Consider the following 121896-nt stretch of genomic DNA (forward strand, 5'->3'; position numbering starts at 1 on the left):
GACGATGGGGTTTTCTAGATATACAGTCATGTCATCTGTAAACAGGGACAATTTGACTTCCTCTTTTCCTAAATGAATACCTTTTATTTCTTTCTCCTGCCTGATCGCCCTGGCCAGAACTTCCAACACTATGTTGAATAGGAGTGGTGAGAGAGGGCATCCCTGTCTTGTGCCTATACCACAGTTTCTTAATGATACTTTTTGTAGTCTCATTGTGGTTGCATATTTTATACGCAAATTTTCAAGTCTTTGCATTTCCCATATGTGGCTCATGCATTTCTTATGATTCTCTCCACAGTTTTCCTGCTTATGAAATGACTATCACCAGTTGTCCTCTTGGCATAACAAAGCCCCCTTCTCACAGTGATAATTTTATCACCCAAACACATCCACTTTTTTCCATGAGATAGTAAACTACATTTTAAAAATGATGATGATATTTGCCAAAATGATTATGACAAAGTAGCTATTATTTTATGATTGACAGGATTCACTTTTAGGTCTTTATATGCCTGACACTGATTTAAGTGCTTTATGCAGTTTTTATGTTTTACACTTTACAAGGTTCCTAGACAGGTGCATTATGTTCTGCTTTAACAACCCAGGATATAGAAGCACACGTCGTCATTTCCTTATGCTGCACCATGTCCCACCACAGTCAACTCTGTCAAGCCTGGTCTGATTCTGCTGAGCAGCTGCCCTTACTTTGTTCTCCTTCCTTTTCTTGTGACCAGGAGCACAGCCCAGGTAGTTGTGATGATGCTATGAATCCCACTATTGAGCATGACTGAGGACCAGGCTTGGTGCCCAGCACCGGCTAAATGGTCTTCCGTGGAAACAAGGGCTGCGTAGTCAGTCAAGGAAGGCCCTTGGTGCACATTGCCACTCTCCCGGCATGCTTCCAGGGTTTTCACCATCATGCATGGGGTCGAAGCTGCATTTACCACAATAAGTGCCCATGTTTGAATGTGAGAGTTTTGACTGTTTATAGACCTTAAGGTTTTGTTATTTTTCCACAGAATCTATGTAAGCTACGTACCAAGATATATGTAAGAAGCTGCTCTGCCACTGTCAATAATAGTTACTGTTCAGTGAAAATCATTGAGTCATTTTACTTCTCTATCCCCAAGTGCACCAGGAAAGGAGCCCCAGAGAAGATGAGATAAAGATCGAAATGGTCCTGTTGAGTTAATTTACTTTTTCCACTTGCCCAACACATACTTTGATTTTGTTTGACAGATATCTATAGGTAGAAGAAGTTTGTGCACAGCAGAAATCCAAGCTCCTTCCTGCCCTTGAGGTACTTGTGGACATGTACAAGAGAAACCATCAGTTTTCCATCAACAGGGCAAATGTTGCTATGGAGGAAAGCATAGATTCTGTGGGAGCCCAGGAAAGGGAACAGAGGGAGAACCACAGGGGTGGGAATGGGAGACAGACAGCAAGTATCTGGAGAATTACATGGTTGCGTTGAATATTTAGCAAAGAGTAATAAACTACTCAGATTTAATCGACTTTTTTTTATTCCAGATCACAGAGATTATTGAACATAATGATACTAATTAACAACATGGCAGAAATGTTCCTAATGCAATTATCATTTGATGTCTTATTTTTCTCTACAGATATCCTTTATTTGTTTTAATTTTCCATGGAAATGACCAAGCTTTTCAGCTATATTGTCATTAAAAATGTTTATTACCCTCAAGTCAGCTTTGGAATCTCAGCAAACACCTTCCTCCTTCTTTTCCACATCTTCACTTTTGCTTATACTCACAGGCTTAAGCCCATTGACATCATCATTACTCACTTGCCCCTAATCCACATACTGCTACTCTTCACTCAGGCGATACTGATGTCCTCCGACTTATTTGAATCGTGGAATATTCAGAACAATGATCTAAAGTGTAAGATCATCATATTTTTAAACAGGGTGATGAGGGGAGTCTCCATCTGCACCGCTTGCCTCCTAAGCATGCTGCAGGCCATCACCATCAGCCCCAGCACCTCCTTCTTGGAAAAGTTTAAACATATTTCTGCAAATCACACCCTAGGCTTCATCCTCTTCTCATGGGTCCTCAACATGGTCATTACTAATAACCTTTTGCTTTTCATTGTGCCTACCCCGAATAGGATTGGGGCCAGTCTTTTGTTTGTCGCTGAGCACTGTTATGTTTTGCCCATGAGCTACACCCACAGGAGCCTGTTTTTCATACTAATGGTTTTGAGGGATGTCATCTTCATAGGACTCATGGTCCTCTCAAGTGGCTATGGGTGATTATTTTGTACAAACAAAAGAGACTGTCCCAGCACCTACATAGCACCAGCGTCTCCCCAAGAGCCTCCCCAGCAAAAAGGGCCTCCCAGACCATCCTATTGTTGGTGAGCTGTTTTGTCTTCATATATTGGATGGACTTCATATTCTCATTTTCAGTGGTTGTGACATGGATAAACGACCCTCTACTGGTATGATTCCATATGCCTGTGGTCAATAACTATGCCATAATTAGTCCTTTAGTCTTAATCTATGCTGATAACAAATATTCAAGATTGTTCAGACTCTTTGGAGGAGAATAATTAAGGTTATTAAAAGTGATGAAAATTTACAACTAGAAATGCATTTGATAGTCCCCCAAATAGTTTTACATGTTGCATAGGGTATTTCTCTGAATACATTCATTCAAGGTTATTACTAACCCTGTGTTATATCAATTATAACGATCTTTGTAATATGATTAATATGATTAGCAAATGCAATTGAGTAAATTGTGCACATCAGTCATATGTCTATAGGATTTTTGTTTCTTTGCTTTCTTTCTTTTTTTTTTTTTGAGACGGAGCCTTGCTCTGTCACCCAGGCTGGAGTGCAGTGGCGCCATCTCGGCTCACTGCAAGCTCCGCCCCCCCCCCCCCCCCCCCCCGGGGTTCCCACCAGATTCCCACCAGGCGCCCGTTCCCACCAGGTGCAGTTCCCACCAGGCGCCATCTCGGCTCACTGCAAGCTCCGCCCCCCCGGGTTCCCACGAGGCGCCCTTCCCACCAGGCGCCCACCACCCTGGTTCCCACAGGCTCCCGCCACCACACTCGGCTAATTTTTTGTATTTTTAGTAGAGACGGGGTTTCACTATGTTAGCCAGGATGGTTTCAATCTCCTGACCTCGTGATCCGCCCACCTCGGCCTCCCAAAGTGCTGGGATTACAGGCGTGAGCCATTGCGCCCGGCCACACTATTCTTGTTTGTATATAAATATCCCGTTTTATTTATCACACTTTTTTGATCTCCCACATGTATCTGCATTTCCCAATTTTGTTATGTTTTTATTTTTACTTATTTCTATATATTTTTTTGAGACAGGGTTTCTCTCTGTCCCTCAGCCTGGGGTGCAATGGCACAATCATGTCTCTGTTCCCTCGACCTCCTGGGCTCAAATGATCCTCCCACCTCAGCCTTTGAATAGCTGGGATTACAGGCACACGCCACCACACCTGGCTAATTTAAAAAATTTTTTTTGTAGAGACAGGGTCTCGCTGTGTTGCCGAGGCTGGTCTCAAACTCCTTGGGCTCAAGGAATCCTCCTGCCTTGGCCTCTCAAAGTGTTGGATTATAGGTATGAGCCATCCCTCCTGATCTGACTTTATCATTTCTATAAAATTCAAAGTCTTTATTTCAAATATTGTATCTTTGTTTTCCCTCTTCTCTACTTCTGAATTTTCAACATGATTTAAATTAGACCTGCTCATTTTATTATTTGTATCTCCTGATCTCTTTCATATATTTTAGATCTCTCTGGTTTCTCAGTTGCATTCTAAACATTTTATTCAGCCAAGTAGCTTAGTTATCATTTTACCTGAAGTCTGTATCAACTGCCATTTAACAATTCAATTTATTTTCATAGCTTTGATGCCAGTTTATTTTTTATATTTTTTATGTTGATACGTAATATGTGTACATATTTATGGCATATGTATAATATTTTGTTATATGCATACAATGTGTCATGATCAAGTTGATGTATAGGGTATTCATCAACTCAAATTTTTATTTGTAATTTTACAAAAAAATTTTTGGAGATAGGGTTTCACTCTGTCACCCAGGCTGGAGTACGGTGGAGTAATCATGGCTCACTGCAGTCTCAACCTCCTGGGCTGAAGAAATTTTCCCACCTCAGCCTCCTAAGTAACTGGGACTGCAGGCACATACCACCACACCTGGCTAATTATTATTATTATTATTGTAGAGATGGGATATCACTCTTGCTCAGGCTAGTCTCAAAATCCTGGCCTCAAATATCCTACTCCCTTGACCTCCCAAAGCGCTGGGATTACAGGAATGAGCTAGAGTGTCCAGCCCGTTTATTATTTGTATGTGTTGGAAACCTTTCAGTTCTCTCTCGAAGTTATTTTGAAATATACAATACATTGTTATATATAGTCAGTTACTCTGCTATCAAATATTAAAACATTTCTTTTATCTAACTGTATGTTTGTACCCATTAACAACCTCTCTTCTTCCATCAACACCCATCTACACACACTTCTCAGTCTCTGGTAGCTATCATTCTTCTCTCTATCTCCGTGAGATCAACTTTTTTTGCTCCCATATGTAAGTGAAACTATTCAACATTTGTCCTTCTGTGCCTGGCATACATCACTTAACATAATGACATCCATTTACATCCGTGTTGCTGCAAATAACAAAATTTCAGTTTTTTTGAAGGCATAATAGTACTTTATTGTGCACATACACTACATTTTCATTCACTGATGGACAATTTGGTTGATCTCATATCTTTGCTATTGTAAATACTGTTGCTATAAACATGCAAATGTAGGCATCCCTTTGATATATGGATTTCCTTTTCTTTTGATAAATACCCAGTAGTGGGATTGCTAGATGGTATGGTAGTCCTATTTTTAGTTAGTTTTTTTTGTTTGTTTGTTTTCGTTTTTTTTGGTGACATCTCCATACTGTTTTCCATAGTGGCTGTACTGACTTACATTGCCACCAACAGTATATAAGTTTTCTTTTCTCCACATTCTTGCCAACATCTCTTGTGTTTTCCTTTTAATAATAGTCATTCTAACTGGGGTAAGATGATATCTCATTCTGGTTTTGATTTATATTTCCCTTGTGACTGGTAATGTTGAGCATTAAAAAAAAAAACCTGTTAGCCATTTGCATTTCTTCTTTTGAGAAATGTCTATGTATGTCCTTTGCACACTTTTTAATGTGATTGCTTTTTACTATTTGAGTATATTTTGGATGTTAGTTCTTTATCAGATGAATAGTTTGCAAATATTTTCTCCCATTCAACAAGTTGTTTCTTTGCTCCATTGATTGTTTCCTTTGCCATGTAGAAGGTTTTTTATTTAATAATATTTTCCCATTTGTCTGCTTTTGTTTTTGTTTTCATTTTCATTGTGTGTGTTTTTGATGTCTTAGCCATAAAATATTTGCCTAATGTTCTGAAGTGTTTTCTGTGTGTTTCTATCTAATAGTTTTATAGTTTCAGGTCTTATGTATAAGTTCATAATTCATCTTCAGTTTATTTTTGTATATGGTGAGAAATAGGGGTCCAGTTTCATACTTTTGCATGTAGATATCCAGTTTTCCCAGCACTATTCATTGAAAATAATGTCCAACACCCAGTGTACGTTCTTGGAGCCTTTGTGGAAAACCAGTTGGCTGGAAATACATGGATTTATTTCTCTGTTCTATACTCTGTTCCACTGGACTGTGTGTCTCTTTTAAAGTCAATACCATGCTATTGTTGTTACTTTTGCCTTGTAATCTATTTCATTTACTTTTCTTTTTCTTTTTCTTTCTTTTTGTTTTAATTTTTGTGGGTACATAGTAGGTATACATATTTATGAGGTACATGAGATGGGGTTTGATACAGGCATGCAATGTGAAATAATCACAGCATAGAGAATGGGGCATCTATCCCCTCAAGCATTTATCCTTTGAATCACAAACAATCCAATTACACCCTTTAAATTATTTTAAAATGTACAATTAAATTGTTATTGACTATAGCCACCCTGTTATGGCATCAAATAGTAGGTCTTATTCATTGCTTCTAATTATTTTTTGTATCCATTAACAATCCTCACCTCCCCTCAACACACATCCCTCAATGACCCTTCCAGTCTCCAGAAACCATCCTTCTGCTCTCTATCTCCATGGATTCAATTGTTTTGATTTTTAGATCTCACAAATAAGTGAGAACATGTGACATTTATCTCTCTGTGCCTGGCTTATTTCATTAAACACAATGATCTCCAGTTCCATTCATGTATTCATGTTGTTGCAAAGGACTAGATCTCATTTTTTTTTTTTTTTTGCTTAATAATACTCCATTGTGTATATGTACCATGTTTTTTAAGATTTATTTTTTATTTAATACATTTTTGGGGAACAGGTGGTGTTTGGTTACATGAATAAATTCTTCAGTGGTGATTTCTGAGATTTTGGTGCACCCATCACACAAGTAGTGTACACTGTACCCAATGTGTAGTCATTTATCCCTCATCCCCCTCCCACCTTTCCCTGAAGTTCTCAAAGTCCATTGTATCATTCTTATTCCTTTGTGTTCTCATAGCTTAGCTCCCACTTATGAGTGAGAACGTACGATGTTTGGTTGTCCATTCTTGAGTTATTTTACTTAGAATAATAGTCTCCAATTCCATTCAGGTTGCTGCAAATGCCATTATTTCATTCCTTGTTATGTCTGAGGTAGTATTCCATGGTATATATGTACCACATTTTCTTTATCCATGCGTTGGTTGATGGGACATTTTTTTCTGCAGTTGCAAATTGTGCTGCTATAAACATGCATGCGCAAGTATCTTTTTCATATAATGACTTCTTTTCCTCTGGCTAGATACCCAGTAGTTGGATTGCTGGATCAAATGATAGATCTACTTTTAGTTTTTTAAGGAATCTCCACGTTGTTTTCCATCCTGGTTGTACTAGTTTACATTCCCACCAGCAGTGTAAAAGTGTTCCCATTTCACCACATCCTTGCCAACATATATTATTTTTTGATTTTTTTATTATGGCCATTCTTGCAGGAGTGGGGTGGTATTGCACTGCGGTTTTGATCTCTATTTCCCTAATAATTAGTGATGTTGAGCATTCTTCCATGTGCTTTTTGGCCATTTGTATATCTTTTTTTGAGAATTCATGTCCTTAGCCCACTTTTTGATGGGATTATTTGTTTTGTTCTTGCTGATTTCTTTGTAGATTCTGGATATTTGTCTTTTGTCACATGTAGAGATTGGGAAAATTTTCTCCCACTCTGTAAGTTGTCTGTTAACTCTGCTGATTCTTTTGCTGTGCTGAAGCTTTTTAGTTTAATTAAGTCCCGCCTCTTTATCTTTGTTTTTGTTGCATTTGCTTTTGGGTTCTTGGTCGTGAAGTCTTTGCCTAAGTCAATGTCTAGAAGGGTTTTACGTTTTTTTATGGTGCCAATTTAAAACAGTTTTTATTTAAGACACTACATTTTCCAGTTAAAATACAGTATTTATAAAGTGCAATGTTATTTCCTTCCCCTGTGCATATGTTCCATATTCAAGTATTGAGACTACCCAGTTACTTACTATATTGGCTGAACTTTTTTAAAGCGCCACAGAATTTGCTACAAATTTAGGTCCTTCAGTGTTTCAAAATGTGTGGAACAATGCTACATCTATAGTTGGGTTGGCTTAATCAACCTCTTCAATGGTGGGCCCTGAGGAAGCACCATCAGAGGGAGGAGCTCCACCATCAGGGAATCCCCCAGGCATTCCTCCTGGCACGCCTCCTGCACTCTGGTACACTTGGTAATGATGGAGTTGCAGACTTTCTCCAGCTCTTCCTGCTGATGTTCAAATTCTTCCTTCTCTACAGTCTGATTTTTATCGAGCCAGTTGATAGTTTTATTACACTTGTCCAGAATCTTCTGTTTGTCTTCATCATTAATCTTGCATTGAAGTTTCTCATCTTAGACAGTTGCTTTCTTGTTGAATGCATATGACTCAAGTGAATTCTTAGATGACACTTCGTCTCTCTGCTTCTCATCTTCAGCTTTGTACTTCTCAGCTTCCTGGACCATACATTCAATGTCTTCCTTGCTCAAATGGCCCTTGTCATTAGTGATATTAATCTTGTTCTCTTTTCCTGTACTCTTGTCCACAGCAGAGACATTGAGGATGCCATTGGCATCAATGTCAAAAGTGACTTCAGTCTGAGGAACACCACGGGGTGCAGGAGGTATGCCTGTGAGTTCACACTTGCCAAGCAGGTTGTTATCCTTGGTCGTGGCACGCTCACCTTCATAAACCTGTGAATAAGCACACCAGGCTGGTTGCCAGAATAGGTAGTGAAGGTCTGTGTCTGTTTGGTAGGAATGATAGTATTACGCTTGATAAAGACAGTGGTGACTCCACCAGCAGTTTCAATACCAAGGGAAAGAGGAGAGACATCTAAGAGCATCAACTCTTGAACATTTTCAGACTTGTCTCCAGATAGGATGGCTGCCTGAACAGCTGCACCATAAGCAAGAGCTTCATCAGGATTGATGCTCTTATTCGGTTCTTTCCCATTGATGAAGTCTTAGAGAAGCTTCTGAATCTTGAGGATATGAGTAGAACCACCAAACAGGACAATATCATGAATCTGTGACTTGTCCAGTTTGGCATCTTGAAGGGCTTTCTCTATGGGGTCTAGGGTGCTATGGAACAGGTCGGCATTCAATTCTTCAAATCGGGCACAGGCACTGGACATATAGAAGTTTATTCCTTCATAGAGAGAATCGATCCCAATACTGGCCTGGATGCTGGAAGAGACAGTACGTTTAGCATGTTCATAAGCAGTATGGAGGCATCTTACAGCTCTCTTGTTCTCACTGATGTCCTTCTTATGCTTGCTCTTGAACTCAGCAATAAAATGGTTGACATTCGGTTGTCAAAGTCTTCTCCACCCAAGTGGGTGTCTCCAGCTGTAGATTTGACCTCAAAGATTCCATCCTCAATAGTGAGGATTGACACATCAAAAGTCCCACCTCTCAGGTCAAAGGTCAGCACATTTCTTTCAGCTCCAACCTTTTTGTCTAAGCTGTAAGCAATAACAGCTGCAGTTGGCTCACTGATAATTCTAAGTACATTGAGACCAGCAATAGTTCTAGCATATTTGGTAGCCTGATGCTGAGGGTCATTAAAGTAAGCTGGCACTGTGACCACAGCATTGGTAGCCGTATTCCCAAGGTATGCTTCTGCAATTTCCTTCATCTTTGTCAGAACCATAGAGGGTACCTCCTCTGGGTAGAAGCTTTTGGTCTCTCCCTTGTATTCCACTTGGACCTTGGGCCTGCCAGCATCATTCACCACCATGAACGGTCAATACTTCATATCAGGCTGGACAACAGCATCATCAAATCTGCATCCAATTAGATGTTTGGCATCAAAAAACCGTGTTGGTGGGGTTCATTGCAACTTGATTCTTTGTGGCATCACCGATCAATCGTTCAGTGTCTGTAAAGGCAACATAGCTTGGAGTGGTTCAGTTTCCCTGATCATTGGCAATTATCTCTACTTTCCCGTGCTGGAAAACACCCACACAAGAGTAGGTGGTGCCAATATCAATATCAACTGCAGTTCCCTTCAACATGGTTGCTGGTATGTAGGCCTGGCTCTGGCTACAAAGAAAGACACAGAAACCCTGAGAGCTGCAGGTGAGTTCAATGACAGAAGGGTTTTTTCTGATGTCATCTTGTAGAAGCTTTATGGTGTCAGGTCTTCGATTTAAGTCTTTGATCCATCGTGGATTGATTTTTGTATAAGGGGAGAGGTGAGGATCCAGTTTCATTCTTCTACATGTGGCTTGCCAGTTATCCCAGCACCATTTGTTGAATAGGGTGTCCTTTCCTGACTTTATGTTTTTGTTCAGTTTTTTGAAGACCAGTTGGCTGTAAGTATTTGGCTTTACTTCTGGGTTCTCTATACTGTTCCATTTGTCTATGTGCCTATTTTTATACCAGTACCATGCTGTTTTGGTGACTATGGCCTTACACTATAGTTTGAAGTTGGGTAATGTGATGCTTCCAGATCTGTTCTTTTTGCTTCTTCTTGCTTTGGCTATGCAGGGTCTTTCTTGGTTTTCAAGTGATCCTCCTGCCTTGGCCTCCCAAAGTTCTGGGATTACAGGCATAAGCCACTATACCCAGGATTTGCCCACTTTTAAATGAGGTTTTTGAGGGGTTTTCTTGTTGTCGTAAATTTGAGTTCCTTATAGATGATGAATATTAGACTTTTGTCAGATGCATAGTTCACAAATATTCCTTCCCATTCTGTAGATTGTCTGTTCACTCTGTTGATAGTTTATTTTGCTAGGCAGAAGCTCATAAGTTTAATTAGATCCCATTTGTCAATTTTTGCTTTCGTTGTGATTGCTTTTGGCATTTTCATCATAAAAATTTTGCTCATTTTTATGTCCAGAATAGTATTGCCTAGGTTGTCTTCCAGGGATTTTATAGTTTTGGGTTTTACATTTAAGTTTTTAATCAATCTTGAGTTAATTTTTGTATATCTTGTAAAAAAAGAGGTCCAGTTTCAGTCTTCTGCATGTGGCTATCAGTTATTCAAGCACAGTTTATTCAATAGGGAATTCTTTCCCTACTGTTTGTTTTTGTCAGCTTTGTTGAAGATCAGATGGTTGTAGGTGTGTGGCCTTATTTCTGGGCGTCTATTCAGTTCCACTGGTATGTGTGTCTGTTTCTGTACCAGTACCGTGCTGTTTTGATTAATGCAGCCCTCCTCTATAGTTTAAAGTTGAGTGGTTTGATAACTATAGCTTTGTTCTTTTTGCTTAAGATTGCCTTAGCTATTCCAGTTCATTTCTGGTTCTGTATGAATTTTAAAATAGCTTTTTTTCTAGTTCTGTGGGGAATGTCATTGTTAATTTAATAAGAATAGCATTGAACCTGTAAATTGCTTTTGACAATATGGCCTTTTTAGTGATACTGATTCTTCCTATCCATGAGCAGGGAATTGTTACTGTTGAGGGTAGTTGTCCAGATTCTTGGCATTTGGAACAAAGAATTGGACAAAACATGCAAACAAAACAAGGCAGCAAAAGCAGAGATTTATTTTAAATGAAAGTACACTCCACAGAGTCAGGGGAGGCTCAAGCAAGCAGCTCAAGAGCGTTAGTTACAGAATATTTTGGGGTTTAAACGCCCTCTAGAGGTTTCCCATTGGTTCACTCTATGCAAATAAAGTAGTGGGCCATGACCAGTCTGATTGGTTGTGGAAAGGGACCAATCAGAGGTACTTTCATTTTCCAACTGCCACGCAGCAACTGCCACAAAGAGAAAGGAGGAATTGAAAGGGGAATAGCCTGTGATATTCAGTCAGCATGAATCAGCCTTAGGTTCCCTGCCTCCAGACCCTAGTCTCCTGCCTCAGAATGTTTTTCCATTTGTTTGTGTCATCTCTGATTTCTTTGAACAGAGCCAAACCGTATCACATGGGGTGCATGATTGTTCTTGGTGTCCACTGATTTTTTTTTTCCAATGCTGCTGCTGGTGCAATTTTCACATTACCCTGTGAGAAATACTTGGATCTTGTAAGCTAACACCAAGAACAATCATGCACCGCATGTGATATGGTTGGGCTCTGTGTCCCCACCCAAATCTCATCTCAAATTGTAATCCCCACATGTCAAGGGAGGGATTACAATTGGGCAAAGGGATTATTGAATCATGGGGGGTGGTTTCCCCCAGCTGCTCCTGTGATGGTGAGTGAGTTCTCACAAGATCTAATGGTTTTATAAGTGTTGGAAGTCCCTCCTTCACTCCTTTCTCTCTCCTGCTGCCATGTAAGACATGCCTGCTTCCCCTTCCACCATGACAGTAAGTTTTCTGAGGCCTCCCCAGCCATGCATAACTGTGAGTCAATTAAACCTTTTTATTTTATAAATTACCCAGTCTTGGGTAATTCTTTATAGCAGTGTGAAAATGGACTAATACCCCATGTGAGTATTTGGAACCTTACAAGTACACCTGGTAAGGGCTCAGAGCCAGATGGTTTCATTTCCTCTCTCGTGCTGCTCTCTGACTGGTAGAAAAATTGGTGAATCACAAAAACATATTTAAAATGGCAACTATGTGAGGCTTGCAAATGTGGGAAAGTGAACAAAAAAAGTAATATTTAAAAAGTAGAATACAAAAGAGTTTGCACAGTCTTATTTAGGCTATGCCATACATGTTCATAAACAAGTTTGAAAGAGAATTTGAAAATTATTACAATTTTCAGATAAAATCTATTCTTTCAGTTTAAGTTTAAAAGCATGCATTTAGAAATAAATTGATATGTAAAAAATAAATCTTAGCCATCCAAAAACTTCAAATATCCCAAACAAGTCTTTTTTTTAAAGGTGCATGTAAGTCAGATTTTACTATACTTTGAAAAATTGTAATAAATAATGCAGTTGACAAAATAATCTACACTGACATAGAAATAAGCAATTTTTTTATTATTATACTTTAAGTTCTAGGGTACATGGGCACAACATGCAGGCTTGTCACATAGGTATACATGTGCCATGTTGGCTTGCTGTACCCATCAACTTGTCATTTACATTAGGTAATTGTTATAATACTACAATCACTCATAATTATATAATATTGTACATATTATTACATATGTATGCAGGTCCTCCACTAGTGTTATCAATTCCTGGCCAAGGCCACTGTCTGTATAGAGTTAACAGTTTCTCTCTTTGTCTCTGTGTGTGTTTTCTCCAGGTATTCCAGTTTTCCCCCACAACCCAAAGATGTGCACATTAGGTTAATTGGCATGTCTACATTGTCCCAGTAAGAGTGAGTGTGGGCCAGGCATGGTGGCTCATGCCTGTAATCCCAGCACTTTGGGAGGCCGAGGTGGGCGGATCACCTGAGGTCAGAAGTTTGAGACCAGCCTGGCCAACATGGTGAAACCCCGTCTCTACTAAAAATATAAAAATTAGCTGGGCCTGGTGATGTGTTCCTGTAGTCTCAGCTACTGGGGAGGCAAAGGCAGGAGAATTGCTTGAACCCGGGAGGTGGAGGTTGCAGTGAGCCAAGATCATGCCATTGCACTCCAGGTTGGGTGACAGATCGAGACTCCGTCTCAAGAAGAAAAAGAATGAGTGTGGGTGAGGGTGTGAATGTGCCTTACAATGAAATGGAGTCTTGTCCAGGATTAGTTCCTACCTTGCACCCTGAGCTGCTGGGATGGCCTCTGGCTACTTGTGACCCTGAACTAGAATTAGTAAGGTGGGAAATGAATGAATGAATTTATAAAACATATTATAAAATCAATATCTGGCCAGGCGCGGTTGCTCACACCTGTAATCCCAGCACTTTGGGAGGCCGAGGCAGGTGGATCACAAGGTCAGGAGATCAAGACCATCCTGGCTAACACGGTGAAACCCCGTCTCTACTAAAAAATACAAAAAATTAGCCAGGCATGGTGGCAGGCGCCTGTAGTCCCAGCTACTAAGGAGGCTGAGGCAGGAGAATGGCGTGAACCCGGGAGGCGGAGGTGGCAGTGAGCCGAGATTGCACCACTGCACTCCAGTCTGGACGACAGAGCGAGGTAAGGGCTCAGAGCCCCCAAAAAACAAACAAAAAACAAAAAACAAAAATCAGTATTTGTAAAGTACGTAATAACCATGCAAATGCGCAACAATGCACAATGCAGTAATGGAGTACAGAAGCACTCTGCTGACATATTTTCTATTTTGAACCCTGAGGTGGTAGGAGGTGCTCTTTGCAATATTTGATTTGCTAACATTTATTCATTCATTTAACCCATCACCACTATGACCACCATCACTTACTGACTCACTAAGAATTGGGTAAGTAATTATCTTACATGTTCATAGTGGTGTGTTCATAGCTCAACTCAAACGCCTGGGCTCAAGAGATCTTCCTGCCTCAGCCTTACAAGTAGCTCTATTAACCTTTCTTAAATGTATCTATAGCTCTCATTTATTTCAATGTTTAATATGATAAGTGTTTTGGATCTTTATTTAGAAACTTGGTGATGTTTTTGTTACCAGAAATATGCTATAGGAACTTAACTCCTTTCAATATCAATTACCTTTCAGTAAAATTGGTTTAATGATACACATTTTTGCTTAAAGTCCCAGTTTCTGAGAACGTACTGATGATTTAAGTAAGAACTTACTGTACTACTGAACATCTACAATAAGGCATTGCTATAAGCACTTTTTATCCATTACCTTTCAAGAATTCTCTCTGAGGTAGGTTTTAGTGTCTTCGATTTAGAGGGCTAATTCATAAACAATATATAGAATTAAATAAGAAACTAAAACATGAAAGACATCCAAAAATACAATGTTGAATTAAAAATGAAGTTACAGTAGCATAGATAATGGACACCTTTATATAAAGTTGGGTATATACCCAGTAATGGGATTGCTGGGTCAAATGGTCAAATTGCATTTCTCTAATGATCAAAGATGTTGAGCTTTTTTTCATATGTTTGTTGGGTACATAAATGTCTTGTTTTGAGAAGTGTCTGTTCATGTCCTTTGCCCACTTTTTGATAGAATTGTTTCTTTTTTTCTTGTAAATTTAAGTTCCTTGTAGATTCTGGATATTAGAGCTTTGTCCGATGGATTGATTGCAAAATTTTTCTCCCATTCTGTAGGTTTTCTGTTCACTTTGAAGATAGTTTCTTTTTTTGCTGTGCAGAAGCTCTTTAGTTTAATGAGATCTAGTTCTTTTAGTTTTGATGTTAGGTTGTTGATTTGAGATCTTTCTAGCTTTTTGATATGGGCATTTAGTGCTATAAATTTCCCTCTTAACACTGCTTTAGTTGCATCCCAGAGATTCTGGTACATTGTCTCTTTGTTCTTATTAGTTTCAAAGAACTTCTTAATTTCTGCCTTAATTTCATTATTTACCCCAGAGTCGTTCAGGAGTAGGTTGTTCAATTTCTATGTAGTTGTGTGGTTTTGAGTGAGTTTCTTAACCTTGAGTTCTAATTTGATTGTGCTGTGGTCTGAGAGGCTGCTTGTTCTGATTTCAGTTCTTTTGCATTTGCCAAGGAGTGTTTTACTTATGATTATGTGATCAATTTTAGAGTCAGTGTCATGCCTGGTGATGAGAAGAATGTATATTCTGTTGTTTTTGAGTGAAGACTTCTGTAGATATTAATCAGGGCCACTTGATTCAGAGCTGAGTTCAAGTCCTGAATATCTTTGTTAATTTTCTGTCTCAATAATCTGTCTAATATTATCAGTGGGGTGTTAAAGTCTCCCACTGTTATTATGTGGGAGTCTAAGTCTCTTTGAAGGTCTCTAAGAACTTGTTTTATGAATCTGGGTGCTCCTGTATTGGGTGCATATATATTTAGGATAGTTGGTTCTTGTTGAACTTTACCATTATGTAATGCCCTTCTTTTTCGATGTTTGTTGGTTTGAAGCCTGTTTTGTCAGAAACTAAGATTGTGAGCCCTGCTTTTTTCTGTTTTCAATTTGCTTCATAAATTTTCCTCCATCCCTTTATTTTGAGTCTATGTTTGTCTTTGCATGTGAGATTGACTCTTGAAGACAGTATACCAATGTGGCTTGATTCTTTATCCAGCTTGCCATTCTGTGTCTTTTAACTGGGGCACTTAGCCCATTTACATTTAAGGTTAATATTGTTATTTGTGAAATTGATCCTGTCATCATGATGCTAACTGGTTATTTTGCAGACTTTTTTGTGTGGTTGTGTCATAGTTTCACTGGTCTGTGTACTTCAGTGTGCTTTTGTGGTGGCTGGTACTGGTTTTTCCTTTCCACGTTTAATGCTTCTTTCAGGAGCTCTTGCAAGGGAGGCCTGGTGGTGTATTCCCTCACCATTAGCTTACCTGAAAAGGATCTTATTTCTCCTTCATTTATGAAGCATGGTTTGGCTGGATATGAAATTCTGGGTTGGAAACTCTTTTCTTTACAAATATTTAATATTGGCCCCCAGTCTCTTCTGACTTCTGCTGAGAGCTCTGTTGTTAGTCTGATGGGCTTTGCTTTGTACATGACCTGGCCTTTCTCTCTGGCTGCCCTTAACATTTTTTCTTTCATTTCAACTTTGAATAATCTGATAATTATGTGTCTTGGGGTTGATCTCCGAATGGAGTATCTTACTGGGGTCCTCTGGATTTCCTGAATTTGAATGGTGGCCAGTCCTGCTAGGTCGGGAAAGTTCTCCTGGATGATATCCTGAAGTATGTTTCCCAACTTGGTTTTGTTCTCCCCATCTCTTTCGGGTACCCCATTCAGTCATAGATTTGGTCTTTTACATAATCCCATCTTTCTTGGAGGTTTTGTTTGTCCCTTTACATTTTTTTCTCTATTCTTGTCTGCCTGTCTTATTTCAGAAAGATAGTCAAGTTCCGAGATTCTTTCCTCCACTTGCTCTATTCTGTTATTGATACTTGTGATTGCATTGTGAAGTTCTTGTGTTGTTTTTCAGCTCTATCAGTTTGGTTGTGTTCCTCTCTAAACTGGCTATTCTGGTTATCAGCTCCTGTAATGTTTTATCATGATTCTTAGCTTTTTTGTACTGGGTAAGAATACGTTCCTTTAGCTTAGCAAAATTTGTTATTAACCTCCTTCTGAAGCCTACTTCTGTTAATTCAGCCATCTCAGCCTTAGCCCAATTCTGTGCCCTTGCTGGAGAGGTGTTGTGGTCATTTGGAGAAGAGGCACTCTGGCTTTTTGAGTTTTCAGCATTTTTATGTTGGTTCTTTCTCATCTTTGTGGACTAATCCACCTTTGATCTTTGAGGTTGCTGACCTTTGAATGGGGTTTTGCGGGGTCTTTTTCGTTGATGTTATTGTTGTTATTGCTTTCTGTTTGTTTGTTTGTTTGTTTATAACAAGTGAAGACACTCAGGGCTGCTGAGGTTTGCAGGGGGTCCACTCCAGACCCTAGTTGCCTCGGTCCCTCCTGAACCTGGAGGTATCACCAGTGAAGGTGTCTCCCTTGGCTGGGGTTGGGGTCTCCCCGGCTCTGTACTGCTCCTGGGTAGGCTGTTGCCCCACCCTGCTTTTCCTTACTCTCTGTGGGTTGAGCCAACTGCCTAGACGTCCCACTGTGAGAACCTGGATACCTCAGTTGAAGGTGGAGAATTCACTCGCTGTTTCACAAGATCCATGGACCACAGCTGCTTCTAATGAGCCATCTTGACCATTTCCCAGCCAACAAATTAAATTTAATAGAGTTTATTTGAGCAAAACGTGATTCAGGAATTAGTGAACACTCAGAACCAACAGTTCAGAGAGCTCAGAAGTAAAGTATGAAAATGACTGGATTGATTACAATAAGGTGTGTGCCTCATTTCGACATGCTGTGATCTGCTGGCTGCCTGGAATTGGCTGAAGCTCAGTGCTTGTGACTGGCTGAGACCCAGCTATCTATATCAAAAAATACACTCCTAAATTGGGTTTTCGTTTATTTTCATACTAAGTTAGGTTGTAGTTTATTACACAGGAACTGAAAGTAGAAAGACAGCATTGGGACAATGGTCTTCCACTTATTTCATTTAACAATTTCTCCCTTGTGGTCAGTCTCTCAATTTTGAGAGATTGACAAAAACTTTGCTATTGCAACCACTCTGTGACCATCATAACAGGCTTGTTTAGTCCCAGTATGGGATTCACAAGTCACAATGATAGATTGGTCATATGATCCCTGACATTCTTGCTGTTTTAATCACAGTGACACCATTTAACAAACAATGGATGGCTGCAAAACAACATTTAAGACACTTGAGAGGATACAGTACACAAGAAAGACTATTATGATGACTGTCAGGATGATAATACCAATAGACTGAAGTGTACTCCTTAATAGAAGCCCCACAAATGAAACTGATTAAAATTTACAAAAGAATCAAGTTCATGCAATTCAGGCAATTCATCAGTATTTGAGTTCAATTGGTCATAATTTTTGTTCAAGGTGTAATGGTGATTAAGGACCATAGTTCACTGTAGCATGGTCTGATTTAACGAGTATTCCATCTTTATCTTTAGCCTGGTAACACAAGTCATAGAAGCCTGGAGACCCACTCACTAGAAAAAAACATAAATATTAAAAAAAAAGTTTAAAGTTAAGCTTGTCATCCACCATTTAGAATGCCCACAAGCAAACTATTAGCTTTTCCTATAAACACATTCCGTATTCCCTTTTTAGTGTATTTATTATCAGTGTCTTAAGAAACAGGGATATCAGCCACCTTTTAAATTAAGCTTCCTGTAGTAGCAAAATCAGGGGAAGAAAAATACAACATTCAGTTTTGTTTAGCACCATGCACAAGTGTCCAACAGAGTCAAAGAGGAGACGTACAATTGTGCCATGTCGCATTAAGTGCTTCTGGTGAACACATGCTATCATTCACCTTTTGGAGGGTGGCTTCAACCTGTCTGAAGCCCTGGGATGTCTGGTTGACCACACAATTTAAGAATTTCACGAACGTATAAATTAGTTTCAAATTCCACACAACTGGTAACCCACTGCCAACAGGAGTGAGCCGCAAGGTTCACCTCCACTGAAGAATCTTTCTTCAGTAAAAAGTAGCTCATCTTCATCTATTTAAAGGTATCTAGGAGGTGGCTCACACCTGTAATCCCAGCACTTGGGGAGGCTGAGGTGGACGGATTCCTTGAGGTCAAGAGTTCAAGACCAGCCTGGCCAACATGGTGAAACCCCGTCTCTGCAAATAAAAACAAACAAACAAACAAACAATACATATATATATATATATATATATATATATATATATATATATATATATATATATATGTATTAGCTGGGCATGGTGTCACACACTGGCAATCCCAGCTACTCAGGAGGCTTAGGCAGAAGAATCACTTGAACTTGGGAGACGAAGGTTGCAGTGAGCCGAAATCATGCCACTGCACTCCAGCCTGGGTAACAGAGTGAGACTCTGTCTCAAAAAACAAACGAACAAACAAAAACAAAAACACAACAAAAATTAAGATAGCTTGTCTTTATCCATTTCAGTTGTTGACCAGTTTAACCTCAGGATCAACTGTCCAGCAATGGACGTTCTCTCTTAAAATGCTCTGGCTTTCCACACTCGCAACATCCACTCATAGTCTTAGGAGGTTTTCTCTGCATTTCCCTTCTTTCTTGGTGTTGAAGTCTATTATTGCTTTGTCTCCTCTGAGGGGGATCTTGATCTAATCGTTTTCTGACTACCTCTTCCACAGTGGAAACCATGCTTTTCGCTTTCTGTTTCTGCTTCTCTTCCTCTCTCCTTACAAAAACCCTCTGAGCTTCCCTCAGCAATTCCTCAATCGGTTTCTCATTCCATCCATCAATCTTTTGTAATTTTTTTGTAATGTCAGGCCAGCTCTTAGTTACAAAGTTAATCTTCAAAAGGCCTTGCCCTGTTGGATAATCTGGATCTAGCCCGGAGTATTTTCTCATCTCTGAGCCGCTGCGGGAGTGCAGAGGGAGTTTTCTCTTTTTCTTGTTGAATCTCAAATGCCTTTGAGACATTTTATGTCCTAGGAGTGGATTCTTTGATCCCTCAAATTATTATTTCCCTGAGGTGCTGCATTTGGGCCCAGTCCCTGGGATCATTATTATCCCATTGGGATTGAAATTTGGAAATTTTTGTTCAGCTGGCAGCACTCCCTGCCCAGGAGGGTGTTGCTTCTCCCTGATGGTCATGGCCGCTCTCCTAATCATTCCCCTTTCTTCTCCTGTGAACAGGATATTCATGATAGACATCATTTCAGCCCAAGTGTAAAAGCTGGTCCTAGGAATTGGTCCAGCTGGTCTGCTAAACTGAGGGGAACTTCTAGGAGTGGTTTCATTTCCTTCTTGAAATTCCTAACTTCAGTACTTGTAAAAGGAGCATTTACAAAGCCAATCTCTCCCTGTCTCATGGGAACTTCCCTAAGAGGGAACATGCTAGATGCCTGCTGTGTGGAAGGGATAGGGAAGTTCTCAATATCCCTCTTACACTCTTGTAATTATTTTCTTAAATTTGGATAAGGATTTAAAGGAGCAGTTGGCTTGGCTCCCCTGTGGTCTCTGGGTCTTTCTTCCTCTAACCCTCCTGCTGCCCCTTGATCTTCCTGTCCCCTTTTTTGAGATGTATGAAGGGGCAAGCACGATAGGGGGTCCCAGGGCTTTTCACTGGGTGAGGGCTGTTCACCAGGCTCTTTTTCTTCTTTTTTGAGGGGGATCATGGGGGCTAATTCCTTGATTCAGCAGAGAGTAACCTATCTCTTCTTGTGAGGATGAAGTTTTATTATTCACAGAGAATTAAAGCTTAGAACACCGAATCCTCATCTGAGCCAAACTTAGGCCAAAAGACAGAAGGCTTACAAATGGGGTCTTTGGGCCAGAAAAAACAGAATACTTTATCATCTTTTTCTTTTCTTGTCCCTGGTTCGAGGGTTGTTCCACCAAACCTGCAACAATCTCCCCAAAGGACTATCCAGGGGAATGTCAGAGGGAGTCTCTTTGGCTCCCTCTTTCTTTTGGCTCCCAGGCCTAGAATTCCTGTCTCCCATTTTCTGCCAGTCTGTGCGTCTGAGTTTTTCCGTGTGTACTCAACCCCCCTTACTGGAGGTTTCTTGCACACCCCGAGACCTCCAAAAATGCCCCACGACCAAGGCAGTACTTACAGTCCAGTTTTCCTTCCTTGGCTGGTGCATGAGTTTGCCTGGTTCCCGCAGTGCCTGCTTTTCTCCCTGTGTTGCTTCTGCTGCCTCCTGAATAATAGTCTTGGGTTTGTTTATGCCTTCTATGGGAAGCTGGGATGCCCAGATAGAGTGGGCCACCTAAATCAGGTGGGACACATCTCCCGTCTCGGCCAAAGTCCCACTTCACACAGGCACATGGATCCCAGATGGGCCCCCACGCTTGTGAGAAACACACTCACCTGTCCAAATCCAGAGAATGGACTTAGAGGCCTGAAGAACAGTGAAAAGGAGACACTTAGTAACGGTCTTGCAAGATCAGGTGTCTGGTGGGCAGGCACAACCAGGGCGGTCACAACAGGTAATTTATCTTCTAGCACACAAGTCCCTCCCCCAGTTCCTCACTGGTTGAGTACTGTGGGGTTACAATCTTCCCAGACATTGCCTAAGTTTCATCATCCCCCTTATAAGATTATACCCCTGTCCTCTTCCCTGCTTGAGTTTCGATTTCCCAATAATGAAACTTTCTTCCCTTTTATGGGCTGGCCCCTCCTCTACATTCTGTCCACTTCTCGTGACCTTCTAGGTGCATAAGCCATGTGGTCTGTTACATTTGCAGGCTGGCTGCCAGTGCTTAGATTTATCATGCTGAAAATGGACCATTTAAAATGTTTTCTCACAAGTCTTGCCTGTAGAAACATGGAAGGCAACATTCACATTCAGAAGCACAAAAAGCAAACAAACTGAAATCAACAATGCTTCATAGATTCAGTAGAGAATTGAATTTACAGGGCAAATCGCTGCCCGAAATTGGAAAGATAGAGAGGCACTTTCAGAGAATCATAACTTACTTGATCAGAAAACTATAATAAACCTCTGTGGGAAACAATACAGGTGAAAGAAAATCTAAACTCTAATTGGTGAGTTGCTTAAGTTTGACAGTTAAAATCTCCAGAGTACCCATTCTCAGGGGTCCTCACAAATGGATAAGTTCTTCTCCAGAAACACTCTCAACCCTGTCCTCATGAAGAACACAGCATTGTCTCCTGCTTCTAGCAGGAGAAGAAAAGTAACAATTTTCAAGTATGTCCAGATAATTCTGTTCTTAAAGGTCCAGCCTTCAAAAAAACAAACAAACAAAAACAAACAAAAAAAAACCAACCACCTATTTCTCAAAAGCCAAACTAACCGAGATTTTACCAGAGCCAAACCTCTTGAGGCCAGGCGCAGTGGCTCATGCCTGTAATCCCAACACTTTGGGAAGCTGAGGCGGGTGGGTCACCTGAGGTGAGGAGTTCAAGACCAGCCTGGCCAACATGGTGAAACCCCATCTCTACTAAAAATACAAAATTAGCCAGGCGTGGTGGCTCATGCCTGTACTCTCAGCTACTTGGGAGGCTGAGACAGGAGAATTGCCTGAACCCGGGAGGTGGAGGTTGCAGTGAGCCAAGATCACACCATTGCACTCCAGCCTTAGCAACAAGAGCGAAACTCCGTCTCAAAAAAAAAAATCACAGGGGTATTCTTAGAAACACTCATAATTTAAAACCTGACAGCAACTAAGATGAAAATGTGTTTACCAACATTGGAGTTACAAAATTAAGATACAAAAATCAATTCCACTTTTATACACTTGAAAAGAAATATCTAAAAATGAAATTAATAAAAAAAGTCATTTATAACAGCATCCAAAGAATAAATACATAGGAATACATTTAACAGAAGAAGTACAAAACATAGACTCGGAAAACTACATACCTTGTTGAAAGAAGCTAAAGCTGTAAATTAATGGAAAACAATCCCATATTTATAGATCAGTAGGCTTAATATTATTAAGATAGCAATAACTCTTCAAAATAGCTACAGATTCAGTACAATCCCTATCAGAATTCCAGGTGGCTACCTTGTGAATTTTTAAAGTTGATGCTGAAATTTACATATGAAATTACAAAAAACTCAGAATATCCCAACAATCTTGAAAAAGAGCAAAGCAGAGGGACTCAAACTTCACAATTTCAAAATGTGCATCAAATCAACAAAAAACAAGATAATGTAGTTAGTAAAGGCACAAGGAAAGTCATTTAGATAAATGATATACAATAGAAAGTCCGGAGAGAGTAACATCAGCAAAATGGCAGAGTGAGCTACTCCAAACACCTGTCACTGCACAGAAACATAAAAAAACAAGCACAACTATCAGCAACAACTTTGTCAATATCTTGAAAACCATCAAAGGTTTACAGTGATCATGTGAATGCAGAATCAGGGAAAACAAAGAAAAATAGGAGAAAAGTCTTGTAGCGTTTTTACTTGTCTTTGCCCAAACCCCTCCCTTTCTCAGGGCCAGTCTGAGGCAGCAGCTTGGGTTCCCTGTGAAAGAGTCTGGTTTCAGAGGGAGCAAAACAGATGTTATCTGCAAATTATTGCATTTGTATGTTACAATTTCTCTGTGTGCTGAAGAATTGAGAAAGCCCCTTGCCTGCCCAAGAAAAAACACATGTTCAGAAAAGACTAGAGAAGACTCTCATTTTCAGCACTGGCTGATCTCTAGGCTTAGTTCAGTGGGAAGGGAAGGCTGAAGCAGAGTTTTAAACAGCTGAAGTGTTAAAGAAATACCCATCACAGAACCATTTACACAAACCAGAAGAGGTAAGGCTTTTATTTCTTCTTTTTTCTCATTCAAGGAGATATGTGTCAAAACACTACTGAACACAAGCAAAAAAAAGATCAGACTTTAGTGACTATATACAAGTAATGCAGTCCCTGCAAAAATATTTTGGAAAAGTCACTTTAAAAAGTAGACAACTACATTCTTCAGCAAACAAGAAGAGCAAATACTAGAGCAGAGGGAATAATTTCCTGAGTTATCCCATTAAAATGTTTAAATGTTCACTCTTCAACTACTAAAATTACAAAGCATATGAAGAAACAAGAAAATATGGCTGAGGAATGAAAAAAATTATTTGAGCTAAACCATCTCTGAAAAACCCCAGGCAGAGTTACTAGACAAACACTTTAAGTCAATGTATTAAATCTTTAATATGTATATGCCTAAAACAGAAGATCAAAATATATGAGGCAAAAACTTTTAAAACTTTTAAAAAATTAAATATTTACAATGATAGTGGCAGACACCAATACACCTCTATCAGTAATTGACAGATCAAGAAGGCAGAAAATTAGTAATAATATAGTTTAACTCCACAGCATCCATCAACTGGATTTAATTAGTGTTTACAGAATATTTTAACCAACAGCAGCCAAGTACATATTCTCATAGAAAATCAAAGAATATTCACCAAAATAGACCACACTCTGAGCCATAAAACGTATCTTAACAAATGTAAAAGACTAGTTAACATATAAAGTATGCCCAGAAAACATATTAAAATTAAACTAGAAAGCAATAACAGAAACAGTTGTAAAGCCTTCAAATAATTGTAAACAAAACAACAAAGTTCTAAATAACATAAGAGTCAAAGAAAAGTCTCTAGAGAAATTTAAATATTTTGAAGGAAATAAAAGTATATCATATGAAAATTTGTGGAATGCAGCACAAGCAGTGCATAGGGGGAAATTTAGTGCACTGAATGCATGTGCTTGAAAGGACGAAAGATCTAAAATCTATAATGTAACCTCCTGCATTAGGAAACTAGAGAAAGAAAGTAAATCTAAATCAAGCACAGAAAATAACAATGGGAGAAGACATCAATGAAAATGCAAACAGGAAATCAATGGAGAAAATCAACATACAAAATGCTGGTTTTTCATAAACACTGATAAAATTAATAAGCCTATAGTGAGGCTAGAAAAATAGAAAAAGCATAGAAATGACTAATTAGAAGTAAAAGAGGGGCCATCACTACTAATCTCATGGACATCAAAAGGCCAGTTTCATAACCAGAAAGTTGATAACTTAGTTGAAAAAAACCAGTTCTTTGAAAGATGCAATCTCCCAAAAGTCACACATGGAGAGATAAACAATATGACTAGGTCTATATGTATTAAAGAAATTGAATCAATAACTAATAATTACTTACATAAGAAAAAAAGGTCTAGATGGTCTCACTTGGTGAATTGTGCCAAACAGTAAAAAAAAGAAAACAGAAAAACTGACACCAATAAGCCACAATCTCTTGCAAAAAATGAGAGTAGGGTAAATACTTTCTAAATCCACTCTATAAGGTCAACATTACCCTACTACCAAACTACATGGGTACATTACAAAAAAAGACAACTATAGACAAAGAAGTCTCATGATCATAGATGCAAAAATTCTCAACAAATACAAGCAAAGTGAATCTAAAGATGTATTAAAAAATTATACACCACAACCCACATGGGAATTATCACAGGTGGAAAAGGCTGATTCAAAATTCAAAAGTTAAGTAATGTAAACCATCACATCAGAAAACTAAACAACAAAAATTATTATATTAATAGTTGTAGAAAAACCATAAGGCAAAAAAGGGGAAATATATTGAAATTAAGGAGAAAGAAATTAAACTGTCCTTGCTTTCAGATGATATGATTGTCTATGTAGACGATTCCAAATAATGAAGAAAGAGCTGCTGGAATTAGTAAAAGATGATACAAAGGTTGTAGAATAAGAGGTTAATATACAAAAGTCAACCATTTTCTGTATATTAATAAAGAACAATTGGATTTGAAATTACAAACACAACACCATTTTTATAGCACCAAGAAAAACAGAGAGAGAGACAAATATATATTATATATATATGACAAAGATCTTCATGACAAAAACTACAAGTTTCTAATGAAAAAAATCAAAGAAGATTTAAATAAATGGAGAGATGTTCTATGTCATGGAAAAGAAGCCTTAATATTGTTAAGATGTCGGTTTGCCCCAATTTGAATTATAGATTCAAACGATCCCAATAAAACTCTTTAAAAGTTATGTAGTCAATAATGATAAATTGACCCTAAACATTATATGGAAAGACAAATGACCCAGAATGGTTGACAGAACAATGAAGAGTAAATTTCCAGTACTCACACTACATGATTTTAAGATTCATTATAAAGTTATAGTAATTAAGACAGTGTGGTATTTGGAAAAGAATAGACAAAGGTCAATAGAACAGAATAGAAAATTCAGAAAGAAACCCACAAAATACAGTCAACTATTCTTTGACAAAGGAGTAAAGGAAATTTAATGAAAATGGTTTTTTTCAAGAAATATTGCTTGACACCTACACATCTATATGCAAAGAAATAAATGAGACAAAGACCTTGCAATTTTCACAAAGTTAGTTCAAAATGAATCAAAAACTTAAATGTGAAATGTAAAATCTGAAACTTCTAGGAGATAAGACAACAGAAAGTAGGACACCTTGGGTTTGACAATAAGGTTTCAGATGCAACACCAAAAGCATGAGTCATGAATGACAAAATTGATGAATTGGACTTTAATCTTGTTTTGCAAAAGATACTGTTAAGACAATGAAAAGACAAGCTGCTGAATGAAACGAAATAATTGCAAAAGACATAGCTGATAAAGAACTGTTAGTGAAAATATATAAAGAAGTCTGAACAACCCAGATGCCAGTCACAAGCCCTGTGGGACCATCTACACTTCTGAGCTACTGCCTATAAATTGGCCCTGTTAAAAATCTAAGGAAAACTTTAAGACATACTCAGATATTTTGCTAAATTGCAGCAGGAGAAAATGTCTTATCAGCAGACCTATCTTTATGTCACTTGCTTTCAGAATAAGAGGCTATTTCAGGCACAGAAGTTTTAGTCTGTGTTAAAATCATAAGCAGCCTAAAAATACCCCAAAATGATGAAAAGAATTTGCAGATATATGGAATACATTATATGTTTTCAAAGTCTCCTATGATGAAAAATAAATAATGTGTTGTTTGGCTTTGATTTCCTAAACTCATTCCTCAGCTATTTTCCTAAATATTCCATATCCTTCCAACATGCTTCTGCAGTTTCTTGAGGGATGTTATGCCAATGATAAACAGTACCATATGGGCACAAATATCAAAAGAATTCTGCTTCTACAGCAGAAGTATAACTCTCCAGAACCTTGAAGACCCAGGGCAGTTGCATGAGTAGTATGGTCTATGGAGGTACACAGGCTTTGGAGTTACAGTTGATTCTGTATCCCAATCCAGCTGCTTAGTAGCTGTGGGGTTTTGGAAGTTTCTTGACTAGGAACACTTATATAAACCTCATCTGCAAGAAAAGGCATAATGATACTGATTGCAAATATTCTTCATTCCTCCCTGTATACATGTCCTTTGCAAAGTGCTTTTATAGCTGCTCCCTTCAAGAGGCAAAATCTGTATTTCAAAATGTTTAGAGTCTTATTTGCTCTGGTCAACAGAAAACTGAACATATAACAGTGTGCTAGTCTGGGACCTAGGTTCAAAACTTGAGTGCTTTTGTTTTTCTTTCAGAATCCTGTATCTCTATGATAATAAGCACACATTAACTTGCTGGGGGACGAGATACCACACGGAGAAGAACGAAGGTGCCCCAGTTGACAGGCAACTCACCCCTAGAAACAGCTGCAATCAGCATCTGCCCACACATGTCTGAAGAATCCCAGCTGAGACCAAAAGAATTGCCCAGCTGAGTTTAGCTTAAATTGCTGACCAGCCGAATCATGAGCTAGTAAGTTTCAGTGGTTTGTTATGCATCACTAACTAACTAACACACACACCCATTACAGACAGGATGTCAGAATTCAATGAGAGACTGATTACTAGTTACCTGCAAACAGTAGGCACCCTATAGGTATTGATTTTCTTTTCCCTTTATTTAAATCTGGATCTCTTGTTAGACGGTGGTGAGTTATGTAGGGATACATGTAGATGTGTACACGTGATTGGTCCATAAACTCACCCAGTCTCCCACACCATAGGAGGAAAAAGACAACCAATAGCCTGTTTATTAGCGCCAAGGCCAAATACCAATATCAGAAGTTTGTTTAATCTATTTTCTGTATAACTAAACTTTGGAAGTCAAAGCTGTGGAAGACCTGAAGACTGGGGATTAGGTCCTCCTGGGGGCTCCATTGTTCTTTTTTTGACTGTCTGATTTTTGGAAGGAAGATGGACAGCAGGCGGGGCAGCAATGGTCTACCTGTGGACACTCTCTTTTTGCAGCCCTTGCTCTCTCTAGGGCCCTGTCCCTTCAGCCTTTGGCCTGGGGAGAGATGTTGATAAGGAGGCACCGATCTTTCACTGCTGGAAGGAAATGAGGGTTCAGACCCTTCACCTCCCTCAGAGCTGCACGTCAGTGTGACAGCCACTGGCCATGTGTGCGTACTGAGGGCCTGGAATGTGGCTGAACCGAGATGTGCTGGGAAGGTGAAATACAGAGTGAGTTTCACAGATTGACTACCGAAAATTATACAGTTCATTAATATATTGATGAATATTGAGATGTTGATCATACATTGAAATGATAATATTTTGAATATATTGGGTTAAATAAATTATTACAATCAGTTTCACCTGTTACTTTTAATGTTTAAAAGGTGGCTACTAGGAAATTTAAAATTCACACGTGGCTTACATTTTATTTCTTAAAGGATTGCCTCCTTTTTGAAATTTCAGGCTGCCTGATCAAACTACCAGAGGCCAGAAAGGTCATAAAATCTGAAATGTTAAAATCATTGCCATTATATTGTTTTCATTTGTGAATAACATATATATATTATTTATAAATGGATATAACCTTATACAAAAGGTTAAATGAAAATGCCCCCTGGGCTGGGCCAGGCCCAGCGCAAGCAGGAAGCCCTGCATGAAAAGGCTGCAGCCAAGAACCTGTCACTTTGTCGCCCTCAGCCCAGCGTCCGATCACATCCTCCGTCACTCAGGGACTGTGGAGGCGGGGCCTGGAGCCCTATCCAATCAGGGGCGCTGACGTAGGAACCGTCCAATCAGGCGCGCAGCCGGACAGAAGGGCGCGGCTTCCGGGATCTGGCGGGGCCTTCGTCTCTCCTGCCAGCCTCAGCTGGGTCGTCTTCTGTGCGGGGCGTGCTTTGCTCGGGGAAGCTCAGGTGGCCGCCACAGCCTCTTGCCCTCTGACCTGCAGGTATCAGGAGATCCATAGCTAAGAAGCCTGGACACCCGGGAAGCTGGGAAATGGTGAGTATGTGGGCAGGGTCCCGAGGTGGGCAGGGGGCTGATGGAAACGGGCTGGAACTGGCTGTGGCGGCCCCAGGCCTCCCCACAGCTCCCTCCGGAGTCTGCAGACCCGAGACCCCGCTGGACCCGCCCGGCCCTCAGCTTCCCCTGGCCTCAGGATGTGGGCTGGGCCGCCAGCCTCACCCGGCGTCCGGTCTGCTTCTGTGCTCGACTTCCGCCCGGCCCGTCCCCTCGCTGGCAGCTGTGCGGTGGCGACGGCAGGGGCCTGGGGGAGAGCCCCGACCCAGGAGGAGCCACTGCGTGGGAGGAGCTGTGGGCTGTGGGGTCCCAGGCCCTCCTTTCTCCTGGTAAAAATGAAAAGGGAGTCAAGGTTTAAACGTTAAAGAGATTATTTGAGCAAAGAGCTGTTCATCAATGCAGAGCGCCCAGTCATGGTTTGTGGATGCTTGGAGCAAAGGCTTTTGTAAGGGGCATAAGGAAGCGAACCAAATTCAGAACTTGGTTACAGTTAGAGTTGTGGAGTCGCCCGATGTGGACGGTCCAGGTGGAAATTTCCTGGTTATTTAATGAGAGGTTAATTGGAGGTTTGTGGTTGGTTCAGGCTGAATATCGTTTCTTCCTAAGGTAGTAATTTACAAGACATGTATTTCAGTTAGATTTTTTTCCTTAGGAACCGATGGTCCTAGTGCTACTTCAGTCTGATTGATTGCTAGTTAATTATTTTAAACACTCCAGAGGGGGACTGCTTTTCCACTGCGTTTCCAAATGTGTAGCAAGCACGGTCTCACATCCACCATCCTGTCCCCCCAGCCTATGTGTCCTTTATTGTACATTTCACACACAGTATTTTCATCATTTTTTCACAGAGCATTGGATGGCACTTTTTTTAGACATCTGTTTTCTGTTTGTAAACATTTTATGTGAGCAGAGAAGAATCACCTGACACACTGCTTTAAAAAAAATCTTTGTGTCTCTTCTTTTATCTTCCCCAGGCACAGACACCTTATCGGAATGTCTTTGGTTTGAGGTTCTGCTTTGGAAATTTTACAAGGTCATGTGTCCTCAGCCACCGTCCAGTCTTTTTCTGTGCCTGGGTTTCATAATTGTCTGGGGGTGACCCATCTCAAAGCATGTTTAGTGAACATTAGCACGTTGTTCGTTTCCTCCCAGAGGACAGCCTCAGTGATGGAGGTGGAGCCTCTTAAGGGAGCAGATGGATGCCCTGGGGCTGAGAGGAAGCTGGTCCTACCCTTCATTTACAAAGCTAACCCCTTAGGATAAGAAGATTGTCTTCACCCAACTCCAGCGTCTGTTCCTTGGAGACACATTGCTGGTCAGCCAGTTGGATGCTGATATTGAGAAGAAAAAACAGAAATGATTTCTGACATCTGGATTCTCTCAGACTTGTGAAGAGGGAAAAACTGTTTCAAAGGACAAGGAAAACCCACTGCAGTGAGGGGGAGCAAGAATCTGCGAAGTCAAGCCACTTGGGGCACCCAGTGGGGCACAGTGTGGTGGCTCCTGGGCAAGGCGGGAAGGTGGTCAGTGAGCAGTATGGAAACAGAGGAATGTCCCAAGTGATAGGACGGCCTGACTTGGCACTTGAGTCAGATTTGTCTGTGTTCCAATCAGCATTGCCGCTTCCTCGGTTTTACACCTTGAAAAATTTTTTTCACTTAATTCAACCTTAGTTTTTTATTAACTGTCAATTGCATTTTAACAGTAGAGTTTCAAAGGTAAGAAAATGTTTAAGAGGTGGATTTCAGAAAAGACATTACATATATAGTCAAATATTCACTTGTTAAAAATTCTGATTTACCTTTTTCTTCACTAGAGTATAGTAAGTTTGTCAGGCCTGTTCTTTTTTAGGGGGTGATTTTAAACAGAATCCCAGGGCTTAGCTGTGGGACTGCTGCCAGGGAAAGTAATAGGGAAAATCCTCTTCCAGTATGGCTATAGGAAATGAATACATTTCCACAAAAAAATGTAGTAGATTAATTGGTGAATTACATTGATTCATCAAAATATTAGTTCCTCTTTTTTGCAGGGTGGAGGACTTGTGGAGTTGATATCTCTGTTATCTAGATGTCTGAGTTTAATACTGAATTTTACAAGATGGGACTTGGCATCTCCTAGATATGTTCATATGTGATTGTTTACTGAATGATTTGAATTACGGAAATAATGTGACGTGTTTATTGTCTGAAACTGATAGAGAGTTTTGCTTTTTCTATTGAGGTATACAATGTAAGTGCCTTATAATTTTATTCTCTTAAATAAACACTGTGTTTGAGTGATTTTGCTGGATTCTTCAAACACTGAGCATTTTCTCATTTACAACTAAGTGAATAACCCTGACTGGGAAATAGAAGTCGGAGCCCAGTGACTCTAAGCTAAGGCCAATCTTGAGCCTGCAAAACAAGGTCATTGAAGACCCGGTTAGTTCTTACTGGGGAGCCTCCCCTGCAGGTGTCCCAGCCTGCACACCCCAACATGAAAGGAGCACTTTATACTGAGAGGAGCTATAGAGCCCTAGAGAGCTGGGATCCACAGGCAGATGCTGTTGGGGTTGGAATGGAAGGAGTCTGGAGGCTCTTTCTGAGGATGGAATTGTTATTGTTCTGGGGCTGTTTCTAGACTTTGTCAAATAAAACAAATTCACATTTAGGTAAGAAGTTACTTACTTCAAAGGAGTATTACAACAGAGGGAAAGCACCAACTATATCTTCCAGGATCTCAAAGTTTAGGCAGACAAGGGCTTTCTTTCGTTTGGAGGAACAAACCAGAGTAGAAAGGTGAGAGTGAGAGGACAAGATGTGGGGTGGCAAATCAGATCCTAGATTAGAGGAAGTTTGACTCCCAAATCAGCCTGTTCCTAGGAGGGGCATAAATAGGAGTTGTATGTTAGCTCAAGCAGAGGGTGGGACAAATTCATGGGCCTAGGAGAAGGAGAGAATCTTAAACAGTTTGGTTAATAAGTATTTTGTTCTAACAACTGAAGACAAAATTATTCAGCTGACTGTTTATAGGGGGAAAATGGGAATTTGAGAGTCTGTGCCTGGCTTTGTGATAGGTATAAGAAGGAGCTTCATCTAAGTTAGAGGGGTGTTGCTTTTTATTAAGCTGTTCTTGGAGAACACAGAGCTGAAGGATTTCATTAATCACAGCTATTTACCTGCTCCATCTTCCCCCACCACTTTCCATTGCCCTATTCAGCTCTTCCATTTGACTGTTCCTGAGTTGTATCTTTTACAATAAACTGGTAAACATAAGTACAGTGCTTTGCTGAGTTCTGCGAATAGCTCTATCAAATTATTGAACTTGAGGAGTGGGTGATGGGAGTTTCTGATCTATAGGCAGTAGCCCAGAAGTATTGCTGGGCCCCCGGGGACGTGTGACTGGCCCCTGCCTTGGGGGCAGTGTTGTGGGACTGAGTCCTGAACCTGTATGTAGGTCCTGTGCCAACTTTTTTTTTGGGTGGTGTCAGAACTGAGTTGCTCCAGCACCCTGTTGGTGTTGGAGAATTGGTTGGTGTTCAGCAAACTCCACACATTTGGTGTCAGAAAAAAAAGACATCACAGCCTGTAATCCCAGCACTGTGGGAGGCCAAGGCGGGTGGATCACGAGGTCAGGAGATTGAGACCATCCTGGCTATCACAGTGAAACCCGGTCTCTACTAAAAATACAAAAAACTAGCCAGGAGTGGTGGCAGGCGCCTGTAGTCCCAGTTACTTGGGAGGCTGAGGCAGGAGAATGGCGTGAACCTGGGAGGCAGAGCTTGCAGTGAGCCCAGATCACGCCACTGCACTCCAGCATGGGCGACAGAGCAACACTCCATCTCGAAAAAAAAAAAAAAAAAAAGACAAGACATCACAGTGGCCTGGGCTGGAGGCACCTCAGGGTGTCGCAGGATTAGGAGGCTCTGTTCTCCTGCACACACACTGCACATTCTCCTGGGATTCCAGCTCTGTTCTCAGGATCAGACAGGACTGAGGACTTAGAAGCAAAGAGTTCTGAGGACAGACCCCGTCTTTAGTCTGCTGTCACTACATGATTTTCACCCACTTGTAAACATACCCACTAGGCACTGACGTGGCCATGTCCCTCCCAGAACAAGGCTTCACCCTCAGGAATCCCATCACAGCACCTTTGCTTCTAGAGTTTCCCATAGAAAACCCACACAGGTGCCTGGAAGACTCCTGGCCTATCCGCACCCCCAGCAACCTGGCCCCTCCACGATATGACCGTCATCTCATCTGCCTGCATGGACACAGGAATGAGCCGGAGCATAGCCCCACTTGAGCCAGTATCTGTAGGCACAGACCACTTCTTCACTAACCCTGCACTGAGTACTTAACATGGGTACTTGACAGCACTTTTCTGTTTTTTCTTTCCCACAAACCCTCTTTGATACGCAGTTTGTCCCAGGCTACCCCTCAAGTGCCTGAATCCAGACCTACTGGAATTCAGATATCCATGAGTCCAAGACGATGGCCCTTGACTTGGCTGTGGCAGGTCATTGAAGGCCCGGTTAGTTCTTCCTGGGGAGCCTGGGCTGTGGCAGGTCATTGAAAGCCCGGTTAGTTCTTCCTGGGGAGCACCCCCCTGCAGGTGTCCGTATACCCCAAGCATGAAAGAAGCTCTTTATACTGACAGCAGCTAGAAATAAGAGGCTTAATTCCCCCACCAGAAAATAGGAGAATAAATTTTGCTCTTCTCCCCTTTTTTAAAGCTTTTAATTACTTTATTTTATTTTTTGAGACACGGTTTCATTCTTTTCACTCAGGCTGGAGTGCAGTGGCACATTCATAGCTTACTGCAGCCTCAAACTCCTGGGCTCAAGTGATCCTCCTTCCTCAACAGCGAGAACTAAAGGGACACACCACACCACATTGCAAATTTTATTTTTTATTTTGTGTAGGGGTGAGATCTCACTTATGTTGCCCTGGATGGTCTCGAACTCCTGGCTTCATGCTGTCCTCTTGCCTTGGCCTCCCAAGTGCTGGGATTACAGGCATGAGCTGCTGTGCCTGGCCGACATAGACATCTTAAAGCCCCAGTTTCAGAGTGGCACCCTTTGAGTTTTCCAAGTCCAGTGACCTGTTACAGTTGTGTGAGAAGCTCCTGGTATAAAAAGACCCTGGTGGCCAAGGCGGGCGGATCACCTGAGATCAGGAGTTCAAGACCAGCCTGACCAACATGGAGAAACCCTGTCTCTACTAAAAATACAAAATTAGCCGGGGTGGTAGCGCACGCCTGTAATCCCAGCTACTCGGGAGGCTGAGGCAGGAGAATCGCTTGAACCTGAGAGGCAGAGGTTGTGGTGAGCCGAGATCACACCATTTCACTCCAGCCTGGGCAACAAGAGTGAAACTGTCTCAAAAAAAAAAAAAAAAAAAGAGCCTGGTGACACCGTCTGTAAATGTAAACGAGAACCTCAGCAGGGTGAGGTTAGGGCCACAAAATAGGCAGAGCTGTGGTCACAGTCACACCCACCTGTAAAGTGTGATATGGAAGCACTGTTGTCCTTTCTCTTACTCAAGATTTAGCTAATTAGGGACAGGTGATATCTCCTCTGGATTAAGAATCTGCCACTCCACCGTGGCAGTTTTGTTTTTTTGGGTTTTTTTGTTTTTTTTTTTTTTTTTTTTTGAGACGGAGTCTCACTCTGTCACCCAGCCTGGAGTGCAGTGGGGTGATCTCAGCTCACTGCAACCTCTGCCTCCTGAGTTAAAGCAATTCTCCTGCCTCAGCCTCCTGAGTAACTGGGATTACAGGTGCCTGCCAACAGGCCCAGCTAATTTTTTTGTATTTTAGTAGAGACAGGTTCACCATGTTGGCCAGGCTGGTCTGGAACCCCTGACCTCAGGTGATCCGCCCGCCTCAGCCTCCTAAAGTGCTGGGATTACAGGTGTGAGCCACCGTGCCGGCCTGTTTTCTATTTTTGTCCCGCAGAATCAGCCGGAATCTCTCTTGCCTAGATCACCATGGGGACATAAGCCCAGGGTCACTGAGGACCCTGTCGCAGGTACCTGGGAGTCTTTAAACATTAGTGCAGACTCAGGTCAGGCTGACAAGAAGGTCTAAATCTGCTTCCAGTCTATGGCCATACCGCTCCGAACATGCCCTATCTCATCTCATCTTGGAAGCTAAGCAGGGTCAGTCCTGGGAATACTGGATGCTGTAAGCTTTTTTCCTTTAAAAATAAACAAACAAACAAAGCTGCTTCCATCTCAGAGGAAGAGAAATGAGTCATGCATGTTTCTTCTTTCCCCCTCACAAAAGGAATCTCTTTGATTGATATCCAGATGGGACTGGCTCCCGTTTCCTGGTATTGGGTAAAAAACAAGGAGGAGATCTCGAGACTCAAACTGATAAACCAGTTGCTTCCATTTCATATGGCCGTTACAAAAACAGATGACACAGTCTTGGGTCCTTACCAACCAGGAACTTTCAGTCTAGAGCCAGTGGATAAACGGTTGAATTCGGCATCCTGTGGTCAGCACAAAGAAGGGAGGTATACAGAGGATTGTGGCTTCATTGGGGCCACTTCTCTTTTCTTGTTCTTTTGTGAGTTCTGGTGTTGCCACCTGAAGGGCTATTTATGGACAAAAGAGTTGTTAATATCTTTATTTCTAGTGCGTTTTCCTTGCCAAGAATAAATATTTAGTTTCTAATATATTTGTCCTAGAAAGCTCTAAGGGTGTTGGTTAAATTGCTCGTTACTGGATCTTATAAAATAGACGAGGAAGTAGCTAAAATTGGTTAAAATTACACAAACTCTGGGAGTCAAGTTGTCTGTTGGGCAGGCCTAGGAAAAACAGAACTGGTAGTACCCAGAGGCGTAAAGATGGAAGCTGAGGGTCTGCTTCTTGGCCCAGCTCTGCCAGATCAACCTGCTTCCCAGGCCGTATCCCACCCTGAAATCTCGTCACAGAATTCATTAGAGGACATCAGAGTTGTTGCGTGGTGGTTCCTGTGATCTCTCCAGAGCAGGTGCTGACAATTTTCCCAAACCCAAAAGCAGGTAAATGAGAACAAAGAACTGTGTAATTGTGGCCCTTTGTTTTTCATTGAAACCAGTGCTGCTAGAGACATCCCACCCAGCAGCCTGTTGTTCATCCTGCAGACCCAGTTCTTCATTCCTGCAGATCCAGTAGTTCCTCCATGAGTTACCAGAAAGTAAATACAAACACGACAGCAACGAAAAATCCCTCAACTACATTTAACCCCTTCTTTCTGTATCTCTCCCATCTGTCTGTATTTAGCTTTTATTCTATATATTTTCTTTCTAAAACTCAGTGATGGAGAAACAGAAAAAGAAAAGCTGGGCCCTTCATGTAAACCCTGGGGATTATGGAACACTTAGTACCCACCTCCCGGAGTGTTAGAATTACCTCACCTATTACTAGGTTTTCAGCGCTGTCCTCTGTAACACACTTCTGAGCACGTAGTATGTGTTCCGTAAACATTCATTAATGCCCGTGTCCATGTTCTCCCAGTGCAGACTTACTCAGACATTGCTGCCTTCTCTAGACTTTAGTAAACTTTAAACGCTCAGCAGAGAATGCCATTTTTCAGGATGGCAATTGGTTGTCTTCACTTGCAATCAGAAGGATTTCTGGGTTTTGTTTGTTGTTTGTTTGTTTTTTGAGACCAAGTTCCCTCTTGCTGCCCCAGCTAGAGTGCAATGGTGCGATCTCAGCTCACTGCAACCTCTGCCTCCCAGGTTTAAGCGATTCTCCTGCCTCTGCCTTCCCCAGTAGTTAGAATTACAGGCATGCGCCACCACACCTGGCTAATTTTGTATTTTTAGTAGAGACACGGTTTCTCCATGTTGGTCAGGCTGGTCTTGAACTCCCGACCTCAGGTGATCCGCCCGCCTCGGCCTCCCAAAGTGCTGGGATTACAGGTGTAAGCCACTGCGCCCGGCCAAATCATTTCTGTTGTGATACCGGTGTTGAGTACAAGGGACTCTGTGCTGTATTTGCCTTCTCTAGCTGAGTGCTGCTGATAAGGAGTCCGGGGGAACAGTATCAGAAGACTTGTTATAGAAGCCAATTTGCAGACCCCTTTCACACCTGCGGAAACACATTACTTAGAATGGGGCCTGGAATACCAAATTAGAATACCAAATTATTTATATGTGCATTGAAGCCAGAGAGACAGTACTCAGGTATGTGGTTCTCAGCCCAGGCTTTCAATTAGAATCAAATAGCCAGTTTGGAGAACTACCATCACACATGCCCTCTCCAAAGATCCTGTCTGTGGTCTGGATGGAAGCATAATTGTTGTTTTAAGTAAGTGCCCCCCAGCGATTCTAAGGTGAGATCAGAGTCAACCTTGAGGGCTCCCAGATACAGTCACGAGACTTGGGTTCCAAAAGGAGGTCAGACGGCCTGCTCTTGGGTTTGATAGGGGTAAGTCACCAAGATCCATATTTCCTTTGCTGTACCAGAAATTGCTGGAGTTCATGGCAGGGGAGATCACCTGAAGGCAGGAAATTTTTGGTCTTTATGTGGTAGCTCATTTTTCCTCTCCTGTGATAAAGAATAGGGGAGTATTCCCTTTTCTGCACTGCAGGGCCTTCTGCCTCTAGGTGTGCTGGTTGCAGGTGAAAGGGTTGTGCTGACACCTTTAAAGACATATTCTCAAATGCAGGTGTGATTTGTCCAGATAATCTCACCTAAGAAGGAATCCCAGAGAAGAAGGAAGAAGAGGAAGAAATGGCTGGTTCTCAGGTGAATGTGTCTGGGTTCAGGGGATGTGTCCTCTTTTCTTCTGGGATGTTATGTGTTTAGAACTTGCAAACCTTTATTTCTGTACTTCTGATGTACCTGCCTAATGTGTTTCTTCCCAACTACCTTCCCCCCTTCCCCCCTCCTTTCTTATGATTGATAAGGAGCTCTGTAAAATCCTTCCTCCTGTGTACCAGAACCTTCTCTCCTTCCTCTCCTTCCAGGCTTCTTATATGTCATGACCAAATCTTACCATTAATGTATGATGGGCAGTATTGAGATGTTCTGTGACATATCAACATGGGAAAGTGTGGATCCCCAGGATTATCCCTGGGGATGGGGCTGGGTCTTGGGGTGTCAGTGAAGAAGGGGATCATGTACCGTTTAGATTTCATCCACATGCTCCATCATCTCTATGCAGAACAGAATTAAGAAAAGAGACATTTAAAGAGGATGGCATTCATTGCCTGGAATAACTTAAAGTTCTGAAAAGAGAATAATTAGAAGACATTTGCTGTCTAGGATGCTAAAGAAACACTATTGAAATACCCTATTGCAGATTAAAGAACCAGGGAAACAGCTATAGCTTGAACTTTGCATAAAACTGATGTTTCTGGCCAGGCACTGTGGCTCACACCTATAATCCCAGCACTTCGGGAGGCCGAGGTGGGCGGATCACTTGAGGTCAGGAGTTCAAGACCAGCCTGGCTAACATGATGAAACCCCATCTCTACTAAAAATACAAAAATTAACTGGGCGTGGTGGTGCACGCCTGTAATCCCAGCTATTTGGGAGGCTGAGGTGGGAGAATCACTGGAACCTGGGAAGCAGAGGCTACAGTGAGCCGAGATTGCGCCATTGCACTCCAGCCTGAGCGACAGAGCAAGACTGTCTCCAAAAAACAAAACAAAAAAAGGATGTTTCTACATGATTAGGTTCAGATTGTAATTTACTATTTTTGTGGTCAATAATATCAGAGCAGTGATACTGTGTCCTTGATGTCATGTGATCCTTGATGTCATTTTATCCTTGACATCTTTGATGTTGATTTATCCTATTATAGTTGATCTTAATTTTATTTACTTGGTTAAGGTGCTCTCTGCCAGATTTTTGCACTATAGAGGTATTTTTTTCATTATTGTTTAGTACCTTGGGGAGATTTACTGACTGATACATATAAGCCATCACATTTAATTAGGAAGCTCTTCTTTCTTTTTAGATTCTCCTCGCTTATAGCTTGCTTTGGAAAATGAAGGCTCTCGTGTTTGTTTATTGGTTAGATAAACTGAAATAAACACAGGCTCTGCCACTTCCTGCATGTTTGAAAAAATATTTTCCTTGGCCCAGACACAGTGGCATCACCGTATGGCTCACTTAGAAATTCAGAGACTCAGGCTTCACCCTAGGTCCTCTGAATCACAACCTGCATTTTAAGAGGATCTCTAGTTTATTGTGTATGCATTAAAATTTGAGGGGTACCTTCTGATGAATCATGACCTCTATATATGAGAAATATTTACAACTTATCCTGTGTGATGTAAATAGAGCAGGAAAAAATGTATATGCCTGCGTTGATGCCCTTAATTTTATACTGTATTATTCACAAGAGTAGAATATCTACACTGGTTATGTGGAGCTTATGCCATCCTCTTTCTTCAGAATTAAAGAATACATTAGAGAATATTTCTGTGTTTACAATTATTTGATCATTTCAGTCTCTTCTATAAGTAAGAACCAGTTCTCTCTGTCTCTCTTTGTGCCTGGAATCAAATTAAGAACTGTGCCCATAGCCACTTGATAAGTTTGTGTTTTTTCTTTGCCAGGGACTGTTGATATTCAGGGATGTGGCCATAGAATTCTCTCGGGAAGAGTGGAGCTATCTGGACCCTGCTCAGCAGAATCTGTATAGGGACGTGATGTTAGAAAACTACAGAAACCTGGTCTCCCTGGGTGAGGATCGCTTCAACGCATAATTTCTATTTTACACTAAGGATTTTATTTCCTTCATTGTAGAATATTTTTGGGAATTCTGCTTTGCACGAATGAATTTCAGATTTCTGCTTTCAAGGAAAACTTGGGGATTTGTTGGTGTAGAACAAAATAATCTTGAAGGTATTTTATCTTGACATTAACCTTCCTTTCTTGAGGTGATGTGCGTATTCAGATTAGTGGTGGCAATTCCAGAAATTTAGTAGCATAAAATAGTGTTGCCCACACCCTGAAAAATCCAGTTACCACCACCGATTCTTGATTCAGTAGTATTAGGTAGTGAAGCTAGGGACTCACAAATTTAAAATACTTTCCAAATATTCTAAAGGTTCTGTCATTTTTGATTCAGTAATATTAGGTAGTGAAGCTAGGGCCTCACAAATTTAAAATACTTTCCAAATATTCTAAAGGTTCTGTCAGGAAACAGTATTTTGGGATTAATTTTTAGAATCTTCTATTTCCTTATTTCTCTACTGAGCACAGTACTAGGTTGGTAATTAGAGAATCCAAGCAAGAGTCATGCTACTTCTTAAAAAATAAAACAGGTTCTTTTAATTTTTTTTTTAAAATAGGTATTGCTGTCTCTAAGCCAGACCTGATCACCTGTCTAGAGCAAAGGAATGAGCCCTGGAATGTGAAGAAACATGAGACAGTAGCCAGACACCCAGGTAGGTGGGAGTAAATGAAGTGGATGATACAGATGAGAGGTTCAAAGATCAAGGCGGAAGCCAGACCTTAAAATGTAGTTTGAGAAGCTCTGATTCAATGGAAACGGTTTCTGAGAAGCCTGAGTTTCTTTCCCTTGCTGTCACATAGGGACACCTTCTGTCCCATGCTCTGAAATTCTTTTAGGGCTCTACTTTCCCTTCAGTGATCTTTCTTCAAGATGACAGTGACAGCCAAAGGCTTTTTCATAGCTTGGAACAGACCGTATGATCTGATTGTTCTTCCATTGCTTTGGGGACACAGGAATATCTGTGTATTTTTGAGAAACTGTTTGTTAAGCTATTTTTTAAGTTCCCTTTTTGCATTATGTCTAAGGTGTGTGAGAGCAGTGGGATTTGGCTCAGAATCCCAGGAACACCAGAACAGATGTTACATGTTTTCTGCTTTGTGATTTCCCATTCTATAGAGGTTTTAAATGTCATTCTATAGAAATTTATACTCAGTAATTTTATAAGAACACTAGACATCTCCCTAAATGTAAGAAATTGTTATTTTTTATTAAACATTTATTGTTTTAGTATAAACTGAGACTGGTAATTTAAACTCTGCCCCAAATTCTCGACTGTAGTGTGGTTTAGTGTATCAATTCACTTCTGTATTAGTCGGTTTTCACACTGCTAACAAAGACGTACCTGAGACTGGAAAGAAAAAGAGGTTTAACTGGACTTAACTATTTCCACATGGCTGGGGAGGCCTCAGAATCATGGCGGGAGGCTAAATACATGGCAGCAGCAAGAGAAAATGAGGAAGAAGCAAAAGCAGAAACCCTTGAGAAAGCCATCAGATCCCATGAGACTTATTTACTATCATGAGAATAGCACGGGAAAGACTGGCCCCCATGATTCAATTACCTCCCTCTGGGTCCCTCCCACAGCACGTGGGAATTCTGGGAGATGCAATTTAAGTTGAGATTTGGGTGGGGGCACAGCCAAACCATATCAGCTTCCTAGATTTCTTAAATATGCTGTGTATTTGGGTAGCTTAGAGCAGTGCTCAGCATATGTTTAACTTCCACTTGCTACCTTAGTTTATAATAACTGTAATTTTATAATTTTGTTTGGAATGACCGGAACTGTTATTCATATATATGTTGGTGTGTATACATTTGTGTATATATGTACATGTGTGTAACGTGGATTTTTTCACAAATAAAAGTTGTATAAGTATTGTGTACAATGTGATGATTTGATACAACTATCTTAGCAAATTTTAAGCATACAGAATGCTATTATGAACTACAGTCATAATGCTATACACAAGATCCCCAAAATGTATTTATCTTATAATGGAAAGTTGTACTCTTTGAACAACAGCTCCCAATTTTCCCTAACTCCAGCCTCTGGCAATCATCTTTGTACTCTCTGCTTCTTTTAGTTCAACCCTTTTTGATTCCCCTTATAAGAGAGATTATGCAGTATTTTTCTTTCTGTGCCTGGCTTATTTCACTTGGCGTAATTTCCTTCATGTTTATCCATGTTGAAATGGCAAGATTTTATTATTTTTAATGGCTGAATAACATTCTAGAGTGTGTGTGTGTACTTTTATTTTTAGTGTCTGCAAACATTTAGGTTGTTTTCATATCTTGGCAATTGTGAAAAAATGCTGCAATGAACATGAGTGTACAGTTTTTTTTCTTTTGAGATAATTATTTTATTTCCTTTGGTTATTTACACAGAAGTGGGATTGATGAATTATATGGTAGTTTTACTTTTTCATTTTTTAATTAAGAACCTCCATACTGGTTTTGCTAATGGCTCTATCAATTTACAACACAGCAACAATATATGGAATTTATTTTTCTTCACACCTTTGTCAATACTTGTACTGGCTTATTTCAGTTAACATAATATTCTCAAGCTTTATCCTTATCATACAATGTGACAATATCTCCTTTAAGGCTGATAATATCAATCTTATGTATATGCCACATTATCTCTTTTGTAGATTTTTTTATTTGTATGAATTTAGGGTATAAATTAATTTTCTTAAGTGGAGAGATTATGCAGTAGTGAAATCAGGGCTTTTGTCCATCCCTTGAATAATACACATCTCTCTTCTTTTTGATATTTGCCATCCAAACAGGTGTGAGGTGATGTCTCATCGTGGTTTCGAGTTGCAGTTGTTTGATGACCAGTGATGTTGAGCACCTTTAAGGATACGTTTTTAGTAACGTTACACGTATTCACATTGTTACGCAAAAGACCGCTAGAAATTTTACATCTTGCAAAATCAAAACTCAGTACTCCTTAAGTAAGAACTGCCCATTTTATTCTCTCTCCGGCCCTTGGCAAACACCCTTCAACTTTCTATATGATGTTGGCTACTTAAGATATTATATAGAAGTAGAATCATACACTGTCACTGGTACTGGCTTATTTCGGTTAACATAATATTCTCAAGCTTTATCCTTATCATACAATGTAACAATATTTTCTTCTTTAAGGCTAAATAATATCAATTTTATGCATATGCCACATTTTTATCTATTGATCAGTTGGGACATCAGGGTTGATTCTGCATTTTGGCTTTTGTGAATAATGCTGCAATATATCTTCTAGATTCTGAGTTTGAATATATACTCAGAAATGGGATTGCTGGATTATATGATAATTCCATTTTTAGTTTTTTGAGGAATCTCTATACTGTTTTTTAATAGTGGCTGTGTCATATTTTTTCATCAATAGCGCACACAGGTTTCCATTTCGCCACATCCTTGACAGATTAGTTTCTGTTGGTCTTTTTTTTCAGACAGGTTCTTGCTCTGTCACCCATGTAGGAATGCAGTGGTGCAATCTTGTCTCACTGCAACCTCCGCTTCCTGGGTTCAAGTGATTCTTGTGCCTCAGCCTCCCGAGTAGCTGGGATTGCAGGCATGCACCACCATGCCTGGTTAATTTTTGTATTTTTTGGCAGAGATGGGGTTTCACCATGTTGGCCAGACTAGTCTCGAACTCCTGGCCTCATGTGATTCACCCGCCTCAGCCTCCCAAAGTGCTGGGATTACAGGCATGAGCCACTGTGCCCAGCCTCTGTTCATTTTTAATAGTGGCCATTTTGATGGATGTGAGGTGATAGCTCATTGTGATTTTACTTTGCAGTTCTCTACAAATTAGTAATTTTCAGCTTTCTTTCAAGTGCTTGTTGGCCGTTTGAGTATTATCTTTTAAAGAAAAGTCAGTTCAATCCTTTGTCTGTTTTTAAATCAAATTATTATTTTTGGGGGGCTGAGTTTTAGGAGAGATACATTCTGTACATTAACTCCTATCAAATATCTAATAGGTCAGTATTTTCACCCATTTCTAAGGTGACATTTTCATTCCACTAATTGGCTCCTTTAATGTTCAGAAATTCTGAAGTTTGATGTAGTTCAGTTTTTTTGTTCTTTGTTGCTTATGCATTTGACATCATATCCAAGAAAACAGTGCAAAGACCAATGTCATGATCTTCTCTATATTTTCTCCTGAGAGTTTTGTTATATTTTTATGTTTAAGCATTGAATCCTTTTAAAATATTGTTTGCATATAATGCAAAGGAAGGGTCCAACTTAATTTTTTTCATGTAGATACTCCGTTTTCAACATGGTTTGTTGAAGAGTCTCTCCCTATTGTGTGGCCATGGCAACCTTGTGGAAGATCATTTGATTGTATCCAAAAGGGTTTATATCTAGGTTCTGTCTTCTGTTTCATTATCTATTTATTAATATTTGTCTTTTTATAGCTTTGTGTAATATGTTTGAAACCAGGAAGTGTAAAGCCTCTTCTTATTCTTTTTATTTTATAGTTTTTGTTGTTGTTGTTGTTTTGTTTGTTTGTTTGTTTGTTTTAATAATAGAGGCAGGGTCCAATCTGGCTTCAAACTCCTGGCCTCAATGATCCTGTCATGTTTACCTCCCAAAGTGCTAGAATTACAAGCATAAGCCACCAAACCCATCCTTTTCTTCTTTTGAAATGGTGTTTGGCTAGTCATACTTTCTAAACAAATTTTAGGATTTGGAAAATATTTCTGCAAAAAAAGTACCATTGGGATTTAGATAGAGATTACGTTGAATTTGTACATCACTGTTGGTACTGATATCTTTTTTTTTTTTTTTTTTTTGAGACAGAGTCTTGCTCTGTCACCCAGGCTGGAGTGCAGTGGTGCGATCTTGGCTCACTGCGAGCTCTGCCTCCTGGGTTCATGCCATTCTCCTGCCTCAGTCTCCCGAGTAGCTGGGACTACAGGCGCCTGCCACCACGCCTGGCTAATTTTTTGGTATTTTTAGTAGAGACGGGGATTTCACCGTGTTAGCCAGGATGATCTCAATCTCCTGACCTCGTGATCCACCCGCCTCAGCCTCCCAAAGTGCTGGGATTACAGGCATGAGCCATCGCACCCGGCCGGTACTGCTATCTTAACAAAAAAATCATCTGACCCTTGAGCAAGAATGTGTTCAACAGTGTGTTTAATTTCTGCATATTTTGGATTTGGTTAGAAAAAAATACATTGTTTGATTTCAGTCTTCTTAAATTTGGTCAGTTGTTAAGTGTCCTAACAGAATGAATATGCAATTGAGAATATTGTGTATTCTGCTGTTTTTCCTGGAGAATTCTGTACATGTCTGTTAGGTCTAATTAGTCTATAATCCTTAAATTTTCTGTTTTCTTACTGATCTTCTATGTGATTTTTCTATTCATTATTGAAAGTGGAATCTTGAAGTTTACAATTGTGTTGCTGTGTATATCTCAGCTCATTTCTGTCCATATTCGCTTCATATATGTGGCAGCAAATATTGCTTCATATATATATATATATATACACACACACACTCACACACACATATACACATATACTATATATACATATATATGTATGCTTGTGTGTGGAGTGTGTGTATATAAAACTGTTAAAGATTTTTGGTAAATAGGCCTATTTTACCATTATGTCAATCTTTGTCTTGTGTGACAGTTTTTAATTTAAAATGTATCTTGTGTAATATAATTGTGGCCACACCACCCAATTGTGGTTACTATTTTCATGGAACATATTTTTTTCATTCTTTACTTTCAGCCTATTTGACTCCTTTAGAGCTACAGTTGAGTCTGTTGTATACAGCATATTTTAGAATCTTGTTTGTTCTTAATCTATTCAGCCATTTTCTTTTCATTAAGGAATTTAATCCATTTATATTTAAAATAATTCCTAAAGGAAATGGCAGTACTATTACCATCTTGTTTGTAATTGTTTTCTGTTCCTTGTAGATATGTTGTCCCTCATTTCCTTTCTCACCTCTCTCACTGCCTGTCTTTTTGTTTTGTTGACTGTGCAGTGACATGCTCTGATTCTTTTCTCATTTTCTTTTGCATTACTTCTATAAGTACTTTCTTTGTGATCACCTTGAGAAATGGACAGTTCATAAAACTTCTTAAAGTTCTAATAATCTATCTCATAACTTCCCTACAATTGAGTATAAGAACTATTTATCTTTATATCCCCCCATTTGATATTAATGTCAAAAATTATATCATTTTATATTGTGCATTTATTAATAGATTTACAGAGATTTATGTTGTTTTTCACATTCTGCAGAGTTTTTGGTTTTATGTAACATTGGAGAAGTCTATATCTGTGTATATATTTACCTTTAACAGCTTTATATTTTCATATGAATTTATGATGTTCTCCAGCATCATTTTATTGTTCAACATAATGGACTGCTTTTATCATTTCTTGTAGGACCGTACTAGTAGCAGCAAACATTCTCAGCTTTTGTTTATCTTGGAAGTCTATTTTTCACTTATTTTTGAAAGTAAATTTTTTTTACATCAAGTATCCTTAGTAATATTTTGGTTTTATCTCATTGAAAGTTTAGAAGTTCTCAGCCCCCCTCCCCCCCTTTTTTTTTTTTAAATAACTTACCGCTTTTCACCTATATCTTCTAAGTCTCTTTTTATGGATATATTGGTCTACTGAATGGTTTCCATTAAGTCCAATATTCCATCTTCATTTTTTTCCATTTTTAAAATTTTGCTTCCACAACTCAATATTTATAAATGATATGTCTTCAATTTGCTGATGTTTTTTCTGCCTCATTAAGTCTGCTGTTTTGGCTCTTCAGTTAATTTTTCAACACAGTGTATTTTCCAGCTCAACAATTTTAGTTGGGGTTTTTTTTTTTTTTGGTGGGGGGCAGAGTCTTGCTCTGTTGCCCAGGCTGGAGTGCAGTGGAATGATCTTGGCTCACTGCAACCTCTGCATCCCAGGTTCAAGCAATTCTCCTGCCTCATCCTCCCAAGTAGCTGAGATTACAGGCACCTGCCATTACGCCCGGCTAATTTTTTGTATTTTTAATAGAGACGGGGTTTCACCATGTTGGCCAGGCTGGTTTCGACCTCCTGACCTCGTGATTCACCTGCCTCAGCCTCCCAAAGTGCTGGGATTACAGGCGTGAGCCACCACACCAAGCTTAGTTGGGTTCTTTTTTATAGGTTTTTTTTTTTTTTTTAAATCTCTTTGTTGATGTATTATTTTCCTCATGCATGGTTTTCTGTTTTGTTTTTTTTTTTATAAACAGGGTTTCACTCTGTCATCCAGGCTGGTGGTGTGTAGCAGTATGATCATAGCTCACTGTAGCTTCAAACTCCTGAGCTCAAGTGATCCTTCCACCTCAGCCTTCTAAGTAGCTGGGACTATAGGCATATACCACCATGCCTGGCTAATTTAAAAAAAAAAAAGTGTAGAGACAGTCTCACCGTGTTACTCAAGCTGGTCTTGAACTCGGTCTCAAGCGGTTCTCCCACCTCAGCCTTCCAAAATGCTGGAATTCCAGGTGTGAGCTTCTGTACATAGCCAGGATTTATTTTTAAATGAACAATAAGGAGAGTATTTTACTTTATGTAAACCATAATGCTCTTGTCACCATGCCCAACCTGATTTTGTAGAGTTATCTATGTGTGTTCTACTTTTGGTCATTGAACATGTTTAAGATGATTACTTTAAATTATTTGTCAAAAAAATGCAAAAATCTCCCTTTTTTAAGGGTCAGTTTCTAGAGATTTGTTTCTTCAAGTAGGGCAGGTTTCCTATTTTCTCTGTGTGCCCTGTGATCACATACACAAAAATAAAATTCTATAGTACTAGAATGATGGTATATGAAACAACTATACTCTGGTAATCTCATAGAAGCATGCTTATAGATGACACATTTCTTTTCCCTTTCTGTTTTTGAGATTCTTTTCTCATCTGTAATTTTTTGAAACTGCTTATAATGTATCTTGTTATGTGTCTGTTTGTGTTTATCCTATTTGAAATGTGTTGAGCTTCTTAATTTTTTTTTTTACATTTGAGAATTTGTCAGGGTTTTCTTTTTATTCTTCAGCCCAACAATTTCTTTTTCTTTTTTCTTAATTTCTCATTTTCTTAATTTCATGTCTGTTTTCATGTTTTACTCATTGGGCATTATTCAAATGGTTATCTCAGATTTTTCAGGTAACTTATACATCTCCATTTCTTTAGGGTTGATTTCTGGATATTTATTTATTTATTTATTTATTTATTTATTTATTTATTTGATTGAGCCATGTTACCCTAATGTATATGTTGCAATCTTTGGTTGAGATTTGGGCACTAAAAGCCACCTGTCAAAATCTTTATAAAATGGCCTTGTCCTGGATAGTCTGACACCAAGTGACTTGGGCTAGGGTTTCCATGAGCCTCTCAAACCTATTCTCAGGATGTATGTTCTCTGGAATTTTGTGTTTAATTTCCAGTTAAAGAGGTTTACCCTTGTTTCTTCTTTCTTTCTTCTTTAATCAATTATTTGCTAAATCTGTTGTCTGTCTGTAGTACTGCAGCCTCTCTGCTGCTATAACAATTATTTACATTTGGTCTCAGCAGAACCAACCTTTAATTCAAAGGTTGGTTCTATTCTACCACTATTCCTTTCAGCACTTTGTGTCATGGGAGACAGAAACTAGTCTTTGGAAATTCCATCAAAAGTATGGGCATATGTGCCACTACTGTCTCTACTGAAGGAGAAGCTAGGAGTTGGGAATTTATTCCTGAAGTCATTATGCTGTATTGAGGAGAAGAAAGAGTTGTGGTGGGTGAATGTAACAAGCTTTCCTTCCCCTTGTCTATGGCTTTTAATATGGTTTCTAGAGTTCTCACAAAGGCATTTTGTTCAGTATATTTTTGTTATATTATGTTCATCAAAAAATCAGGGTCTGTAGTATTTTATTATGCTATCTCACTAATGTGTTTGGTATAATTTCATATATTAGCTTTTTAAATTATATTCACCTAAGTCCAGTAAGTTGGATAATATGTTATTTTAATTTTTTTCAGCTGTTTCTTCTCATTTCACCCAAGACCTCTTACCAGAGCATGGTATAAAAGATTCATTTCAAAAAGTGATACTGAGAAGATATGGAAGCTATGGCATTGAGAATTTACACTTAAAGAAAGACTGGGAAAGTGTGGGTGAATCTAAGGTGCAGAAAGAATCTTATAATGGACTTAACCAATCTTTATCAACTACACATACCAAAATCTTTCAATTTAATAAATGTGTGAAAGTCTTTAGTAAATCATCAAATCTAAATAGACATAAGATAAGACATACTGGAGAGATATCTTCCAACTGTAAAGAATGTGACAATTCCTTTTACATATCCTCAGTTCTAACTCCACTTCAGAGAATCCACACCGCAGAGAAATCCTACAAGTGTAAACAATGTGGGAAAGCCTTTATGCACTGCTCATGCTTTCTTGAACATAAGACAATTCATAATGAAGAGAAACATTACAAATGTAAAGAATGTGGAAAAGTCTTTAAATCCTTCACAAGCCTTTCTAATCACATTATAATTCATACTGGAGAGAAACTCTATAAATGTGAAGAATGTGGCAAAGCTTTTAACCACAGTTCAAACCATGCCAAACATAAGAAAATTCACACTGGACAGAAACCCCATAAATGTGAGGAATGTGGCAAAGCCTTTAACTGGTTCTCATACCTAACTCTACATAAAAGAATTCATACTGGAGAGAAACCCTACAAATGTGATGAATGTGGCAAAGCCTTTAACCAGTGTTCAAACCTCACTAAACATAAGAGAATTCATACTGGAGAGAAACCCTACAAATGTGAAGAATGTGGCAAAGCTTTTAACCGGTGCTCACACCTTACTGAACATAAAAGAATTCATACTGGAGAGAAGCCCTATAAATGTGAAGAATGTGGTAAAGTCTTTATATCTTGTTCAAGCCTTTCAAACCATAAGAGAATTCATACAAGAGATAAATGCTACAAATCTGAAGAATGTGGCAAAACCTTTAACCACTGCTCAGACTTCAATGTACCTGAGAAAATTCATACCTGAGAAAAATCCTACAAATGTAAAAAATGTGGCAAAGCCTTTAATACCTGCTCATGTCTTACTCAGGACCAGAGTTCATATTGAACTAAAGAATTATAAATATAATGACTGTCACAACACCTTTCACAGAAAAAAATAATTTTACCACAGATTAATTTGTTCATTAATGGAACTTTAATTCTGTGGTGTTTTTTTTTTTTTTTGGTCTACATAAATCTGTCCTTATGCCAGTACTATATTGTTTAATTACTGTAACATTGTAGTAAGAATTTATATCAGGAGTGTAAGTTACTGAATTTTGTTATTATTTTTCAGAATTCTTGTGTGTTTGATTTTCTTTACATGTTTATATGGATTTTAGGAAGAGCTTGTCAATTTATATTAAAGAAAAGCTACATTGGAATTTGCATTGAATCTGTAGATAAATTTGTTGGGTATTTTGATCTTCGTATTCAGTATTGTTATATTTGAATATTGAGTATATCTCAGTTTATTCAGCTCTTTGATTTCTTTCAGCATTTTAAATAATTTTCAGTGTATAGTATGTGCAGTTATTTTGTTAAGTTCATTTCTAATTTTTTTTTCTAGGATACTATTAATGAAATTTTAATTTAATTCTTATTTTGTTTATTCCTATAATATAAAAGTACTATCTAACCTTGTATGTTGATCTTGTGGCATTGATGAACTTCTATATTAGCTCAAGTAGGTTTTTATTTATTTATTACTTTATTTTATTTTATTTTATTTTTTATTTTTTGAGACAGAGTCTCACTCTGTCACCCAGGCTGGAGTGCATTGGCCGGATCTCAGCTCACTGCAAGCTCTGCCTCCTGGGTTCACGCCATTCTCCTGCCTCAGCCTCCCGAGTAGCTGGGACTACAGGCGCCTGCCACTGTGCCCGGCTAATTTTTTGTATTTTTAGTAGAGACAGGGTTTCACCATATTAGCCAGGATGGTCTCGATCTCCTGACCTTGTTATCCGCCCGCCTCGACCTCCCAAAGTGCTGGGATTACAGGCGTGAGTCACCATGCCCAGCCTCAAGTAGGTTTTTAATGAATTTCTTATACTTTTAAAATACAACATTATGGCAATAAAAGACTATTCCACTTCTTTTCTAATCTGGAGAATTGTATTGATTTTTCTAGTATAATTTTCTGGCTCATACCTCCAGTACAATGGTGAATAGTGGTAAAAGTAGAAATTCTCGTCCTGTTTTCAAACTTGCAGATAAAGCCCCTAGTCATTCACCATTAAGTGTATTAGCTTTTGGTGTGGAGTTTTTCATCTTGGCTCACTGCAGCCTCAACCTCTTAAGCTCAAGTGATCCTCCCACCTTAACTGCCTGAGTAGTTGGGACCATAGGCATGCACCACCATGCCCAGATAATTTTTTTTTTAAATTTTTTGTAAAGATGGGGATTCCCTATATTGTCCAGAATGGTCTTGAACTCCTGGCTTTATGCAGTCTTTCCACCTCAGCCTCCCAAAGTTCTGGGTTACAGGTGTGAGCTACTGCGCCGGGCCAATTTTGGTTTTTCATGGAGGACTTTTAGCAGGTCTCAAAAGTTTTCTTCTAATAGTTTTCTTGGTGTTCTATCATTCATAGGTGTTGAATTTACCAAACTTTTTCTATTTCAATTATTACATTTTTACTTTGTTCAAGTAATATTGTATCATATTAAACGAACATTGCATTGTGAAAATACCCTGCTTAGTCATGGTATGTAATCATCCTTATACCTTTTTGTATTCTTTTTTTAAATATTTCTGAGAATTTCTGTGTCTAAATTTAAATAGGATGTTGTTTCATAGTCATCTTGTGATTCTTTTGTCTCCTTTGGGTATTATGGTATTACTGGCTAATAGATGAATTAAGAAATGTTACCTCTTCTACTGCTTGAAGTTTTTGTGAGAAATTGATGTTTTTCATTAAGTGTTGATGAAATGTACAACTTAAGCAGTTTATAACAGCTATTCTATCTAAAAAGATATAATTTTTTTGTTATATGGATATAAGTATATTCTATTATATATATAATGAAACAATTCATAGGATGTTTTTTCAGTTTACTTTTGTAATCCATCTCTATCAGTATTTTTTATTTCATAGTATGTCATGAACAATTATTCTAGGCACTTGACATGGAATAATTTGAAAAAATAGAGAATGAGTCCCATACTACAATCAATAAATAACTCAAAATTTTCTCCATTTTTAGGATGAAGAATATGAATATAGTTCTGTTACATAATATTTGTGTTTACTGTGTGAGACAAATGAGTTACTGAATGTAAAAATAATTAGTAAAACTGCCCTTTGATTTTGGAATGTATGAAGCAGGCAAATGCCCTACCTTCTATTTTTATCAATATTTAGATAAGGCAAAAAAATAAATTTTAATAAGATATACAGAATAATCTTGTATTTGAAGAATGCTATGAAAAAAGATAGTTTGGAGGAGTAGTTAGTATTTGGCTCATATAATGTGTTAGGTACTATTCTAAGCCATTAAACATTTGTATGCTTAATACCTAAGAGTTTAAAGTGAAGAAATCAAAGATTAATTGAAAAAGAAAAATTAAATTTTAAAAAAATTGTATTTTTAATTGAAAAATAATAGTTGTATATATCTGTCTACAGTGGAATATTTTGATATATGTTTATGTTGTAAAATGATTAAATCAAGTTAATGTTTATAACCTCATATAATTTTTGTGGTGAAAACATTGAAAATAGTCTTTATAGCAGTTTTGAAATACACATTATTATAGTCACCATTCTGTGCAATTGATCACTAAATCTTATTTCTCCTAAGTGAAACTTGGTACACTTGGAAGAACATTTCCCCTCTTTTTATTCACCCCATCTCCTAGCCTCTGTCACATTTTCATTCATATTAGGTAACATTAAGATCATTATGGAAATTAACTTTTTGGTGTCCCACAACTAAATGAACATAAATAATGTTAACTTTGTTAGGAAGTTATAGTAATTACGCATAGGAATAAATGGCAGCTATTTTTGCCAGTAAACAAAGGATGCCCATTATTTTCAAATATTAGATATAAGTATTTTAGGTGGTAAAGTCTTAGGCCTAAAATACGTCATTGAGTTTATTACCCCAGAAACCCAGCAGGTCATATTTTCTGAACATTGTAAATAACAATAGAAATTATATACTAAAATGTTACCAGCAAGTACTATCTCACCACATGAAAATTGCATTGAAATTTTTTAATCTGTGGTTCAAATGGAAGACTCAAACAGATTCTTTTATGGATTCAGGGAAGTGCTAATGAGGAAGCATGGTGATTGAAGCCAAAAATCTGAATTCAGGTAAATAATTCTGCCAATACTTTCTTTTTTTTTTTTTGAGATGGAGTCTCGCTCTGTTGCCCAGGCTGGAGTGCAGTGGCACAATCACGGCTGACTGCAAGCTCCACCTCCCGGGTTCACGCCATTCTCCTGCCTCAGCCTCCTGAGTAGCTGGGACTACAGGTGCCCGCCACCACGCCCAGCTAATTTTTTGTATTTTTAGTAGAGACGGGGTTTCACTGTACTAGCCAGGATGGTCTCGATCCTCTGACCTCGTGATTCGGCCTCCCAAAGTGCTGGGATTACAGGCGTGAGCCACCGCGCCTAGCCAATTCTGCCAATATTTTCTCAGTGGTGTAGAAAATCAGTAGTTTTGGCCATATATAGGTACTGTTCTCTGAAGTAGAGTACATTTATCTCAGAAACTTATGCAAAATGTAAAATCAGTTCCCTAGTATTAAACTCTACAAATTATTACTTTACAGTATATTGAGGAAAGGATATGTTCTAAATAAAGTAACGAGATTTCTTGTCTGTTACAAAAAAATTGTGTAAAATGTATTTCATGTGTACACTGTTGACATTTGTGCTTGTTGGAAAACTAGATTCTACACATTTTAAATGTAGAAAGCTAAAATTCTCAGAAAGTTACAAGAATCTTTAAACAACTGTATAGCGTTGAAAGTGAAAGTAAAATATAATTTTCCAGCTAGAGAAGCAAACCAAAGAAACCACTTATGAAAATAATCAACTGAGAAATAAGTGCTCCTCTTAGATATGGGCGATCAGAGTTGCCAAATCCGTGTGGGTGGCCCAACTTGCCATAAGGCAAATTTGAAAAACAAAGACATAAACTGCAGATGTCTCAAATGTAATGTCTCCCATAAGTGAAAAGAAAATTAAAACTTATGTTACACACAGTTATAGGACTTATTTTTTAAATGTTTAAGTCAACACAATGGCAAAAATAGGAAAAAAATGTTAAAGAGCGAATGACTACAAGCTTGACAAGCCATATTTGAAAAAGAGGCAAATACAAACAGTTGGAAGTAGAATCAACCTACTTAATATACATCGTACGGGTTAAATATTAAATTAGTCTCAGCCGATGAGATTAGTGAACCGAAATACTGAGCACGATTAATGTAGTTAAATACAGTAAAAAGAGAAAACACCCGCCGACCCCAGCAGAAGGGACTAAGGCCTGGCGCCCTGGCCCCTGCCCCCGCTCCGAGCCCCAGCCTCTGAGGCAGTCTCCAAGCCTTTGGGAGTAGCTTCTGAAGATGAATTGGTGGGTGAATTCCTGCAGGACCACAGTGTACCCTTGTATCCCGTGCCCCTCAGACCTTCAAGATGGATGAACTCCTGGCTGAGATGCAGCAGATTGAAGAGTCAAACTTCCTCCAGGATCCCCAGAGAGCCCCTGGTGTGGCCGACTTGGCCTTGTCTGAGAACTGGGCCCAGAGTGACTTGCAGCTGGAGATGCTGTGGATGTAATTCAGGATTATAATGAGACAGACTGGTCCCAATCATTCATTTCTGAAGTTACAGACCCCTTGGCCATTTCCCCCACCTGCTGGGCTGAGGAATATTTGGAGCAATTGGGAGAAACTGTGGTTGGGAGAGCCTAAGGGAGCAGCAGCCACCGATCGTTGGACGATGAATGTCATCTTGAGGAGGATCTGCAGCACATGGCCAGTGACTTTGTGGCCAAAGGGGATGACCCCAAATTGGCTAATTCTGAGTGTACATCAGATGCCTGGGTTGACCATTCACAAGACGAGTAAACACAGCTGCCCTTGATAGGGAGTTTGAACGTGCCAAGTCAGCTGTAGAGTTGCAGACAGAGTTGGAGGAGAAGGCAAAACGGGATGCTGACACTCACCCCTGGCTTTCTGGCTATGATGACCTCGCATCAGCTTCCTATGATAAGGGGTACCAGTTGGAGGAGGAGAACCCCCTGCCTGATCACCTTCAGCCTTTCAAAGAAGGGCTGCAGCGACTTCAGGAGAGGGAGAGGGCCCTCCCAAATGCTGTGCTGCTTTTTGAGGCAGCTATGCAGCAGGATCCTAAGCACATAGAAGCTTGGCTGTATCTGGGTACCAACCAGGCAGAGAATGAACAAGAACTGTGAGCCATCAGAGCATTGCAGAGGTGTCTGGAGCTAAAGCCAGATAAGCACTGATGGCCCCGGCTGCAGGCTTTACCAATGAGCCTCTGCAGTGACAGGCCTGTGAAACCCTGCCACACACCAGCCTGTGCCTATCTGGTGACACCTGCTGAAGAAGGGGCTGGCGGGGCAGGACTGGGCACCAGCAAGCATATCTTGGGATCTCTGTTGTCTGACTCCCTGTTTCTTGAAATGAAAGAGCTCTTCCTAGCAACTGTGCAACTGGACCCTACATCCATTGACCCTGATGTGCAGTGTGACTTGCAGGTCCTTTTCAACCTGAGTGGAGAATACGACAAGGCCATGAACTGCTTCACAGCTACCTTCAGTGTTCATCCCAATGACTATTTGCTGTGGAATGAAAACCAGAGTGAAGAAGCAGTAACTTCATACTGCCAGGCCCTTGAGCTCCAGCCTGGCTATATCCAGTCCCGCTATAACCTGGGCATCAGCTGCAGGGCTCACTGGGAGGCTATAACCTGGGGCTCACTGGGAGGCTGCGGAGCACTTTCTGGAGGCCCTGAACATGTGGAAGAAAAGCCGGGGCCCTCGGGGTGAAGGAGGTGCCATGTCGGAGAACACTTGGAGCACCCTGCATTTCGCATTCTGTGTTAGGCCAGAGCGACGCCTGTGGGGCGGCTGATGGCTGGAATCTGTCCACCCTGCTAACCGTGTTTGGCCTGCCCCAGTGACAGTGGGATGGGCTGCCCTGTGGTGTCCGCCTAGATGGGTCCCCCCTCTGGATGTGATGTGAGTCCCTCTCCCCAAATGCACCTACCAAGCGGATGGGCTGATGACCATAAGCAGTAAGGCCTGTCAGAAGCTGCCTCAACATAGGGGTGGGTAGTCCGTGTTCCAGTTCCTAGATAATCGTAGGAAAACAAGGCTTGTTTTCTCTGAGTCCCTTAGTAATTCAAGGGCTGTACATCCAGCTACAGAGCCCTCTGCTCATCATGCCCGTTCTCTGCTCATCATGCCCGTTCTTTTTGGATAGGACCCAGTGATGTAGGCTAACTGTTGTCATCAGCTACCATTTCTGATAGGGTCTACCACATTTGTCATGTCTGTCCTTTCCCCCACTGTTACTGGGAATTGGTAATGGTTCAGTGCAAGTAGGAGGTTCATCTACTGCGCGCCTCCAGTGATGACTGTCTGGGATGGGATGTTAGGAGTTGGCCTGTTGGATTGAATTGTTTATTTGGCTCTGCAGAGCTGAGTTTTGGTAGGGGTTCTAGAGTTCTGTCATTCTTGGACCTCTCCTGGCTGAGCTCCGATTCCCTGTGAGTACGATGCTGATGCAAAAATGCTGTGTCATCATCCCAGCAGTCCTCAGGAGCTGCCAGGGCCAACAGTTACAGAGTGTCTGTCTGAGTGTGGGGTGGGAGGAAGGTTCACTTGTGAAATGAGGCTGGGTGGGAGCGGGGAGGGACTAGATCAGATGAGATCAAGAGCTCTGTTCTGGGGCCTTGGTGGGAGAACAGAGCAAGTGGGAAGGGAGTGTGATGAGTGCAGCAATCCCTCCTCCTCTTAGAAGTACCTGTGAATAGGAATTAGGCTAACTCTTCTAGTAGGTTGGTTCACAGGTTGCAAACTTGCTAAATTTCTAGCAAAGAGCAGGTTCAGTGTTACCATAAGACTTGGCTGTACCTCTTGCAATGTTTCTAGGGGAAAGCACTGGAAAATCCCCTTCCCCCATATAGTCTCCAGAAGGTTAAAATTGAGGGAAGATGAGGGAGCAGCTTGGATTCTTCTCAATTGTCCCTTGCATGGGGAGATACACTAACCCCTAGAAATGACTGCTAAGCCTCTTGCCTTGTCTTCAAGTGGCTAATGATCAGATATATATATATATATTTTTTTTTTTTTTTAACTACCATGGTCCCAAGATTCCATTCTGAAATTTATTTTTCTTCGTGTGAATATGTATAAATGATTTACAAATAAGACTAAAATATTTGTTTAAAAAAAAAAAAAAAACAAAAAAAAAACAGCCAGGCCCGGTGGCTCACGCCTGTAATCCCAGCACTTTGGGAGGCTGAGGTGGGCGGATCATGAGGTCAGGAGATCCAGACCAGCCTGGCCATCATAGTGAAACCCTGTCTCTACTAGAAATACAAAAAATTAGCTGGGTATGGTGATAGGCGCCTGTAATTCCAGCTATTCCAGAGGCTGAGACAGAAGAATCGCTTGAACCTGTGAGGCGGAGGTTGTAGTGAGCCAAAATTGCACCATTGCACTCCAGCCCAGGCGACACTCCAAGACTACATCTCAAAAAAAGAAAACATAAAACAAATACATATATCTATGAAGACTAGAATGCTAGAATGAGAAGGAATAGGACAAATCTCTTTTTTTATGGGATATATTAAAAGAATTTGAGGCTGGGCACAGTGGCTCACGCCTGTAATCCCAGCACTTTGAGAGGCGGAGGCGGGCGGATCACCTGAGGTCGGGAGTTTGAGACCAGCCTGATCAACATGAAGAAACCCCGTCTCTACTAAAACATACAAAATTAGCCAGGTGTGGTGGCGCATGCCTGTAGTCCCAGCTACTCGGGAGGCTAAGACAGGAGAATTGCTTGAACCCGGGAGGTGGAGGTCGTGGTGAGCCAAGATTGTGCCACTGCACTCCAGCTTGGGCAACAAGAGCAAAACTCCATCTCAAAAAAAAAAAATTTTTGAATAATGCCTTTAAGAGTTGGTGGTTTGTAAGTTTCTAAACTGAAAACCAAACATAAATCCTTGAATTCAGAAATGCAGTGTGTCAAAAAGTGAAAAAAAAAAAATACTTAAAAGAAATAAGCTGGATAACACCAAAGAGAAGAAAAATACTAAAAATCAGTGTGAGAACGAGGTAAGTTGCAAAGATGAGAGCAAAATTTCTACAGCTTTTATAAAACCCAAAACATAAATAGGAATGGAGCTAAGAGAAAGTATTTATTAAAGCTAGAAGTAGATACTAGGCTAAAATACCTTTAACAAAAAACGGTAAATTAAAATATATTTTTAAAACCCTGAGTGATTTGTTTACCAATAGGAGCTTTTTAAAAGTGTACTTCAAGAAGAAAAAATAATATTTCATGTATAAGATTAAAAATGAAAGTGTGGCCGGACGCGGTGGCTCACACTTGTAATCCCAGCACTTTGGGAGGCCAAGGTGGGTGGATCACGAGGTCAGGAGATTGAGACCAGCCTGGCCAACACAGTGAAACCTGTCTCTACTAAAAATACAAAAATTAGCCAGGGGTGGTGGTGCGTGATTGTAATCCCAGCTACTCGGGAGGCTGAAGTAGGAGAATCACTTGAACCCAAGAGGCAGAGGTTGCAGTAAGCCGAGATCATGCCACTGCACTCTAGCTCAGGCAACAGAGCGAGACTCTATCTCAAAAAAAAAGAAAGTGTAAGAGACTTGATTTGGAAATATCAAACCCTGATGGACATTGAACTAAAGATTAGACTTTGGCAGCACCAAGCAACTATTTAGATATAATGAAATTGCTATTTAATTCATTGCATTTAAGTTAACAAATCCTGTGCCATTTGCACAGTTTAACTGGTGGCAGAAAAATCTACTTCTCTTCAGAAGATTTTTGTCCCAGTACAACCTTGTTAAAAATGGGTGGCACTTTGATAGAATATTTTTTTGGAATATTGATGATTCTTCTGTCAGGAATGATTTGTACCAAAGGACAGACAGTGGCACAGAGGGTGACCCCAGGCATCTGGACATCCCGGGTGACTGGGCCATGAACCCACCACATGGTTAAGGAGGATGAAGTAATAACGTCCACTGAGTACGTGACCACAGAGCAACTCACCAGAAGACACAGGCTGGTCTGCATGGCCCTTTTCTCTGGGGAGGCTCTTGGGGAGCGGCTGGTGTTGCGAAGGCTCTGGTATCACCTCTCATGCCTGAACAAGAGAATGACCGTGTACATACTGGACAGCAGCATGATTCCTAAAAAGAAAATATTCTGAAATGACATTAGAATAAAAATCAGTCCCCCGAGGATGGAGCTCATTGGAGAAAGTGAGCAGAAGTCACCGACACTCGGTAAATTGAATTGGTCTGGGTCACACTGAAATAAGCTACAGTGCAGATGATCATGCTACTCCTGGAAGATAATTTATGTTTTTAAGTCTCACCTACCACAAGATGCTAGGGCTGATGGTGATGGCCTGGAGCATGCTCAGGAGGCAGGTGGTGGTGATGGCCAGACCCCTCATCACCCTGTTCATGGAGAATAATGCTGGACATTTGAAGTCCTTCCAAAAATTCAGTGACTCAAACACCATCTAAAGAGAAAAAAATCCACTACAGTGGGGTGCATAATTGAGTGAACAAAAGTCAAGTGACAGGTGATCAGGTCCGTGTGCTTCGGCCTGTGATCCAGGAGTGTGAAGATGAAGAAGAAAAGGAGAAAGGTGTTGACTGGGACTGCAATGTCAGCTTGAAAATAGAAGGTATTTTTTAGTAATTACATAAGCCAAAATTGTGTTCTTAATAATGAACTTTATGTATTTTTCATATTTTACTTTTTTTTTTTTTCAAGACAGGGTCTTGCTCTGTCACCCAGGCTGAAGTGCAGTGGTACAATAACTCATTACATTCTGGGCCCCCTGGGCTCAAGTGGCCACCTGCCTTCGTCTCCCAAACAGCTAGGATTCCAGGTGAAGCTAATTGTTAAAAAATTTGTAGTGGGGATGGAGTCTCGCTATGCTGCCAGGCTTGTCTTGAACTATTGGCCTAAAGTGATTCTCCTGCCTTGGCCTCCAAAAGCACTAGAATTACAGGTGTGAGCTACTTCACCTGGCCAGAAATTGGCTTTGTACATCAGAAAAACCCCAAAAAATCTCACTTCATCATTGTTAATTCTGCATTAGTCAAAATTATCACAAATCACTTTTATTGTTTTGCCCTCTTAATCTTGATAAGCCCTATCTCATATAAATTCTTGATAATCCAGCCTCTGCATCATTTTCTACACCAATTAATATATGAAATACCAACACATTCACAGTCTTCCCCTTATAAGATGCACACTGTCTATTCCTGGGTATAGATACCCATGGTACCTGGGCATCCCTCTTTAGAAATCGTATCTTTGTTCTGCATTCTTATTTTATATTTAGCACATTGATGCTACAAATATATAAAATTACCCAATCATATGTGCACAGTGGAACTGAATAAAATTTATGCTGATAGGGAAAGAATCACCAAAACAATTGAAAAAAATAATATCTAGTTGTCTTTCTGACATGCCGACCTTTCAACGCTTTTAATTCTTCGTCTCTCACATTTTGAACCTTTATGATTAGACGTTTGAACCTACCATAGTAATTCAGGATAGTATCCTTATTTTTCACCAACAAATTAGCAATTTTGATCCCATGTGCAACTTCTCATACTCATTGCCATGGAATGTATATTTGCTGTATCTGAGAATTAGAACATGGACACCTTTGGAGGGCATTATTGTGCTTACCAAACCCTATTAGCTGTATCACATAAAAATGGCTCTGGCTCTCTTACAGTTTAGTTTCCATCTCAAAAATAAATTATCTACATCTCAACAGAGGATCCCCAGTGTCCAGCTCTGAATTGTCAAGAGAATAACACTAGTTGTAATCACTTGTGACAACCATAAAGTTGCATCAAAAGGATCAAATGTTGATCCTTTTCTTGAGGTTCCACTTAATACAGAGATCTCCTCTTTTGCTTTGAAAACGCTTATTTCTCCAATAATAAAGGTAGTTTCCCTCTAGTTTTATTAGGATATCTGTAATATCAGAACACCTGGCATAATTTCGCTGAGCAATTTTGAAATTACTCTCTAATGTTACTGGCCAAGGTGCAGGCATAATTGTTTTATCAAATTAATCCAGTGATTAGAACAAGTCAACTTGATACAAAAAATTAGAAAACCATTCCACACCGCTCAGTTTTTTTCTGAGATGACAGCTGTCCAATTATATTTTAAAGGTCACTTATCACAATACCATCCCATGTATGGAGCTATAGGTGATAGATTAGGTAGATGTAGATATCTCAGTGCAGAAATGGTGACAATTAGTATTTTTGGCTCTTACTCAGAAATTAACGGCTGAGGTAGAAAATTTCTCTAAAACAACCTCATATGTATGAGCTAATCATTTCAACCTCATATGTTGAAATGATTGCTAATACATCTTCAAAATCTTAGTAAAGGAACACACTTCCAGAACCAAACAACTGACAGTTCCATGAACACGCACCTTAACCCTCAGCACAACTTGGTTTTGCTGTCATGATAAAACCAGGAAAAGAGCCAGGATATCGTTGATTTAAAGGCTTAATGGTCTCTCTTTTGGGGATTATAGCTTCAGTAAAAGAATACTTGGACGTGGACTATTAATATATGTGCAATTATTTATAAACTACATGTCCATATAAATTTGTTAATAAAACGCATGGATGCCATATAACAGAAAGAGATAAAGTAGGAAATCTGATGTTTTATTCTCTTAAGATATATTTAGTTCACCCCATGTATTTCACACCCTTCTCTCTACAAACAATGATCACATGCTGAAAAATACTTTATCTGCTGAATCATCAGATGGAGTCTCTCTCTAACAAGTCTCTTGAGGTCACTGGTGTTGAGACTACACAAGGAAGGATCACAATACCGTGGATTAGAATTGACAGCTAAAGTATATTATTTTCATTATTCCTTTTGGAAATTTATCTCTCAGAATCTAACTACTGATCATTGTCAAAGACATATTTGTGCACTCACAAGTCATTTGTCGTTTATTTAAATTTTAAAGTTAATTTTCTGTCCTAGTTTTTACTTGATGAATCTGGCAACTTCACTATGAATCACAGGATTTACAATAATATGGTACTGACCTGGAAGAAACAATATAGAAGAACATAATCAGAGAGCTTATCTGTAGGTGGGTCAGAGTGCAAATGACTATTGGGTCCTACCTGATACATTAAAAACTGATCAATCTAAATGCACATCTCAGCCCTCACTGTGAGAAGTGACAGCCATGGGTGGCTGGGGCTGAGGGTGAAGCTCCCGAGCCCTCTCAGGAAACAGATAATGCAGATCAAGTTCATCCTTATGTTGGCTTTCACCTCGGACTATTCTAAATATTGTAAGTCCCAGGTATTTACGTAATTATGAATAATGATGGGAAAAATTTACCATTGAATGAACAAGAAACGAAAGACTGATTATAAAGTCTTGAGCTTAATCGACACCTCTGAAGAAAAGAGGAGTGTACTAGAATGAAAAAGCCATTTACACAAATCCACAAGCAATTTTACATGCAATTAATGTGTTCTTTGAAAAAAAAAGTATCCTGTGTTTTGTTTTATTAATAAAAATGTCATTGTTATTATACACAAGTAACAGCCAGCATTTTAAAACCTATGACTGGTCATTGATAACATAAAATGATCATGAGAATTTCACGTTAAAAGTCAAAGAGGAGATGGCTAATGCATGCTGGGCTTAATACCTAGGTGATGGGTTGATAGGTGCGTGGGCCTAGACTCCCCTTTTCTCTGTGATTGGAGTGGATGCCAACAGTGAGGAGAAGCCAGACAGTGGGAGCAAGCACTTCCAAGCCTGTGGGGGTGGGGGAACCTTCCTGAGCCCTCCAGAGTGCAGAGATGCCTGGGTCTGCAGCCATGGCAGCTGTGCCCAGGAGGATGGGCCTCCTGCCTGCTCCAGCTCCCAAGAGCACAGGGATGCCCAGCTCACCTATGGGTCAACCCCCAAGAACATTTATAATTTCTCTAGAATGGCATAACCCTTCTGAAAGCTGACGGGGACCTTGGGAATCTTCTTCCAGAGGGTCCTGGGTCAGGGATGTTGGCCTGGCTGTGAGACAGACAACCTCCTACCCTCCCTGTGCCTCCTGGGCCAAGACGTGGAAGCCTCACCAGGATGCACTGCCACTGGCAACAGGCCAAGAACGGGGTCCGCTTGGGAGGCGCAAGTGGTTCGGGGGTCCCAGGAGAATTTAGAACTTCCTGCAGACAAGATGCCTTTTTTTCCTCAGTTTTGGTCCAACTGATATACTGGATAGTGAGATAAACCTTACATTTTAATTTTTATGTATTTTTTCATTATATGCAAAATGTATATTTAAACAGACAGTGGATTTGAAGGGAAAAGTATTCGAGATTCATTCTTTTCTTTCAAGTGTCATTTAGTCCTATATACATAGGTTATATATATATATAGTGCATATATATAGCATATATAGTATGCTATATAAATACTATGTATATATAGTCCTATATATATAAACATAGTGTGTGTATATACATAGTGTGTATATATATAGCATATATAGTAATATAGTATATATGTAGTGTATATATAGTATATATATGTAGTGTATATATACTATATATGTGTATATATAGTATATATTTATATATGCATACATATGTATATAGTATATATACATATAGTAATATATATGCTATATGCTATATATAGGACTATACATATATATACATACACACGCATATATACATAGTCCTGTATACATAGTCCTATATACAGATTTGCCCTATGTGTAACAACTATGTAGATAAAAAAGGTATGAAATTGTTTTTGGTTTCACAATGCTATATTAAAAACATTGAAATTCACCAATTGAACAATCTATGCAAGGGTATTATGGTTTTTTGTTATTGTTGTTTAAGTCCTGAAATACAGAGATAAGAGCTGAGTGAGTAGCCACTGGTGGAGAAACAGTCTTCACGGGGCCAGTACTTTTCTGCCCCGTCTCATTTGGCTGCGGATCAACACATGTCATTTAGTACAAACAAGCAAACAAAAACAGCAATATGCTTGTGTGCCTACCCCAGATGCTTTATGTGCAATAATGAAATGAGGAAGGGGAAGATAAGAGAATGGAGAAAAGAATACTGTACCAGTCAGAATGTGGAGTCAGAATGTGGAGTCAGAATGTGATGAAATCACATCGTGGTTTTCTACATGAGAATGTCTGCTGGAGTTGTAGGAAGAGGTCCTGGGTAAAGGAGCAGGTGTGTTCTTAGAAGGCCCTCCTGTCTGCTGCTGGAACACGTCACCTGTTTATTCGTCCTCCATTTCCCGCTTTGCAGGTGTGTCAGTTTCACTGAGTGACGGTCCGTAAAATCCAAATCTGATTTGCTTCATGGCCAAACCCTGCCATTCACCATAGGCTTCCACTCCTTCATTCAGTGATGTGTGCTTCTTCCCCTTCAACTGCGCCCCAGAACCATCCTACCCTCCACCTTCAAATTCACAGAATTGTTGTTCTGTCTTGACTCAAACTTTTTTCCTGCCACAGCAGAGCACTGAAAGTCTCTTAAGTTACAGCTTCACAACAGAAGTCTAAAGTCTGCGCAGAACTAGCACATCTGCAGCCGTAGGAGCAGCAGAATGACCAGGCAGCAGAGCTTTATTCCATGTTTTCATCCCCATTCCTACAACAGCAGGGGCAGCAGCAACAACTGCTACTACTTCTAATTGTGGTAAAAATACTTAGAATAATAATGCATAATAACAATTGTAGTTGACATTTTTGGTTTATATATGATTATTTGTAATGTTCTACAATTTACCTTTAGTAATATACACATAACCTTTGCATAAACATCAGGACCCTAAAACACCACACCTGGTGATTGAATCTCACCTATGGACCTAAGGTCTTCACCTGCTGCTGCAGGCCCCCTCACCACTCCATCTCCAAACAGAGGATCCGGTCCACCTTCTGAGTCAATATAGTAGCCCTGACACTCACATGATCTATTTGAGGTCTTGGAAAACAACCTTGCCTTGTTAAAAATCAAAGGATGGGCCGGGCACGGTGGCTCACGCCTGTCATCCCAGCACTTTGGGAGGCCGAGGCGGGCTGATCACGAGGTCAGGAGATGGAGACCATCCTGACTAACACGATGAAACCCCATCTCTACTAAAAATACCAAAAAATTAGCCGGGCGTGGTAGCGGCGCCTGTAGTCCCAGCTACTCGGGAGGCTGAGGCAGGAGAATGGCGTGAACCCGGGAGGCGGAGCTTGCAGTGAGCCAAGATCGCGCCACTGCACTCCAGCCTGGGCGACAGAGCGAGACTCCATCTCAAAAAAAAAAAAAAAAAAAAAAAAAAAAAAAAAAAAATCAAAGAATGGCTTCAAATTGTATTCAGCTGTTTCGTTAAATTGCAGCAGGAAGAAATTTCTCTCAGCAGGTCTATTTTCATGTCACTTGCTTTCAGAGTAAGAGGTTATTTCAGACACAGTGGTTTGATTTAGTCTTTGTTGAAAATCATAAATAGCCTACAAACAACAAAAAGGGATGAATAGGATTTGCGTTCATGTGGAGCGCGTCATCTGTGCTTTTAAATTTATCCTATGAAAAGAAATAAAAAATATATAATGTCGAACATTGGTTTCCTAAATTAGCAAATCAACCATTTCCTCAAGTTATTCCACGTTCTTCCAAGATGCGTCAGAAGCATTCTCTGGAGGCAATTGTTCCAAACGGTGATTGAATGGATCCCAATCTCACAGGATTCTTGCTTCTATTGTAGAAGAGTTACTTTCCAGGACTTCAAAGGTTTAGAGAAGCTGCTTGATTCGTGTGGCTTGCAGAGGTGCATGGGCTTTGGAGTCACGAAAAGTTAATCCTGGTCCCAGCGCAGCCTCTTAGTAGCTGTGAGGCTTTGCACAACTTCCTTGTCTTGGAAAGTTATATAAACCTCATCTGCAAGAAAAGGCATGATACTGATTGCAAAAATGGCAGCAATTCTTCATCCCTTCCTGTATTTATGCCCTTTGTGATGTGCTTTTATAGCTGCTTTCAGTGAGAGGCAGAATCTGTTTCCCAAACCTTGAATCTCACTGGCCTTATTTGCTCTGGCAGTAGAAAGCTGTGAATATGACCATGTGCCAGTTTGGGGCCGAGGCACAAAAGCTCTTGAATGCTTCTGCTTTTTATTTCACAACCCTGTCATCTCCATAATAACAAGTCCATGTTAGCCTGCTAGAGGATGAGATACTATAGGGAGGAAAACCAAAGTGCCACAGTTGACAGGCAGCTCACCCTCAGAAGCAGCATTGCCTAGTCAACCAGCAGCTGACCACACGTGCCTGAAAGGGCCCAGCAGAGACCAAAAGAATGGCTCACCTGAGCCCAGCCTAGAAGGTGGACCAGCTCAATCTAATACGTTTTGGGGAATTTTACTGTGAAGCAATAGGTAATACGTACACCTAGCGCAGACAGGATGCCAGGATTCAATGACATGTTGATTGCAAGTTACCAGGCAAACACAAGGCACCCTGTATGTACTGATTTCCTTTTCCCTTTATGTAAAGTTGGATTTCTGGTTAGACGGTGTTGAGCCATACAGAAGTGCATGTAGACATGCATGCATGTGATTGGTGCTTAAACTCACACACTTAAATTCCACACCACAGGAGGAAACAGAAAACCACAGCCTGACCATTAGGGCCAAAGCTAAATTGCAAAATGAGAAGTTTGTCTTTAATGTATTCCCTCTACATCTAAAGTCCTGAGGTTAAGGCTGTGGACAAATCTGAAGACATGGGTTTTCTTCTCCTGGGGCCCCTCGTCTTTTTTTCATTGTCTTATCTATAGAAGAGGCTGGGCCCCTGGCAAGAGCAGGTGGGAAATAGTAGACTCCTTCTAGATACTTCTTTATTGCAGCCCACTTCTCTCTCTGGGCACTGTCTCTGCCACCCTTGGGCCTGAGGAGAGATGTTAGCAGAAAGAGGGCGTTCCCTCACCTCTAGCAGAAAAGAGGGGTTCGGGCCCTTCACTCCCTGAGGTCAGGGGAACCAGAGCCCTCAAAACTGCACTTCAGTGTGACAGTCATTGCCCACAGGGGTCTACTTAGCACCTAGAATGTGGCCGGTCTGAATCGGTACATGCTGGAAGTTTAAAACGCAGAGTAACTTTGAAAGATTTAGTACCAAAAAACAGAACAACAAAAAATACTTCATTAATATTGTATTTATCATATATTTAAATTATAATATTTTGTATATATTGAGTTAAATAAAATATTGCAATCAATTTTACCTGTTTATTCCTCTTTTCTGTTGCTACTAGAAATTTTAAAATGACACCTGTGTCTCACATGTGATTTCTGTGGAAATTGCTGCCTTGGAGGATTGCTTCCCTTTTCAAAACTCGGGCTCCTCGGACTGCTTCCTCAGAAGACCAGAGGCCATGAAGGTTAATAAGTCTGAAATTTTAAAAGAATTATTATTATATTGTTTCCTATTTTAAATATCATATATATTATTCACAAATTAATGTAACATTGTTCACAAGGTTAAGTGTGTATAAATGAATGTCCCCTAGGCAAGGTTGGGACAACCCTCCCGGAGAAGAGCTGTAGCCAAAACGCTGCCTCTTTCAGACACGCGTGGGAGCTGTCACCTGTCACTAAGAGTCTGAGGGGGCGGGGCCTGAGGCCCTACCCAATCAGGGGCACCGGGGCGGGGACTGCCTAATCAGGCGCTCCGCTAGAAAACCCGAGGCGGCTTCCGGGTGTGCCCGGCCTTTGTCTCTCGTGTCCGCACGTGCGTGCCTCGGTCAGTAGCCCTGCGCTTCTCCTTCACTCTCGGCGGTTCAGGAGGCTCTGCCGCAGCCGGGGCCCTCCTGTGACCTGCATGTACTGGGGGATTCGCAGGGAGGATGTCGGGACACCCCGGAAGCTGGGAAATGGTGAGTTGCACCGCCGGGGGTCTGGAGAAGGGAAGGGGCTGTGGCGGCCCCGGACCCCGGGCTCCCAGCGGTCGGCTCCCGAGGGCGGACCCGGGTCCCTGCTGGCGCGGCGCGGCCCTCGGTCCTTTCTGGCGCCCGGCAGAGCTGGGCGGGCAGCGGCATCCCGGGCTCCCGTCCCGTCTCTGCACCGCGACTTCCGTCCTGCCCAAATCAGCTTCCCTCCCCGGCCCGCGCCCGCAGCCCCGCGGCTCCTCGGGATCCTGCAGTGAGACCCGAGGCGCCTCAGGGGGGAGGCCCAGCGCGGTGTGCGGGCTCGCGCCTGCGAGGAGCTGTGGCCACTGGCGTTTCCAGTCCCTCCTTAATCCTGTTAAAAATTAAACTGAGGTTTAATTAAAGCGTTACAGAGTTTGAGCAAACAGCGATTCACGAGTAGGGGAGCACCCAGCCACGGTTTTTGGTTTGTCGGCCACCGGACGGTCTTGATGGAAAGGCTTCTATAAAGTGTGTAAGGAAACAAACCAAATTTATTTATTTTTTATTTTAATGATCAGGTTGGCGGGGCGGGGAGGGTCTCCCTGTGTTGCCCAGGCTGGTCTTGAACTCTTGGTCTCAACCTCCCGAAGTGCTGGGATTACCCCGCCCAGCCCAAAGCAACCCCAGTTTAATAACTAATTGGTTATAATTATGTAGTTCTGTTATTCGGATTATTTAGGTGGATGGTTCCTGGTTATGTAATCAGAGGTAAATTGCTGATTTGGGGTTGGTCAAGTTTTCTTTCCCTTCAAGTTAATTACAAGAAAGGCATGAAGTACCTTTAGGTTTTCTTGGTGAGGAACTCGGGGCACCATCGTCACTTTAAGGGAGGAGACCACCCCTCGTATGGTCTTATGCCCAATTTCTGCCTCCAAAGAAAGAAGAAGTAAAAACTAAAAGGCAGAAATGAAATCCACAGGCAGACAGCCCGGCGCCGCGCCCTGGGCCTGGTTACAGATTGACCCCTGACCTAACCGGTTGTGTTATCTATAGATTCCAGACATTGTATGGAAAAGCACTGTGAAAATCCCTGTCCTGTTCTGTTCCGTTCTGATTACAGTGCATGCAGCCCCCAGTCACATACCCCCTGCTTGCTCAATCAATCACGACCCTCTCACGTGGACCCCCTTAGAGTTGTAAGCCCTTAAAAGGGATAGGAATTGCTCACTTGGGGAGCTCGGTTTTTGGAGACGTGAGTCTTGCCAAAGCTCCCGGCCGAATGAAGCCCTTCCTTCTTTAACTCGGTGTCTGAGGGGTTTTGTCTGCAGCTTGTCCTGCTACAACTTCAGTCTAATTTCTTCCTATTTAATTATTTCCACAAGAGTACTGGTTTCCCCTGCATTTTCCAAATGTAAGGCAAGCAGAGTCTCAAATCCATGACCTTATTCCCCAGCCTAACTCTTCTAGAACTTGCAGTAAAATTCTGAATTTCCAGTTTCTTACTCATACTCTCAAACTCCAACTTCACCTCTCCAATTTACAACATTATTAACTATTTGTTCTTTATTGTGCATTTGAACCAGATGCAGTATTGTAATTGTTTATCATGTTTTCACTGAGCAGTGAGGAGCTGTTTCTGAACATTTCTCGTGAAAACAGAGAATAATCACCTGATCTAGTCCACTATAAAAAATTCTTTGTACCTCTCCTCCTTTTGTCTTCCCTAGGCACACTCACAAACGTCTTTGGATGGAGGTTTCCCTTTGGAACCTTCACGTGGTGATGTGTCCTCAGCCACCCTCCTGTCTTTTCTGGGTCCTGGGTTCAAAACTGTTTGAGAATGACCTAATGTGCCCACACTGGCCCTGTCTCTTGGAGTGTCATAAATAGTGAATGTCAGCCGTTGGGTCCTCTTCTCCCAGAAGGCAAGGTGAGGTTTAGGGGTGGAGCCTCTCAGAGGAGCAGCTGGATGGCATGAATCCCCTGGGACCGAGAGGAGTCTCCTGGGATACTCTTCTATACTCTTCCTCTAAAAAGCTAATCCACTGGGACTTAGATTTTTTTTTTTTCTCTTACCCCCGTTATCACTCCTTAGAGACAAAATGCTGGTCACCTAGTCACATACTGGTATTGAGGGAAGAAAGAATTTCTGCCCTCTGGATTGTCTCATACTTGTGAAGGGAGAACAGCTATTCCAAAGTACAAGGAAACCCCGCCCCGCAGTGAGGCAGGAACCTGAAAAGCAAAATGCATTTGGGGCACAGTGGGGACACGGCACAGGTTTCTGGGGAGGGTGGGCATTGAGTACTTCCCTGAGCAGGATGGGGTGGGAGGACACAGTGGGGACACTGGGAGAGACACTGGTGTCATCCAATCCAATGCTGGTATTTTGAGGGAGAGACAGAAATGATTCCTGCCCTCTGGATTCTTTCACACTTGTGAAGGGAGAAAAACAACCTTAAAGAACAAGAAAATTTCTTCCCAGGAAGATGACACAAAAACCTGCCAAGCAAACTGCACCTTAGGCACACAATGGGCCACAGTGCAGTGCACTGGGAAGTTGGTCCTTGAGTACCTAGTCTCCAATGAGGAGACCGGGGACCAGGGAATCTCCTGTTTGAGAGATGGTCTTACTTGACATGTGAGTCAAACATATCTGTGTTCCAGTTAGCGCTGCTCCTCCCTGGGCTGTCCTCTTGCAAAGCTTTGTTCATATATTGGTGCCTTAGGTAAACATAAAATGTATTTCATCAATAGAGCTTTAAAGATAAAATATTTACAAAGAGGCAAAGAAGTGGATATTTTAAATATACGTAGATATTTTAAATCCACTTTATATATATATTTAGTATTTTAATTTAAAAAATTTTTAATGTTATATCAATACATTTGGGGTAGCAGGTGGTTTTTGGTTACAAGGATAAGCTCTCTAGTGGTGATTTCTGAGATTTTGGTCCTGTCACCTGATCAGTGTACGCTGTACCCAATATGCAGTCTCACCCCCTCCCACCCTTGCCCCCAAATCACCAAGGTCCATTATATCATTCTTATGCCTTTGTAACCTCATAGCTTAGCTCCCACTTATAAGTGAGAACATAGAATATTTGGTTTTCCATTCCTGAGTTACTTCACTTAGAATAATGCCTCCATTTCCATCCAAGTTGCTGTAAAGCCCATTATTTCATTCCTTTTTATGGCTGAGTAGTATTCCACCACATTTTCTTTATCCCCTCATTGGTTGATGGGCATTTTAGGTTTGTTTCGTATTTTTGCAGTGGCAAATTGTGCTACTGTTAACATGCGTGTGCAAGTGTTTTTGTTTGTTTTTTAATTGAGACAGTCTCACTCTGTCACCCAGGCTGTAGTGCGGTGGCACGATCTTGGCTCACTACAACCTTCCGTCGCCTGGGTTCAAGGGATTCTCATGCCTTAGCCTCCCAAGTAGCTGGGACTACAGGCATGCACCATCACGCCCAGCTAAATTTTTTTTGTATTTTTAGTAGAGACGGGGTTTTGCCATGTTGGCCAGGCTGGTATCGAACTCCTGATGTCAGGTTATCCACCTGCCTCAGCCTCCCAAAGTGCTGGGATTGCAGGCATGAGCCACCACGCCCAGCCATGTTTTTTTCATATAATGACTTCTTTTCCTTTGGGTACATACCCAGTAGTGGCATTGCTGGATTGAATGGTAGTTCTACTTTTAGTACTTTAAGGAATCTTCATACTGTTTTCCATGGCGGTTGTACTAGTTGACACTCCCATCAGCAGTGTAGAAGTGTTCCCTGTTCACCACATCCACACCAGCATCCCAGCATCTATTGTTTTTTATTTTGTGATTATGGCCATTCTTACAGGAGTAAGGTGGTATCTCATTATGGTTTTAATTTGCATTTCCCTGATAGTGATGTTGAGCATTTTTTCATATTTATTGGCTATTTGTATATCTTCTTTTGAGAACTATTCATGTCCTTTGCCTACTTTTTTGATGGAATTTTTTCTTGCTGATTTGAGTTTTTTTGTGAATTCTGGATATTAGTCCTTTGTAGGATGCATAGTTTGTGAAGATTTTCTCCCACTCTGGGTTGTCTGTTTACTCTGCTGATTATTTCTTTTGCTGTGCAGAAGCTTTTTAATTTAATTAGGTGCCATTTGTTTATTTTTGTTTTTGTGCATTTGCTTTTGGGTTCTTGGTCATGAGTTCTTTGCCCAAGCCAATGTTTAGAAGAGTTTTTTTGATATATTTTATTTTCATTCCCCTGAGCGTTATGTGGTAACTTTTTGAGGTCTCATCTCTTCTTTTGGGTAGTTTCAAATGAAATTCTAGGGCTTTTAATCAGGAATGCTACCAGGGAAGAGAAATAGGAAAAATCTCTCTTCCTTTATGGTTACAGAAAGTGAATACATTTCCACACACAAAAGTGTGGTACATAAATTGGTGAATTACAAAAATTAACCAAAACATCAGTTTGTTTCTTGCAGGATGAAGAATTTGTTAGAGTGGGTAAGTCTGTGCTGTTTTCTGTTGCCTGCATTTAGCACATTAATGCTAAATCTGTACAGCAACCTTGCCCGATCACTGTGGCCAGGATTTCCAATACTGTGTTGAATGGGAGTGATAAAAGCAGAGGTTCTCTACCGCTCTTTCCTGATCTTGGGAGAAAAGGGTTTTTTTGCTTGTTTGTTTTGGTATTTCAGCATTGATGGTGATGTTAGTGCTGGTTTTTCATATTGTAGTTTCCTTTTAGTCCTAGTTTATTGTGTATTTTTATCACGAGTGGGTCTTAATAATTTGCCAAATACTTTTCCTGCATCAGTTGCAATAGCTACGATATTTCAGTCATTTTGCTAATGTCATACATTACACTGATTGATTTTTCATATATTCAGCCATTTTATTTTAGGGATAAATCTCACTTGGTTTTGGTGTATAATCCTTTTACTGTGCTGCTAAATATGGCTTGTTAGTACTTAAGTGAGGATTTCTGCGTTAGTACTTAAGTGAGGATTTCTGCGTTAGTACTTAAGTGAGGATTTCTGGGTTAGTATGATGCTAAATATGGTTTGTTTGTATTTAAGTGAGGATTTCTGCATTAATAGTTATAAAGAACATTTGTAGCTTGTTGTAGTGTCTGTCCAATTTAGGGGTTCTGATTACTACATCAATGTCATATAACTGTGAGTCTGTTTAGATTTTCTAATTCTTCATGATTCATTCTTGGTACACTGTGTGTTTCTAGACATTTGTTCACCTCATCAATGTTATCCAACTTGCTGGTGTGCCCTTAGAGACTTTTTACATAAGATTTAAGACACAGATTTCTTTTATATGTGTTTTACTCTTATTGTATATGTATTCTGCTTGTTTTGTAAATGTTTGTTTTAGGTTCAGGGGTACATGTACACAATAGCAAATACATGGAATCAACCTAAATGCCCATCAACAGTAGACTGGACAAAGAAAATGTGGTATATACACATTTGTGAATAATGCTACAGTGAACCTATGCATGCATATTTCTTTATGGTAGAATGATTTCTATTTCTTTGGATATATACTCAATAAATGAGATTGCTAGGTTGAATGGGAGTTCTGTTTTAATTTCTCTGAGAAATCGCCACACTGCTTTCCAAAATGAGTGAATTGAATTCCCACCAGCAGTGTGTAAGCATTCCCTTTTCTCCACAACCTTACCAGCATCTGGTTTTGTTTTGTTTTGTTTTCACTGTATTATTTTTTTGAGGCAGTGTCTTGCTCTGTCACCCAGGCTGGAGTGCAGTGGCACGATTTTGGCTTACTGCAGCCTCTGCCTCCTGGGCTCAAGCAGTCATCCCACCTCAGCCTCACCAGTAGCTGGGACTATGGGCATGTGCTAACAGGCCCGGCTAATTTTTTTATTCTTTCTTAGAGACAATGTCTCACTATATTGTCCAAGCTGGTCTCGAACTCCTGGACTGAAATAATCCTCCTGCCTCAACCTCCTGAACTGCTGGGATTACAGGCATGAACCACCCTGCCCAGGCTATTTTTTGAGTTTTTAGTAACAGCATTATGACTGGTATAAGATGGTATCTCATCGTGGTTTTAATTTGTATTTCTTTAGTGATTAGTGATAATGTTCATTTTTCTCATGTTTGTTGGCTGTTTGTATATCTTTTGAAAAGTGTTCATGTCCTTTGCCCATTTTTTAATGTTTCATTCTTGTTTCCTTTTTGCTTGTTAATTTATTTAAGTTTCTTACAGATTCTGGATATTAGACCCTTGTTAGATGCATAGTTTGCAGATATTTTCTCTCACTTTGTAGGTTCTCTGTTTAATCCCGTTAGTTTGTTAAGTTCTTTAGTTTAATTATGTCCCATTTGTCAATTTTTTCTTTTGTGGCAATCGCTTTGGGCATCTTCATCATGAAATACTTGCCAGGTCCTATGTCCAGAATGGTATTTCCTAGGTTATCTTCAGGGTTTTTTTATCTTTAAATTTTTACATTTAAGTCTTTAATCCATCTAAAGTTTATATTTGTATATGGTGTAAGGAAGGGGTCCAGTTTCAATCTTCTGCATGTGGCTAGCCAGTTATCCTAGCACCATTTATCGAATAGGAAGTCCTTTCCTCATTATTTGTTTTTGTTGATTTTGTCAAAAATCAGATGGTTGGCCAGGCGCAGTGGCTCACGCCTGTAATCCCAGCACTTTGGGAGGCTGAGGCAGGTGGATCATGAGGTCAGGAGATCGAGACCATCCTGGCTAACACGGTGAAACACTGTCTCTACTAAAAATACAAAAAATTAGCAGGGCGGGGTGGCGGGTGCCTGTAGTCACAGCTACTCAGGAGGCTGAGGCAGGAGAATGGTGTGAACCGGGGCGGCGGAGCTTGCAGTGAGCCGAGATTGCGCCACTGCACTCCAGCCTGGGTGACAGAGCAAGACTCTGTCTCAAGAAAAAAAAAAAAATCAGATGGTTGTAGGTGTGTGGCATTATTTCCGGGCTTTCCATTCTGCTCCATCAGTCTGTCTGTTTTTATACCATTACCATGCTGTTTTGGTTACAGTAGCTTTGTAGTATAGTTTGAAGTTGGTTAATATGATGCCTCCAAACTTTGTTCTTCTTGCTTGGCTATGTGGGATCTTTATTGGTTCCACATGAATTTTAAAATAGTTTTATCTAATTTGGTGAACAATGTCATTGGTAGTTTGATAGGAATAGCATTGGATCTAAATTGCTTTGGGTAGTTGGACCATTTTAGCAATATTCTTCCTATCAATGAGCATGGAATGTTTTTCCATTCATTTGTATCATCTCTGTTTTTTTGTTGTTTTTTTTTTCCCCCAGCAGCATCTTGTAACTTGTTGTAGAGATCTTTCATCTCCTGGTTAGCTATATTCCTAGATATTTTATTCTTTTTGTGGCTATTGTGAATGGGATTGCCTTCCTGATTTGGCTCTCTGCATGGATATTATTCGTGTATAGAAATGCTCCTAATTTTTGTACATTTATTTTCTGTCCTGAAACTGTGCTAAAGTTGTTTATCAGGAGCTTTTCAACAGAGACTGTGGGGTTTTGGGGGGTATAGGATCATATCATTTGCAAACAGAGAAGTTTGATTTCCTGTCTTCCTATTTGGATGCATTTTATTTCTTTCTCTTCCCTGATTGCTTTGGCTAAGACTTTCAGTACTATGTTAATAGGAGTGGTAAAAGAGGGCATCCTTGTCTTGTTCCAGTTCTCAAGAGGAATGTTTCCAGCTGTTGCCTATTCACTATGATGTTGGCTGTGGGTTTTTCATAGATAGCTCTTATTATTTTGAAGTATGTTTCTCCAATGCCTAGTTTGTTGAGGGTTTTTAACATGAAGGGATGTTGAAATTTATTTAAAGCTTTTTTTGCATCTATTGAGATGATCATGTGGTTTTTTTGTTTTTAGTTTTATGTTGTGAATCACATTTATTGACTTGTATATATTGAACTGTTACATCCAAGGGATAATGCCTACTTAATCATGGTGGTGGAATAGGTTTTTGGTGTGTGCTGGATTTGGTTTGCTAGTATTTTACATCTGTGGATTTTTGCATCTATGTTCATCAAGGATATTGGCCTGAAGTTTTCTTTTTCGTTGTTGTATGCCTGCCATGTGTTGTATGCCTGCCAGGATGACGCTGGCTGTCATAGAATGAGTTAAGGAGTTTCTCCTCTTTAGTTTCTTAGAATAGTTTCAGAAGGAATGGTACCAGCTCTTCTTAATACATCTGGTAGAATTTAGCTGTGAAACCATCTGGTCCTGGCTTTTCTGTTTCATAGGTTTATTATTACTGATTAAATTTCAGAGCTCATTTTTCTGTTCAGGGATTCCATTTCTTCCTGGTTCAATCTTGGGACTTTTTTTGTTTCCAGGAATGTATTCGTTTTTCTAGGTTTTCTAGCCTGTATGCATAGAGATGTTTGTAATAATAGCCTCTGAGGGATTTTTTTTTTTTTTTAGTTTCTGTGAGTCTGGTGGTAATACCCTTTTTGTCACTTCTGATTGTGTTTATATGGATCTTCTCTCCTTTTCTTTCCTTTATTAGTCTGGCTAGCAATCTATCTTATTTCAAAAAATTGACTCCTGAAGTTGTTGATCTTTTGCTTTTTTTTCTCTCTCTCTCTTTTCTTCAATTTATCTCTGATTTTGGTTTTTTTGTCTTCTGCTAGCTTTGGGGTTGGTCTGCTCTTGTTTCTTTAGTTCCTCTAAGTGTAATGTTAGGTTGCTAATTTGAGATCTTTTCAAAGTTTTTGATGTGGGCATTTAGTGCTATAAAATTTCCTCTTAACGCTGCCTTAGCAGTGTTCCAGAGATTCTTGTATGTTTGTTCTTATTAGTTTCAAATAATTTCTTGGTTTCTACCTTAATTTCATTTTTTTCTTTGGATTTATTGAGGATTGTTTTATGGCTGAATGTGTGGTTGATTTTAGAGTATGTGCCATGTGCAGCTGAGAAGAATGTATATTCTGTTGTTTTTTGGTGAAGAGTTCTGTAGGTGTCCATTAGGTCCATTTGGTGAAGTGTTGAGTTCAGATCTCAAATATTTTTGTTAGTTTTCTGCCTTTATGATCTAATACCATCAGTGGGGCATTGAAGCCTCCCACTGTTAACTGTGTGGTTAAGTCTCTTTGTAGGTGTGTAAGAATTTGCCGTATGAATCTGAGTGCTCTTGTGTTGGGTGCATACATATTTAGGATAGTTAGGTCTGCTTGTTGGATTGAACCTTTTACCATTATGTAATACCCTTGTCTTTTTTTGTTTTTGGTTTAAAGTCTGTTTTATCTGAAATTTGACTAGTAATCCCTTTTTTTTTTTTTTGCCAAGGGTTAATATATTTTATATATAAGTAAAGATATACAGTCATACATTGCTTAATGTGTTGTTAGGCAGTTTTATAGTGAGAACATAATAGCGTGTACTTACGCAAACCTAGGTGGCATAATATACCGCACACCTAGGCTATATGGTATGGCCTATTGCTCCTAGATTTACTATTTTCTGTTTTCCATTTGTGTTGTAGATTTTTCTCTATCTCTTTAATTTGAATGTGTGGGCGTCATTGCATGTGAGATGGGTCTCTTGAAGACAGCATACGATTGGGTTTTGTTTCTCTATCCAGCTTGTCATTTTGCCTTTTAATTGGGGCATTTAGCCCATTTACATTCAAGGTTACTATTTATATGTATAGATTTGATCTTGTTATTGTGTTGTTAGCTAGTTATGCAGACTTGTTTGTATGGTTGCTTTATAGTGTCACTGGTCTATGTACTTAAGTGTGTTTTTGTGGTGGCTGTTAATGATCTTTCCATATTTAGCACTCCCTTTAGGACCTCTTATAAGGCAGATCTAGTGGGAACAAATTCTCTTAGTAGTTGCTTGTCTGAAAATGATTATGAAGCTTCTTTTGGCTGGATGGGAAATTCATGGTTGGAATTTCTTTTCCTTAAGAATGCTGAATATAAACTCTGATAATGCACAATAAATTTTCTGGACATTAGAGAAAAATTACTGGACTGTAGATTGTGGTAAAGTTCAAATTACTGGAAATAGCAATGGAGTATATCCACTGCCTTGGCCTTCATTTCTGCGTATTTATTTGGTGTGGTAATCACCACTTGAGATTCTCTAATTTTTGTTCTTCTAAAGAATGTGAACTATTATTTACTATTATTATTATAGTAATATGCCATATTATTTGGCTGTTTTATTACCAAGAAAATGGATCTCTTTCCATAAATGGTCTTTTTTCTTGTTATGTCTGTTTTGCTTTTTTCCCCATTTTTTAATCATGTTTTCATTCATTTTTACTGTGCACACTAATTTCTTTTATATTGCATGTATTGCAGATTTTTATTTTACTGTTTTTTGTCTTTTAATTCTCCTAATTTTAATATATTTGAATTTGTCAGTCTCTATTGTTTGCTCCTTTTCTCCTATTCATATGTCAAAAAAAACCTTGTCTGTGACTTCTGCAAGTGGTCTATTTGTACTTTTTACGTTTGAATATATGACAGATTGATTATTGTCCAACTAATAGAGGTCAATGCAATTCATTTTTTTCCCAATTAAATACCGGTTAGCTTTGTTCCATGTTTAAAGTGCTTGATACTTCCTTCACTATCCTACAATGCCTCCTCTGTTATTAGTCAGCTTTCCATATCAATTCCAGCTCATTAAAGACTATATGCCTTTCTCTTGGCCTAGTTCTTTATCTCTCTGCTTATACTACACTGCCCTGAATATTATATTTGAAAATCATTGATGTGTATTAGGCAAACCATCACATTGTTATTCAGAAGACTTTGACGGTTGTTAGGCGTTTGTTATTTCTGTAGGTTTTGAAAAGTAGTTTCTGCTGAACTCCTAGAAAGTCTGTTTCAGGCATCTATGAAATTTTACATAAATATCATTTGTAAGAGGTGACATCTAGATGACATTGAGTTTTTTTCTTTGAACGCATGCCTTTTCACTTATTCTATTCTGCTTTGACATTTTTCAGTAGAAATTGTAAAATAATTATTTTTGGATTATTGAATATTGATTATTAGTGTTAATTACCTCTTGATTAAATTTGGGCTTGAGTGAACCACTTATAAGCTTCTACACATTTTCTCTTTGTGTAACCACGTGGATTGGGCTCAATTTCCCAATTAAAAAGTTGTGACATCATATATGAAATATTGTCTACCAGGGAAGCTCATCAGATACTCAGTGCTCAGAGTGTGTTTTTGTTTGTTTATTGAGGCTGATCCCCCAGGCACCACTGCTACAATAAAACAAAATAATAGACTTTTGGAAGGAAAACAGGGGTTCAGCAAATACCAGATTGTTTAGATAAACTATTTAGCAACAGTGAGCTACTTTTATCACTTAGGTTGTTGGGATGCCTCTTAAAATGTAAGTTCCCTCATACCAGCAAAGGTTGAACTTTGTAGCAGGTATTTCTAAGAGTAAGTAGTCTTGTGATGGCTCATATTAACTCTCTTAATGCACACCAGATAGTAAGACTTTGTTATGATATGTACTGCAGGTATATGCTATAAAGAAAAATCATAACAGCAAATATTACTCCCTGGACCCACCAACAAGAAGGGTGTTCCTTCTCTGCTGCTGCCTTGCTGAACAGTTCAACTTTAGCATAAGAACTGCTGGCTGAGCGCAGTGGCTCACGCCTGTAATCCCAGCACTTTGGGAGGCCAAGACAGGCAGATCACGAGGTCAAGAGATCGAGGCCATCCTGGCCAACATGGTGAAACCCCGTCTCTACTAAAAATACAAAAAGTAGCTGGGCATGGTGACGTGTGCCTGTAGTCCCAGCTACTTGAGAGGCAGAGGCAGGAGAATCACTTGAGCCTGCGAGGCGAAGATTGCAGTGAGCTGAGACGGTGCCACTGCACTCCAGCCTGGCAACAGAGTGAGACTCCGTCTCAAAAAAAAAAAAAAAAGAACTGCTATGTGGGAGAAAGTAAGTGTAGACAGAGTCATAGTTCTAGTGACCAAATAGTGGAATAAATGTTCGCCACAGAATCAGGTGAACATCTTATAAATTGACTACAGATTTCCAGTGCTTTCAGTCTCATCCATCCTCTGCAAAAATGTGGAATATTTTAGAACTCGGTTGCCTTTGAGGATGTGGCTGTGAACTTCACCCAGGAGGAGTGGGCTTTGTTGGATCCTTCCCAGAAGAATCTCTATAGAGACGTGATGCAGGAAACCTTCAGGAATCTGGCTTCCATAGGTAAGAATCAAAATATTTCTTCACTTAGTCAATCAGAAACTAAGTGTTTCATGGTTTTCAATGTCATTCCATGATTTGGAATGTACAAAGGGAACACTTTGATGAGTGAATGAGGCATGGACCCATTGTGCAATGACTCTTGTTTCTTAGTCTATTTTTTAATTGTGATAACAGAATACCTGATCCTGGGTACTTTACAAAAATAGTTTTATATTGGTTTATGATTCTAGTGGCTAGAAAGTCCAAGGTTGCATCTGGTAAGGACCTGATGCTACTTCAGCTCAGGGCATGAAGCAGAAGCGAGTGGGCATGTGCAAAGGGATCACAGCAAGAAAATAAGAGCAATTCTTGGGAGCTAAACTTGCTTTTATAACAACCTGCCCTCTGGCAACTAATTCAGTCTTGCAAGAGTAAGAGAAAACATGCATTCCCAAGCAAGGACATTAATATATTAATAAGGAATCTGTACCCATAACACAAACAATGTTGCCATATTGGTGACCAAATTACAGCATTCATTTTGGTGGGTACAAACCATACCCCCAACATAGCACCTAGAGTCTAGTAATTTTTCTATAATTTCAAATAATTTGTAATATATTTCTGGGTCTACATTTTAGGAAACAAAGGGGAAGACCAGAGCATTGAAGATCAGTACAAAAATTCTTCAAGAAATCTAAGGTAATTTGCACTCACAAGAGGAAGCAGTCCCCCTTGGGGTCAATTGTAGTATATAATCATATGTTTAAAGCAAACAAGGCCAGGCATGGTGGCTCACACCTGTAATCCCAGCACTTTGGGATGCTGAGGTGGGCGGATCACCTGAGGTCAGGAGTTTGAGACCAGCCTGACCAACATGGCAAAAACCCATCTCTACTAAAAATACAAAATTAGCCCAGTGTGATGGTGCATGCCTGCAATCCCTGCTGTTTGGGAGGCTGAGGCAGGAGAACTGCTTGAACCTGGGAGGTGGAGGTTGCAATGAGCCGAGGTTGTGCCATTGCACTCCAGCCAGGGAAACGAGCAAAACACCATCTCGGGGGGGGGGAAAAAAAAACCAAGCAAACAAAATAAATTAAGACAACATCAATTTATTCTCCAAGTTTTTACCAAAAATATATACTTCAATGTAACATGGATGTTAAGTGTTTGCAAAATAGTTCACTTGAAAACAGTATTGTTTTAGTCTACTTGCATTGCTATAAAGGAATACCTAGGCTGAGTAATTTATAGGGAAGAGTTTTATTTGGCTAATGGTTCTGCAGGCTTTATCAGAAGCATAAAGCCAGCATCTGCTTCTGATGAGGACCTCAGAGAGCTTCCAGTCATGGCAGAAGGGGAAGGGGAGCTGACATGTCACATGGGGAGAGAAGGAGCAAGAGAGAGAGAAAGGAAATGCCAAAGTTTTTGGGGTTTTTTTGTTTTGTTTTGTTTTGTTTTGTTTGAGATGGAGTCTCTCTCTGGTATCCAGACTGGAGTGCAGTGGTGCAATCTTGGCTCACTGCAACCTCTGCCTCCCAGGTTCAAGTGATTCTCCGGACTCAGTCTCCCAAGTAGCTGGGATTACAGGAACACGCCACCACACCCAGCTAATTTTTGTATTTTTAGTAGAGACAGCATTTCACCATGTTGGCCAGGCTGGTCTTGAACTCCTGACCTCAAGTGATCTGCCCACCTTGGCCTCCCAAAGTGCTGGGATTACAGGCGTGAGCCACCATGCCCGACCATTTTTTTTTTTTTTAAACAATCGGATCTTTCAGGAACTAATAGAGCGAGAAGTCACTCATTACCGCAACAGTGCCACTTATGTGGAATCTGCTCCCATGACCCAAGCATCTCACACCAGGTCACACCTCCAACATGAGGATCAAATTTCAGCATGAAATTTGAAGGGAGTAAATACCCAAACTGTATTCAATACTAAGAAACTGCATATGAGAATATTACTGTATTGTTAATAGCTATAGGGGAGGGAGCCATGTTGTAGACTAATCAATCCATTTATGTTCAATTTGTTTATGTTAGAAAACCTGCACTTTCTCTGATATTGGTAGCAGTGTAAGTTCAGACTTAGTAATAAAAGAAAATAACTAATAAACCATTAATGATGGGGTTGTCATTTTTTGTAGAAGTCATGATAGACATACTGTGTAAAATTAAATAAGTCAGTGTAGAAAAACCTCCAGATGCCAAATTTTAATCTGAACAAAAAAATTCCTGCTAGAGTAAAACCACATGAATGCATTGTGTGTGAAAAATTCTTCATACGTCATTCATCCCTTCATAGGCACATCATATCTCACTCTGGAAACAACCCATATGGGTGTGAGGAATGCGGAAAGAAGCCATGTACATGTAAACAATGTCAGAAAACTTCCCTTTCTGTCACAAGGGTTCACAGAGACACAGTAATGCACATTGGAAATGGACATTATGGTTGTACAATATGTGAGAAAGTTTTTAATATTCCCAGTTCATTTCAGATACATCAGAGGAATCACACTGGAGAGAAACCCTATGAATGTATGGAATGTGGGAAAGCCTTAGGTTTTTCCCGTTCTCTTAATAGACATAAAAGGATTCACACTGGAGAAAAACGCTATGAATGTAAGCAGTGTGGGAAAGCCTTCAGTCGTTCCAGTCACCTTCGTGACCATGAAAGAACTCATACTGGAGAGAAACCCTATGAATGTAAGCACTGTGGGAAAGCCTTCCGTTACTCCAATTGCCTTCACTACCATGAAAGAACTCACACTGGAGAGAAACCTTATGTGTGCATGGAATGTGGCAAAGCATTCAGTTGTCTCAGTTCCTTGCAAGGACATATAAAGGCTCATGCTGGTGAAGAACCCTATCCATGTAAGCAATGTGGGAAAGCCTTCAGATACGCCAGTTCCCTTCAGAAACACGAGAAAACTCATATTGCACAGAAACCCTATGTATGTAACAATTGTGGTAAAGGCTTCAGATGTTCCAGTTCCCTTCGTGACCATGAAAGGACTCATACTGGAGAGAAACCCTATGAATGTCAGAAATGTGGCAAAGCCTTTAGTCGTGCTAGTACCCTTTGGAAGCATAAAAAAACTCATACTGGAGAAAAGCCCTATAAATGTAAAAAAATGTAAAGGCTTTAATCACTACAGTTTTTGTCAAAAACATGAACAGTCACATACTTGAGAGAAACTGTGAATGTAAGGTGTAGGAAAGTACTTAATTTTCCCAGATTTCCTCAAATACATGAAAGGAATCAAACTGGAGATAAACCCTATGACTATAAGCAATAAGGTAAAGCATTCAATTTTTCCATTTCTTTTTGAAAACTTGAAAGGACTCACTGAAGAAAATCCGTATGAATGTTTAAAATGTGATAAGGCCTGCAGTTGTTCCAGTGGTATTTGATGGTATAACATAACTCATTCTAGAGAAAAACTTTATGAAGGTATCGAATGTGAGAATGCCTTCATTTATCCTATAACTCACTCAGAGACACATGGTAACACATACTCCAGATTGACCTTATAAATAAAAGAATGCCCACCAGATTGAAATCCTAGAAATACAGAAAATTCTGAATTTTAACAATTACTTTAAAAGTCATGTGAAAACTCCCACTGGAAATAAATCCTGTAAATGTAAATATTATGGAAAACCTTATGGAAAATAATTATAGTACAATTCTCAAGAAAATTCACTATGTGAATGAGATGTTTTAGGAGCTATAAATAAATTGAATATATTGGTTGCTCATTTTTGAAGAGAGTCTCTAGAATATAGATTTTCACTTCTTTTGAAAAAAAAAAATTGAGGTGAGACTTTTTTTTTTTTTGAGATGGAGTCTCACTTTGTCGCCCAGAATGGAGTGCAGTGGCACAGTCTCGGCTCACTGTAAGCTCTGCCTCCCAGGTTCACGCCATTCTCCTGCCTCAGCCTCCTGAGTAGCTGGGACTACAGGTGCCTGCCACCACGCCCAGCTAATTTTTTGTATTTTTAGTAGAGATGGGGTTTCACTGTGTTAGCCAGGATGGTCTCGATCTCCTGACCTCGTGATCCGCCCGCTTCGGCCTCCCAAAGTGCTGGGATTACAGGCGTGAGCCACCACGCCCAGCCGAGGCAAGACTTCTGTAAGTATTCTTCAAGCAGTAGTATAAGAGTTAAATATGTATTCTTCTTTTTTAAGCTGGTAAATAAATTTCCTTTTTCTACCCATTTTAAAGTGTGTTGGTTATATGGGTAAATTGAAATGTATTTTCCTTTTTTCTTGCATAGCCATTTTAAAAAATATTTTTTAAATATTTAAAATATAAAATATTTTTAAAATTTTTAAAAAATTTTGTGGGTTACACAGTAGATGTGTGAAATGTATTTGTAGGTTTAACTTCTGTGTAGTTTAATTATTTTGTTATTAATTGGCCATTGATAAATGAGTCTATTTTCTTTGCTAATAGAGTTGCTGTCAATTTGTAAGTATGTAAAGTTTATTATAGAGTATATTCTCGCGTGAATTACTATTTTCATCTGTCGTTCTTTACATTGTCATTATTTTTGGCTATTTGCATAGGTCACATTGGTTTAAGGAGAGAGACCTGTGATCGAACAGTGTCTTGTGTCTAATCTGAGAAAGAAAGCATCCAGTCTTATCATCATGTATGATGTTAGCTGAGGGTTTTTAAAATAAATTCCTTAAAGCAGGTTGAGAAAGTTTCCTGCTGTTCATTATTATTGAATATTTCATTGTCAAGTGTTGTTGAAGTTTTTCTCATGGTTTTTGTGCATCTATTGGAATGATCTTGTGGTTTTTCAAATTTATTCTGTTAACATGGTATATCACATTAATTGACTTTCTAAAATAAGAAATTGGGTCTAACTTTGTCACCCAGGCTGGTCTCAAACTCCTGGGCTCAAGTGATTCTCCTGCCTTGCCCTCTCAAAGTGTTGGGATTACAGATGTGAGCCACTGTGCCCAGCCAAACTGACTTTTAGATGCAAAAACAACATTGCTTTTTTGGAGGGTTAAATCTCTCTTGGTAATGAAGTGTAAGTCTTTTTATATATTGGTAAATTCAGTTTTGTAGCATCTTTTGAGACATTTTGCATCTATATTGAAAGAAATTTGAGTACCCTAGCATAGTTTATAGTGCTATATACTATATAGTGTTATTTCATATATATGTAGTTTATTAGTTCATTCTTGAACTGCTATGAAGAAATTCCTGAGACTGGGCAATTTACAAAGGAAAGAGATTTAATTGACTCCCAGTTCAGCATGGTAGGGAGGCCTCAGGAAACTTACAGTCCTGGCAGAAGGTGAAGGGGAAGCAAGGCATCTTCACAAATTCACAAGGTGGCAGGAAGGAGAAGTCCAAGCAGGGAAAATGCCAGATTCTTATAAAACCATCAGATCTCATGAGACTCACTCATTATCATGAGAACAGTACGGGGGAAACCGTCCCCATGATTCAGTTACCTCCACCTGGTCTTGCCCTTGACACATGGGGATTATTACAAGTCAAGGTGAGATTTGGGTGGGGACACGGAGCCAACTTATAGCTGTGTGTGTGTGTGTGTCACACGTGTGCGTGTACAAGGAGACATCCACTCTGGGGAGAATTAGGTATCTCAGACAGTTGCCTGACAAGTGATTGTTGTGTAGGAAAGCATAGTGACCTTGTGTTTTCTGTGCTGCTTTTTCTCTTGCTGCTGTTATGTGCACTCTTCTGATGAGGTGCATATCCATAGATCCTCATGATTTAGGTGCAGATGAGCAAAGACAAGGGAAATAATCACTTTATATATCCTCTCCCAGTACTAAACTCCTAGCCAAAGGGGGCTTTCGTTAGCATGGCTGCTCACGAGCATTCTAAAGATATAATCCTGGGACCACAAGGCTTGATGAACTTAGACAAAATGACCTTCTTATGGACGCTAACTTCAGCAAGATTTAATAGCTCTCACTGGAGGCTTAGGTGGTTTTCTCCACTGTGGGTTTCTGGGGTTCTGAACTCTTTCCCTTAATCACACGGATGGTCTACACTGTCTGTTTCCAGGTAGAGATGGTACCTGAAACCTGTAACTTTACATGAGTAGAAATCCGAAATGTTATAAGGCAATTGTTACAGCAAGAAAGGAAAAGACTAGTTATGTGATGTGCTCACATCCAGAAATCTAATAGCAGATGACTCACCAGTCATAATAGAGCATGTCAGTTAAAGGCACTCCGTGACTTCAGTCCAGACAGGATCAAGTCCCCACTCTACTCCTGTCCAGTGTCTGAATTTAGACAAATGACTTACCCTCTCGATGTTTAAGTTCTCATCCTGATAATGGCAGCACCTACCTCACAGATTTGTGAAGAATAGAAAGTTACTACATGGCTGCTCATCATAACAGTGATGAATACATTGCAGGGACACTTTAACTGGTGTACATTTACATGTTGGAAACCTTTTAATAATTGAAAAAAATCAAGTAACATTTCTAAGGGTGAAACTAATGGTCAGTGCAGAGTATTGGATTTTATTTGACCTTTTTTTTTTTTTTGAGATGGAGTCTCACTCTGTTGCCCAGGCTGGAGTGCAGTGGCGCAATCTCAGCTTACTGCAACCTCCACCTCCCGGGTTCAAGCGATTCTCCTGCCTCAGCCTCCTGAGTAGCTGGAACTACAGGTGCCCGCCACCACACCCAGCTAATTTTTTGTATTTTTAGTAGAGTTGGAGTTTCACCGTGTTAGCCAGGATGGTCTTGATCTCCTGACTTCGTGATCCGCCCGCCTTGGCCTCCCAAAGCTAGATAAGTAATTTTAAAATCCCTTAATCTTCTCAGAAGTACATGGGTTGTATATGTTTGTTCAGTGCTCATCTGTTTATTCACTCATCTCCATAGAACTGTAAACATAATTACAAAATAGTAACATTACAAGAAACTGACAGTATATACTCACATACATAAATACATTATCTGGACATAACGGTGTGATTGTTTTTCTGTGTGACACCCAGATTATGCTTATCTATCAAGCAGTAATCCTGAAAAATTGCACATTAAGAATGTAAAAGCAATAGTAATTACAATGACAATGATTTACCATAAAGTCTATTATATTTAACATATCACTGTACTAGGTAATTCGTGGTTAATTTATCCAACTATATACAATCAGGTAATATTTGTCTTTAATAGGAATAATTAGTCTATTTTGTTGAATATTATAATGGATATATTTGGGACTGGATTTATTGCATTGCTGTGTTCACAATACCTGCTCTGTTTTCTTTTTATCTTTTGTACTAAATTTTAATATAATTCTACTTTTTCCCTCATATATATATAATTATATATATAATTATACTTATTTATATTTTGTTTTATTTTTGTTTTTAACCTAGAAATTGTAGCTTACTTTTAAACACTGTCCCAGTGTCAAGCAACTTAATACCTGTGCCCTGTGGGCAGCAATACTCTATTTAGCATCCTTCAACTTAAAACAAAAATTCTTACATGTATTTAAAATATTTAAAGATACATGCACATGTCCTAAGTGGATAGCACCATATAGTTTTAAATATTGGGGACAGTTTTGTCTGAGGCTTTTTAGATCTTAAAAAAAAAAAAAAGCAGGGGGTGGGGAACGACATTTTTAGCCCAAAGATACCACCAGATACCACCTTGTGATCCCAGTCACTTATTCTCAGGGATGGACACTATATTGATCTCTAACAGCATAGGTCACTTTCCTCTTTTATACTTTATATAAACATCATGCAGCAGGAGCCCTTTTGTACATGGCTTTTAAAATCCAGTAGGTTGTTTTGAGTTTTTCGGTAATTCTGCATGTTGTTTTGGTTGTTTTTTTTTTTTTTAGCATTGAATTCTGTTGTGTGAATATCAGACAATTAATCACTCCGTGCTGATGCACATATGCATGTGTTTCAGTTGAGGGTATTAGGAACAGGGCTGCTATGTAAATTCCAGAAAATGTATTGGTATTGGTGAAACATGTACAAATTTCTGTTGGGAACATGTGTAATAATCACATTGTTGTGTTGTATGTTTACGTCTCTTCAGCTGTAGGTGATATTACCAGTTTTCCAAAACTGTACCACTTTTTACTTGTAACACTTTTCATGCCAACAAGTAACGTGTGAATTTCCTAGGGTACCCACATCCTTGCCAACACATGGTTTTTTTATTTTGTTTTGTTTTGTTTTTTTTGAGACGGAGTCTCTTTCTGTTGCCCAGGCTGGAGTGCAGTGGCGCGATCTCGGCTCACTGCAAGCTCCGCCTCCCGGGTTCACACCATTCTCCTGCCTCAGCCTCCCGAGTAGCTGGGACTACAGGCGCCCGCCACCACGCCCAGCTAATTTTTTGTATTTTTAGTAGAGATGGGGTTTCACCATGTTGGCCAGGATGGTCTCGATCTCCTGACCTCATGATCTGCCCGCCTCGACCTCCCAAAGTGCTGGGATTACAGGCGTGAGCCACCACGCCCAGCCCAACACATGGTATTTTCTGTCATTTTCATTTAGTCTTCTGGTTGCTGTGTGATGGTCTCAGGCTTTATTTACATTTCTCCGATTACTAACAGACTTGAACATTTCAGCACACTTTTTAGTTATTGAATAACCTCTATTTTGAAGACTTACTTTGCTCATCCCCCGCTATTTTAGGGCTCTTTTTCTTCTTGATTTATGGTGGTTCTCTACATGAAGCTGGATAAGATTCCTTTCTTTGGTATCCCTCTCACTCAGTCTCTCTCTTTCTGTATTTTGATAAGCTCTTAATTTTAATAAAATTTTGTTATTTTTCCCAGTATATTAAATATTTTTTGTTTTATTTAAGAAATATTTCTCTTAAGGCCACAGAGATTTTGTTTTTTAAATGAGGATGTATATTTAAATTTTTATTTTGCAATTCATTCAGAATTGAGTGTTTTTGTGGCTAGGAATTCCATTTTTTCCAGTAAGCTAACAAAATATAATTTATTCTGTATTTTGATAAATTCTTAATTTTAATAGAATTTTATTCTTTCCCCAGCATATTAAATGTTTTTTGTTTTATTTAAGAAATCTTTCTCTATTTTAAGGCCACAGAGATGCTGTTTTTGTTTTTTTAATCAGGATGTATATTTAAAATTTGATTTTGCAGTTTATTCAGAATTGAGATTTTTTTATGGCTAGTAATTTTATTTTTTTCCAGTAAGCTAACAAAATACAATGATTTCTTTTTCATTTGCTGTCACCTGTCATTGTCTCACCCAAGTTAATATCTCACCCTCAGAGCTGACTTTTCTATGAAGACTGTATAATTCTGTTACTTTCTTCATCTTTCAGTTTTCAGCAGCCCCATAGCACCAAAGAGTCAATGGTAGTTTTGGTCAGAAATCTTCAGTGGGCCTTTTTTGCTCAATGGATAAGTTATTTTCATATTTTATTTATTTGTATGTTTAATTTTAAAATATTAGTTGACAGATAATATTGGATATATTCAAGATATCTCCAAATACACATTGTGTGGTAATTGTTACAAAATCAATATCATCTGCCGTGACTTAAAAGTTTGTCCTCCGCCTAAATTCATGTTGAAACTTTAAACTCCAAAACAATAGTGTTAAGAGGTGGGGGCCTTTAGGAGGTGGTGAGGTCATAAAGGCTGTGCCCTCATCATTGAGATGAATGACTTCATAAAAGGACTTGAGGGAGTGAGTTCTGCCCTTTCTTCTGCCCCTCTGCTGTCTGTGAACATAACATTCAGGATGTCATCTTGAAAGCAGAGACCAAGGTCTTCACCAGAGACAGTCTGCCAATGGCTTGATTTTGCACTTCCCAGCCTATATAACTGTAAGCAATGAGTTTACGTCATGTATAAACTACCTAGTCAGGTATTTTGTTAAAGCAGCAGGAAGGGACTGAAACAACATCTATTGCCACCCATGCTGTACATTAGATTGTCAGAACTTATTCATCTTATAACTGGAAGTTTGTACCTTTTCAGCAATGTCTCCCCATTTCCCCTACCTTCTGGCCCCTGGAAACCACTATGTACTCTGTTTCTACGAGTTCAATGTTTTTAAGCTCCATCTATAAGTAAGATCATATAACATTTGTCTTTCTGTGTCTGACTTATTTTACTTAATATTCTCCAGCTTCATATTTTCACAAATGACTTTATTCTTTTTTATGGCTGAATAATATTTCATTGCGTGTGTGTGTGTATCACAATTTCTTTATCCATTCATCTATTAATGGGCATTTAGGTTGTTTCCATGTCTTTGGCTATTGTGGAAAATGCTGCAATAAACCTGGGATTGCAGAAGTCTCTCTGAGATACTGATTTTATTTCCTTTGGATATAATCCCAGAAGTGGGCTTGCTGGATAATATGGTAGTTCTAGTTTAATATTGTGATGAGCCACCTTACGGTTTTTTATAATGGCTGTATCAATATTCTCATACATGTAAGGGAATGTTGCTCCCTTTTGGAAGATAATTCTTCATGGATCTCTCACTTCATTTTCCCACATCTTGTATAAGCGTTTCTTCTGGGCTGTCTTTTTCGGGATTTTTTTAAATGAAAGAAACAGACTTGAAGGATGTGTATCTTCAGGTCAAAGGCCAAATAAATACCTGGACAATTTAATAAAGATTATGCCTTTCTCTGAGGCAGTGATTGGAAGGTTTTCTTTGAAACACATGTTAAAGCACTGGGATTTCTTTTTTTTTTTCTTTTTCTTTTTTTGAGACGGAGTCTCGCTCTGTCACCGAGGCTGGAGTGCAGTGGCACAATTTCGGCTCACTGCAAGCTCCGCCTCCTGGGTTCATGCCATTCTCCTGCCTCAGCCTCCAGAGTAGCTGGGACTACAGGTGCCCACCACCACACCTGGCTTTTTTTTTTTTTTTTTTTGTATTTTTAGTAGAGACGGGGTTTCACCGTGTTAGCCAGGATGGTCTCGATCTCCTGACCTCGTGATCTGCCCGCCTCGGCCTCCAAAAGTGCGGGGATTACAGGCGTGAGCCACCGCGCCCTGCCAAAGCACTGGGATTTCTTAACCTTGAGATTCCTCAGCTGTGATCAAAATCTACTGAGCAGAAAGCATCCAGTTGGGTCTCTTTGATCATCCCTGTCACTTGGAGTGGACGTGGGGAACAAATGCAGATATGGAGCTCTTGCTTCCGTTTGTGTGATGAATCATCACATTTTTTCATCAGGCCCAGGAATCTCATGCCTTCTTCTAATATCCATGAAGTTGACAGTCTTAATTTTTTGGCTTGCAAATAGAAAAAAATCCAAGAATGTTCACATTTTTGACAGCTTGGGTGATGATGCGATTGATTCTGATAAATCTATAACCTTATAACCTGGTATAAGAGGAAAGTAGAAAGATTCTTCACAGACCTGGCCAGGGCTTATGAGCAGGCTTCCTGGAACAAGTAGCAAATTCTCTTACCCAAATGAGAGTAAATTCTCTTACCCAAATGAGAGTTGAGTAAGAGTAAGATCCCTCCACTCTCCAACCTGTTAGCGAGGTTGTTGTGTGAGAGGGAGAATTGAAAGGAGCAGTCTAAATGTGCTCATATGTTCATTCTCCTAGCCAAAGTAGGAAAGAATGAGGAGTCCCCAAAGCTGATAGAGCACTTTGGATAAATAGAAAATACTGTAAGTTCTTGTGGTTTTGCTGAAAGCAGTCAACAGGCTGCTAGAAACTAAAAGGAAATGTGGGTGTTGGTGCCTTGCTTATAAGCAGAGAATCTCTCTCTATGTACTCGCTGATACCAAAACTCCACTGACAGGGCTTGGGCAGGGTTCACCATGAAAGCAGAAATGTCACAAAACAATGGAGGTGGGGCCTTTGGGGCTAACTCAATGTCTTCTTGTGTTTCTACACCAAAATTTACAGTTAGAATTTTGTTGTATGTGTTTGTGCTTCCCTGTCCCCTAAGTGCTGGAGGGGATTATTCCAGTCTGGGTGGGAGACAGGTAGAAGAGTGTGAGAGAGACAGACTTCTCCATTTGCCACAGAGGGCAGGTCAGTCTTTATCATGAGAACCTTTACACTCTGATGTCCAAAATGTTCACCCTGCATGAGCTGTTAGCTGCAAAGACAGAGGTGTCTGTCTCAGTGCTCCTGTCTAGAATGGTAATATCTCTCTGCTAGTAGATGTAGCTGATAATTGAGACTGTGCTTCAAAAAGTTAAAGAAGCAGCCAGGCGCAGTGGCTCACGCCTGTAATCTCAGCACTTTGGGAGGCCGAGCCGTGTGGATCACGAGGTCAGGAGTTCGAGACCAGCCTGGCCAATATGGTGAAACCCCATCTCTAATAAAAATACAAAAATTAGCCAGGCATGGTGGCGCATGCCTGTAATCCCAGCTACTCTGGAGGCTGAGGCAGGAGAATGGCTTGAACCCAGGAAGCGGAGGTTGCAGTGGGCTGAGATCGTGCCACTGGACTCCAGCCTGGGCAACAGAGCAAGACCCTGACTCAAAAAAAAAAAAAGTTAAGCCAATGACTAACAGAAATCCTTGAGTTTACAGGATGGCAAATTAAAAAAAAAAAAAACTTGCTAAAACACTGAAATTCCCTCCACTTACGAGATAAAGTAACTAGCTGAAATTGGTTTGAACAAATAGAACCAATGGGACTCTGCACAGAATGAGCTTGCTGACATCATAGCCTGAATTTCCACTATGTCTCCTATGAACTCCCCCAAAATTTGCACATATGACCCATGAGGAAGCATGAAGAGATAACTGGGCATGCCCATGGACATTCCAGACCTCCCATTATCGTCCGCTAGTCACCTCCTAACCTCAGAAGCTACCCACCGGTACCTGTTCTAGTAGAAATTCTGCCTTGATGCCAGCAGAGGGAGACAGATTCGGGCTTGGGACTCCTGTCTCTTTGGGAGTGAACTTTCAACATAAAGCTTTTCTCAAAAACAAAAATCCAGTGACAACTCAATGTATTGGCTCTTAGCATATTGGATAGTAAGCACTGTTTTCTCAATAACAAGAAGACCTGAAAAAAAACCCAGAGTTCTGCTTTCCAAATAAGGTTTAGTGAAGCTAAGTGGACATGTTTTCATTGCTTAATTCTTCCAGCAGTCAAGAAAAACTTGATCACTTTGCCATTTGAAGACTTTAACAAAAAGAGCCTGCACCTAAAGATATTCTTTGGGGTGTCTGACTCATAGCCACCCTGACACCACTGCAGGTTACACTAATGTGAAAGTCAGTTATAAGCTTGCTACAGAACTCCAGTCAAACTGAATCCAAACTCAAGGAGGGCTGGGGGCTGCCTAGCTTTGTATTCCAATTTTGAGGTGAGTCAATTTGAACTCTTATGAAAGACCTCAAAAGACTAGTTGTTAAATATAAATAATGTATTCTAGAAGGAAATTGGACTGGCACAGAAATAGTTCTAAAGGGAATCGGAATCTATCTTTGGTGGAAATTTTATGCCCTGCTGCACTATATGAAGCAAAGCTTCTGGCTCTATGGGGCCCCCACTTCACTAAGTATTCCCTAAATTTCTGTCCCTGCTTTACCAATAGGTCAGGGAAACTGATACCTCATGGTGTTCACTGAGCTACTGTCTATGGTGGCTTCTGAACTTCAGTGTCAGCCATGCGGAACCTGAGTGGGGTGGTCACACCACTCAATAGTCAGAACTCAGGGTCATTGCTCACATTCTAGCTGTTTGGTCTTTTACATTAAAAACTATAGACTGTCTGAAAAAAAGGAGACCTTTCAGGCTGCAAACTGGAAATAACCTTAGCAGCTGATTTACTGCTGTGTCCAGTCACTCAATTACAAGTCTTTGGCCGGGCGCAGTGGCTCACGCCTGTAATCCCAGCACTTTGGGTGGCTGAGGCTGGTGGATCACCTGAGGTCAGGAGTTTGAGTTGGCCAACACGGTGAAACCCTGTCTCTTCTAAAAATACAAAAATTAGCCAAGCATGGTGGTAGGCGCCTGTAATCCCAACTACTCAGGAGGCTGAAGCAGGAGAATCGCTTGAACCCAGGAGGCAGAGGTTGCACTGCTGAGAATGCACCACTGCACTCCAGCCTGGGCGACAAGAGTGAAACTCCGTCAAAAAAACAAGTTTTTAATAAGAGCCTGTTCTCTGAAGAGACTGACTATAACCAGGCTGTGGATTGAATCCGAATCCATGTCTAATGCTGAGGGCAGCACTGCAGCCAGACTTGTGGTTCTTGGTGAAAGGTGATCTTTTTGTCTCACAATGTGGGAGGCCCCCGACCGTTCTCAACAGAACGACTTCACCGACCTTTTGACTCACTTTGGAAGGTATTGTTAATACCTTGTCACTGCTCACACCATCAGCATAAAAACTGACTCCAGACACACCATGTGTCCCTTGAAACTAATCTGTCACCTTTTCAAATTTCAAAACCATTTGCACTCTGACAACGTTGTGTCTTTTATCATCAAATCTACTAAAAATTGGCTGACTGATGTTACCATCTTTTCCTTCTCCTGATCCATATGTTACAATTTGTTGACTGAATGTAATTCTTTCTAAAAAGGAATAATCTGTTTTTGACTGCCTCCAGGATAAGAAATGGTTGAGAGCTGTAGAGATGTTTCCCAAATTTGAGATTCCACACTGACTACCTGAAAAGATATATCTCACTGGCCAGGCGCAGTGGCCCACGCCTGTAATCCTAGCACTTTGGGAGGCCGAGGCGGGTGGATCACAAGGTCAGGAGTTCGAGACCGGCCTGGCCAATATGGTGAAACCCCGGTTCTACTAAAAATACAAAAATTAGCCAGGCATGGTGGCGAACGCCTGTAGTCCCAGCTACTCAGGAGGCTGAGGCAGGAGAATTGCTTGAACCTGGGAGGCGGAGGTTGCACTGAGCCGAGATCGGGCCACTGCACTCCAGCCTGGGAGACAGAGCGAGACTCTGTCTCAAAAAAAAAAAAAAAAGAAAAGATAATCTTCCTTTCCGCTAAATGCAACCCTAGCTTAGTTTGTACTAGACTAGGGTTTAGAGCTAGTCTTTTGCGGCCTTTCATAGAGTTCAAATTGACCCACCTCAAAAGTGGAATATAAAGCCACACAGCCCTCAGTCCTCCTTGGGTTAGGATTCAGCTTGACAGGAGCTCTGTAGCAAGCTTTTAGCTGACACCCACCTCAAAAGTGGAATATAAAGCTACGCAGCCCTCAGTCCTCCTTGGGTTAGGATTCAGCTTGACAGGGGCTCGGTAGCAAGCTTTTAGCTGACTTTCACATCAGCTCTAAACCCTAGCTTTCCCCTAACTGCCCCAAGCCTAGTTTGTAGTAGGCTGAGTGGCAACCTAGCCCAAAGTGGGATTATGATACTCCAACTTAGTTGTGGTTGAGTTTTATGTAAACATTTTTGTCCCTGTTTCATCTGGCTTTTCTAGATAAAATGTCTAGAAGGTAGGGAGTGACCAGAATAAAGGTGAAATTCTTGGTGCTGAATGAGATACACTAATTTTGTGGATGTAGTTGGGGAGGGATAGCTACCCGAAACCCGCAGAGTAAACAACTGAGACCTCAGGAGATATGGAGAATGGAAGGGCATTAATAACTTTTTGTCTTTCTGAATCACCCTTAGTGAGGGCCAAAGAAAAATCTGGAAATCATGTTGGGAAAGGACAGGGTTAGTATTGGAGCAGATGGTAGGGCAGATGCTGTGGGTTCATATCCTTTTGGTCTCTCCACATCACCCTTCACGGTCCTTTGGGATTGTTCTATCTCTCTGTGATGTGGATGTGGAGTTTTATTGAGCATGCATGCTTACTGCCTAGCTGTCTGAGTCTACTGGGGTAGATGATGGAGAACTGTTACTTTTTTTTCTGAGAGACTTAGTATCTCATGGCTGAGCTTAAGCTGGATCTATGGAGCACTGATCCCATTGTCTACTTCTGTGAGCTAGTGCTCCTCCATCTAGTTTCTACCATCTAGAGATGAATCTTATCAATACTTGGGTAAACCAAAGACATAAGTCAGGTAAGGGAACCCTAGACATAGCCCGACTCTTGCCTTTTTCCCCTTCTCACTTTAAATCTTGTTGGCTCAGAGAGATACCCTCAGATGGAGTCTCTCAGGAGTGATTAGAACATTGTACTTCTAGAGAAGCTGGTGGAACAGGGCAGGGTTCCCAGTTCAAAGCTTCTGTCAAAAACTTCCAGTCTGTGTGTAGTAAATAAATCTAGAAACGATCCTAGAGCTCTGGATGGATCATTAAGAGAGGGCAGGATTTCTGTAGATCAGAATACCAGGACACATGTTCATCCGTCACCTTCCGGGGTCAAATTCTCGGTTAAGCCTGTGTGGTAGGGCTATAGAGCAGTGTGTGCCTGGGAAAGCCTCTGATCACACATTTCCTCAGGGATTTTTTAGGCCTGATGTCCCTTTGAATTTACTTTAACAATCCTTTTGTAATTTTATTTTTTACATCAATTGTAACTTACAAATTAGTATTATTATACATATATAGGCATTTGGGTGTGTCTTGAAGGCATGTCCTGGTTTCAAACTGATTTGTGGTATATTATTGAATTAGGCCCATTTACTGGAATTATAAACTGCTATCCAACTACACAAAGAGCTGAGGATTCTGGGGAGGTCAGGATGGAGATGAAATAGAAATGAGGAGAAAATAGCTCTCTCTCTCACATGCAGATTCTTTATGGATAAAATGCATAATTACCTAAAATTTAAAATAAAAAATTATCTAATCAGTATGTAATGGAAATTATAGAGCAAAGAACAAAACAAACACCAAAATAATTTTCTTTTTTCTACATAAAAATTAAATAATTTACATAATGAAATATTCCATGATCCCAGTGTAAAATGCCAATAGAATATATGTAAAAAAAAAAAAAAAAGACAATATCTGTATTAGATTTAAAATCTTCTACAATACATAAGATGAATTGAAATTTTTAGAGTAGAAGAAAGTTTAAAATTAGGTAAATGATATGAGCCAGGTGAAGAATAGGATCATTAAGCATTTAATATACCTTGTCTTAGATTCTATGTAAGAAAATGAAAAGTAAAAACAATGGCATGGTGATTTCATCAAACTGAAAAAATAGAAGCATTTCTCCAGAGAGAATGCTATTAAAGGTTGGTGAATATCAGTCTTCTGAGGACTCGGCCTGGGAGAGTGAAGAGCTACAGCCTTTTCTGAGTTCAAGTGGGGAAGATATAAATATATATTCATTTTGCTACTCTTTTTAATATACAAACATATATGAATGATTACACCCTAATATTTTCTGATTTACAGAAATGCATGACGGTCATAAGACAGCCAAAAGACATCAGATGTCTTATATGAAATACAAAATTTGTCAGTAATCAGCCTTAAAGAAAACTGGGTTTACCATTTTCAGTATATTGTTCAAATTCCTTTTCTACAACCACCACAGGTTCTGTTATTAACATGGTGTGTCTCAAGTTGTCACTGCTGGTCATCCGGAAGAATCTGAGAAGCAGCAAGTCTTTGTTTTCACTCCCAGACCTGTTTTCTTTGCTGAATAGGGTCAGGAGACCCCCAGGTCAAGCTTCATCTCATCTATAGATAGGCTGAGTTACCTTTGGTCCAAAAAAGGGCTGGTCCTATCTTTCTCCCAGAAGGAGCTCTGGACTTCTCCAGCCAGGGCTGGACCCTGGGACAAGTCAGGGTGGCTGAGATTCCCAGCCCTCAGCAGGGAACCCAGGCCACCTGGGAGTCCATGGTGTAGAAGTTCTGCACTGCAGCACAGAGGCCCCCAGAGCTGGCAAGCTAAGAGAGCTGCTCCCAGGTCAGCAGAGAATGGACCTACTGTGCTTGTGTCTGAACTAGGTCTTGATAAATGGCCTCAGACTTACCATAGAGGTCACCAGGCTTTTCAGAACTGGCAGCAGGTGGTCTCCTGGGGACTGAGATATGGGCTGCTTGCTGCACCCAGTGCAGACCCTTGGGGATCCACTATGGCAGGCATCACAGGTCTTCTCAGTTTTGCTGCTGTAGGGCCCCCAGCTCATGAACACAGAACAGTCACCTCTCCCATGGCTGAGCATACCCACCAGTAGTGGCCCAGAGTTTCCCCATGGAGAGGCTCCCAGAGGCATATGACAGCCCCTCTGCCGTTGCCACAGTAATAGTTCTATCCCTGCTGCCTTTGGTCTGGGGAAGAAACAAAGAACCTGAGAGCTACACCCAAGCTTAACAGCACACCACCACAGCCACCATACCGAGAGACTAGTCTTTTCTCCCTGTGAGCCTTCATCCCATTGCTCCCCAACAAGCAGAACCCCAAGCTTATGCCAGCAGTGCAGGTGCCCCACCCACCAGCTGAACACCCCCAGTAACTATGGTTCTGCATTTCTTGGAGGTGGAGCCCCCAGGAGCAAACAAAAGCCTTGCTACCACTGTCTGCAGTGGAACTGCCCTTGCTATCCTCAGACAAATGAATGAACAAATACCGTAAGTGCCTTATCCACACCTACAACAAACTGCAGTTGACCCAAGGAGAGGAGACCAGTTCATCTCCCACAGGTTCCACCCACTCCCCCTGCTTGTCACCAGATAGGAAACCCTGGGCTTGGTCCCACAGCACAGACCCTCCGTTCTGGGCTGATTGCACTTAGCAATTGCTAACCGGCTCCTCTTGGGTGGAGTCCCCAGGAGACAAGCAAAAGACCTTTGGCCACAACCACTATTAAGGTCCCTTCCTCTGCTGCCTCCAAGCCAGGGGAGGAACATAAGCCCTGAGAGTGCCCCAGAGCTGTGGTGGGCAGCCCAAGAGTGCCAAGCCACAATTTATAGCCAGCATTCAAGTGGGAGAGAAGCCCACACTTTCAGAACATTGAGAGGGAGCATGACTGCAACTGTCAGAAAATATAGGGGAGCCACATGACCAAGCAAGAGCCTACCAACTAACCAGTATGCCTAAGCACCACCTACTGGATCACATCCCGAAGTTCCAACACCAAAAACACCTTGCTAGCATTCCCCTCTGTGAGACCAAAGACAAGTCAGTTACAAATGAAGACCCTGCACAAAGCCTTGGCTCTGCGAAGACATCCAGAAAAAAAAGTGTACTGACTGTACTCAATCTACACTGCAGTTACAGGAACACCCACGGGCAGACATGAGAAAGAACCAATGAAAGAACTCCAGTAACTCAAATGGCCAGAGTGTTGTATGTCCTCCAGATGACCACACCAGTTTTTCAACAAGGGTTCTTACTCAGGCTGAGCTGGCTGGAATGACAAATGGAATTTAAAATATGGATAGGAATTAAGATCATCAAGATTCAGGAAAATGCAAAACCCAATCCAAAAAAACTAAGAATCACTGGAGCTGAAAGACAAGATAACTGATACAAAAAAGAGCCTGATGGTTCTGACAGAGCAGAAAAACACACTACAAGAATTTCATAATGCAGTCACAAGTATTAACAGCAGAATAGACCAAGTGGAGGAAAGACTCTCAGAACATGAAGACTGGCTCTCTGAAATAAGACAGTCAGAAAAATTAAAAAGAATAAAAAATAACAAAACTTCTGAGCAATATGGTATTTTGTAAAGTGGCCAAATCTATGAATTATTGGCATCCCTGAAAGGGATGGGAAGAAAGCAAACAAGTTGGAAAAGATTCTAGGATATCATCCACGAAAACTTCCCCAACCTTGGTAGAGAGGCCAACAGTCACATTCAGGGAAACCAGAGAACCCCTGCAAGATTCTACACAATAAAATCATCCCCAAGACACATAATAATCAGATTTTCCATGGTCAAAATAAAAGAAAGACTGTTAAAGGCAGCTATACAGGGCAGGTCACCTACAAAGGTCACCCAATCAGGCTAACAGCAGATCTCTCAGCTGAAACCCTATAAGCCAGAAAAGACTCAGGGCCTATATTCAACATTCTTAAAGAAAAAAATCTTCAACCAAGAATTTCATACCCAGCCAAACTAAGCTTCCTAAGTGAAAGGGAAATAAGATCCTTTTCAGACAAGCAAATGCTGAGGGAGTTCATTACCACCAGACCTGCCTTATGAGAGATCTTGAAAGGAGCACTAAATATAGAAAGAAAAGTCTGCTACCAGCCAATATAAAAACACACTTAAATACACAGATCAGTGACACTATAAAGCAACCACACAAACAAGCCAGCATAATAACCAGCTAACAACATGACAGGATCAAATCCACACATATTAATACTAATCTTGAATGTAAACAGGCTAAATGCCCCGCTTAAAAGGCGCACAATGGCAAGCTCCATAAGAAGGCAAGACCTGATGGTATGTTGCCTTCAAGAGACCCATGCAGTGACCTAGGATCAAAATAAAGAGATGGAGAAAAATCTGCCAAGCAAATGGAAAACAGAAAAGCAGGGGTTACAATCCTAGTTTCTGACAAAACAGATTTAAACAAATAAAGATTTAAAACGACAAGGGTATTACATAGTGGTGTGAACCGTGAAAATTTGAGATGGGTCTCAGTAATTTAGAAAGTTTATTTTGCTAAGGTTGAGGACACGCATCCATGACACAACCCCAGGAGGTCCTGACAACATGTGCCCAAGGTGATCGGAGCACAGCTTGGTTTTACACATTTTAGGGAGACATGAGACATCAATTAACATATGTAAGATGAACATCGGTTCAGTCCAGAAAGGCAGGACAACTCAAAGCAAAAGCAGGACAACTTGAAGTGGGGAGGGAGCTTTCAGGTCATCGGTAGATAAGAGACAAATGGTTGCATTCTTTTGAGTTTCTGACTAGCCTCTCCAAAATGAGGCAGTCAGATATGCATTGATCTCAGTGAGCAGAGGGGTAACTTTGAGTAGAACGGAAGGCAGGTTTGCCCTAAGCAGTTCCCAGCTTGACACTTCCAGTTATTTGTTACTGTCAATCATGTTCACACTCAGCTTTAAACAATTTGCCAATTACACTTTCAATTTTCCTACAGATGTACTGGTTCATGAAGATGTGCTTATGGGTTTCTACTCTAGTAAGTTTTGGGCTATGTATGTACCTTTCTTTCTCTGCACTCTTGGGGCAAGGATTTGCCATGTGATTGATCGGAGAATTGTTCATTTTAAATTAGTCCAGAATTTTTATGTTTTATTTCTTCTAAAACAAACGAAAACGGGATACGTGTGGAACATGTGAGTTTGTTACATGGGTATACATGTGCCGTGGTGGTTTGCTGCACCTATTGACCTGTCCTCTAAGTTCCCTCCCCTCACCCCCCAACCCCCAACAGCCCCTGGTGTGTGTTGTTCCCCCTCTGTTTCCATGTGTTCTCAATGTTCAGCTCTCACTTATGAGTGAGAACATGCGGTGTTTAGTTTTCTGTTCCTGTGTTTGCTGAGGATGATGACTTCCAGCTTCATCCATGTCCCTGCGAAGCACATGATCTCATTCCTTTTTATGTCTACATAGTGTTCTATGGTATATATATACACATATATATATACACCACATTTTCTTTATCCAGTCTATCATTGATGGGCATTTGGGTTGGTTCCATGTCTTTGCTGTTGTAAATAATGTTGCAATAAACATACGTGTGCACGTGTCTTTATAGTAGAATGATTTATATTCCTTTGGGTATATACCCAGTAATGGGATTGCTGAGTCAAATGGTATTTCTGGTTCTAGATCCTTGAAGAATCGCCACACTGTCTTCCACAATGGTTGAACTAATTTACATTCCCACCAACAGTGTAAAAGCGTTCCTGTTTCCCCACAGCCTCACCAAGATCTATTGTTTCCTGACTTTTTAATAATCGCCATTCTGACTGGCATGAGATGGTATCTCATTGTTTTGATTTGCATTTCTCTGATGATCAGTGATGTTGAGCTTTTGTTCATGTGTTTGTTAGATGCATAAATGTCTTCTTTTGAGAAGTGTCTATTCATATCCCTTGCCCACTTTTTGATGAGTTTTTTGTTTTTTCTTGTAAATATATTTAAGTTCCTTGTAAATTCTGGATATTAGACCTTTGTCAGATGGATAGATTCCAGAAATTTTCTCCCATTTTGTAGGTTGCCTGTTCACTCTGAGGACAGTTTCTTTTGCTGTGCATAAGCTCTTTAGTTTAATTAGATCCAATTTGTCAGTTTTTGCTTTTGTTGCAATTGCTTTCGGCATTTTTGCCATGAAGTTGCCCACACCTATGTCCTGAGTGATATTCCCTAGGTTTTCTTTCTTTCTTTTTTTTTTTTTTTTTTTTTTTTTTTTGTATTTTTAGTAGAGACAGGGTTTCACTATGTTGGCCAGGCTGATCTCGAGTGCCTAACCTCATGATCCACCCACCTTGGCCTCCCAAACTGCTGGGATTACAGGCACGAGCCACTGCACCCGGCCTCCCTAGGTTTTCTCCTAGGGTTTTTATGGTTTTGGATTTTACATTTAAATCTTCAACCCATCTTGAGTTAATTTTGGTATAAGGAAGGGGTCCAGTTTCCGTTTTCTGCATATGGCTGGCTAGTTTTCCTAGCACCATTTACTGAATCAGAGATCCTTTCTTCATTGCTTGTTTTTGTCAGGTTTGTCGAGGATCAGATGGTTTTAGATGTGTGGTGGTATTTCTGAGGTCTCTGTTCTGCTCCGTTGGTCTATATATCTGTTTTGGTACCAGTAGCATGCTATTTTGGCTGCTGTAGCCTTGTAGTATAGTTTGAAGTCAGGTAGCATGATGCCTCCAGCTTTGTTCTTTTTGCTTAGGATTGTCTTGGGTATATCGGGTCTTCTTTGACTCCATATAATTTTTTTTTTTTTTGAGATGGGTCTGACTCTGTTGCCCAGGCTAGAGTGCGGTGGCATGATCTTGGCTTACTACAACTTCCACCTCCTGGGATCAAGTGATTCTCTTGCCTCAGCCTCCCCAGCAGCAAGGATTATAGGTACACACCACCACGCCTGGCTAATTTTTGTATTTTTAGTAGAGATGGGATTTCACCATGTTGGCCAGGCTGGTCTCAAGCTCCTGACCTCAAGTGATATACCCGCCTTGGCCTCCTAAAGTGCTGGGATTACAAGCATGAGCCACTGTGCCTGGCCAATTTCACATGAAATTTTAAATAGTTTTTGCTAATTCTGTGAAGAATGTCAATGGTAGTTTGATGGGAATAGCACTGAATCTGTAAATTACTTTGGGCAGTGTGGCCATTTTTGTGATACTGATTATTCCTATCCATGAAGATGGAATTTTTTCCATTTGTTTGTGTCCTCTCTTACTTCCTTGAGCAGTGGTTTGTAGTTCTCCTTGAAGAGGTCCTTTACATCCCTTGTTAGCTGTATTCCTAGGTATTTTATTCTCTTTGTAGTGATTGTGAATGGGAGTTCATTCATGATTTGACTCACTGCTTGCCTATTGGTGTAACCAAATTCTTGTGGTTTTTGCACAGGGATTTTGTATCCTGAGACTTTGCTGAAGTTGCTTATCAGTTCAAAACGTTTTGGGGCTGAGATGATGGGGTTTTTCAAATATAAAATTATGTCATCTACAAACAGACTTCCTCTCTTCCTATTTTAATACCCTTTATTTATTTCTCTTGCCTGATTGTCCTGGCCAGAACTTAGGAGTGGTGAGAGAGGTCATCCTTGTCTTATACCAGTTTCCAAAGGGAATACTTCCAGCTTTTGACTATTTAGTATGATATTGGCTGTGGGGTTGTCATAAATAGCTCTTATTAAGTCCTGGCCAGAACTTAGGAGTGGTGAGAGAGGTCATCCTTGTCTTATACCAGTTTCCAAAGGGAATACTTCCAGCTTTTGACTATTTAGTATGATATTGGCTGTGGGGTTGTCATAAATAGCTCTTATTATTTTGAGATATGTTCCATCAATACCTCGTTGATTGAGAGTTTTTAACATGAGAGGATGTTGAATTTTATTGAAGGCCTTTACTTCATCTATTGAGAGAATCATGTGGTGTTTGTCTTTAGTTCTCTTTATCTGATGGATTATGTTTATTGATTTGCATGTTAAACCAGCCATGCATCCCAGTAATGAAGCTAACTTGATCGTGGTGAATAAGTTTTTTGATGTACTGCTGGATTCAGTTTGCCAGTATTTTCTTGAGGATTTTTGCATTGACGTTCATCAGGGTTATTGGCCTGAAGTCTTCTTTTTTTGTTGTGTCTCTGCCAGGTTTTGGTATCAGGATGATGCTAGCCTTATAAAATGAGTTAGGGAGGAGTCCTTCCTTTTCAATTGTTTGGAATAGTTTCAGAAGAAATGGTATCTGCTCCTCTTTGTATTTCTGGTAAAATTCTGCTGTGAATCCATCTGGTCCTGGGCTTTTTTTGATTGGTAGGCTATTAATTACTGCCTCAATTTCAGAGCTTGTTATTGGTCTACTTAGGGATTTGACGTCTTCCTGGGTTAGTCTTGGTAGGAGTCCAAGAATTTATCCATTTCTTCTAGATTTTCTAGTTTATTTGCATTGAGTGTTTATAGTATTCTCTGATGGTAGTTTTTATTTCTGTGGGGTCAGTGGTGATAACTCCCTTTATCATTTTTTACTGTATCTTTTTGATTCTTCTCTCTCTTATTAGTCTAGCTAGTGGTCTATTTTGTTAATTATTTCAAATAACCAGCTCCTGGGTTTGTTGATTTTTTTTGGAGGGTTTTTTGTGTCTCTGTCTTCTTCAGTTCTTATCTTAGTTCTTTCTTGTCTTCTGCTAGCTTTTGGAATAGTTTGCTCTTGCTTCTAGCTTTCTGATGTAGGCATTTAGTACTATGATTTTTCCTCTTAACAGTGTTTTAGCTGTGTCCCAGAGATTCTGGTACATTGTCTCTTTGTTCTCATTGGTTTCAAAGAACTTCTTGATTTCTGCTTTAATTTTATTATTTACCTAGCAGTCATTCAGGAGCAGGTTTTTTGATTTCCATGAAATCGTGTGGTTTGGAGTGAGTTTCTTAATCCTGAGTTCTAACTTGATTGCACTGTGGTCTGAGAGACTATTATGATTTCAGTTCATTTGCATTTGCTAAGAAGTGTCTTACTTCCAATTATGTGGTTGATTTGAGAATAAGTGCCATGTGGCACTGAGAAGAATGTATATTCTATTGATTTGTGGTAGAGAGTTCTTTAGACATCTACTAGGTCACTTGATCGAGAGCTGAGTTCAAGTCCTGGATATCCTTGCTAATTTTCTGTCTCATTGATCTAATACTGACAGTGGGGTGTTAAAATCTCATACTATTATTACACAGGAGTGTAATTCCTTTTGTAGGTCTGTAAGAACTTGTTTTATGCATCTCGGTGCTCCTGTATTGGGTGCATATATATTTAGAATAGTTAGCTCTTCCTGTTGAATAGTTCCCTTTACCATTATGCAGTGCCCTTTTTTGTCTTTTTTGATCTTTGTTGGTTTCAAGTCTGTTTTGTCAGAGACTAGGATTGCAATCCCTGCCTTTTTTTTGCTTTACATTTGCTTGGTAAATATTCCTTCATCCCTTTATATTGAACCTATGTGTGTCTTTGCACATAAGATAGGTCTCCTGAATACAGCACACTGATGAGTCTTGACTTGTTATCCAATTTGCCAGTCCAAGTCTTTTAATTGGGGCTTTTAGCCCATTTACATTTAAGGTTATTATTATTATGTGTGAATTTGATCCTGTTGTCGTGATGCTATTTTGTTATTTTGCCCGTTAGTTGATGCAGTTTCTTCATAGTGTCATTGGTCTTTATATTTTGGTGTGTTTTTGCAGTGGCTGGTACCAGTTTTTTCTTTCCGTATTTAGTGCTTCTTTCAGGAGCTCTTGCAGCACGGGCCTGGTAGTAACGAAATCCTTCAGCATTTGTCTGGAAAGGATTTTATTTCTCCTTCACTTATGAAACTTGGTTTGGCTGAATATGAAATTCTGAGTTGAAAATTCTTTCCTTTAAGAATGTTGAGGCTGGGCGCAGTGGCTCATGCCTATAATCCCAGCACTTTAGGAGGCCGAGGTGGGTGGGTCACCTGAGGTCAGGAGTTTGAGGCCAGCCTGACTAACATGATGAAACCCCGTCTCTACTAAACACAAAAAACTTGCTGGGCGTGGTGGTGCATGCCTGTAATCCCCGCTACTTGGGAGGCTGAGGTGGGAAAATCGCTTGAACCTGGGAGGTGGAGGTTGCAGTGAGCTGAGATCGCACCACTGCACCCCAGCCTGGGTGACAGAGTGAGACTCCATCTCAAAAAAAAAAAAAAAAAAAAGAATATTGAATATTGATTGAATATTGGCTCCCTATCTCTTCTGGCTTGTAGTTTCTGCTGAGATGTCTACCGTTAGTCTGATGGGCTTCCCTTTGTAGGTGACCTGGCCATTCTATCTGGCTGCCCTTAACAGTATTTCCTTCATTTTGACCTTGGAGAATTTGCTGATTATGTGTCTTGGGGTTGTTCTTCTTGAGGAGTATCTTAATGGTGTTCTCTGTATTTCCTGAATTTGCATGTTGGCCTGTCTTGCTAGGTTGGGGAAGTTCTCCTGGCTAATATCCTGAAGTGTGTTTTCCAGTTTGTTTCCATTCTCCCTGTCTCCTGCTGGTACTCCAGTCAATCATAAGTTCAGTCTTTTTATGAAGTCCCTTATTCCTTGGAGGCTTTGTTAATTCTTTTTCATTTTTTTTCCCTCTCTTCTTGTCTGCATGTCTTATTTCAGTAAGGCGGTCTTCATCTTTTCTGAATGTCTTATTTCAGTAAGGTGGTCTTCACACTCTGATATCCTTTCTTCCACTTGGTCAATTCAGCTGTTGATACTTGTGTGTGCTTCATGAAGTTCTCATGCTGTGTTTTTCAGGTCCACCAGGTCATTTGTGTTCTTCTCTAAACTGGTTATTCTAGTTAGCAATTCCTTTTGTAGCAGGAGGAGCCACAGACAAAACTCCTCAGACACCGGGTTAAAGAGGGAAGGAGCTTTATTCAGCTGGGAACTTCAGCAGACTTGCGTCTCAAAAGCCAAGCTCCCTGAGTGAGCAATTCCGTCCCTTTTAAGGGCTCACTCACAACTCTTAAGGGGGTCTGCGTGAGAAGGTCGTGATTGATTGAGCAAGCGGGGGTATGCGACTGGGGGCTGTATGCACTGGTAATCAGAACGGAACAGAACAGGACAGGGATTTTCACAGTGCTTTTCTATGCAATGTCTGGAATCTATAGATAACACAACCGGTTAGGTCAGGGGTCGATCTTTAACTACCAGGCCCAGGGTGTGGCGCCGGGCTGTCTGCCTGTGGATTTCATTTCTGGCTTTTAGTTTTTACTCTTTCTTTGGAGGCAGAAATTGGGCATAAGACAATATGAGGGGTGGTCTCCTCCCTTAAAGTGATGATGGTGCCCTGAGTTCCTCACCAAGAAAACCTAAAAGTACTTCATGCCTTTCTTGTAATTAACTTGAAGCGAAAGAAAACTTGACCAACCCCAAATCAGCAATTTACCTCTGATTACATAACCAGGAACCATCCACCTAAATAATCCGAATAACAGAACTACATAATTATAACCAATCAATTATTAAATTGGGGTTGCTTTGGGCTGGGCGGGGTAATCCCAGCACTTCGGGAGGTTGAGACCAAGAGTTCAAGACCAGCCTGGGCAACACAGGGAGACCCCCTCCCCGCCCCCCCCGATCATTAAAATAAAAAATAAATAAATTTGGTTTGTTTCCTTACACACTTTATAGAAGCCTTTCCATCAAGACCGTCCGGTGGCCGACAAACCAAAAACCGTGGCTGGGTGCTCCCCTACTCGTGAATCGCTGTTTGCTCAAACTCTGTAACGCTTTAATTAAACCTCAGTTTAATTTTTAACAGGATTAAGGAGGGACTGGAAACGCCAGTGGCCACAGCTCCTCGCAGGCGCGAGCCCGCACACCGCGCTGGGCCTCCCCCCTGAGGCGCCTTGGGTCTCACTGCAGGATCCCGAGGAGCCGCGGGGCTGCGGGCGCGGGCCGGGGAGGGAAGCTGATTTGGGCAGGACGGAAGTCGCGGTGCAGAGACGGGACGGGAGCCCGGGATGCCGCTGCCCGCCCAGCTCTGCCGGGCGCCAGAAAGGACCGAGGGCCGCGCCGCGCCAGCAGGGACCCGGGTCCGCCCTCGGGAGCCGACCGCTGGGAGCCCGGGGTCCGGGGCCGCCACAGCCCCTTCCCTTCTCCAGACCCCCGGCGGCGCAACTCACCATTTCCCAGCTTCCGGGGTGTCCCGACATCCTCCCTGCGAATCCCCCAGTACATGCAGGTCAGGTCACAGGAGGGCCCCGGCTGCGGCAGAGCCTCCTGAACCGCCGAGAGTGAAGGAGAAGCGCAGGGCTACTGACCGAGGCACGCACGTGCGGACACGAGAGACAAAGGCCGGGCACACCCGGAAGCCGCCTCGGGTTTTCTAGCGGAGCGCCTGATTAGGCAGTCCCCGCCCCGGTGCCCCTGATTGGGTAGGGCCTCAGGCCCCGCCCCCTCAGGATCTTAGTGACAGGTGACAGCTCCCGCGCGTGTCTGAATGAGGCAGCGTTCTGGCTACAGCTCTTCTCCAAGAGGGTTTCCTCTCTGGGTTGGGACCCAGCCTTGCCTAGGGGACATTCATTTATATACACTTAACCTTGTATACAATGTTACATTAATTTGTGAATAATATATATGATATTTAAAATAGGGTACAATATAATAATAATGCTTGTATCTTTAGCAGAGACGGGTTTCACCATGTTGGTCAGGCTGGTCTCGAACTTCTGACCTCATGATCCGCCCACCTCAGCCTCCCAAAGTGCTGGAATTATAGGTGTGAGCCACTGTGCCTGGACTATTTTACATTTTCTAGAATTTTATATGAATACAATTGTACAATATTTACTTTTTTCCCCCAGTTAAAATAGCTTTTATTCAAATGTCCTTACTCTTATCTGGATTATTTTACTTGGACTAATTAATTTGAGATCCAGCCACATTGCTGCATGTAGTTTAAATGGGTGAATTGTATGCTGTTTGAATCCTCTCTCAATAAAGTTGTTACCAAAAACTCAGTGAGATACCACTGCATTCCCAGTAGGATGACTAAAATGAAATAAACAAACAGATGGCTGGGTGCGGTGGCGCATTTAATCCCAGCACTTTGGGAGGCCAAGGCGGGCCGATCACGAGGTCAGGAGTTCGAGACCAGCCTGGCCAATGTGGTGAAACCCCGTCTCTACTAAAAATGCAAAATTTAGCCGGGTGTGATGGCAGACGCCTGTAATCCCAGCTACTCAGGAGGCTGAGGCAGGAGAATCCCTTGAAACAGGAAGGCAGAGGTTGCAGTCAGTGGAGATCGCACCATTGCACTCCAGCCTGGGCGAAAGAGGAAACTCCGCCTCACAAAAAAAAAAAAAAAAAAAAAAAAAAAGACAAAAACAGGTGTCGGTGAAGATACGGAGAAATTGGAACCCTCACACCCTGCTGGTGGGATTGCATAATGGTGCAGCCACTCTGGAAAACAGTCTGGCAACCCCTCTAAAATTCAAACATAGAGGTACCATTTGACCCAAAAACACCACCCCCAGGTACAGATACACAAGAGAAATTAAAACATCCACAAAAAAGCTAGTACACAAATGTTCACAGCAGCAGCATTCGTAACAGCCAATGTGTGAAAAAGTCTCCAGTGTCCGTCAGAGGATAAAATGTGGTCTATCCTTGCAATGAAATCTTATTCACCCGTAAGAAGGAATGAAGGCCGGGCGCTGTGGCTCATGCCTGTAATCCCAGCACTTTGGGAGGCGTAGGCAGGTGGATCACTTGAGCCCAGGAGTTGCCAGCCTGGGAAACATGATGAGAGCTCGTCTGTACTAAAAATGCAAAAAAATAAAAAAATAGCCGGGCATGGCGGTGTGTGCCTGTAGTCCCAGCTATTGGGAAGCTGAGGTGGGAGGATCACCTGAGCCTGGGGAGGTCGAGGATGCAGTAAGCCATGATCACACCACTGCACTGCAGCCTGGGTGACAGAGCGAGACCCTGTCTCTAAAACAAAAGGAATGAAATGCTGATACATACTACAACATGAATGAACCTTGAAAGTATTTGGCTAAGTGAAAGAAGCCACATACACACACATACGAACCCCACATATTGCATGATTTTATTTTTATATGAAATGTCCAGAATTGGCAAATAGAGACAGAAAGTAGATTAGTAGATTAGACAGAAAGTTGCATAGGCTGGGGGTAAAGGAGTTGGCTGCTACAGGATGCAGAATTTCTTTATGGGGTGATCATCTCAAATTGTGATGATGGTTGGGCAACTCTGTGGATGTACTACGAGCCACAGAATCAGAGCCGGGCGTGGTGGCTCACGCCCGTAATCCCAGCACTTTGGGAAGCCGCGGCGGGTAGATCACAAGGTCAGGAGTTTAAGACCATCCTGGCCAACATGGTGAAACGCTGTCTCTACTAAAAATACAAAATTAGCCACATGTGGTGGCCTGCACCTGTAATCCCAGCTACGCAGGAGACTTAGGCAGGAGAATCGCTTGAACCTGGGAGGTGGAGGTTGCAGTGAGCCAAGATCGCACCTTTGCACTCCAGCGTGGGCGACAGAGCGAGACTCTATCTCAAAAAAAAAAAAAAGCCACAAAATCATTCATTTTAAATGGCTAAATTTTACGTGTGTGATCCCAATAAAGCTATTAACAAAAAATGGCTCACGTAGGCCGGGCGCAGTGGCTCACGCCTGTAACCCCAGCACTTTGGGAGGCCGAGGCGGGCGGATCACGAGGTCAGGAGATGGAGACCATCCTGGCGAACACGGTGAAACCCCGTCTCTACTAAAAACACAAAAAATTAGCCGGGCGTGGTGGCGGGCGCCTGTAGTCCCAGCTACTCGGGAGGCTGAGGCAGGAGAATGGCGTGAACCCGGGAGGCGGAGCTTGCAGTGAGCCGAGATCGCGCCACTGCACTCCAGCCTGGGCAACAGAGCGAGACTCCGTCTCAAAAAAAAAAAAAAAATTAGCCGGGCGTGGTGGCGGGTGCCTGTAGTCCCAGCCAAAAGCACATCACAACGGGCATAAATACAGGAAGGGATGAAGAATTGCTGCCATTTTTGCAATCAGTATCATGCCTTTTCTTGCAGATGAGGTTTATATAACTTTCCAAGACAAGGAAGTTGTGCAAAGCCTCACAGCTACTAAGAGGCTGCGCTGGGACCAGGATTAACTTCGTGACTCCAAAGCCCATGCACCTCTGCAAGCCACACGAATCAAGCAGCTTCTCTAAACCTTTGAAGTCCTGGAAAGTAACTCTTCTGCAATAGAAGCAAGAATCCTGTGAGATTCTGATCCACCTAGTACTCTTCACCATTTGGAACAATTGCCTCCAGAGAATGCTTCTGAAGCATCTTGGAAGAACGTGGAATAACTTGAGGAAATGGTCGATTTGCTAATTTAGGAAACCAATGTTCGACATTATATATTTTTTATTTCTTTTCATAGGATAAATTTAAAAGCACAGATGACGCGCTCCACATGAACGCAAATCCTATTCATCCCTTTTTGTTGTTTGTAGGCTATTTATGATTTTCAACAAAGACTAAATCAAACCACTGTGTCTGAAATAACCTCTTACTCTGAAAGCAAGTGGCATGAAAATAGACCTGCTGAGAGAAATTTCCTGCTGCAATTTAACGAAACAGCTGACTACAATTTGAAGCCATCTTTTGATTTTTTTTTTTTTTTTTTTTTTTTTTTGAGAGGGAGTCTCACTCAGGCTGGAGTGCAGTGGCGCGATCTGGGCTCACAGCAAGCTCCGCCTCCCGGGTTCACGCCATTCTCCTGCCTCAGCCTCCCGAGTAGCTGGGACTACAGGCGCCCGCCACCACGCCCGGCTAATTTTTTTTGTATTTTTAGTAGAGATGGGATTTCACCCTGTTAGCCAGGATGGTCTCGATCTCCTGTGATGTTAGGAGTTACATCCTTCTAGTATGTTAGGAATAATACCACAAAGGTGTTCACACATGGTTAACAGCGTATGGAATATTAGGATTAACATCCCTCGAGAATATTACAAATAACATCACAGGGGCTGTGCACACATGGTGCACATGCCCTGTGACATTAGGACTACGTTTCCCTGACACAAGTAGCATCACAGAGTGTACACCTTCTGTGACATTTGGAGTAACGTTCCCTTTGATAGTACGAATAATATCACGGGTGTACATCCCCTGTGACCTGAGGAGTAACATCTTTCTAGGATATTGTGAATAATGTCACAAAACGCACAGCCCCTATGACAGGAGGCGTAACATCCACCTAGGATATTATGAATAATATCATAGGGATTACACCCCGTGTGACAGTAGGAGTAACCTCCCCCGAGGATATAATGAACAAATACACAGGATGTACACGTGTTGTGACATTAGCAGTAACATCCATTTAGGATATTACGAATATTATCACAGTGTGAACACCCCCTGTGATATTAGGAGTAACATCCCCCTACAATATTGGGAACCATATCATACGGTGTACACCCCCTGTGATATTAGAGGTAACATTTCGTTAGGATATTATGAATAATATTACAAGGTGTACAGCCCCTGGATATTAGGAGTAACATTTCCATAAAATATTACGAATAATATTCACTGTACACCACGGGTGACATTAGGAGTAACAGCCCCCGAAACTATTATGAATAACTTCACAGGGTGTACACCCTCTGTGACATTAGGAGTAACATCTTTCTAAAATATTATGGATAATATCGAAAAATGTACACCCGCTGTGACATTAGAAGTAACACCGCCCGAGGATATAAGAAATAATATCAGATTGTGTACCTGCATTGTGATGTCAGTAGTAACATCCATTTAGGGTATTACAAATATTATCAGAGTGTGAAGACCTTCTGTGACATTAGGAGTAACATCACCCTACAATATTGGGAATAATACCACACGGTGTACACCGCCTGTGACATTAGTGGTAACATTTCTTTAGGATATTACGAATAGTATGACACACAGCACCTGTATGTACAGCCCCTGAGATATTAGGAGTAACATATCCAAAAAAACTTTACAAATAATATCACGGTTTGTACACCACGTGTGACATTAGGAGTAACATCCCCCGAAACGATTATGAATAACTTCACAGATTGTACACCCTCTGTGATATTAGGAGTAAACATCTTCCTAGAATGTGAAGACTAACATCACAGGATGTACACCCCCATGACATGAGGAGTAACATCACTCTAAGATATTACGAATAATATAACAAACTGTACACAATTTGTATGGTAGGAGTAACATCCCTCTGGGATACTACGAATCGTAGCACAGAAAACACCCCCTGTGACGATAGGAGTAACATCCCCTTAGGATATTACGAATAATATCACAAGGTGTACACACATTGTGACATTGGCAACAATATCCAGCTAGTAGATTGTGAATAATATCACAGCATACACACATTTGCGACATTAGGAGTAACATCCCCCTAGAATATTACGAATAATATCACAGGGTGTACACACCCTGCGACTTTAGGGTAATCATCCCCCTGGATTACTACAAATAATTTCACAGGATGTTAAACCCCTGTGACAATAGGAATAATATACTTCTACAATATGACGAATAATATCACAGTGTGTACGCCCACTGTGATATTAAAAGTTATACCTCCCTCAAATCTTGCGAATAATATCACAGGGTGTACACCATGTGTGCACACCCACTGTGATTTTTTTTTTTTTTTTTTTTTTTTTGAGACGGAGTCTCGCTCTGTCACCCAGCCTGGAGTGCAGTGGCGCGATCTCCGCTCACTGCAAGCTCCGCCTCCCGGGTTCACGCCATTCTCCTGCCTCAGCCTCCCGAGTAGCTGGGACTACAGGCGCCCGCCACCACGCCCGGCTAATTTTTTTTTGTATTTTTAGTAGAGATGGGGTTTCACCATGTTAGCCAGGACCACTGTGATTTTTAAAGTAATATCTCCTTAGGATATCATGAGTAATATCAAGGGGTGTACACACCCTATGACATTAAGATAACATCCCTTTAGGATATTCGAAATAATATTCCAGGGTGTACACCCCATGCGACATTACGAGTAATATCTTCCTAGGATATTATGAATAAGATCCCAGGGTTGACACCCCCTGTGATTTTAAAAGTAAAATCCCCCTAGAATATTACTAATAATAACACAGGGTGTACACCCCTGTGACGTTAGGAGTAACATTCTCCCAGGATATTACGAATAATATCAGAAAGTGTACACACATGGTGACATTAGTAGTAATATCCCGCTAGTATATTGTGAATACTATCACAGGGTATACATACCTGTGACTTTAGGAGTAACATCCCCCTGGAATATTCCGAATAATATCACAGGGCGTACACCTCCTGTGACTGTAGGAGTATCATCTCGCTAAAGTATTATGAATAATGTCACAGGGGGTTAGCCTGTGTAATATCACAGGGTGTACACCCCCTGTGACATTAGGAGTAACATCTTTCTAGAACATCATGAATAATATCACAATGTGTACACCCTTTGTGACCTTAAAAGTAAAATCCCCCTAAGATATTCCGAATAATATCACAGGGAGTACACCCCGTGTGACATAGGAGGAATAACCCGTGAGGATGTAGCAAATAATATCAGAGGGTGTACACGTATTGTGACATTAGTAGTAACATCCCGCTAGGATAATACAAATAATATCACAAGGTGTACACGTCGGGTGACATTCATTTATGTCACATTCCCCTAGAATATGACCCATAACATTACAGGGTGTAGAACACCTGTGATTTATGAGTAACATTTCTATAGAATATTACAAGTAATATCATTCGGTGCGCACCCCGTGTGACATTACGAGTAACATCCCACGAAACTGTGATGAATATTTTCAAAAGGTGTACACCCTCTGTGACATTAAAAGTCACATCTCACTAGGATATTACGAATACTATCACAGGGTATACAGCCCCTGTGACATAAGGAGTCATGTCTTTTTAGGATATCACGAATAATATAACAAGATGTACACACCCTGTGACATTAGGTGTAACATCCGTCTAGGAGACTACGAATACTATCGCAGCAAACACACCCCCTGTGACAATAGGAGTAACATCCCCATAGGATATTATGAACAATATCACGAGGAGTACACACATTGTGACTTCAGTGCTAATATCCCTCTCATATACTGTGAAGAATATCACGGGGTGTGCACCCCTGTGATATGACATTAGGAGTAACATCTCCCTAGAGTATTACGAATAATATCATAGGAGGTACACACGCCTTTGGTTTAGGAGTAATATTCCCCTAGGATATTACAAATGATATCACAGTGTGTACACTCACTGTGATACTAGCAGTCCCATTTACCTAGGATATTATGAATAATATCACAGTAGGTGTTCACACATAATGTGTACACCATGTGTGTACACCCAATGTGATATTTGAAGTAATATATCCCTAGAATCTTATGAATAATATCAAAGGGTGTACACCCCATATGACATTAAAAGTAATATCCCTTTTGAAAATTCTGAATGCTATCACAGGGTGTGATATTAGGAGTGTGATATTAGGAGTAACCTCTTCCTAGGATATTATGAATAACATCACAGGGTGTACACCCCTGTGACTTTAAAAGTAATACCCCCCTAGAATATTATGAATAATATAACAGGGTGTACACCCTCTGTGACATTACGAGTAACATCTCCCTAGGATATTACGAATAATGTCACTGGGGGCAAACCCTCTGTGATATTAGCAGCAGCATCTTTCTAGGATATTACGAATGATATCACAGGGTGTCCACTCACTGGGATATTAGAAGGAATATCTCCCTAGGATATAAGCTATCACATCACAGAGTGTACACACATGGTGTACACCCACTATGTTATTAGCAGCAATATCTCCCTATGATATTATGAAAAATATCACAGGGTGTAACCTCTGTGGGTTACTAGAAGTAATGTTTACCATGGATATTACAAATAATATCATAGGGTGTACACACATGGGGTACACCTACTGTAATATTAGGAGTTATATCTCCTGAAGATATTACAAATAATATCCCAGTGGGTGTACCCATGTGTGTACACCCACTGTGATATATGAAGTAATGTATCTCTATAAGATTACAAATAATATCGAAGGGTGTACACCCCCTGTGACATTAGGAGTAACATCCCCCTACAATATTGGGAGCAATATCACACGGTATACACCCCTGTAACATTAGGAGTAACATCCCCCCTGAATATTACTAATAATATCACAAGGTGTACATGCATTGTGACATTAGTAGTAATATCCTTCTAGCAAATTTTCAGTAATATCACAGAAGGAACACACCTGTGACATTAAGAGTAGCATCCCCCTAGAATAGTAAGAATAATACCAGGGGTGTACACCCCCTGTGACATCAGGGGTATCATCTCGCTAGAATATTACGAATAACGTCACAGGGTGTTATCTTCTGTGACAGGAGGAGTATAGACCCCTGGGAAATTACGAATACTATCACGGTGTGTACACCCCTGTGACATTAGGAGTAACATCCTTCTAGAATATCATGAATAATATCACAATGTGTACACCCCCATGTCGTTAACAGTAAAATTGCCCTAGGATATTAGGAAATAGAACACAGGGAGTACACCCCGTGTGACATTAGAAGTCACATCCCCCAAGGACGTAACGAATAATATCAGAGAATGTACCTGCATTGGGACGTCAGTAGTAACATCTCTTCAGGATAATACGAATAATATCAAAGAGTGTACACGCATTGTGAAATTAGCAGTGAACTCCCACTAGGATATTACGAATTTTATGGCAGGGCCCACACGCCCTGTGACATTAGTAGTAACGTTTTCCTAGAATATTATGAAGAATATTAAAGGGTGTACAGGACCTGTGATTTACGAGTAACATTTCTATAGAATATTGCACGTAATACCACTGTGTGTACACCCTGTGTGACATTAGGGGTAACATCCCACAAAACTATAACGAATAATTTCACAAAGTGTACACCCTCTGTGACATTAAAAGTAACATTTCTGTAGAATATGACGACAATATCAGAGTGTACACCCTCTGTGATATGAGGAGTGACATAAGGATAATGTGAGTAATTTGACAAGGTGTACAAACCCTGTGACATAAGGAGTGACGTCCCTCTAGGATATTATTAATAATATCAAAGGGAACATACCCCGTTTGACAATAAAAATAACCTCCACTTAGGAGATTAAGAATAACAACACAAGTTGTACACACATTGTGACATTATTATTAATGTCCCGCTAGGATATTGGGAATAATATCACAGTGTGTAGAGTCCTGTGACATCAGGATTAACATTCCCCTACAATATGACAAATAATATCACAGGGTGTATACCCCTGTGACTTTAGTAGTGGCATCTTGCTAGAATATGGAAAATAATGTCCCAGGGTGTTAACCAAGTGTGGCAGTAGAGAAAAGATCCTAGGAGTAATTGAGTAATATCACCGCCCTCTTCCCCCCTGGATATTACGATCCACATCGCAGGGGGGCGGGCTGAGGCAGGAGAATGGCGTGAACCCGGGAGGCGATCGCACCACTGCACTCCAGCCTGGGTGACTGAGCGAGACTCCGTTTCAAAAAAAAAAATAAATAAAAGGCACACGTACTGAGTTCATTGCATGGTGTGAATACACAGCAGTTTGTCCACCCATTCACTTGTTGATTGGCCATTGGATTGGTTCTGGCTCTTGCCCATTAAAATTAAAGCTGTAGGCTGGGCAAGGTACTTACGCCTATCATCCCAGCACTTTTGGAAGCCAAGGGGGGAGGATCACTTGAGGCCAGGAGTTTGAGGCCATCCTTGCAACATAGCAAGACCCCTGTCTCTACAAAAAAAAATACAAAAATTAGCCAGGCCTGGAAGCTTGTGCTTGTGTTCCCAGCTACACAGGAGACTGAGGCGGCGGGATCACTTGAGCCCAGGAGTTTGAAGCTGCAGTAAACTATGATCATGCCACTGTACTCCGGCCTGGACAACAGAGTGACACCCTGCCTCTACATAAATAAATAGGCTGCAAGCCAGGTGGGGTAGCATGTGCCTGTAGTCCCAGCTACTTGGGAGGCTGAGGCAGGAGGATTGCTTGAGCATAGGAGTTCAAGTCCAGCCTGGGAAACATGGCATGACCCTATCTCAAAAAAAAAAAAAAAAAAAAAAAAAGCTGCTGTAATTTATATTTGTCAACTATACCTCAGTAAAGCTGAAAAAGAAAAAAAAAAAAAAAAACAAGCTTGTATGAACATCCGTGCATGAGCCCCAGTGTGGACATATGCCTTCCCCCTCTCCCAGGTAAATACACAGGGGTAGAAAGTCTGGATCATATGGTAGGTATGTTTAACGTTTTAAGGAACTGATAAACCATTTTCCAAAGCAGTCTCATCAGTCCGCTCCCCCACCAACAGTGTATGAGGGCTCCAGATCCTCCACACTTTTGTCAACACTTGACATGATCAGTCTTTTAAGTTAGAAATCTGATAGATAGAGCAGGCATGGTGGCTCACACCTGTAATCCCAGCACTTTGGGAGGCCGAGGCGGGCTGATCATGAGGTCAGGAGATGGAGACCATCCTGGCTAACACGGTGAAACCCCGTCTCTACTAAAAATATAAAAAATTAGCCGGGCGTGATGGTGGGCACCTGTATTCCCAGCTACTCGGGAGGCTGAGGCAGGAGAATGGCGTGAACCCGGGAGGTGCAGCTTACAGTGAGCCGAGATCGCGCCACTGCACTCCAGCCTGGGCGACAGAGTGAGACTCCGTCTCAAAAAAAAAAAAAAAAAAATTAGCCGGGCGTGGTGGCGGGTGCCTGTAGTCCCAGCTAAATGCACATCACAAAGGGCATAAATACAGGAAGGGATGAAGAATTGCTGCCATTTTTGCAATCAGTGTCATGCCTTTTCTTGCAGATGAGGTTTATATAACTTTCCAAGACAAGGAAGTTGTCCAAAGGCTCACAGCTACTAAGAGGCTGGGCTGGGACTCAGGATTAACTTCGTGACTCCAAAGCCTATGCACCTCTGTAAGCCACACGAATCAAGCAGCTTCTCTAAACCTTTGAAGTCCTGGAAAGTAACTCTTCTGCAATAGAAGCAAGAATCCTGTGAGATTCTGATCCATCTAGTACTCTTCACCATTTGGAACAATTGCCTCCAGAGAATGCTTCTGACGCATCTTGGAAGAACTTGGAATAACCTGAGGAAATGGTTGATTTGCTAATTTAGGAAACCAGTGTTCGATACGTGTGTGATCCCAATGAAGCTATTAACAAAAAACGGCTCACGTAGGCCGGGCGCAGTGGCTCACGCCTGTAATCCCAGCACTTTGGGAGGCCGAGGCGGGCAGATCACAAGGTCAGGAGATCGAGACCATCCTGGCTAACACGGTGAAACCCCATCTCTACTAAAAATACAAAAATTAGCCGGGCGTGGTGGTGGGTGCCTGCGGTCCCAGGTACTCAGGAGGCTGAGGCAGGAGAATGGCATGAACCCGGGAGGAGGAGATTGCAGTGAGCCGAGATCGCGCCACTGTACTCCAGCCTGCGTGACAGAGCGAGACTCCTTCTCAGAAAAAAAAAAAAAAAACATAATATGTGTATTGTGTCTCATGTACACTGTTGAAGAGGTAGCAGCCCATGACTGATGAAATAGTCCAGTGATCTTACGAGATATAAGTTTGTTTTCATGTTCTCTCTCTGACATTGTCTATGCTTAGTTGTGTTCATGCTTATTCCTTCATGGTCCAAGTTGGCTGTCCCACCTCCAGGCATCAAACCACATTCCAAACAGCAACCAGGAGGAAATAGTAAGCTGATAGTCATGGGGAATTAGGTTGGAAGCCATTGCTTTTTAATTTACAGAAGTCCATTCTCCCCAGGCACTTCTTTCTAAGTCTCATTGATCAGAACTCAACCACGTGGCCACCATCAGCAGAAACATCTCTCTGTAGCACCGTGAAACACATGAGAACATAACTGGGGATGACCGTTGTTACTTGAACTATTTTGAAAGATCTGACATAAAGGTCATCGCCTTGTGCACTTCAACGGGTGTTATTGCAAAACTCCCAGGGCTAGGCATGGCGACATACACCCGAAATCTCAGCTATCTGGGAGGCTGAGGTGGGAGGATTGCTTGAGCCCACGAGTTTGAGGCTGAATGAAGTGTGCCTGTGAATAGCTACTGCACTCCAGTGCCTAGGACACATAGGGAGACCTCACTTTTTTATGGCTGCATAGTATTCCATGGTAAAGAAATGTACCACATTTTCTTTATCCACTTCACTGTTGATGGGCATTTATCCACTTCACTGTAGGTGGGAATTTAGGTTGAATCCATGTCTTTGCTATTGAAGTCACACTTTTTAATCAAGTTATTTAACTTTCCTGTGTTCATTTATGTGTTATATACCAGAACATTTTTATTTCTATGGTTTTAATGCCACCTAATATGATTATCAATGTGTCATTCTCCATAAATCATTGTGTTATACATGTTAAACGATTAGGTATTAAGTGTATAGGTATAAATCACTTAGAATAATGACTAACACATTGTATGAACTAAATAAGTACTGATTCATCTGATTCATCAAATTTCCATTATTCATACCATTCATTATTTATTAAGTGGTGTAGTATTTGTTCTTATCAACATTTGCTTTTCTGTCCTATCTAAATATTAATGAAACAGTGGATGTGGGCTCAGTGTGCTGTCTTGAAATAATCCAAAGGCAAATGGCATGCTTCACTGGTTTCCTTTAGATTCAATAACTCATTTGACTCACACAATAAAAATGAGTATTAAGTGTATCAGCTATCCTTATATTTGTCATGCTACAACAGAGAAAACTCTGGGTCACCGGGCACCGTGGCTCATGCCTGTAATCCCAGCACTTTGGGAGGCCAAGGCAGGTGGATTGCCTGAGCTCAGGAGTTCGAGACTAGCCTGGGCAACATGGTGAAACCCCGTCTCTACTAAAGTACAAAAAATTAGCCGGGTATGGCAGCATGCACCTGTAGTCCCAGCTACTCGGGAGGCTGAGGCAGGAGAATTGCTAGAACCCGGGAGGCGGAGGTTACAGTGAGCCAAGATCATGCCACTGCACTCCAGACTGGATGACAGAGCAAAATTTTGTCTCTTAAAAAGAAAAGAAAAGAAAACTCTTGGTCATTCACTGATGACACCAAAGCCCTACCCTCATAAATCTTCCATGTCGACTGCCCAGAAAACCTAAAAACATGGAAACTATGGAATACTACAAATTCAGAATAAATATTTCATTAGGAACAAATTATCAAGGTAAACCCGAGATGAAATAGGATAAATACACATATCATAGTAAAAAGATTTAATTAATTTAAAAATATACAAAGTTGCAGAGAGAAAAGCAAATGTTTTTGAACCAATTATGAGAGACAGTCACAGGAGTGATTCCCACTTTTATGAATTGACACATTCTTTAGGAGAAACCACATCTAATTTTGGACTTTGGTTCATAGCAGGTTCTATATGAACCAACAAGTTCATGTCCTGGAGAACTACTCAGTGCACAGGATTTTGTTTCCTGCTGGTACCTTTTTTTTCTGAGACAGTGTCTCACTCTGTCTCCCAGGCTGGAGTGCAATGGCACCATCTGGGCTCACTGAAGTCTCAACTTCCCGGGTTCAAGAAGGAAAATTGCTCCCACCTCAGCCTCCTGAGTAGCTG

At 40.6% G+C, this 121896-nt stretch overlaps 3 protein-coding genes and 2 pseudogenes across 8 annotated transcripts; 4 read left to right on the forward strand and 1 right to left on the reverse strand.

The window, feature by feature from the left end:
* The first annotated feature begins 1651 nt into the window (after nucleotides 1-1651).
* LOC129532385 (putative vomeronasal receptor-like protein 4) lies at nucleotides 1652-2278 on the forward strand. The gene has a single exon (XM_055381580.1). It carries the CDS (start codon nucleotides 1652-1654, stop codon nucleotides 2276-2278), a length of 627 nt encoding a protein of 208 aa, XP_055237555.1.
* A 5429-nt stretch (nucleotides 2279-7707) lies between these two features.
* LOC101153302 (heat shock cognate 71 kDa protein-like) lies at nucleotides 7708-9649 on the reverse strand (annotated as a pseudogene).
* A 19001-nt stretch (nucleotides 9650-28650) lies between these two features.
* Nucleotides 28651-50059, forward strand: LOC101124778 (zinc finger protein 682-like). 4 transcript variants are annotated; one of them, XM_063707046.1, is made up of 5 exons: nucleotides 28681-28847; nucleotides 37491-37588; nucleotides 39409-39535; nucleotides 40147-40242; nucleotides 48623-50059. In XM_063707046.1, exons 2-5 carry the CDS (start codon nucleotides 37574-37576, stop codon nucleotides 49657-49659), a joined length of 1275 nt encoding a protein of 424 aa, XP_063563116.1. In that variant the 5' UTR covers nucleotides 28681-28847; nucleotides 37491-37573; the 3' UTR covers nucleotides 49660-50059. The 4 variants fall into 4 exon arrangements, with proteins under 4 accessions (XP_018888194.1, XP_063563116.1, XP_063563099.1 ...); XM_063707029.1 differs by having other exon boundaries at nucleotides 37509-37588; XM_055380893.2 differs by lacking the exon at nucleotides 28681-28847 and adding an exon at nucleotides 35730-35874 and having other exon boundaries at nucleotides 37509-37588.
* A 3844-nt stretch (nucleotides 50060-53903) lies between these two features.
* LOC101124406 (peroxisomal targeting signal 1 receptor-like) lies at nucleotides 53904-55837 on the forward strand (annotated as a pseudogene).
* An 11838-nt stretch (nucleotides 55838-67675) lies between these two features.
* Nucleotides 67676-120995, forward strand: ZNF124 (zinc finger protein 124). Of its 3 annotated transcripts, none has more exons than XM_063707014.1 (4): nucleotides 67676-67895; nucleotides 79992-80118; nucleotides 80739-80799; nucleotides 119098-120995. In XM_063707014.1, exons 1-4 carry the CDS (start codon nucleotides 67866-67868, stop codon nucleotides 119099-119101), a joined length of 222 nt encoding a protein of 73 aa, XP_063563084.1. In that variant the 5' UTR covers nucleotides 67676-67865; the 3' UTR covers nucleotides 119102-120995. The 3 variants fall into 3 exon arrangements, with proteins under 3 accessions (XP_063563084.1, XP_004028760.4, XP_004028759.3); XM_004028711.5 differs by lacking the exon at nucleotides 119098-120995 and adding an exon at nucleotides 82406-84842; XM_004028710.5 differs by lacking the exon at nucleotides 119098-120995 and adding an exon at nucleotides 82592-84842.
* Nucleotides 120996-121896: the final 901 nt, after the last annotated feature.

The sequence above is a fragment of the Gorilla gorilla genome, chromosome 1 (genome assembly GCF_029281585.2).
Source record: "Gorilla gorilla gorilla isolate KB3781 chromosome 1, NHGRI_mGorGor1-v2.1_pri, whole genome shotgun sequence".
NCBI lineage: Eukaryota > Metazoa > Chordata > Mammalia > Primates > Hominidae > Gorilla > Gorilla gorilla.

Coding starts and splice junctions, on each gene's coding strand:
- LOC129532385 (XM_055381580.1), top strand. CDS start 1,652: ATGGAAATGACCAAGCTTTTCAGCTATATTGTCATTAAAAATGTTTAT.
- LOC101124778 (XM_063707046.1), top strand. Junction 39,536..40,146: donor CAGAAACCTGGTCTCCCTGG/GTGAGGATCGCT, acceptor TTTTTAAAATAG/GTATTGCTGTCTCTAAGCCA. Junction 40,243..48,622: donor GACAGTAGCCAGACACCCAG/GTAGGTGGGAGT, acceptor AATTTTTTTCAG/CTGTTTCTTCTCATTTCACC.
- ZNF124 (XM_004028711.5), top strand. CDS start 67,866: ATGTCGGGACACCCCGGAAGCTGGGAAATG. Junction 67,896..79,991: donor ACCCCGGAAGCTGGGAAATG/GTGAGTTGCACC, acceptor GGAATATTTTAG/AACTCGGTTGCCTTTGAGGA. Junction 80,119..80,738: donor CAGGAATCTGGCTTCCATAG/GTAAGAATCAAA, acceptor TCTACATTTTAG/GAAACAAAGGGGAAGACCAG.